General features: G+C 43.4%; 1 protein-coding gene across 2 annotated transcripts; it reads left to right on the top strand.

The window, feature by feature from the left end:
* The first annotated feature begins 42,863 nt into the window (after positions 1-42,863).
* On the top strand, positions 42,864-129,779 carry CD44 (CD44 molecule (IN blood group)). Of its 2 annotated transcripts, XM_089677355.1 has the most exons (8): positions 42,867-43,154; positions 90,113-90,272; positions 94,431-94,570; positions 102,117-102,191; positions 103,034-103,375; positions 107,930-108,064; positions 117,142-117,220; positions 124,380-129,779. In XM_089677355.1, exons 1-8 carry the CDS (start codon positions 43,085-43,087, stop codon positions 124,591-124,593), a joined length of 1,215 nt encoding a protein of 404 aa, XP_089533481.1. In that variant the 5' UTR covers positions 42,867-43,084; the 3' UTR covers positions 124,594-129,779. The 2 variants fall into 2 exon arrangements, with proteins under 2 accessions (XP_089533482.1, XP_089533481.1); XM_089677356.1 differs by lacking the exon at positions 103,034-103,375 and having other exon boundaries at positions 42,864-43,154.
* Positions 129,780-144,179: the final 14,400 nt, after the last annotated feature.

The raw sequence follows: 144,179 nt of genomic DNA, 5'->3' as shown, positions 1-144,179 counted from the left end.
GGCATCTCATGAGGCCCCCTACTGACCCCGGGCCCTCGGGCAATGCCCAAGTGCTTGAATGATCAGTCCGCCCCTGGTCCTGGCTGGTGATTCCCCCAATCACCGAGTATCACTGATGGGGGAGAGACCTGTATGTAAACAATACAGATCTCTCCCCTGTCAGCTCCAGCACACACCTTTGTATGGCTCTGCATAGCACAGCCATACAAAGCAATATGCTGACAGAGTAAAAAAAAAAAAAAAGCACACCGTTAACCCTTTGATCCCCCCAGATGTTAACCCCTTCCTGCCCAGTGCCATTAGTATAGTGTCAGTGCTTTTTATTAGCACTGATCACTGTATTGGTGTCACTGGGGATGTCAGTGACAGTTAGTGAGTTTCCCCCCAGTGTCAGAATGCCAGTCGCAGTCCCGCTATAAGTCGCTGATCGCCACCATTACTAGTAAACAAAAAAAAAATCCCAGTGTATATACCGCCATTTGTAAACGCTATGACTTTCACATAAACCAATTAATTTACACGTATTGGGATTTTTTTTCCTGCAAAGTCATGTAGAAGAATACATTTTCGCCTAAATTAATGACGAAATTTGTTTTTTACATTTTTTTAACTGGACATGTTTAATAGTAACAAGTCAAAAATATTGTTTTTTCCAAAAATTGTCGGTCTTTTTTTGTTTATAGCCCAAAAAATAAGAAACGCACAGGTGATCAAATACCACCGAAAGAAAACTCATTTCGTGGAGAAAAAAGGACATAAATTTCATTTGGGTGCAGCGTTGCATGACCGCGCAATTGTCATTTAAATTAACATGAAAAATGGCCTGGTCAGGAAGGGGGGTAAATCCTCTGAAGGGCAAATGCTTAAAATAATTCTAAGTTAAAATTTTGACTAGCACTTTTAAAGTGATATTAAAGGCAGATATTTTTCTTAAAAAAACAAAAACAAACATGTTATACTTACCTGCTCTGTGCAGTAGTTTTGCACAGAGCTGCCCTGATCCTCCTCTTCTTGTGTCCGGGCCCCTGCCTCCTGACAAGTGTCCCCAGAGCAAGCTGCTTGCTAGGGGGTCCCCAAATAGGCTCACTCCCGAGCCTCTGCTCTATGTGTCCATTCACACAGTAGCACAGCTCACTCCCCGCTCTCTCCTCATTGGCTCACTGGCTGTGAATGAAAATACCGGGAGCCAATGGCTCCTGTTGCTGTCTCGGCCAATGAGGAGGAAAAGTCCTCGGAGAGCCTCTGCTCTCATGCACATTGCTGGATCAAGAGGGGGCTCAGGTAAGTGTTGGGGGGCTGTTTATTACCTTCATGTATGAATGCATGCAAACCTTGAGCCTTTACAACCACTTTAAGGTTAAAATATGAATAAGGGTTAAAGCTGAACTCAACTGTATCTGAGCACCACAAATTCATTTTTAACCACTTACCGTATTTTTTGCTTCATAAGACGCACTTTTTTCCCCCCAAAAAAGGGGGGAAAATGTCAGTGTGTCTTATGGAGCGAATATGGAGCGGCCGTTCCGGTATTTTCACCGCCGCCGTGTCAGAATACCGGGCCGGCCGCTCAGCTATGCAGTGGGACCTTATCTGTTCCTCTATCCAGCGGCGCGCTGTCTTGCCGGCTTCTGTAGTGTGCGTGACAGCCGGGTCCCAAGTGCACATGCGCAAGAAGCGGTGCTCTTTGTGAATGGTAAGGCGGTACCTGGGACACATGAGAGATCCCAGAAGCCACCGGACTAATCACAAAGCGCAGCGCTTCTCGCTCATGCGCACTGGGCATCCGGCTCCGCCGAGCGCCATTACAGAAGCCGGGAAGACAGCGCGCGGCTGGATAGAGGAACAGGTAAGATCAAGAACAAGTAAGAGCGGGTACCTGTCAAATTCAGGTACCCGCTCCCCACCTCCCCAAAGGTCAGCAGTCATCTCCTGTACTGTGTCCGCAGTCTCTGGTCATCTCCTGTGCTGTCTGCAGTCTCTGGTCATCTCCTGTACTGTGTCCGCAGTCTCTGGTCATCTCCTGTACTGTCCGCAGGCTCTGGTCATCCCTGTACTGTCCGCAGTCTCTGGTCATCCCTGTACTGTGTCCGCAGTCTCTGGTCATCTCCTGTGCTGTCTGCAGTCTCTGGTCATCTCCTGTACTGTCCGCAGTCTCTGGTCATCCCTGTGCTGTCCGCAGTCTCTGGTCATCCCTGTACTGTCTGCAGTCTCTGGTCATCTCCTGTACTATGTCTGCAGTCCGTTAGTTCAGAATTTTTTTTTGCCTGTTTTCTGCCTCTAAAACCTAGGTGCGTCTTATGGTCAGGTGCGTCTTATACGGCGAAAAATACGGTATATTTTATTCACTGGCAATGTGCCTCTGCATTTTCTAGATAATAGTAATTCAGTAACATAGCACAGCCCCATCCTCCTTGTACATCTCTTCTGGGAGTCTCCAATTACTGTCTATAGTGGCCCAGCTCCTCTGTCCCTCCTCTTAATATATAATCTTTTATGTGGCAGCCTGGTAGGAGTGAAGGAGAATATAAATATAAAGCAGCTATTCTCAGTCAAGGTTCCTTGAAATCCTAGGGTTCCTCCATAGTTTGCTAGAGATTCCTTGAGCTGTGGCTAGATGATCTTCCATTTGAATGTTCTGAATAGTTCCAGGGCCAATGCCATTCAGTAGAACCAGCTGCATGACACCAATTTTTTTTATAATGTAATGCGAATTGAAATTGAAGTGCCACACCACTGCTAAGAGGTCCAAATATAACTTTATTCCATTAAAAGTCAGGGTTACTATCCAAAAAGTGTTTCAGGGGTCCAAGCACTCCCTTCACCATATTTTTTCCAGTGTGAATTACAAGCACAGGCTTGTTTGGCAGCTTGTGCTTGTAATTCACACTGGAAAACCATGATGAAGGGGGTGCTTGGACCCCAAAAACATATTAGCTACCTTTTGGATTTTAACCCTGACTTTTAGTGGAATTAGGATGTATCTGGATCTCTTAGCAGTGGAGTGGCACTTCAGTGTCAGTTCTTGTTACATTACACTACAAGCCAAGGAGACTGTGAAGATCCTCTGGGGCGTAGAAGCTGCCAGCCCAGGAACCAGATCATTTACACCAACATCAATACCTTGAGATAGCAATACCAGCAAGATATCCTTATGGATCCAACGTTATCTCTCCAATTTCCTCAACCAACTGTTTTAGCTGTCTGTAAAGGAGGCATTCTGACCACCACTGTAAGGTGCTCTATATCCATCGATGCCCAATGAATTCGTGTAAGTACAGGTTCTCTGAGATCTGGAAATAATTTAAAGGATTCATTTGGGGTAGAAATGTTGAGAAAGGCTACTACAGTGTGTCACTTGAATCTGCTGAGGCTGACGGCATCAGATCCAAGATGGCGGCTCCAGCAGCAGTCTCATGGATTTTGGATGTCTACACAAGGGAGGATTTTACAGGGAAGTAACATCCTTCTAAACCACCATTTGTGATTCTCAATGTTTAGACTTGTGAAATGTTTATTTAGTCTTCTAAAGTCTTCTGGAGCAAAAAATACGGTACCTACCGGGCCAATTCTGACATTTCTGTCATACATGTAAAAATCTGCATTTTCTGGTAGCAAAATACTTAGAACCCCCAAACATTATATATTTTTTTAAGTAGAGGCCCTAGAGAATAAAATGGAGGGTGTTGCAATGTCACACGATATGTACGCAGCAGTTTTTATGTCGCCTGTGGATAATATTCAAAGCAATCTCACTCATCCATCTATGTCTCCATGCTTTATTTTGTTGAGAGATCACTTTGACAAACACCCCCCCTAGTATTTCTAGCTACGGCCAGATGATTCATGTAGCATTCTTACGTCCAGAAATCCATCTGCCCTTAGCTCAGGCATGCAGGCAGGAGGGTGTGCTTAGTTAAGAAAGCCCTCCCTCCATTTGAAAGAAAAAAAGCCCATGTATGACATTATTTTGGCCAGAAATCAGGAAGAAATACAAAAAAAGCTTAAAAACATTCAAATCTAATATCCTTTTCTGTCTATTTACTAAGGCTAGCAGGGTACGGAATTAATATAGCTAATGCTGATTGAGAGAGTTTAGCTCCACGTTTAGGCCTTTCCTCCTGGCAGCAGAATTTTGGCAGGATAAACGCTTGATGCATGGAAACACGTCTAGACGAATTTAGACGCATCAAGAACTTGGGCTTTAATTCATTTTATTGGCCAAAATAATAATTTATTCTGGCAATGGAAATGGATGAATGCTCAAGTGCTTGATGTGCCTAGCGTTAGCATGCGTTTTATCTGCCAAAACGCTGCTGCTCCTGGATCCTAGACCCAGACAGTAATTAAAACTTTTTCCTATTGTTCTAATATTGGGTTTTTGTCTATTTGCCCATTGGAGAGATTATTCATTGCTTCCTGTCCTGCAAGGAAGTGTCGCAAAATCTCCCCAGCATAGACGCAGCAATAAAACCAGAGAGCGGCTCCACAACTTCCGTGCTCCATCAGATGAAATCTAAAGTAGTGGCTGGAGTTAGGCTTTTGTTTTTAAGAGTGGATCGACTAAGTCCTCGGGCACACCATAACACAGTACTTCTTTTTTTTTTAAATTTAAATATTTATTTATATTTCAAATATAGTACATATTTCATCATTATTCTCACACAAAAACCATTTCCAGATCATAAATTACATTTCATACTAACTTTATTCCCATTACCGCCCCCCCCTATCTTTTCCCTCCTCCCCAAATAAGACCTCCCTCCCCCCATATAAACCCACCCACTCTGCATTGTTCTTTTCCCAACTAGAATATAGAATATATAAATACTTCCATCTCTCTCACACTGCTACTTCATATAATTCCCCATAAATTCTTCCCATTTTCTCCACTTCTTAGAGAATAACCCCATCTTGTCTTCTTGCATATAATACAATTTCTCCATCCTACATATCTGATTCGTTCTCTCCACCCAATCCACTATCTTCGGCACCTCTGGTCTATGCCAGAACTTAGGTATTAGACCCTTCGCCGCATTCAAATAGCACCATATACCCGAGTCCTTGTATTTATTTACTGATAGCTCTGTACTATGTAGTAGACACACTTCTGGGTCCAGTCCTATCTTTATCCCAGAGATATTCTCAATTAGGTGAACCATTATCTCCCAAAAACCTTGGATCTTTGAGCACTCCCACCATATATGATATAGCGTGCCTAACTTTCCACATCCCCTCCAGCACTCTTGTGTATTTTCCCCACATATCTTATACTCAACCTTCGGTGTAATGTGCCATCTCGCTAAACACTTATAGTTTACCTCCACAACACAGTGACTTCCGATATGGCATTACTAGGCGCTGGGCATCAGCCGCTGAGGACCACATTTTCATTCCTGAACTCCTCCTCCTTCTTGCGGTGTTTGATTCAGACAAATGAGTTGTATTTATCCTCTATCCATAGGAGCACAGCTATCCGTACTAATCAGTGCTGCTCTGTCCAATTACCCAATGCTGCTAATTACTCCCATTTGTCAAAATGAATGCTGGGTCCTCCCGTTTGTGTCTAGAAAGAATTATTCTTATGTGACCCCGCCATGTGACAGAACGCCAACTTGTAATTACCGATGTAGGAGCTGCTGCTTCCCTCTCTCTGCAGACTTCAGCTAATTACATATTGGGAAAGCACGTCCTATCCTTGAACTGGAGTGTACTGGAACTGCCATATATACCCAGATCTCCAGCACAGATCTTTTAATTAATTTGTTTATGGTTGGTTGAGGGTTCAAAACATTTTTCTGAATATCGTCGGGTCATTATTCAGGACCAATAAGGGTCAATATCTGTACATCAATATACTGGACCCTTAAAGTGACCCTGTCACTACAGGACATACGAGCTAATGGGAGAAACCACAGCCAACAGTGGGGGAGCAATTGGTCCACACACCTTTTAACTCACAGACCCCCAGATAACATGTGGAGTTTTAAAGCAGAACTCCAGCCTCCCGCCCAGCTCCTCCTCCCTGGAAGAACTCCAGGTCTTTTTAATTAAAAATAAATAAACACTATCCATACCTTTTCCTGCTGTCTTTTAGCCACTCTGGTGAAGCTTCCTCTTCTTCCTCCAGTGGCGGTGCACGAACATCTTCCAGGAGTGTTGCTCGGCGTACTGTGATCCCAGACACACCATAATTGCCCAACTAGACTCATGCGAAAAGTCCAGATACCAATGTGGTTAGTCCTCTAAGTGTCCCTAAGTGTCACTATTTCAATATTCTGGGCTCTAAAAGTCATTGTAGCTGGGATCCTGGACCCGAGTGTCACTGTCATTGTTCTGGACTTCTGATATCTGTGTTGCCACTATCCTGGACCCCAAATGTCAGTATTCCAGTATCCTGGACTCCCGATATCTGTGTAGCCAGTATTCTGGATCCCAAGTGTCAGTATTCTAGTATCCTGGACTCCCGATATCTGTGTAGCCAGTATTCTGGATCCCAAGTGTCAGTTTTCCAGTATCCTGGACTCCCGATATCTGTGTAGCCAGTATCCTGGATCCGAAGTGTCAGTTTTCCAGTATCTTGGACTCCCGATATCTGTGTAGCCACTATTCTGGACCCCTAGTGTCAATATTCCAGTATCCTGGACTCCCGATATTTGTGTAGCCACTATCCTGGGCCCCAAGTGTCAGTATTCCAGTATCCTGGACTCCTGATATCTGTGTAGCCACTATCTTGGGCCCCAAGTGTCATTATTCCAGAATCCTGGACTCCCGATATCTGTGTAGCCAGTATCCTGGACCACAAGTGTCAGTATTCCAGTATCCTGGACTCTCGATATCTGTGTAGCCAGTATCCTGGACCCCTAGTGTCAATATTCCAGTATCCAAGACTCCTGATATCTGTGTAGCCACTATCCTGGACTCCAAATGTCAGTGTAGCCAGTATCTTAGACCCCAAATGTCAGTATTCCAGTATCATGAATTCTAAATTTCTGTGTAGCTCATATCCTGGACCCCAAGTGTCAATATGCCATTGGTATTGGACCCCAAGAGTCAGAGTTATTATTCTAGACTCCAAATGCCAGTCTTGTGCTGGTATATGACCCCTTATCTAGATTCATCCCTAATGCCTCTCTGCACTGTTTCTGGGATTGCACTGAGCAGGGAACCCTACTGCACACCCGGTGGACCTGCCCTATAGCTACTCGCTTCTAGATATGGGTCTATATTATGCTTTGTTCGGTCTTACATATCAACCTCACCCATAATCCTTGGGAGGCCCTGTTGCACAAGCCCATTCCATATCTAAATAAACATCAGAGGAAGTTGATGGGGTTTGTGTTCATGGTGGCCTGCTACACCTTGGCTAAAGCTTGGAGATGCCTGGAAATAAATTTTGCAGAGGTCAAACAAAGACTACTAGGGACTATGAAAAGCTAACCACTATACTTAATGATGGTCCCTTCACTCACTTTGACTGACTATTATGATCTAGTGGGACACTACCGTCTCACGGCCACCACCACCCACTTCCCCTCCCGCCTTTTCCCTTGCTAGCTCCTCCCTCTCTACTTCCACTCTTCTCTCTACTCTTTCCTTAACCATTGAACCCTTATAATGCCTTTAATGTCTCAACGAACTGCCAGTTCATGAGCTCCCTACCCCCTACATCAAGGGTGTCAAACTGGCGGCCCTCCAGCTGTTGCCAAACTACAAGTCCCACGAGGCATTGCAAGGCTGGCATTTACAAAGATGACTCCCAAAGGCAGAGGCATGATGAAACTTGTAGTTTCGCAACAGCTGGAGGGCCACCAGTTTGACACCCCTGCCCTACATGGTGACACTCAACTGTCATATGAATGAAGAATACCCATGGGCTTGTAAATCTCTTATTTCTGTTTTTTCAATGTGTTCTTATGGATCCTTTCACCAAGAAGCTTCATTTGCTCTTGTATTTTTATTTGTGAGGCCAAACAGAGCTCTGCTCGACATTTTTTTCGATGTAACTCTCTTTTTCTTTTACATTCATGACCTGTACATCAGTTCATTGTAATTTGCTTAGAAAACTTTAATAATTCCTTTGTGCCACAAATGACAGTATAACCAAAATCCTGAACCCAAGTGTCAGTACTGCAGTATCCTGGACTCCAGATATTTGTGTAGCCAGTACCCCAAAAGTCAAGTGTCAGTATTGCAGTATCCTGGACTCCAGATATTTGTGTAGCCAGTACCCCAAACCTCAAGTGTCAGTACTGCAGTATCCTGGACTCCAGATATTTGTGTAGCTAGTATCCCAGACCCCAAGTATCAGTATTGCAGTATCCTGGACTCCAGATATTTGTGTAGCCAGTACCCCAAACCTCAAGTGTCAGTACTGCAGTATCCTGGACTCCAGATATTTGTGTAGCTAGTATCCCAGACCCCAAGTATCAGTATTGCAGTATCCTGGACTCCAGATATTTGTGTAGCCAGTACCCCAAAAGTCAAGTGTCAGTATTGCAGTATCCTGGACTCCAGATATTTGTGTAGCTAGTATCCCAGACCCCAAGTATCAGTATTGCAGTATCCTGGACTCCAGATATTTGTGTAGCCAGTATCCCAGACCCCAAGTATCAGTATTGCAGTATCCTGAACTTCAGATATCTGTGTAGCCTGTATCCTGAAACTTAAGTGTCCATATGTCATGACACCCAAGTGTCAGTGGGTCATTATTTTGGACCCAACTCCCCATTATACAATGGTGACTAATAGTTTAACACGTTTCATGAGAAGCTGTCACCTTACCCATGTAGAACCAGGTAACAGTGGGGTTGATTTGCTAAAGCCAAATGGTCTGTTTACTTTGCACGCTCTAGGGAAAATCTCCTTGCAAAGTGCAACTTCCCTTGCTAAGTAAACTGTCAATTTGCCTTTAGTAAATCAACCCCATTGCCTCTGGAAAGGCCATCCCCCATCCCATATACTAATTTCTACGTGTCTTCTTGATCCTCCGGTGCTAAGATTGGCTGTGTTGGCGACCTGGGGTAGCGTTGACATGACTCCACCAGACATAGGACAGTGCTCCGGCGTAGATCCAGGAGTCAGCTCACCTTTACTTACAAACACACCAAATGTCCCTGGCTGCAGAGAAGGAAGGAGCTGCATGGGAGTGCAGGTAGGGTATGCATGTGGGGGTTCAGGGGGGCCCTTTATAGAAACACTAATGCTGCAAGGTGATAATATCCATATAAACCTGGTCAGTTGTGGCATAGTGTCAAGCAGTGTCCTTGCAGAGGAGCTTCCATTCAAAGACAAAGGTGGGGGCACCAGGGGTGAACTGACAACTCATGGGGCCCCCGGGCAATAGGGGATCATGGGGCCCCTGTGTCCTTACCCAAACTCAAAAAACCTATGAAAGAGGTACTAGGGGCAGCTCATGGGGCCCCCTACTGACCCCGGGCCCTCGGGCAGTGCCCGAGTTTCCAAATGATCAGTCCGCCCCTGGGGGGCACCATAAAAAATAGAAATATTTTGTAGAGAGATAATAAAGGTGTAATGGTACACGGCCTGTATAATCATGAGTGTTCATTAATAATAGCTGGGCACAGACTGCAGTCTACTATCCGATGATCTTTTATCATGTGGGGGGGAGGGGTTTTGCTGTTTTATCCTGTAAATGGATACAGAGAACAGGCCGGGAGCTGCTCTGTCATTTACTGGGTGTGCTGGAAAGTTTCTTCTAAAGAGTTTCAGATTGTGTTTCCAGTATGGAAAAGAACCTCAGTAACCGTTACAGAGATCTCATCTGATGCTGTGACTTATCATTTCTCTCGTTCTTTTCCTCCTACTTGCTGATGATTACTATAAATACTGGTTTGCAGCGAGCCGCTGTTCATAGATGGAGGCTGCGGGAATATGTGCAAAGAGTCCTATTACTAGCCTTACTAGATTTCTTTGAATAAAAAAAATTGATTTGCATTTTCAGTTTGTGGTGCTCAGATAAAATTGAGTTTCACTCAAAAGAAATCAAGAAAACTGTACAAAAATGTTCCTTTTAATTTGACTTCAGTCTACCTTACTATGCAAGGCACCCCAACTCACATCCCTCCTGAACAATTTCTTTGGCTCTTTTACTTGCTCAATTAATCTTTGGTTATTTAAAGCTCATAAAGCTAATTACACTTATTAAATGCCAGTCAGATCATACAAAGGATAACTAACCTCATACATTCTAGAAGGAATTTAGAAGACTAAATAAACATTTCACAAGTCTAAACATTGAGAATCACAAATGGTGGTTTAGAAGGGTGTTACTTCCCTGTAAAATCCTCCCTTGTGTAGACATCCAAAATCCATGAGACTGCTGCTGGAGCCGCCATCTTGGATCTGATGCCGTCAGCCTCAGCAGATTCAAGTGACACACTGAAGCAGCCTTTCTCAACATTTCTACCCCAAATGAATCCTTGAAATTATTTCCAGATCTCAGAGAACCTGTACTTACACAAATTCATTGGGCATCGATGGATATAGAGCACCTTACAGTGGTGGTCAGAATGCCTCCTTTACAGACAGCTAAAACAGTTGGTTGAGGAAATTGGAGAGATAACGTTGGATCCATAAGGTTATCTTGCTGGTATTGCTATCTCAAGGTATTGATGTTGGTGTAAATGATCTGGTTCCTGGGCTGGCAGCTTCTATGCCCCAGAGGATCTTCACAGTCTCCTTGGCTTGTAGTGTAATGTAACAAGAATTGACACTGAAGTGCCACTCCACTGCTAAGAGATCCAGATACATCATAATTCCACTAAAAGTCAGGGTTAAAATCCAAAAGGTAGCTAATATGTTTTTGGGATCCAAGCGCCCCCTTCATCATGGTTTTCCAGTGTGAATTACAAGCACAAGCTGCCAAACAAGCCTGTGCTTGTAATTCACACTGGAAAAAATATGGTGAAGGGAGTGCTTGGACCCCTGAAACACGTTGGCTACTTTTTGGATAGTAACCCTGACTTTTAATGGAATAAAGTTATATTTGGACCTCTTAGCAGTGGTGTGGCACTTCAATTTCAATTCGTATTACATTATAAAAAAAATTGGTGTCATGCAGCTGGTTCTACTGAGTGGCACTGGCCCTGGAACTATTCAGAACATTCAAATGGAAGATCATCCAGCTCAAGGAACCTCTAGCAAACTATGGAGGAACCCTAGGATTCCAAGGAACCTTGACTGAGAATAGCTGCTTTATATTTATATTCTCCTTCACTCCTACCAGGCTGCCACATAAAAGATTATATATTAAGAGGAGGGACAGAGGAGCTGGGCCACTATAGACAGTAATTGGAGGGTACAAGGAGGGTGGGGCTGTGCTATGTTACTGAATTACTATTATCTAGAAAATGCAGAGGCACATTGCCAGTGAATAAAATATAATATTAGAAAGCAAATACTCTGCAGTTGTTCAGTTGCAAATTCAATCAAAATTTGGAAATAATTGAAAATTTGTTCAATTGAATATGGAAAATTTGTTCAATTGAAAATATAAAGTGTGTGTGTCCTCAAGTCCCCCCCCCCCACCCTCTTTCTGTTGGGTTCTGTGTCTTATAAAATAAGATACGAATCGGACATTTACCATTGTCAGGTCAGGTTGCTATGGGTTATTGTACATTCATTTTTACATTACTGAATAAGCTCAAAACCATAAATAAACATTGCCCTTTAAGAAAGGTAATATGACTACTGTAGGGAAAAAAATGAAATTGTGTAATAGCAAATGCTGCAGATTCCCGGCATGAAGCAATCAACGTGACTTTATTGTTAAAAAAAAATAATGGGAAACAGAATGTCAGTGGAACATTGCGGGGGCCAAGAATACTTGACTAAAACCAAAAAATATTGAAGGAATTACGGAATAGTGAAAAAATGTAACACAAAAAATTTGGATCATTAAGTACAAAGATTTCAAATGAGGTTATACTGAAACTGAAACCAAAAGTTCGGAGACATAGATAGGATTTATACTTCTGAGGCTGTATAATAGTGGTCCCCAAACTGTGGCCCTGGGGCCGGATGCGGCTCTTTGCTTGCCTTTATCCGGTCCTTGAGGCATTACTCCTGCCATCGACATCAATAATGGGGCACTATTCCTTCGAATGACACCAACAATGGGGCATAATTCCTTCCACTGACAATAAAAATGGGGCAGTATTCTCCCACTGACACCAACTATTTCTACCCATAATACCAAAGATCGGGCATTGTTTGCTCCCACTGGGCACAGTTTGGCCCCCCTGAAGTCTGAAGGAAAGTAAACGGGTCCTTTCTTTAGAAATTTTGGACAACCCTGCTGTATAACTTTTGGGCCATATTTCTGTCCATTACCCTCATACTGTTAGACAAATCCCTTCATTGCGATTTTTACCAAAAATTCTCATGTACCCAGGGGCGGACTGACAACTCATGGGGCCCCTGTGTCCTCACCCACACCCAAAAAAGCCTATGAAAAATTCAATTAAAGGTACCAGGGGCATCTCATGGGTCCCCCTACTGACCCCAGGCCCTCGGGCAGTGCCCGAGTGCTCGAATGGTCAGTCCGCCACTGCAAGTACCCCATACTCATTCACATAGGGGAGGGGCCAGGATCTGTGGGCCCCCTTGTTAACAGGTGCTTCCATATTCCGAATCCCCATCATCACCCCGCCATGTTGAGGGCATGTGGCCTGGTATGGTTCTGGGGGAGGGGCACTTGTTGTTTCCCCCCCTTTCCTGACCTGCCGGGCTGCGTGCTCAGATAAGGACCTGGTATGGATTTTGGGGGGAAACCCCCACACCATTTTTTTTATTTTGGCGTGGGGGTCCCCCTTAAAATCCAGACCCAAAGAACTTGGTATGGCCTTTTTTATAAAGAAAAATTTTAATTGCCAGGCAATGCCAGCAGTTCTTGATTACATTCAGCTGTCATTGGGGAACCCAGCTGACAGCTGAAACAATAAAGAATGTTTTTAGTAGTTGTGCTCTAAATACTCAGATGCGGTAAGATACCGCTTAGTGAATTGTTCCCTTTGTTTGAAGTTTGCAGTCGAACTTTTCAGCCCATCACTACTTTGCAGTGTGCATAGAGCAGTGCACATGACTGTAACTAAGGTGCGCTGCTCATTCCAAGCAACAGGAAGTGAGGGGGAAAAGGAGAAGTTCTAGAGCTCACAACATTACATAGGAGGCATAAAAGCACAGCAAGAAACGATTGAATAAAAAATAGATTACAGGGCCAAAAAGTAGTGGCCGAGTATATTTGGAGACTAAGGATATCGTTTAGTGTCACTTTACATAGTGATCATTTCCACCATCAGTTATCTCTTCCCAAGGTCTTTCCGTGAATTCAGCTTAGGTCATCTATCCTCTTAATTAATAAGATCTAGCTAGGGTTTCAGACAGGAACATGGAACGTAGAGCGGTAGGTCCAGTATCCAAAGAGGTGGCAGTCCTGCAAGAAGGTGACAGTTGGGATCAGTGGTATGGTAGTATGTGCTCTCATACTGTCTATGTGATGTGTGAGCTCAGCTGGCTGTACAGTGTCATATTGGGCTTGTTCAGTTCCTGGGTGTGTGACTCTAACTATCTATCAGTCATCCTTTCCATAGACAGTGCTGTGATCCAACATATTACGCAGGCTCTGGCTTCTCAAGAAATCACACTGAGCCATTACACAGCAAATCTCAACATTCTTCCATCCAGTCACTGTGCTCTAAATAGTTACTGACCACTATGTACATTTAAGGCTGAAGTGTGATATGATTTTATTTTTTCTTTCTTGGTTCCTCCTTCCCCTCCCCATCAACCTGCTAATAAAAATGTTAAATAAAACCTTTGCATTTTCATTACAGTTTATTTTAAACCCAGTGATGTAATTGGTGAACCTCTGTGCTTCTCTGTGCAATGCTGGAAGATCATGGCTGGTGGGAGGGTTTGGCAGGGTACTGTACAGAGCTTTCTGAAAACATCACAGCACCCTGCTTCACTACCCCTCTCAAGAGCCCTTAGTCCTGATCGGGGCGGACTGACCATTCGAGCACTCGGGCACTGCCCGAGGGCCCGGGGTCAGTAGGGGGCCCCATGAAATGCCCCTGGTACCTTTTATAGGCTTTTTTGGGTGTGCTTTGAGTGTGGGCAAGGACACAGGGGCTTCATGATCCCCTATTGCCTGGGGGCCGCATGAGTTGTCAGTCCGCCGCTGGTCCTGATGCAAGCAGTGGGCTGGATCAATCATGGGAGGAGTTATGCAAATATTAGAATGACTTGAAGGATGGGTGTCAGTCTGGAGGAGTGGGCATTCCTAGGCAGGCTGAAATCGCATGTAGACCACCCTAGGTAATGCCCACATGTGGAGATGAACCTCCCAAACTGAAAGAACTGAAATCCAATGAATGAAAGGGGCAGGCCTGGGATAGTCAAGCTTGGGAGAAAAGTGCTAGATGATGCTGGATGTCCTCCAGGCAAGACATGAGGTGGGCTCTTTCTGCAGCTACAAATGCGCATTGTCAGAAGCTGACAGTATGAAGCACTAGGTGAAGCAGTTCAGTAGAAGCGAGTAGCTTATACAACTCTGCAAGACGGAAGGGAGGGCTGGAGATCAGCTTTCAAAGGTATCTGAAGGCAAATATATTTCATAGTTTTGACAGAGTAAGGAAAGGCTAAAACCCGACAGGTGTTTTTCTGTTGGGGAAATTTACCTTCATCCCGTCTTAGAGATGCAACAGTGTTCCCTTCTTCAACAGTTGTCACCAGAACAGTTGTCCCTATTAGATGATTTCCCCTCACCTCTCATTCTGCGGACAATTGTGACTTTTTGGGATTTTCCATCTCTTTGCAGCTCAGTGACAAAGGTCACCAGGACAATTGGAGAAGACGAATGTCCTCAATAGGGCAAAGAGAGCAAAAAATCCTCAAAACAAATTTTGGCTAGAGATGCACCCTAGGCCCATCTCAAAGATAAAGCCCATGAAGAATGCCCCCACATTGGCCCCTTTGTACCTAATTAGAGCAAGGAGCCGGGTTTTGATTTGTTAATAACTTGTGGACAGAGCTTGGCCGGGAACATTTTTGTTGTAGACTATACACCTTGTCATGACCATGTTCCCATTCTCCCTTCTCTAGTGTTGCAGGGATTCTCTATGACTGTTGCTGAGATTGTGTATTAGATCGGAATATTTCAAGCTTAAACTAGCTGGAGTCTGTGACATATGGATGAGCCATAGGGCCATCATAAAAAATTCTACCAAACAAAATTTACCAAACAAAATTCTGCAGTTGAGACTGAGCAAATATAACGTTTTTTCTCATCCTGGTCCCATGACCCAATCATGGGGAACCCAGAGTTCCCACTGGGGATGCAGTGTAAAAATGTTTTTCAATGGCAGGAATTGAGACCCCTTCATCCCCACCATCCAACAAGCCATAGGTCCAAACGGAGTCAAAGCCTTGTGAGCAGGGGCGGACTGACAACTCATGGGGCCCCCCGGGCAATAGGGGATCATGGGGCCCCTGTGTCCTTGCCCAAACTCAAAAAAGCCTATGAAAAAGGTACCGGGGCATCTCATGGGGCCCCCTACTGACCCCGGGCCCTGGGGCAGTGCCCGAGTTTCCAAATGGTCAGTCCGCCCCTTCTTGTGAGAGATTACTATGTCCGCCTCACCATGGTCAGTGGCTTCACTACTTTCAACTTCAAAACTTCTATGATAAGCTTTCAAAACTTTATAGCATTCTTCTCTCAGGTATTTCTCCCAACTGTCCTTTCTATGTCCGGGATGGGAACAGGAACTGGGACACTCCTTTCCCTCAGAGGATTGGGATAAAGCTTCAAAATTCTGACTAGGTGGTACAGAATCCTTTCTCCGTTGCACAGGATTATTCCTTCAATTCGATTGATGTTGAAGTGGGGAGAACCAGGTGGTTTTCATCTCCAACAATGGTGGCCCCAGAATTAGACCATTTTGAAAGTCAGTATTTCAGTTAAGCCACCTAATAACGGGTAGATCATGGCTGGAAACACTGGAAGTGGCTCTTTTTTCCATGATGCGAGGGTCCATTAAGAAAAAAAGAAGGGCCTGTTTTGCTTTTTAGTCGTGTCCTGATCCTCAGATATTGGAAGTGCATTACTGTCCCTACAATTAAGGAATGGGTTGCTGAATTGAACAGCATTATGAGGATGGAGGGGCTACTCGTTGATGCCATAGAAAGTTTCACCAAATTTCGGGGACTTGTGGTACGCATGGATCGATTTCTCTACCTGGCTTGAAATCCTACCCTTTCTTGGATAATACTGAGAGACTTTGGTTCAGTCTTTCATCTCATTGGTCAAACCTCCGGTTGGACACCTCCCCATGTTCCTGCCCCCCTTCCTTCCCTCTTTTCTCTTCCTACTCTTCTCTTTTTTTTGTCTCTCTTTCTGTACTTTATTGTTCTTTTTATCTATTTCTTTTCCAAAAGTGGCCCATCATCGTGGACTCAAATCAGTCATCCACAAGCATGATGCAGTACTGGTGACACACATTCTGTTTAAAATACGTAGCGACTGGGACGGTACCTGGTTCAGTACCCTTTTGACCAACCAGTTCTTCACTTTATATCATTACTCACTATGTGATGGCATGAGCCTGACACCTGCAGGATCCACATCTTTTCTTTGTATATCTTTCACAGAAACTATCACTGTATTGCATTACTGTACCGATGGATAATTATCATTCGCTCTTATTTTGACACGGACACTGTTTGTTTACTATTGTTCCTGTGCCATAAAACAATTAAAACTTTATTACTTAAAATAAAATCTCAGAATATTGACTTTGAAACTAAAAATTCTTACTTTTAATCTCAGAATTATGAATTTAAATGTCAGAATTTTGCTGTGTATATTTCTTTTAGGATGGCACCTGAGCTCTACCGTAGTGGCACAACAGAAAGGAATCTAAACTCTTTAGAACAGATCAGAAATGTATCATGAATTTTGAATTTGGAGAAAGGCAACAATAGAAAATACCCTCAACATCTCTCTGTTCCAGCATTCATGTTCTCCTGTGCACAAAGCCAACTCCAAAAAGACATGGCTTGATGAGTTTGGCATAGAGGAACCTGGAAGCCTTGACCTCAACCCTATTGAACACCACTAGGATGAAATGGAATGCCCACCGTGAGCCAGGTCTTCAGAATTTTGTGGAAAGCCTTCCTAGAAAAGTAGAAGACCAAGTGGTGCATTAAGTCTGTCCCTTTTTGTTTTTTTCTTTAACCTTTTTGTCTGATCTGTATTTGTCCCGAGTATGTTAAAATTCACTTACTGTTGACTGACTTGCTACCTCTGCTGGAAGTCTGTTCCAAGCATTGACATCTTTTTAGTAAAATAATTATTTCTAAGCAACTTCAGAAACAAATGCCAAGAACCAGACTTGAACACCCATGTGCTTAAGTCTTATTGATGCTGTTTTTACTGCCCTAGGCTGACCCTGCCTTACTACTACCCTTAAAGTTGAACTCTGGGCACAAAGACTTTCCATTTGAATATTTTCGTAAAGAGCACACTTCCACTAAGCCATAAATGAGCACCTGTGGACTGGACTCTTGGCGGCCATGCCACCCTACCTTTTCAGGGGTGTTTGGACCAGAGGTATGCAGGAAGCCCTCTTACCAATATGAGCTCAGTGCTCAATCCCACTTGTCAAGAGCATTTATTGTGAAATTGAAGCAGGACAAATTAAAACTTTAGCCTTTGTTAAAGGAATGCTCCAAAGTTTCCTAGATCCCCAAACCTGCTTCCCATAAGGACTGGTCCCACCCCCCTTCTCAATCTGGTCTTTCCCTTCCTCATGGGAAAGATGCCTCCTGCAACCCAGAGGACCAACACGTGCCCTCACATTACCTTTTACAACAGCTGGGAATTATTCCTAACTCAAGGCACCCCTCCCCCCACCCCGCCCGGAACTGAATGCGGAGAGAAGACTCTAAACATGGATTATTGTTATAGAGCAAATTCTCATTAAACAAACCTCGGACTGACACAGATGCTGTAAGTAGATTTCATTTCCCGCAGAGGAAGAGTGAGAGAAATATAATCAGCCTTCAGAACAAAAAGCAGGACTGTGTTACTGGGGCGAGATATTAAAAACAGCAACATCCGAGAGGTCTGGTGTTTGTTGCTTTCATTCCAGAAGTTTATGGTACAATCTGACGGCAGATGAGTTTGTAGAGAGCTGAATGTGAAAGTCATTATGAGAGTCCATTTGTTTTCCATTAAAATGAACTCCAGGTGGCTATATAATAAAAAGAAAGTTTAATGTACTTGTGTATTCCTTTAAAAGAAACTCTTTTACGTACAGCTAGCATAAGTAACCAAATCTGTATTCATATCATCTCCTGCATAGCAACATGGGAGGGAGAAGGGCAGCTCTGAAAGCCAATCAGGATCTGCTTCATACATGTGCTAACAGGGAACACGCAGACAGCAGGAGAGAGCAGAGTGAGCAAAGCTGAAGACTCAATGCAGAACTTCACCTGAAAAGGGAAGTTCTGCTTATCCTCCTCTTTCCCCCTCCTCTCTCCTTATTGTAAACTTTTTTTTTTTTTTCCGGAGTACCTAGTTTTGAAAGTTTTGAATCGCTGTTTCTTCACAAGATGCAAATGATATGGGATTTAAAGGGCCAGTTCTCCCAAATGTGATATTGTAGTTATAGGTGGAGCCTGGTGGGCTAAGTAGACCACTAGCTTCTTCTATGACAGTGGTTCTCAACCTTTCTAACGCCGCGACCCCTTAATACAGTTCCTCATGTTGTGGTGACCCCCAACCATAAAATTATTTTCGTTGCTACTTCAGAACTGTAATTTTGCAGTGGGAGGAATAGTGCCTCATCATTGGTGTCAGTGGGAGGAATAGTGCCTCATCATTGGTGTCAGTGGGAGGAATAGTGCCCCATCATTGGTATCAGTGGGAGGACTAGCGCCCCATCATTGGTATCAGTGGGAGGAATAGCGTCCCATCGTTGGTATCAGTGGGAGGAATAGTGCCCCATCATTGGTATCAGTGGGAGGAATAGTGTCCCGCCATTGGTGTCAGTAGGAGGAATAGTGCCCCATCATTGGTATCAGTGGGAGGAATAGTGCCCCATCATTGGTATCAGTGGGAGGAATAGTGTCCCGCCATTGGTGTCAGTGGGAGGAATAGTGCCCCATCATTGGTATAAGTGGGAGGAATAGTGCCCCATCATTGGTATCAGTGGGAGGAATAGTGCCCCATCGTTGGTGTCAGTGGGAGGAATAGTGCTCCATCATCGGTATCAGTGGGAGGAATAGTGCCCCATCATCGGTATCAGTGGGAGGAATAGTGCCCCATCATCGGTATCAGTGGGAGGAATAGTGCCCCATCATCGGTATCAGTGGGAGGAATAGTGCCCCATCATTGGTGTCAGTGGGAGGAATAGTGCCCCATCATTGGTATCAGTGGGAGGACTAGCGCCCCATCACTGATGTCAGTGGGAGGAATAGTGTCCCATCGTTGGTATCAGTGGGAGGAATAGTGTCCCATCATTGGTATCAGTGGGAGGAATAGTGTCCCGCCATTGGTGTCAGTAGGAGGAATAGTGCCCCATCATTGGTATCAGTGGGAGGAATAGTGCCCCATCATTGGTATCAGTGGGAGGAATAGTGTCCCGCCATTGGTGTCAGTGGGAGGAATAGTGCCCCATCATTGGTATAAGTGGGAGGAATAGTGCCCCATCATTGGTATCAGTGGGAGGAATAGTGCCCCATCGTTGGTGTCAGTGGGAGGAATAGTGCTCCATCATCGGTATCAGTGGGAGGAATAGTGCCCCATCATCGGTATCAGTGGGAGGAATAGTGCCCCATCATCGGTATCAGTGGGAGGAATAGTGCCCCATCATTGGTATCAGTGGGAGGAATAGTGCCCCATCATTGGTGTCAGTGGGAGGAATAGTGCCCCATCATTGGTGTCAGTGGGAGGAATAGTGTCCCATCATTGGTGCCAGTGGGAGGAATAGTGCCCCATCGTTGGTGTCAGTGGGAGGAATAGTGCCGCATCGTTGGTGTCAGTGGGAGGAATAGTGCCCCATCGTTGGTGTCAGTGGGGGGAGGAATAGTGCCTATCATTGGTGTCAGTGGGGGGAGGAATAGTGCCCCATCGTTGGTGTCAGTGGGGGGAGGAATAGTGCCCCATCGTTGGTGTCAGTGGGGGGAGGAATAGTGCCCCATCGTTGGTGTCAGTGGGGGGAGGAATAGTGCCCCATCGTTGGTGTCAGTGGGGGGAGGAATAGTGCCCCATCGTTGGTGTCAGTGGGGGGAGGAATAGTGCCCCATCGTTGGTGTCAGTGGGGGGAGGAATAGTGCCCCATCGTTGGTGTCAGTGGGGGGAGGAATAGTGCCCCATCGTTGGTGTCAGTGGGGGGAGGAATAGTGCCCCATCGTTGGTGTCAGTGGGGGGAGGAATAGTGCCCCATCGTTGGTGTCAGTGGGGGGAGGCATAGTGCCCCATCGTTGGTGTCAGTGGGGGGAGGAATAGTGCCCCATCGTTGGTGTCAGTGGGAGGAATAGTGCCCCATCGTTGGTGTCAGTGGGGGGAGGAATAGTGCCCCATCATTGGTGTCAGTGGGAGGAATAGTGCCCCATCGTTGGTGTCAGTGGGAGGAATAGTGCCCCATCGTTGGTGTCAGTGGGGGGAGGAATAGTGCCTATCATTGGTGTCAGTGGGGGGAGGAATAGTGCCCCATCGTTGGTGTCAGTGGGGGGAGGAATAGTGCCCCATCGTTGGTATTAGTGACACAAATGATGGGGCACTATTCCTCCCACTGACACCAATGATACTTACCTTGCTGACCCCTGCTCCAGCCTGGGCTCGCTCTCTCCCTCTCCCATCTACAGCCTGCAGAAGCAAAATTTGCACTTACCTGTCAGCTGTCTTCCTTCTCTGGCCTCTCTCCTCTTCACTCGGTCCTGCAGCTCCCTCGATCTTCTTCGATCTGCGCGCTCTGCCGCTCGGCTCCTCCTCTCCAAGCTCCACCTCCTCGCCGGTGATTGGCCGCCTGTGTGCCTCTCCTGAGCTACAGTTCCGGTGGCCAATCAGCGGCGAGGAGGCGGAGCTTTTGAGTGATCCCGGAGGTGTGGCCAGGTTACAGGGGCAGCATATCATCCCGCCCACAGATCGCGAGACAGAGCAGCGGTGTCTCGGTTCCTAAGACCATCGGAAATATGTGTTTTCCGATGGTCTTAGGCGACCCCTGGGAAATGGTCGTTCGACCCCCAAAGGGGTCGCGACCCCCAGGTTGAGAACCGCTGTTCTATGACTTGCCATACTTGCTGTCTCTCTAGGTGTTTTGCCCCTTGTGTTGCATTCTCCATAATATAAAATAAGAAAAACATCCATCAGGGAGAGTCCTTCATAATGACCACATCAGGTGTGCAGAGATATTACTGATAGAAACCCCGTGAGATATAAGACACTGTCCTGTGTTTTCACTTTTCAGCCTCTAACGCACGCTGAAATATCAGTTTTGGGTTGATTAGACCTACGAGGTGGTATCAAAAGGTTTCAAAACTAGTTTTGTAACACACCAACAGATGGCAGCACAAGGCTACATGCACAGTCACAGGGAGCATCGACCTTCATAAGTCAGTATGCCAAAAGACATCATCTTGTGTACATTGGGAGCTGTACAACTGGTGCTATTCTGACCATGTGCGTTACCACATCTGCTATTTCATCATGGACAGCAAGTTAGAACAAAGAGCAAACGTGAAATTCTGCGTGAAACTGGGCAAATCGCTGAATCTCCGCAATGTTTTCAAAACGGCAACATTTGACTTTGACTTTTGACCTTTGACTTGGATCTTCATCTTTGGGAAGAGGGCATTTTTGGGGGTTCAGCTTCTTCTTGACCTCTCGTCATCTTCCAGTGATGTTCTACTGCTCTCGAAGCGCAAGTGCCACTCAAAACACCTCAAACGACTCATTGCAGCATTGCTGTAAACTTGCTGAATTATGTCAAACGTCTCTGTGGCAGATTTGCCCAGTTTCATGCAGAATTTCACTCTCTGTTCTAACTTGCTGTCCATGATGAAATAGCACACATGGTAAATCACATAGTCAGCACCAATTGCACAACTTCCAATGAACACAGGATGATTTCTTTTGGCACACTGACTTATGGAGGTTGGTGCTCCCTGTGCGTGTAGCCTTGTGCTGCTATCTGTTGGTGTGTTACAAAACTAGTCTTGAATCTTTTTGATACCACCTGGTATGTGTATATGGACAGCTTCCTGAAAACATCACAGCTCCTTGCCTCAGTGCTCCTCTCAGGAGCCCTCAGACCTGATGCAAAAAGTTGGCTGGCTCTTGGGATTAGTTATGCAAATGTCAAACTGCCTTGATGAATGGATATAAGTCTGGAGGAGTGGGGGATCCAAGGCAGGCTATATTTCCATGCCCCTGCATGTGATGCTGAGCCTCCATGAATTAAAGAACTGATATCCAACGAATGAAAGGGGTTTACCAGGGACATTCAGGTTGGGAAGGAAAGTGCTAGATGATGATAGATGTCCTCCAACCAAGAAATAAAGGGGACACTATGGGTTTGATTTACTAAAAGCAAACAGACTGTACACTTGGAAAGTGCAGTTGCTCCAGAGCTTGATAAATGAGGCAAAGCTTCACTTTGCAAAGAATATCCAATCACGTGCAAGGAAAATACTGCATTTTTTCTTGCACATGATTGGATGATGAAAGTCAGCAGAGCTTCCCCTCATTTACTAACCTCGGGAGCAACTGCACTTTGCAAATTGCAGTCTATTTGCCTTTAGTACATCAGCCCCTATTGCTGCAGCTTCTAATGCACACTGTGAGAAGCTCGCAGTTTGCAGTAAAATTAGAGTAAGCTATTTCAGTCCAGGAGAGGAGCCGGTACAACTGTGCAAGACTGAAGGAGAGGAGCCGGTACAACTGTGCAAGACTGAAGGGGAGGAGCCGGTACAACTGTGCAAGACTGAAGGGGAGGAGCCGGTACAACTGTGCAAGACTGAAGAAGAAGAGCCGGTACAACTGTGCAAGACTGAAGGAGAGGAGCCGGTACAACTGTGCAAGACTGAAGGAGAGGAGCCGGTACAACTGTGCAAGACTGAAGGAGAGGAGCCGGTACATCTGTGCAAGACTGAAGGGGAGGAGCCGGTACAACTGTGCAAGACTGAAGGGGAGGAGTCGGTACAACTGTGCAAGACTGAAGGAGAAGAGCCGGTACAACTGTGCAAGACTGAAGGAGAGGAGCCGGTACACCTGTGCAAGACTGAAGGAGAGGGGCCGGTACACCTGTGCAACACTGAAGGGGAGGAGCCGGTACAACTGTGCAAGACTGAAGGGGAGGGGCCGGTACACCTGTGCAACACTGAAGGGGAGGAGCCGGTACAACTGTGCAAGACTGAAGGGGAGGAGCCGATACACCTGTGCAAGACTGAAGGGGAGGAGCCGGTACACCTGTGCAAGACTGAAGGGGAGGAGCCGATACACCTGTGCAAGACTGAAGGGGAGGAGCCGGTACACCTGTGCAAGACTGAAGGGGAGGAGCCGGTACAACTGTGCAAGACTGAAGGGGAGGGGCCGATACACCTGTGCAAGACTGAAGGAGAAGAGCCGGTACAACTGTGCAAGACTGAAGGAGAGGAGCCGGTACACCTGTGCAAGACTGAAGGAGAGGGGCCGGTACACCTGTGCAACACTGAAGGGGAGGAGCCGGTACAACTGTGCAAGACTGAAGGGGAGGGGCCGGTACACCTGTGCAACACTGAAGGGGAGGAGCCGGTACACCTGTGCAAGACTGAAGGGGAGGAGCCGATACACCTGTGCAAGACTGAAGGGGAGGAGCCGGTACACCTGTGCAAGACTGAAGGGGAGGAGCCGATACACCTGTGCAAGACTGAAGGGGAGGAGCCGGTACACCTGTGCAAGACTGAAGGGGAGGAGCCGGTACAACTGTGCAAGACTGAAGGGGAGGGGCCGATACACCTGTGCAAGACTGAAGGGGAGGAGCCGGTACACCTGTGCAAGACTGAAGGGGAGGAGCCGGTACACCTGTGCAAGACTGAAGGGGAGGAGCCGATACACCTGTGCAAGACTGAAGGGGAGAAACCGGTACACCTGTGCAAGACTGAAGGGGAGGAGCCGGTAAAACTGTGCAAGACTGAAGGGGAGGAGCCGGTACACCTGTGCAAGACTGAAGGGGAGGAGCCGGTACACCTGTGCAAGACTGAAGGGGAGAAGCCGATACACCTGTGCAAGACTGAAGGGGAGGAGCCGGTACACCTGTGCAAGACTGAAGGGGAGGAGCCGGTACACCTGTGCAAGACTGAAGGGGAGGAGCCGGTACAACTGTGCAAGACTGAAGGAGAAGAGCCGGTACACCTGTGCAAGACTGAAGGGGAGGAGGCGGTACACCTGTGCAAGACTGAAGGGGAGGAGGCGGTACACCTGTGCAAGACTGAATCGCAGCTTTACATTTTAACCCCTTCATGCCTGAGGGTAAAACAAATCTTAATGCCTAAGCACAATTTTGCAACGTTGACATGTGTTAGTAAAACCGTACATATCATCACAACTACTTTGTACATCCAGGTGGATTATACCGTGTTTTTTTCAGGACAAATTGGGCTTTCATTTGGTGGTAAATGGTAATGGATATCTCCTGATTTTCTTTTATTGTAAAAGAAAAACTGGCCCAAAATAGTAAAAAAAACATAATTTATTTACCGTTTAGCTGTGTGTTTCTTGTTACTACCATAACCTACCACCAAAGAACAACCCAAAATAAATTCTCCAGCTCTTGTTGATCGCAGTGATACCATATATGTGGATGTTATTTGTTGTTTGTACCCGTATTACAGCCCAGAAACAATAGTGCGCATTTTGTTTTTTTGTATTTTTTTTTACCTAAAGCACACTCACACTGATACCAATTTGGACGAAAAACTTTTCTTACATTTGACCCTGACCTTTTGACCTTTGACCCTGACCTTGACCCAAACACTTATCCTGGCACTGAACTAGATCAAATCTTGATCTAAATATATTTTCTTTATTTTTTATTTTATTTTTTAATATTTATTTATTTATTTTTATTAACAAACCCCCCCCCCCCCCCCAATCAATGCTAGGAGTTGGAGAGATACAATGTATTTCTCTCCTCCATTCATAGAGAGGAAAAAAACCCAAGCGGGCCGGGCTGTACAGTGACTGATCACTGTGATAGCCAATCAGACGCTATCACAGCAATCATGTGACCCGCAATCCCCCAATCGTTAGAACGGGACTCGGGGCTCTCAATGACACCCCGGTCTTTGTGCTGTGAGCGTGCTGTGCAGTGCGCTCCCAGCACAAAGACAGGTATGCAAATATGCGGCCCCACAAAAAAAAGCCCAGTTCTGTGAGGCCGCAAATTTATGTGACGTCGGCGTGAAGGGGATTTATTCAGATAAAGCAAATATAACAGACTTACCAGGATGGATACATAAAGCATAATAGAAGAGACTGAATTCTTACCCATCCTGGAGGAAATGCTGCTTTAGACTCCCTACCATTTTCTATCCCTTTTCTCCAGACTCTCTGCAGAGGTGCTCAGATTTCCAAAGGCCCAGGCATGTGGGCACATGATGTCTGTTGGAAAGGAAGGTTAGAGTTCAGACTGGCCAATCCTTGCCATTCAATTGAGACTTTTTGGCCAAATATGTAGGCAAGACTATTAGCACTGTGTCATTATCCATAGAGCAGGTAGGAGGCAGGGCAGTGACACGGAGTCTGCAGAGTTCTATTATTTATTTCAGGTACTTCTATAGCGCCGTCAATTTACGCAGCGCTTTACATATATATTGTACATTCACATCAGTCCCTAACCCTCAAGGGGTGTACAATCTAAGGTCCCTAACTCACATTCATACATACACATAATAGGGCCAATTTAGACAGGATCTAGTTAACCTATCAGCATGTCTTTGGAGTGTGGAAGGTACCTGGAGGAAACCCACGCAGGCACAGGGAGAAAATGCAAACTCCAGTTAGGAGGTGCTGTGGCTGGGATTTGAACCAACGACCCTGGTACTGCCAGGTGGAAGTCCTAACCATTTAGCCATTGTGCTGCCCCATTTCTGAAAAGTTTATACAGCCACATAGTTCCTGGTTTGTAGAGGCCAAGTCTGAGGACTTTTTTGTAAAATGAAATACCATTGCTGGAGGTAGGGAGGAGAACCACCTCATCATATCCTTTTATTTATCTTCCGAACAAAAATATCATAGCGCGCGTGTTTGGCAGAATTTAGAGGACCATTCCCTCATATCTGTCCCATCATCACCTTAGTTTATCTATCCTGCCCTGGAGGAGGGTGTGTCCGCCCAGTGCTAATCACAAATATATTTTCACACATCCTGATGGATTTGGTCCATCACTGTGTACTTAGCTGCCAAGTGTTGAAATAATAAATTGACTTCTCTGTAAAATAAAAGAATTTGACACATTAGACACGAAGATGTTCTTAGGCAGAAGCACACAAAGAAGTGTTTATCTGTTGATATCCTGTTAACACTGCAATTATTGTCCTGCATCCCGTGGCTCAGACACTGCCGCCTTTGAATCCTAGCTCAATATTAGCTTCATGGAGTCACGCAACACAAACTGGTTATGGTCCAAAACAGTTCATCCATAAATATAGGCAGATGATGGTCTGAAGACAACGTGTCCTCATAGAGGTTGGCAAGGAGTCTTATCATACTAGAAATATCTTACCATCGCTCCACCAGAATCCAAACGTGGACCAGGAATTGCAACAGCAGGACCTTGTTTTATCAAATGTAAGCAGTTTGGTATTACCCGTATCAATCAATTCCAACCTGAACTGGATAATAACCATTGAAATGTAAAAAACTGAGCTTTGTTTGTAGTTGAAGGACAATACTGACAAGTCCAAATTTCTATAAAGGTGGTATCAATCAATTACAGCCTGAACTGGAAAATGACCTCTGGAATTGTAAAGACTGAGTTTGGTTTGTAGTTGAAGGACAATACAGACATTGGATGGTGCACAACCAATTCACGTAATGGTTCACCCAACTATAATAAACTAAAATGCCCAAATATCTCTAAAGGTGGTATCATCAATTCTTGCCTGAACTAGAAAATGACCTCTGGAATTGTAAAGACTGAGTTTGGTTTGTAGTTGAAGGACAATTCTGACGGATGGTACACAACCAACTCATGTAATGGTTCACCCAACCAAGACAAAAATAGAATGCCCAAATTTCTCTAAAGGTGGTATCCATCAATTCCAATCTGAACTGGATAATGACCATTGAAATAGGAAAATCTGAATTTGGTTTGCAGCTGAAGGACAATACAGACACGGGATGGAACCCAACCAATTCACATAATGGTTCATCCAACCAATATGATCCAGAATTTCTCTATAGGCGGTATCAATCAATTCCAGACCTGAATTGGATAATATAACCATTGGAATTTGAAAAAAACAAGTTCGGTTTGTAGCTGAAGGACAATGCAGACCTGGGATGGTACCCAACCAATTCACGTAATGGTTCTCCCAACCAAGGTAATCTAGAGTACCCAAATTTTCTAAAGGTGGTATCAATTCCAACCTGAACTGGAAAATGACCATTGAAAATTTAAAGACTGAGTTTGGTTTGTAGCTGAAAGACTATACAGACATGGAATGGTACACAATCGGTTCACATAATAGTTCACCCAACCAATATAAACTAGAATGCCCAAAGGCAGTATCAATAATTTTCAACCTGAACTGAAAAGTGACCATTGGAATTTGAAGTATTGAGTATGATTTATAGCTGAAGGGCAATAGAGACATGGAACAACCAATTCACGTAATGGTTTGACCCAACGACTATAAAAAAGAATGTCTACATTTCTACAAAACTGGTATCAGGGTGATAGCGGGTCAGGGGAGCAGTCTAAAGAAGAATCTGGAGGCCTTTCTACTCGTGTCTACCACTGTAATTAATTTTGGCTACATGATGTCCTCAGTCTTGTGGTGTGTGTCATTTAACCCAGAAGACTGAGGAGATACTATGAGTGTAGGGTGCCATGGTACCACCCGTTTTGTTTTTGTTTACTAACAGTTTACTAACTTTTGTTTACTAACATTCCTCCTCCCTCTCAGCTCGGGCACACTGATCTGGATGGCTGTGCATCCAGAGCAGTGTGCTTACAGTGAAGCACCAACACTCCCTGCACACAGTTAACCCTTTGATCGCCCCTCACATTAACCCATTCCTGCCCAGTGCCATTAGGACAGTGTCAGTGCTTTTTTTTGCACTGATCACTGTATTGGTATCACTAGGGATGTCAGTGACACCAAATCAGTTCCCCCCCCCCCCCCCAGTGTCAGAATGTCCGCTGCAGTCCCTATAAGTCACTGATCTCCACCAATACTTGTAAAAAAGAAAAACAAATTCCAGTATATCTATAACACCATTTGTAAACTCTATAACTTTCATGTAAACCAATTAATTTACAGAATACATTTTGGCCTAAATTTATGAAGAAATGATTTTTAAAATTTTTTTTTACTGGACATGTTTAATAGCAAAAAGTCAAAAATATTGTTTTTTTCTCAAAATTGTCGGTCTTTTTGTTTATAGTGCAAAAAATAAAAAACACACAGGCGATCAAATACCACCCAAAGAAAGCTCTATTCACAGGAAAAAAAGGATGTAAATTTCATTTGGGTGCATGACTACACAATTGTCAGTTAAAGTAATGCAGCGCCGTAACCAGGGGCGGACTGACCATTGGGGACCTCAAGCACTGCCCGAGGGCCAAGGGTCAGTAGGGGGCCCCATGAGATGTCCCTGGTACATTTCATAGGCTTTTTTTGGGTGTGATTTGAGTGCGGGCGAGGACAAAGGGGCCCCATGATCCCCTATTGCCCGGGGGCCCCATGAGTTGTCAGTCCGCCCCTGGCCGTAACGCAAAAAATGGCCTGGTCAGGAAGGGGGGGAAATCCTCTGGAGGGCGAGGGGTTAAGTCAATTTAAGCCACACACGTCATCCCCAATGCAAAGATATGAAGCCAACCGGCATCTTCAATTTTGACTGGAATGTTCAATAAAAGTTGCTTTTGTTGTAAATTTTTGTGTTAAAGATTCTGCAAAATAAGCCACCCACCAGAGCAAAAAATGGAAACTGTCAGCCAGTGACATGGGAAGGTCATACACAATAGGCTGAAAAGGGATGTAGGTCTTCAAAAATAATGTGAGTGCGGCACACAGAGATTCCCAGTGAAAGTCTTCTTTAAATGTTTCTCCTTTTCCTCGCATACAAGAGAGGCCAAAATTCATTGAAACTCCAAGAGAGAAGAACGAGGGATATTTTTGGAGTGGCATAATCAGAGGAAAGCTAACCTGCTCCATAGCCTGCTAGGTATTCCAGTGCTTGACTTGTATTCCTATTAGGTCAGGTGTGTCAGTGTGTGACGGAGCGAGTCGACAGGAGCTGACATGTGATGCCGGGACTGAGAACGCTCTGGATCTGCATTTTATCGCTCTTCTATCTGTGCTGAAAGTACAAGACATAATTAAAGGATACATTAAAGCTGAATCTGTTTATATTTTGCCTTCCCTGGTCCCTTCCTCCTCCCTCATTAACATGCTAATACCATTTTGTAGAAAAACGTTTCCATTTTCCTTGCATAGTCTATTGTAAAGCCAATGTTGTCATCACTGGGTCTCTGTGCTTCTCTGTGTAGTCAGATCATGGCTGGTGGGAGGGTCTGACAGGGTGCTGTACATCCTGTAAATATCACATGACCCAGCCTCAGTACTCCTGTCAAGAGCATTCATCCCTGATGCAAGCAGTGGGCTGGCTTTTGAGAAGAGTTATATAAATATCAAAATTAATTGTGGACAGGGCCAGGACAAGGGGTGGGCAGGAGGGGCGGCTGCCCTGGGGGCGGTGGTATCGTGTGAGGTGGGGGGGGACAGCATGGAGAGTTCCTACTTACAAGCTACAGGCTAGCTTCCCTACTCCTGTAAGCTTAGCTCCGAGGAGACAAGCCAGATTTGGAGAGGAAGAGAGAGCTGGGAGGAGGTGTGGGCTGTGCTCTCTCTCTCCCCTCCAGCTACTCCTCCTGCCACTGCAGCTCTCCAGGATCAGGACTGTCAGATGCCACTGTGCAGTGTTTCTTTACCCTCCCCTATCTCCTCGCAGCAAAGAATGTGGGTAAGGAGTGGGTAAACAAACACTGCACAGCAGCAATCTGACATCTTGTGGCACCTCTAGTATGGGGCCACAACGCTGCGATCCTATAGCCCCCCTATAGTGCTTGAATTTTTTTTTGGGGGGGGGATTTTTGCTGATACATAATGCTCATAGTTACATAGTTAGTCTGGCTGAAAAAAGAAAAAAGTCCATCCAGTTCAACCATTACATTACAAAAAAAAAAAGTTATAATCCTATACCCACAGTTGATCCAGAGGAAGGCAAAAAAAACAGCAAAGCATGATCCAATTTGCTCCTGCAGGGAAAAAATTCCTTCCTAATCCCCCAAGAGGCAATCAGATATTCCCTGGATCAACTTTACCTATAAATGTTAGTATCCAGTTATGATATAAAATTGTGTCGAGCTCCACTAATATTGCCTATTGTAATATGTGAAACAAATAATCTAAAGTTAAATATTTATAATAAAAAATATAATGTATCAAACCAGTGCTTAAAATGACAAAAATGATAAATAATAAAATTATTAATCAAATGTGATTATCAACCAAACATTATAAAATAGCAAAAAATTGTGAAAAGGATTTTTTATATTTTTTTAAATATATATATATATTTATATATATAAAAAATCTTCTTCCCAAATTTTTGCTATTTTATAATGTTTGTTTGATAATCACATTTGATTAATAATTGTATTATTTATCATTTTTGTCATTTTAAGCACTGGTTTGATACATTATATTTTTTATTATAATTATTTAAATTTAGATTATTTGTTTCACATATTACAATAGGCAATATTAGTGGATCGCGACACAATTTTATATCATTTCTATTCTTAGGGCACACATTATAATGAGTATGTGTAGGGTGTAAGCGAACCACAATAATATATTTTTTTAATTGGAATATTAATTTATTTAAACACACCTTAGTAGCTCACAAGCACTCTAAATTATTTTTTAGTATCCAGTTATATTCTGTGTATCTAACACATTTTTTTTTGGGGGGGGGGAATTTAGCATTTTCACCCTGGGTGTTGAATGACCTAGTCCCGCACTGAATGTGGATGTCTGCAGAAGTGGGCACTCCTAGGAAGACTGAATATGCATGCAGGTCACCCACATGTAATGCTGAGCCCCCAGTGACTGAAATCCAATGAATAAAAGGGGGCAGGCCATGGACAATCAGATTGGGGAGGAAAGCGCTCAATGGTGCTGGATGTCCTCCAGCCAGGAAATGAAGCGAGCTCTATCTGACTTGCTCCAACTTCCAATGCACATCGTGAGAAGCTCACAGTGTGCAGTGCAATCAGTTTAAGCAGTTTCAGTCCAGGAGAGGAGAATGTACTGGAGTTCAGTTTTAAACCTTCTACATCTCCTTTCATGCACCGGCTCATTCAGTTATGTGCAATCCTAGCTTCAGCTGTTAAGCTCTGTAAAAAGATCTTTTTTTTCATGAAAGCAGTTAAGAAATTCTTGGTAAACAGATAAAAATGAGTCTAGAAGTCCACCTGCCTGAAAATATTACATGCATATAATATGCGCAATACTTCATATATGACATTGATAAATGATACAAAAAATTGTTACTTTATTTATTTATTTATTTATTATGTTACTTTAGTTATTTTAAGGGCCAGTTCACACCAGGATCATACGGGAACATGGGCATTCCAGTACACGTCCCGCACATTCCTCTGAGGTGTGTTCATTTGAAAGGGCTGCAAAACCCAATGAACCACTAAAAAAACAGTGCTTGCGCTACTTTTCAAAACGCACTGCCCCAAACCTGCAGTAGCATGCGATTTGGTGCCCACAAATGCACTGCGTTTGCAATCTGAAATTGGGGTGCCACTAATAACACAGGTCTACAAAAAAAAAATCAAAAGCTGTTTTAGTTATTCCACCTAATCTTTATGTTTTTTTGGTGCGCTGAATTCGAAAATGACCTCCATTTTGTCATAGGACATCACGTTTCCTGACAATTTAGGTAACTATGTTAAATAAGGCAATACCTCAAAATAAATGGAAATAGACTCATAAAATTAAAGTTTTATTACAATTTTTTCATGAAAATCCTTTTTTGAACTGAAATGATCTCACCTGCACACACTAAACTCGATTCTTTTTCCCTGTGAGGCTCCTCTTGGTGCATTTACGCTTGTGAGTAGCATCTGGAATGTCTCTCTGAAGCATCCAACAGTAGTCTGCCATCATTGGAATGCTCCATTTTCCCTGGTATCTCCTTTCCATCTCTTTAATGTCTTGGTGGAATCGTTCACCTTGTTCCTCACTCACAGCTCCCAAATTTTCAGGAAAGTAGTCAAGGTGGGACTGGAGGAAATGCACTTTCAAACTCATCAGTAGGGGCGGACTGACCACTGGGGAACTCGGGCACTGCCCGAGGGCCTAGGGTCAGTAGGGGGCCCCATGAGATGTCCCTGGGACCTTTCATAGGCTTTTTTGGGTGTGATTTGAGTGTGGGCGAGGACACAGGGGCCCCATGATCCTCTATTGCCCAGGGGGCCCCATGAGTTGTCAGTCCACCCCTGCTCATCAGCAACCTAAAGCTTGAAATGCTTTCAACATTCGTCCGACGATCTTTTTGTAGTGACGATCTTTGTTATTGCCTAAAAAGTTCTGTAGGACTTCTTTAAATGCAATCTACCCTTCTTTTTGAGGATCTGTCATGGTATTGACAAATTCTCAACTCTAAGCCTTCTAATGTCTGGTCCGACGAACACACCTTCCTTTAATTTTGCCTCCGACAGGCCTGGAAACTTGGTGACCAAGTATTTGAAGCTTTCTCCATCTCTTGGAAGTGATTTAAGAAATTGCTTCATCAATCCCAATTTTATGTGGAGAGGTGGTAGAAGAACTTTATGGGAAGGTACCAAAGTTTCTTGGAGGACATTTTTTTCACCGACTGTTAGCACCTTCGGCTGCCAACTCTTCTTAATCCAGTGATTTTGTTGGTCTCGACTGTCCCATAGACACAGAAAACAAGGGTATTTGGTATCCCACCCACTGGATTCTTCAGGAAAGATTGACCCCTTCTACCATTAGAAGCACAGACTCAGGGCTGCATGCTGCTGAGTATCCCAGTAGTCAGACATGTCACTCAGAGCAGCACTTGTATTAACCCCCTTTGCAGGGGGGAGGGGCAGAGATTGTTTACGTGCAAATAACAACAAAGGGCCAGAAGAGAACTAGGGAAATGAGGAAATAGAATTTTTTTCCCTAAAACTTTTTTGTACATAACTCAGACAACCCCTTTAAGGTTTTTTGCCATTTTATATCTTAAATGAACTTATGTGAATTAATTAATAGTAATTTGGACTTTAAATTTGGTTACACTTTTACCCCCTTCCTGTCCAGGGCAATTTTCAGCTTTCAGAGCTATCACACTTTGAATGACAATTGCGCGGTCATGCAACACTGTACCCATATGAATTTTTTACCATTTTTTTGAGACAGATAAAACTTTATTTTGGTATTATTTATTCACTGCTGGGATTTTTATTTTTTTTGCTATGTAAATGAAAATGTCCAAAAATTTTGAAAAAAAAGTGTTTTTTTAATAAAATGTTGCAAATAAATAATATTTCATCATAAATCTTGGCCAACATTTATTCCGTTATTTTTTTAGTAAAAAAAAATCCAAATTAGTTTATAACCAAAAATTATAATTTTTAAACATTTAATTTTTTTATATTATTATTTTTTATTTTTTTATTTTTTTTACATACTGTCACCCTAGCAGTACAGTACCATGGGGACACTGTACTACTTGTGAGGGGTGATGAAGATTATTATTTTTTTTTTTTTTTACACTGTTTGCTTTTACACCCATATAGGATGTAAAAGCAATCATTTCTCTTTCTCTCTGTCTGCATTCTTGCAGTCATTGAGAAATACTGTGTGAGCTGTGATTGGTCACAGCTTGTCACATGGTACAAGGCTATTGTGATTAGCCTTGTACCATGTGACCTCTGTGATCATTCACAGATTTCACACGTAGTAAGCAATGATGTCACAAGTGACATCTTGCTTACTACTTTGCATGTGATCACTGATTGGCCAATCAGTGATCACATGATCAGGACCTCGTACAGAGGTCCCGTCTGACGATCGGTGTTTCACTGTGTCTGGAGGACACAGCGGGCACCAGATCGCAGTGGTGCGCGCTCCCAGGGAGCGCGCACAGCTAGAAAAGGCGGGTGCTGTTTCTGAACGGCAACCCGCCCCTGGAGTGCCACCGCCCTGCCGTTTATAAACAGCAGGTGGACGGCAAGTGGTTAAAAACCTATAATATAAAAAAATGACAAAAATTAAAAAAATTTGATAAATTTGAAGACAATTTTGCATTTTGTGGCAAATCATGACATCTAGGAGTTTTTTCAATATTTTATTTGTTTTCAGCACACCAAAATACATGGAAATTAGATGAAAATAATCAAACAGCTTTTTAGTCACAGACCTGTGTAATACATTGGCACCCAAATGCAGATTGCAAGAGCAGTGTGTTCACCTGGAGTGCGGGAAACGCACATGGAAGGCGCCTTTCCCGCACTGCATTGTGGTGGGAATTGGGTCTTTGCTCTGGGCACGTGAATGAAAGAAAACTTATACAAAAACGCTGTACGTTCCCTTTAAGTAATGACAGCTTGTCTTCTTTTTTAAAGCTGCTTTCAGCGGAAGCCGGTGATATTTCTAACTGATAAAACAATAGAACAATCGGGGTTTTTTAGTGAACCTGCAGGAAGTGACAAGTGAAGATGTTTGACAAAAATCATGATTACAGAGCCGCCTGCCATTTTTAACACAGACATTTATCTATAGATTATATTAAGTAACTTCAGTTTGATTTCTGATTGTAGTCATGTAGTCCTCAGCTGGACTCTTGGTTGGTTGCCATCAGGGGCGGACTGACCATTTGGAAACTCGGGCACTGCCCGAGGGCCTGGGTTCAGTAGGGGCCCCCATGAGATGCATATTAAGATAGTTATTTAAGAGGTTATTGAATAAAGCCTCTCCCCCCTCTGTTGTCTCCAGATGTCTGTCTTTTTAACTATATTCAACAATGACCAGCAGCTGTGCTAAGTATTTAGCCCTTTCTTTCTTCCATTAGGAATAACTGCAGGTTGGGTTTTTTGCATAAATGGGTGGGTCTTTACCCACTATAAATAGAGAATTGAAATGTGGTTGTTTCATTGGTCCTGACGAAGCTGAGTGAGATACGCCCATCGGCGAAACGCGTTGACGTCATACGTCAGATACGTCACTTCCGGTCATGCGCACTAGGTGGAACGCACGCTGACCCATAAGGAGGAAGCCATCTTCACATGCCATGAGGCAAGCTTAAGCAGCACAAGCGCCGAGAAGGGGCTGGAACCCGCGGTATATCGGCGGATGTCAGCGGTGGTTCCTTGGCCGCCTTGGCCCTGTATGGCAGTACCTATGAAGGACTTCTCTTTCATTCCTGTTATCCATAGCACAGGTGGTGAGTGGATTGTTACAGGACATTAGATATATGGTCCTCTGTGATCTATATGACCTATATATCTTCTATAGAGTGTTAGCTCTGTCAGTGACTTCCCACACATTGTTTGTTTCACTACAGGATGGGGATATCATGGTGCGCTGTATAGGATACAAGATATACCATCATATATATTTCAACAGGCAGAAGAGTCTTTGGGATGTGTCTTGTTTTTTCCTACAAAAGTGGTGTATAGTCCACATATAGTGGTGAAGAAACCACTTCAAGCAGAGTGCTGCTTTGTGCATCTTTTCCTCCATCCTGGAAATAAATGGGGCATATTCCCATCCAAGAGCTCTAGGAAACAGCTATCTATATTACAGATGAATGGGCCCCAACCACTTGTGCCGGCACAGGAATGTATTGTATAATATATTTGACAATTATGTCTTCCTTCATACAGGCCTGAGGCCTGCTATTCTCCTTTTTTGACGCATATTGTGCTTGCTTTATTGTATACATGTGATATACATATATCTAGTATAATTTTTGGATTCCTTGATTGGGATTTGCCTATATGGTTACTGCTTAAATCCCTTATATCCTTCTTTATGGTATGCCCATGGCATAATTTTTGGATACACCTCCCTAGGGAAGTGTTCACTTGTGTGTTTGTGCTACAGGGACACTAGACTCTTGTAGCCATTTTCCCTGCTGCACATACATGTAGACCGGTTCTGGTGTCATTTTAAATGGTTTTAGGTCTGTGTGTATTGTCTTAACTGAGGTGATGGTAAACCAGGGCGAAAGCCCATATGTCATATTTTTATATGTGTAATAAAGCATAATTTTTGGAAATTTCTTCCTGTGTGTCACGTTCTGTTCACTATGTAGCCGCTTTTCTGTGAATCTCTTTTCACAAACCCCCCCTTTTTTTGTATGCCCCCATGAGATGCCCCTGGCAAATTTTTCATAGGCTTTTTTGAGTTTGTGCAAGGACACAGGGGCCCCATGATCCCCTATTGCCCGGGGGCCCCATGAGTTGTCAGTCCACCCCTGGTTGCCATATAGACTCACTTTGACCTCTGTTTTCTCCATTTAGCAAATTGTTCAAAATTTCATCTAGCTCCCAGGGTGAGGATGTCTGTGCTTCTCAGCAAAAATCTCCTACCACCCCCCCCCCCCAAAAAAAAAACCTCCCAAACCATCCAGCAGTAATCTGCACACTCACCCCCCCCCCTTACCATAAAGTCCTCTCCCCCCACAATCCCTCCTCCTAGCATCTCTTTCATGGGCTTACAGTCATGTATTTAGACCACCCGCTTCCCGGCCCACAACTTGGCGCCAAATGTGGGACTATGCCTACCTCGTGCACCTGAAGACATTCCCTAGAGGCCATGGGTATAGTTAGTTGGAACCTGTCCAGTCTTGCCCAGCAACATGACATGTGACTAATGAACTTCATCAGATTGACTGGAACATTGTGACGGGGCATATGTAGCAACCAAACCCAGAAGCACGGCCAAACTGCTCCACGTGTTTGGCTACCATCCACTATGGCAAAGCGAATCTTGTGATGAAAGAGGACTCCAGTGGTATCCTACCAACCTATTGCTCGACTGGTCCACTGCTGAGTGGATAACCACAATGTCCTCGAGTGGTGTGCCTGCAATGCTGGAGACTCTGATCCTTCTTTGTTTCATGGGCACGATACCTCGACTGTGGAGCCCTCCTCTTTCAGAGGCTGGAGGGGTCCAAAGAACTGGGATACCACGATCCAGATGGACTACCTAAACCATGGGTCACCATCGCAGCTGTTGGTACAGCAACTGTCTCTACCAAGCCATCACCACCCACACTGGGCACGCAGACCTCCTTTCCATCTTCTTCGTGGTCTGCAGCCAGCAGCAAGATTTTTAGGGTGGAACATGTAACATGTTCCCAGTGCGGCAGCTGCTCCCCGCTGCCTCCTTGTCACTGTGACAGAAGTATGGGGAGAAGTTCCCTGCACTAGCTCCACCCACATGACCGTGTCATTCATTCACCGTGTTCTGTGAATGAATGAACTGGAAGTCCCAACAGGCTTAGTGGCTGTTGGCTTCTAGTTTTCAATGAACCACAGTAGGTTTGAATGCTCCACAGTGCTGGTAGTTCATTGAATCTTTATTTTTTTATTATTTTTGGTCAAAAGGTGAACTTATCCTTTAAGCCACTGTTTTTACTGTTTTATTGCTAGTTGTTGCAGTTTTACCTTTCTTTATATGCCGTGGTGTATTTAGGTTTTGTGCTGCCCTAGGTAACACACAAATCATCCCTCCCCCCAGAGAGAGCCTGACACCAACCAACACCACCTCCCCCACCCAAGAAAGCCTTCCTCTTCCACCACCTTCCATACACCAGTCACCCCAGAGAAAGAAAGACACTCACCTTCACAGCTCTAGACATCTCCCGGAAGTCAGGCTCTGCATACACCGACAAGCAGTCTGAAGCCTCTCTCAGATCCCACCTGGTTCCCTTGCTGCGTGTGTCCCTTCTTCTGTCCCTTCTTCTGTCCCTTCTTCTGGGGAGCAGTGCTGCCCCCCTGAAAAATGCTGCCCTAGGCAAATGCGTTTTCGTAAATACACCCCCATATTATGTGCCTACTTTATTGTTGGGTGGGGTTGTTGCATTCAGGACAGCTTGCAAAAAAAGGGGGGGGGGGTATGTGTTGGCAGATTGCCTACAGGAGGGGGTTCTGAGTTAGCTGAGCTAGCTGGTCAGCCCAGGTTAGGAAAGGGTTAATGCTAGTTCTGCTGTTTCCCGGCTTTTTTGCAGGGCTCTGCAGGTAAGTCACTGTCCCAGAAGCAGCTGCCTCTCCTGCTCAATCCACCCTGTCCCCTACCCATCCTAGCCTTGGGTATATCTGTAAAATGGGTTGTTGACTATAGAATGATTTTTCCTATTGGGAGAGATTGATCAGAAAAGAAATCAGTAATTATCGAAGTGTGTATGGCCCCCGTTCAACCTGATTTAGATTGGATTCAATCAAAGGGATTAGACTGAACAGGCAGAAAATTATGAATCATTTTGCATTGGCAGCACTGAGATACTTCGCTCATGAATATGACTGTATTTCGATATTTCAGATTATGGGATTACAAGGTGGAAACAGGGAAGCGATCACTAACATATGTTCATTCAGTAAAGTCTATTAGTTCCAAAATCAGATGTTACAGGAAAATGAAATTTTGAAGTACATTTATTTATTACAGGTACTTATATAGCACCATCAATTTATGCAGTGCTTTACATATATATTGTACATTCACAGCAGTCCCTAACCCTCAAGGGCTGTACAATCTAGGGTCCCTAATTTACAATCATACATACACATACTAGGGACAATTTAGACAGGAGCCAATTAACCTACCAGCATGTCTTTGGAGTGTGGGAGGAAACCGGAGGAATCCCACACAGGCACAGGGAGAACATGCAAACTCCAGGCAGGTGGTGGCGTGACTGGGATTTGAATCAGTGACCTTAGAACTGCCAGGTGGAAGTGCTAACCATTTAGCCACTGTGCTGCCCATTTGTGAAATTTCCTATGAACTTTCACACAAACATTCATTTCACAGCTCTACTAATGTGTGGCTTTACTTTCAAAAGATCTCCACCTGCTTCCTATTGTGTTTCAAGACAGAAAGTGACGCAATATTTGCCTACAAAGATGCAGCAAAAAAAAACAAAAAAAACTTGTGGGGGGGTTTAACCATTCCATACTCTATACAAGGCTAAGAAAATAAGTTTTGGCTTCTGTCTTTAGGTATACTTTAATTAATTACCCAACTGTTATCCCAGCTATTCCGAAAGGTGGTGGGGGCTGAGGGGGGGGGGGGGGGGGTAGCTAAATGGTGATCCTGCAAAATGGGTAAAGCTGAACTCCAGGATAAGCAAATATTGTCTAAATCCATTCATCCTGTGTATTCTTCCATGAATCTTGATGTCCTGTGTGTATTTCTTCCAGATCTGTGCAGTAGTCCAGTGTGAGACTTTCCCTCTGTAATAAAGACCGCTCACTGCTACTCTCTGCTTGTGCAGGGTGACTGGTCTTATCTCCGCCCCCTCCTCTAATTTTATACAGGCAGACTGTAGTGGGTGGGGCTTACTGGGCCCCTCCCACAGCTCTGCTCTCTGCACAAGCTATGTGCAGCACAGTGATGATGTCACTGCTAATTTCACAAGCTAATAGCTGAGTTTGTAAAGTAATTTAGTGCACAGAAAGTGGAATTATAATATTTGTGGCTACTAAGGAATATTTGTAAGTTTTTTTGCTTGGAGTTTAGCTTTTGTATAAAAAATGCAAATAAAAATGGAAACGTTTTAGAAAAAAAGTTACAATATTTTTTTTTAATCTAGGGAACTGGAACTAAACAATGCAAAAATGTTTCTTTTTTTTCCAGTGGCAGGTTGATAAATTAAATTTCTTTTGACATATTAAAAAATCTTCACCTTTATAAAGCTAGTAAAAGACTACAAAAAAAGTTTTAAAAGGGTAGGACAATGACTTTCTTAAAGCGGTATTATATTCAGAAGCAAACATTTATTATTTTGCCGCTTACCAATTCTTAGATGTGATGCCTGCAATAGTTTTAGATGGCTGGATGAAGGAGCACAGGGGGCACATTTGAATAGCAGCATTGCCGATCTGGGGGTAAGGGAGTGTTAGATGCACTAGCAGATTTATATATACACTGCTCAAAAAGATGAAAGGAACACTTTGAAAACACATCCGATCTCAATGGGGAAACATATCATGCTGGATCTCTATACTGATATGGACTGGGTAATGTGATAGGAAGGACGCCCCATCGTTTGATGGAAATGAAAATTATCAACCTACAGAAGACTGAATTCAAAGACACCCGAAAATCAAAGTGAAAAAATGATGCAGCAGGCGAGTCCATTTTGCTGAAATGTCATTGCAGCAACTCAGAATGGTCCTCAGTAGTTTGTATGGCCCCCACGTGCTTGTTTGCATGGCTGACAATGTCGGGACATGCTCCTAATTAGAGGACGGATGGTGTCCTGGGGGATTTCCTCCCAGATCTGGACCAGGGCATCACTGAGCTCCTGGACAGTCTGAGGTGCAACCTGGCGGCATCGGATGGACCGAAACATGACACCCCAGAGGTGTTCTATTGGATTTAGGTCAGGCGAGCGTGGGGGCCATTCAATGCTATCAATTCCTTCATCATCCAGGAACTGCCTGCATACTCTGGCCACATGAGGCTGGGCATTGTCATGCACCAGGAGGAACCCAGGACCCACTGCACCAGCGTAGGGTCTGACAATGGGTCAGAGGATGTCATCCCGATACCTAATGGCAGCCAGGGTGCCATTGTATAGCCTGTAGAGGTCTGTGTGTCCCTCTATGGATATGCCTCCCCAGACCATCACTGACCCACCACCGAAGCGGTCATGCTGAACGATGTTACAGGCAACATAACATTCTCCACGGCTTCTCCAGACCCTTTCATGTCTGTCACATGTGCTCAGGGTGAACCTGCTCTCATCTGTGAAGAGCACAGGGCGCCAGTGGTGGACCTGCCAATTCTGGTGTTCAATGGCAAATATCAATCGAGTTCTATGTGCCAGGCAGTGAGCACAGGGCCTACTAGAGGACGTCGATCCCTCAGGCCACCCTCATGAAGACTGTTTCTGATTGTTTGGTCAGAGACATTCACACCAGTGGCCTGCTGGAGGTCATTTTGTAGGGCTCTGGCAGGGCTCATCCTGTTCCTCCTTGCACAAAGGAGCAGATAGCGGTCCTGCTGATGGGTTAAGGACCTTCTACGGCCCTGTCCAGCTCTCCTAGAGTAACTGCCTGTCTCCTGGAATCTCCTCCATGCTCTTGAGACTGTGCTGGGAGACACAGCAAACCTTCTGGCAATGGCACGTATTGATGTGCCATCCTGGAGGAGTTGGACTCCCTGTGCAACCCCTGTAGGGTCCAGGTATTGCCTCATGCTACCAGTAGTGACACTGACCCTAGCCAAGTGCAAAACTAGTGAAAAACAGTCAGAAAAAGATGAGTAGGGAAAAAAATGCCAGTGTCCTCCACCTGTAAAACCATTCCTGTTTTGGGGGTCGTCTCATTGTAGCCCAACTAGTGCACCTGTTGTTAATTTCATTAACATCAAAGCAGCTGAAACTGATTAACAACCCCCTCTGCTACTTACCTGACCAGATCAATATCCCAGGAGTTTCATTGACTTGATGCTAGACTCTGATTAAAAAGTGTTCTTTTAATTATTTGAGCAGTGTACTAATAAATTGAAGCCATTATAGCAAACGGTGTTTTCCTTTCGGGATACATTTTTTACATAAATAAATAAAAGCTGGCTATTGTAAGCACCCCTGTCAGTGGTAAATGCTTTGTCTCATTCCTCTAACTGATAAAGTTGAAGGAGTGCTTGTTCTTTTGAAAAACAACAGACTTTCTGGCCGGATCACCAGATAAAAATAGAAGAAAGAAAGCTTAAAAAGATAAGAAATGCAGCCATCATATCTGGGAATTGGTAAGCTGCGGTATAATCAGGGGTGGACTGACAACTCATGGGGCCCCCAGGCAATAGGGGTTCATGGGGCCCCTGTGTCCTTGCCTAAACTCAGAATAGCATATGAAAAAGGTACCTGGGGCATGTCATGGGGCCCCCTACTGACCCTGGGCCCTCGGGCAGTGCCTGAGTTTCCAAATGGTCAGTCCGCCCCTGGGTATAATAAATGTCTGCTTTTGAGTTTAATGCTTCTTTAACTTTCAGCTTTAAAACTGAAGCTGACTTTTGATTTAGAATATGATGCGAACGTGTTAACACGTTTACGATAGTTTAGCGATTAGGTTTACATTTCCTTTAAGTAACTTATAAGTTAGTGAATCATCTTTGTCTCATACCTGTCGCCTAGCTCTTTATTCCCCCCCCCTGCAGTGGATTAACCCTTGAAGGGAGACATGTTTCTTACTTGTTTGAAAAATGGAAGCAAATCCCTGGTGCTTCCTGTGTCGGATTACGTGCATGCGAACTCCTACAAGTTTCCACTAAGGGACACCCCTTCCCCAGCTTTTACCATAGCCTGCTCAGATGGGGCACTAAAACTTGGGTTCTCATTGCCTGCTAAGCCTGACTTCTCTTCTCTCTCTCTTTCTCTCCCTCTCTCTATGGGTGTGACTTTGACTCCCTCCCAGTTATGACACAACTCCAGTTCCTTTGAATCAGAAGAATAACTCTTCCAAAGTTACAAGGCTCTTTAATTGCACGGTGGCTGCTATTTGTGCCTCTTGTGGGAGCCCCAAAATTTCTGCGCTACAAAATGTCCAAGCTGCTGTGGATGGTCTGTTTTGGATTATGCTGCTGGATCAGTGTTTCCCAGGCACATTATGGTAAGAGACTCAATCCATTTCATTCATATACTTCAAGCTTTGATTGAACACTTTATTCTCATAAAAGAAAATGCAATCCTCGTAGAAAGTAGACGTAGCATTTTGTATACCTCAATTCTTCGAGAAGGTAGTTTGCTCAAGCAACAGTTGACAGTATCTGAAGAATGAGGGATCCCACAACAATACCTCTTTTGTCTTTTGCTGCTTTTTTGGTTTGGGATTTACTTTATAGGATATAGACGGCATCAGAGGAGACAAAAGTGCCTTTATTTTTTATCTTCAGCTGTTGGCGGTACTAATGGGAAATTGGATGTGGAGTTCATTCTCCCGGGAGATTGGCACAAAACTCGACTCAATACCATTCCATTTTTGGGATTCTCTCGGCATGAGGCATTTTGGTGTCTTGTACCTTGTCATGTGTATGTAAACTCTTTCAGGACCAAAACTGTGTAGCCTTAGCTCCGACTCGCAGTGATTTAATTTCTCCAGCTCCAGGTGGGACTACAAGTTCCAGTAATATGAGTCAGGCATTTCACTATTATTCTTACGCTTGCATTTTACACAATTGTGCTACATCAGCTAACTAGGGTAATATTTCTCTGACTTTTTCAATTTTCCATTGTGCACAACTGATGCTGAGTATGCTGCAGAGGTGGGAGTATCTGCAGCTGGCAGCATGTTGCATGTGAACGCACGTGTTCCCTATGTAAGCTCCATTGTAGGATTGCAGAGCTGTGATGGGTATGTGGAGCTGTGTCAGACTTGGGGAAGGTCCAGCCTGACAGTCCGGTCCCTGTTCTATCCGAAAGGATTCGGAGGCATTCTGTTTACTTTGGCAGTGTGAAGAGCAGTGACAACACATAGTCTCATTTCATTAACAGGCAGAACAATGCCAGAGGAATGGTGATTGGTAGCTGGAAGGTCTGGGGGTTTTTATTTATTGCTTATTGTCTTATAAGGTCAGTGATGATCCATACTTGTCTCTTTTCCTGTAGTTGTTGGATTTTACTGCTTGAAATGCATTTAAAACACAAAGGTTGTTCTTTCCTAATCAGTTGGTCCTTATTTAGTGTGTTTTTAAAAAGAAAATATACACTTACACACGTGCATTACTACACTGGTTGCAATAGCCCTGCATAGGTGTGTATGGGTCCTAAGGGTGGCCAAATAAAGGACTAGTATAGGCATTGCTTGCCACCTTCAGATCAGGCAGGTTAACAAGCACCTCTGATTGATGGTCCTTGTTCAACAGGGTGGAATAACAAAAGCCACTCCCTCCCTTTGCTATGGGGAAGAGAATACAAATGTTCTCTGCCCATGGGTAGCTGCCATCCATCAGCTGGTAGGAAGATTGCAGCTTGTCCCGGCATTACTCATTCAAAGATATTACCACCCGTAATTACAGCCTGCGTATGGTCAACCCAAGCCTGACCATGACTGATAATATCCACTGTTTTAGCACTGCTGGCTACCTCCAGACTAGGTGCAATAACAAGAAATTCCGATTGATGGACGGGATCATCATTGTATGAAGACCTTGTCCAACAAGGTAGAATAACAAGTTCTACTCATTCCCTTTACTGCTGAGAAAAGGGGTCAAATTTTCTGTCCATGGGTAACTGATATCTGTCAGCTGAGAGGAGGATCATGGCTTGTCTAGGCATGACTTATTCAAGGATAGCCAGCTTTGATACCACTTATAAAGACAGCCTGTGTTTGGTCAACCCAAACTGGACCATGTCTGATATCAATTAGCATTGCTTGCTATTTTAAGACCAGGCACTTCCGATCAATGGATGGGATGTTCATTGTATGAAGACCTTGTTCTACACAAAGTCTACTCTTTCCCTTTACTATGTAGAAAAGGTGTAAAATTTTCTCTGTCCATGGGTAGCTGATATCCATCAGCTGAGAGGAGGATCACAGCTTGTCCAGGCATGACTTCTTCAAGGATAGGCATCTATATTACCACTTGTAATGACAGCCTTTGTTTGGTCAACTCAAACCTGACCGTGTCTGATGATATCCATTGTTTGACCATTGCCTGCTTCCTCTAAAACAGGTGCCTTTAACAAGCACCTCTGTTTGATGGATGAGATCATCCTTGTACGAAGAGCTTGTACAACATGGTGGAATAACAAGTTCTACTCTTTCCCTTTACTATGGAGAAAAGGGGTCAAATATTCCCTGTCTGCCCATAGGTAGTTGCCATCCATCAGCTGGGAGGGAGATCACAGCTTGTCCTGGCATGATTCATTCAAGGATAGCCAGCTATATTATCACCCATAATTATAGTCTGTGTGGTCAGCCAATGCCCGACCATGTCTGCGGACATCCATTTTTTGAGAATTGCCTACTACCTCTAGACCAGGTGCATTACTGAACACCTCGGATCAATGGACAAGATCAGCATTGTAAAAAGACCTTGTGCAACAAAGGTAGAATTACAACATTCTACTCTTTTCTTTTACTATGGAAAAAAAAGGCTCAAGTTTTTTCTGCCCATGGGTAGCTGGGAGGAAGATTGAGGCTTGTTCCGGCATGATTCATTTGAGGATGGCCAGCTGTATTACCACCCTTAATTAAAGTCTGTGCTTGGTCAACCCAAGCCTGACCGTGTCTAATGATATCCAAATATGACACATATGTAGCCAGTAGTGTGGCTGATCTCACTTCTGTTTAGTATGGTTTATTGGTTCAGCGATTGTCAGTGACATTTGTTAAAATGCCTGAAAATCTCTGATTGATGGACGGGATCATAATTTCATGAAGACCAACAGGGTGGACTAGGGTACACTATGGAGAAAAAGGGTTGAGTAGTTCTCTACCCATGGCCAGGTGACATTGCCACCTCTAGACCAGGTGCCCTTAACAAACATCTCTGTTTGATGGATGGGAGATGGACAAAAGGGGTCACATTTTCTCTGCAAATGGGTAGCTGCCATCTGTCAGCTGGTAGGAAGATCGTGGCCTGTCCTGGCATGACTCTTTCAAGGATAAGCAGCTATATTATCACCCATAATTACAGTCTGTGTTGGGTCAATCCAAGACATCAAGAAAAAGCGAAACCAGCGCTCAGATCTTCATGCATCACAGAAACACGTTTTTTGTCACTTGCTGAGGTGCAACCCTCTAAAGATCAGGGAATCTTGATACTACTAGAAGAAAACACAAAAGAATTGTGCAGCACTTTACATAATTAAGGGAAACAGTACAATTATTTTTTGGTTCCTTGTCTGTTTACATGACCCTTGGTTTGTGAGTATATTTTTGTCATTTTTAATAAATCCTTTTTTATCACGGTAATGTACAAGGAGAGTGTGTCCTTTTGGGTCAATTCAAGCCTGACTGTGTCGGATGATATCCACATATTTATTTATTACATGTCCTTATATAGCGCCATCAATTTACGCAGCACTTTCCATATATATTGTACATTCACATCAGTCCCTAACCCTCAAGGGGTGTACAATCTAAGGTCCCTAACTCACATTCATATACTAGGGACAATTTAGACAGGAGCCAATTAACCTACCAGCATGTCTTTGGCGTGTGGGAGGAAACCGGAGTACCCAGAAGAAACCCATGCAGGCACAGGGAGAACATGCAAACTCCAGGCAGGTGGTGCCGTGGTTGGGATTTGAACCGATGAGCCTAGTACTGCCAGGCAGAAGTGCTAACCATTTAGCCACTGTGCTGCCCACATATGACACATATGTAACTATTAATGCAGCTGATCTGACCTCTGTTGGGTTTTTTGCCTCATCAATTCAGAGATCATCATTGACACCACAAGCATTTGTTAATATCCCAGAAAATCTCTATTATTCCATTATTATAGTATAGAATTGTGCAGCACTTTACATAATTAAGGGAAACAGTACAATTATAATCGATTTGAGGCAAGAGGGCTAGAAGGGCCCAGCTGGCGAGAGCTTACAATCTAAAAGGGAGGGACAAGTGATACAAAAGGTATACTTTTAGAGTAAGACTGTTTTAAAAAAAAAAAAACTGATTAAAATAAAACAGAGGAAGGAGGGAAGTAGAAATTAGGACTGCTGCAGATGTTCCGCTATTGTTTGGAGAATAGGCAGACATTGTTTCTTCTGCAACGTGAAAGACATTTCCCGTGGCCACTTTAAATAGTTTGCCAATATTGTGGCTTCCATGGGAAACATTGTAAAGAAAAGCCTTATATGGAAACTGGCAATGTGTGTGGCACTGAGGCCGTCCGACCCAAGCCATGCTTGGTAACATAATCCAACGAGGAAAAGAATTGGCTGTAGACATATATGTCCAAATCTACCGATTATCTTGTGCTCACACCATACTTGCCTGATCGGTATTAGGGAGATTTAATGACCACCTACACATGCCACTAATGGTTTGGCAAGTGATTGGAATTATTTTACATAACAAAACATTATGATTTTGATAAGCTGTCCTTATGATTCAATTGCCCTTACTGTATCAGATATAAATAAAAGCAACAAGGGCAGATACCCCTAGGAAAACATAGACCCTCCCAGGAAAACCTAGCAGATACCGTCCAAAGCTGTACTGTAGCCATCAGAGACAACCATGCCACTGTGGGTTGACCTCCCTTTCACAATATTATTGCATTTTTTCCCAGTAACCCGTCCCTATGATGTCAATAGGGAAATGGGTGGATATTATAAAGGAAAGGGCAATTAAAAAATAAATTTATGTATGCATGTATCATAAAAGAATCATGCTTCTCCATGAATTGAGTGGTGCTATAGGCAGGTGCCTACATGGCTATTTTTCAGATAAAGCACAAGATGGTGAACCTGTGCTTCTCCCTTATTCTCAGTATAGAAATATGATAATATACTGGTAATAATAATATGAAAAAGATCATATAAGCAGCTTGAGTTTATCCAGTCTGTCCATGACTTGCATTTCAGTTTTTTGTGGATGCATGAAGATCAACTTACCCTTTAGCTTCTTGCATCTCCTCTGGGGGCATCATTGCTGATTGTCTTGCCCAGTCCATTATCACAGCCATTATGAGGAGGTCTTCTTTTTTAATAATGCAGCAAGAGGAGGGAAATTTCATGGCTATGATGGGGGGGGGGGGGGTAATGGCAGGGCCGGGAACCCCAATAGGGGAATCTTTTTGATGGAAACACGTACAGAAGCTCCCTGGCTTCTTGCATCTCTTTTAGGGGCATCATTGCTGAGTTCCTTGCCATCATCATGGCCATTGCAAGAAGGTCTCATTCCACTGAAGTCTTCATTTTTAAAAAAATGTAGCAGGAGGAGGGAGCCTCCATGGCTATGATGTGCAATGGGGGGACTGCCAGGGCTGGGAACCCCAACAGGGAGATATTATTGCTGGAAACATGTAGATTATTTTTGGATAATCTACTTCAGTACCTCTCACCCATAACTACATTTAGACTTTAAAAATATTAAACTTACAATAAGACTATAAAGATAAATCTACTAAAAGATATGAGCAAGGTTTTACGTAGAGGAGAGTTATAGTTGACACGACATAAATCATAGACCAAGGACTTCCTTTTGGAGTGAGTGACCCAGGGCTGCGCCCTCTGTGCCCTGCCCTACAAATATCAAGGATGGGAATTTATAGTCGTGGAATCTGAAGAATGTTTTTGCCACAAAATGTCCAATGGAGAATGAAATGGAGCCTGGAATCAAGTAACACAAAGCAGGGAATGTGGAGCCCCACACTCATCATTTGGGTCTTATCTGCCTTATTAGCTGTGACATTAATAGCAGTGAGTGCAGTTAGTGATTGATTCACTGCTGGCAGATTAAAAAGGGGTGTCTGTCCCTATAGAGGGGGCCCCTCTGCTTTTCAAACTTGTCTATCTCCTTTGTTTATTGATACATTGTTGCATATTCTAGATGCAATAACTTCTATAGGTAAAATCTTGAGCTGGGCATACACAGATTTTTGAATGAACATTTGTACAACATTAATACAAACATTCTCAGTACATTCGATGGCTTGACAAATGTCGTTTGAAATTACTTTAAAATTTTGTTTGCTTTTAAGACTCTTTCACACTCATGGTGGAGTGTGGTGCCCTCTGAAATGCAACCGGCATTCAGAACATTTTTCAGAGGGCATTTGACATGTGGTGAGAAGGAGTTATATCACCTCCTCGCTGCCTGACTTAACCCTATAATGCTGCACTACTGTACCGCAATTCTGTGCATTGCATGCGGTTGCAGCATGGTCCCATTGAACTCAATGGGTGAGTTTGATAAGTGGTAATTTTACAGTTCAAGTGGACAAGTGGGGGCTCAGCCACTGATTTTTACCACCCCTTGATTGCTCGCCTGAAAGAGACCTTTTGGAGTGAATTCACTTCCTAAACAAAAATCACATTCACTGTTAGAAATTTGTTCTAAAAATTTTCCATCCTGCTCCTTCAAATTTTTTCATCACCGAGGTTAAAACCTAATGTCAATTTGATCCCACTAAGGATTAGAAAATCAAATGAATGTTCTTGAAACAAAAACTTCAAATGAGTTTCTACTAGAGTATGGACAGCTTTAGTTCAGAAGTATTCACATCTTCCTATGAACCACAGGAGCTTACAGTCTAATGCTGCTTCTAAGCGCTGCTAACAATCCGAGTTCTGAAGCACATCTTCCTATGAACCACAGGAGCTTACAGTCTAATGCTACTTCTGAGTTCTGAAGCACATCTTCCTATGAACCACAGGAGCTTACAGTCTAATGCTACTTCTGAGTTCTGAAGCACATCATCTTATGAACCACAGGAGCTTACAGTCTAATGCTACTTCTGAGTTCTGAAGCACATCTTCCTATGAACTGCAGGAGCTTACAGTCTAATGCTGCTTCTAATCACTGCTAATAATCCGAGTTCTGAAGCACATCTTCCTATGAACCACAGGAGCTTACAGTCTAATACTGCTTCTAATCACTGCTAATAATCCGAGTTCTGAAGCACATCTTCCTATGAACCACAGGAGCTTACAGTCTAATACTGCTTCTAATCACTGCTAATAATCCGAGTTCTGAAGCACATCTTCCTATGAACCACAGGAGCTTACAGTCTAATACTGCTTCTAATCACTGCTAATAATCCGAGTTCTGAAGCACATCTTCCTATGAACCACAGGAGCTTACAGTCTAATGCTACTTCTGAGTTCTGAAGTACATCTTCCTATGAACCACAGGAGCTTACAGTCTAATGCTGCTTCTAATCACTGCTAACAATCCAAGTTCTGAAGCACATCTTCCTGTGAAACAATGAGCTTACAGTCTAATATAGCCAATTGCTGACATATAATGTGGGAACATTTGCAAAGTGCTGTACATTAAAGTCAAACTCAAGCCAAAATGCGTTTTTCTTGTTTTGGGTAGGGAAGAGTTAGAACTTTAAGGGGCTCATTCACACTTACGTGTTCTATTGTGGTCCGTTAATATACACGCATTAACATGTGAGACAATAAGTCAACCCATCTATTATGAATGGGCTGCCAGTGCACCACAACAGATGAAACATGACCGTTTTTAAAAGCACACCACATCATATATGCATTGTGGTGTGCTGCAGTGTGTTGTGTTGTGCTATGCAATGCGTTGGGGTGCCATTCACAATAAAACATAGATCAGGTGCCTTGCCAGTCAGCCAAAGCTCAAAGAACCCCTAGCAACCTCAGGAGGAACCCCAGGGTTCCACAGAACCCTGGTTGAGAATAGTTGCACTGGATGCAAGTTGACCACCCTCTGTATCATTGTTTTGGCCAAATGGTGCAGCCATCTCAATTGTCCATGTATTCTCTTTTTAAATAAACAAAAACGTTATGGCTGGAGTTGCCCCTTAAATAAATAATAGGAGCAAGCCATAAACTAAAAAAACCCTGAAAACATACAAACATAATGCAGTTAGTACCCTGGTTTAATAGAACCCAGAGCCCCAGTGCTGCAACATAATAATGCAAAACTCTTCGCGTTTTTTCGGTAAAGTGCAATAAGTCACCAGCCAATCAGAAATGATCTGGCTTCGATGTGGCTCGACTAAACTGATGATAGATAAAATGCAGTGCTTGTTGACAATGATGCCCAATGTAGCCCAATGGGGCTGGTGTGAAAGAGCCCTTAGGTGACTAGAATTTTCGGAGAGTTCCAACATGACAGCCCTTCATTTTTTAAAGTACAATTTTCTAAAGAGTGCGTGATTTGTGCCATTAGTATAATACACAGTAATGGGTGGCAGTTTAACATCTCCAGTGCTTGTACTGTGTAATACTGAGCAACATGAGGGTTAAGGGTCGGTGATCTCTGTTTATAGATCCAGTCCTGGTTGCAGTATATAGTCTGCACACATGTGCTACAGCTACTGTTGCTGGGGCCGGGGACTGGGGAGGTTTGGCTGGAACAGAGCCCCTTTGTCATGCCGCATGCCTTGAGGTGTATTTCAGGAATCAGTTACACTGCCTTCAGCCCATGGCGTTCCCCTCTATCGGCTCCCTGGGAGATGGAGCACATGGCAAGGACAAGCCTGCGAAACGCGTGTGTGTCTTCTCATGACTGAGGAAGGGGGGGGTGAGCCAAAATAATTACAGTAATGGGAACGAATTACAACCAGGCGCTGGAGACTAGCATGACTTAGTATATAGAAGCTGAAGTCAAAGCATAGCTCCTCATTGGAAACCAAATTCCTCTGCCTATACTTTTAAGTTAGAGGTATGGACTTTCAAAAAAACGTTTATTTAAGTACCAAAGTTGCTAGAATACACTAAACCTTTTATCCAATTATTGGAATGATTGCATTTGTTATTTTGTAAAACCAGTATAAAGGGTGATATGTGTGTTTGGGGGTTCTTCTCAAGCTGTAGTGCTCATCAATGAGTTCACAGCAGCCAGGGAGTCTTGTTTTAGGGCTTGTTGGCCTACTTTTATTTAAAAAGGAAGTAAAAGTTCAAGAAAACAATGGCTGTCTTTGCTTGGGTTTCCACCATCATTTCTCACTCAAAGATAAATCACATTAGACCTCCTGGCTCTCTCTTGCAGTGCCGTTGCTCACACCTCCTTTGGCTGGTCCCACAGACCAACTCACAGCACCATTGTGCTCTTGCGTAACCTCTGTACCTTACTCCCAGCTCTTGTAGCTCTTTCAGCCCTCTCACAGCTCCCTACTGCATTGGCCCTTGTTCTAGCCTGGGCAGAGGACCTCCTATCTCCTGGGTTGAGCCCTGAACTACAGACATCCTTTTGCTTTACACACCTGCTGGATACAGGATTAGAGGTTTCATCCCTCCCAAGACTCTTTGAAGCCTCCGAACTCCAGAACCCAATCCAGGAACTCCAGAACCCAATCCAGGAACTCCAGAACCCAGAGTAAACTGAAAAGCCTAGTGCCGTTACATAAGAAAAAGTAGTCATAAGAAAAATCACTGATGGACTTGGCCATATTAATTAGACCTCCTGTCTCTATTGTACTATCAAGTTGTATGGTATATGGTCAGTTTAAAGCTAGCCATACACTATACAAGCTTTGTAAGATCTCTTTTAGATTTCCAAAACTATGTAATAGGCTGTTTGTGAGTGCTTACGCTAAGAATACCTATAGTGGTATGTTGTTTTAGGTTGGAAGTACTGGCGTTGAATTTGTTAGATTATGTTCTTAGCAAGTGTTTTTGTACATGAGTGAGTTTTCATTCCCACCATATTTCAAACGAATGCTAATGACATAAATGATGATCAGAAAATCGATGTATTACACCAAATAACTAATACTTATTAAATAAACCTCAACCCATTTCCAAACACTAAACCTCGATCTCATTTCAACCTAAACCTAACCCCAACACCTAACCCTTAACCGTAAACTAAAACCTAGTAAAGAACCTTAAATAAGAATTCTGGGAGAGGCAAAAAAAATCACCCATTAGTACATTCCCCTACACAAAACACTAAACAGCTAATACATTTGTGAAATTCATTACCATTTAGGGGAAAAGTCTAACTAAATTTTCATGACCTCATCTCTGTAATTCAAAAGAAAACAGCATCTGCTCTGCCAAAGAGGAGGCGTTAAAGCCAGGATTACATCATATCCTCTCCTCTCTCTCTCCGCAGTAAAAGGAAACTACAGTTCCCATCAACTGCAGGGAACATGGGTGGATACACTAGGCCTGTACATGCTGAATGTGTGTGAGAGTCTCGGTCTGCCCACCACTCACTGGGGCAGAATGACATCACTGTTTTCTGGAGAAAGAACTACAGAAGGGATGTGCCAAGACCAGTGACTGGAGGAATAGGATGCAGAGTAGCCACCGGTCTTACAAATAGGAAACCAAAGAGAATTAACAGTATGATTTGAAAATGAATAGGCTATTTCTGAGCAACTGCTGAGTGAACCAGAAGATGGATGACATATTCAGTGAAGGTAGGAAATCAGCAACAAGGAGGTGTAAATATATGTTTTTGCTTGGAGTTCTGCTTTAATACACTTAACCCTTAACCCTATCCCTAATACAGAACCTCATCCTAACTGTTAACCTTAACCTAACGCCTAATACAGGACCTCAGTCAATTTAAACCCTTAAAGTAGAACTATGGCCTCCCATTAAATAAAAAATATGTGAATCTGCACTTGCAGTTTTTTTCTTAGTGCCCCCACAGATATCTGCTGAATCTGCCACCTAATGCAATTGTCTTTTATGGGGTGGCAACGATGCTGCACTGCTCCTGAATTCAGAGCAGAGTTGCCACTCTCATGTAGGCTGTGCCTGCTTGCACTACAGTGGGATGTGAAGATGTTAGGGGGCTTGGTTATAAGCATTCCCACTGCTGAGTCACAAGCCTGTAGCTTGTCAATCAGCCTCTGACCATGCCTAGTCCAGCCCACTGTGTTCTGGATTGACAGCACTGCCTCTGTTGTTGAACCCCTCCCACCGTGAGCTGCAATGTCTGGGAGGGGAAACATGTGAGACACAAATGAAGGATGATATGGCTCAGTCAGGGCAGGTATAGTAAGTTTTTGTTAGTTTATAGGGCTTGTGCATCACATAGTAACTGGATTTGTCATACCGAAGCCTTTAGTTGAACTATAACTTCAAGCTCTAATACAGAACCTAAACCGAATTTCTACACCCAACCCTTTAACCCCAACCAAATCCCTAATACAGGATCTCAATGTAACCCCTACACCAAACCCTTAACCTCCACCTCTAATACGGAACCTCAACCAAACCCCTGCACCTAATCTTTAAAGTGGTTCTAAAGGCTGAAAGTTTTTTTTATCTTCATGCATTCTATGCATGGAAGTATAAAAAACTTCAGTGTGTAGCCCCCCCAATATTCACTTGAGCCTAATCTCTGTCCAGCGATGGTCACAGGAGCCCTGGGTCTTTCCCTCCTCATTGGCTGAGACACAGCTCCTGTAGTTGTCAATCATAGTCTGTGATGGGGGAATGGGAGGTGGGGCAAAGCCACGCTTTGCTGTGTTTTATGGACACAGAGTGGGGCTCTGGAGCGAGTATGCACCAGTGCCCCCATAGCGGGCGGCTTGCTATGGGGGCACTGCTCAGGGGGAAGGAGCCGGGGACATGAGAAGTGGAGGATTGACGCTGCTCTGTGCAAAACCATTGCACAGAGCAGGTGAGTATAACATGTTTGTTTTTTTCTTTTAAATAAAAAACCTATACAGAACCTCATCATAACCCCTAACCTCAGCCCTAATACAGAACCTCACCCTACCCTCTACACCTAACCATTAATCTTAATCTTTAATACAGAACCTCAACCTAATTTCTACAAGTAACCCTTTAAACTCAATCTAATCCCCAGTACAGGATCTCAACGTAACCCCTAATCTAACACTTAACTTCCACCCCTAATTCAGAACCTCAATCTAACCTCTGCACCTAACCTTTAACCTCAACACCTATACATAACCTCATCTTCACCCCTACACTTAACTCCTAACCTCATCCTAACCTAGTCCAGGATCTCAGCCTAACCCTTGCACCCAATCTTTAACCTCAACACCTATACAGAACCGCAACATTACCCCTACGTTAACCCAGTGGTGTATTTTGGTTTTGTGCTGCCCTAGGCAACAAAAAAATTGGAGGCCCCCCTCCCCCAGGGGAGAGAGCCTGACACCAACCCCCTCCTTCCCCTGGAGAGAGACTAACATTGACCAACAACACCCTGACCCCCCACCCGAGAGAGCCTTCCATTAACATACAACCCCCCCTTCCTGGAGAGAGCGAGAAAGACACTCACCATCACAGTTTCGGATATCCCTGGGAACAAGAGCTGGGCTCTCCATGCACCATCAAGCAGCTTGCAGCCTCTCTCAGATCCCACCAGGTCCCTGTACCGCAAGTGTCACTTCTTCCAGGGGGTGGTGCTGACCCTCTGAAAAATGCCACCCTAGGCAAATGCCTTGTTTGCCTTGTGATAAATAAGCCCCTGATTTAATCCCTTACATCAGCCCCTAATACAGCACCTCTTCCTTAAAAAAAACCTCATCCTAACTTCTACATCTAACCCTAACTCGAACCCCTAATACAGTACCTAATCCTAATTTCTACATCTAACCCTTAATCTCTGCCCTGAATACAGGACCTCAACCTCACCCTTGCACCCAATCTAACACCTATACAGAACCTCAACTTTACCCCTACATTTAACCCCTAACATCAGTCCCTAATACAGAACCGCATCCTAACTTCTACACCTAAGTCTAACTCGGACCCCTAATACAGTACCTAATCCTAATTTTCTACATCTAACCCTTAACTGCAGTCTAATAAACAATCACAATTTAAGACCTACACCTGACCATTAATGTCTGTCCAGAACATCAACCTAACGCTATACCTAAGCCAGCCCATGGATGATTCACTTTTTTTCCCTTCAACTAGCAGGTTGAGCAAAAAAAATGACTTGATTCCCCCAACCACCTCAAATGTGTGGATGGGGGAATCAAGTAATTTCTTCCCCACTGAGCCTTTTTATTCCGACAGCCCCGCTGCCAGAATACACTGATCCATTCTATAACCAGTAGCGATGATCAAGCGGAAATTTAAGAGCTGGGCGATTGTACATAAGTTGATCGGTGAATGCCCATACGTGGATCAAAATTAGTCTGTTCCCTGCTGAAGATGCCGAACTTTGATCAATGTATGGCTGGCTTAACTCTCAATCTTTGGCCTAACCTAATCTCATATCTTGTGCAACTGGAGTGCTCTTGTTTGGGGGTGTAACTAGCTCAGTAGACATGGTTGCGACTTCGGACCGTAACTGCAGTTTTACTAAGTCTTCCATGGAGGTTAGCTTTAAACCTTTAGGTTAGCAGTGTTATATGTAACTGGAAAAAACTTGCAGATGACGATGATGTTGTCAGAAGTAACATCAGCAAAATTGAGAGTAACACTGAAAAATCTGTAGATGCTAAAGACTACAGGCTACAGGTCCGAATTGTGGCCCCAATCCAATCCATACACACCTCTGTCTTCCCTGTGGCTGATGACTCCCTTACTGCGGCCTAGTTTGTGACCCATTTGACTGTACGTTGACCTGGATATTTTACGAGTGAACAGGCATTTGGTAAGTGTGGCCTGTTCCTGGGGTTTACCACATACGACTGCTGTCAGCCGAGGTTGAAGCCTCTCGCAGTGCTGGGGTGGTTGGGAGTATGACTATGCTGCTATGTATGTAATGATTTATACTTTTGTGTCTCCTGTCTGTTAACACCTCAATAATTAACGGGGTTAAATAAAACAGCTTAGGTAAAACATAATTAACAAACACAAGCTGGGATTGATTTTTCTCCCTTTAGGGCATGTAGAATGAAACCATAAAAGGGACTTCTTGTTTACCGATACGGACAATTAATTCTATTCATAATGGGGAATTTTCTGTAAATTCAGCTCCAGCAGGCCAAGAACAAGCAAATGAGATGATGTCACATTAAATTGTATTTTCAAAAAGATATGCTTTGAAGGAGAACTTGTCACCTAGGATCCAACTGGTAGAGTACACAAATACCAAAGGCGGTACATTCCAAAATCTGTGCAAACGTGGACAATACATAGAGTAAGAAAGCAAAGACGAACTGCACTGCTCTAAGTCCTGGAAGTGCTCCTCAGGGCCCCCTCCACACTGGGTACCAGTTTTTAAGAGTTTATCCTGCTCAGCAAGTAGAGCAAAAGCAAAAAAGAAACAAAGATACACTCCATGAAGTCGCTCAATGAAGTTTAATCGATGTAATTGTCTTCAGACAGAGTTCCTGCCCTATGCCGTGCCCCTCTGACACCATTCACCGTGACTGGGCATATTCATAGAGGCCAATAGAGGTAGAGGTGGACAATACTTACATGCTGGCTTTAAAAAAAATTGTTTCAATGGTGGTGACATCATCACCTTATATCTAGTATTCAGCTGCTTCTGTATGAAGTCGGCCATATTGGTTTAAAGTAAGGTTTAAATAAAAATCTGGGGACACCCTACTGACTACACCCACTTTTTTTTGAGGTGGGACAGGGGAGAACAGGCGTGGGGATAATAGCCGCATGTGAAGCACACCATGGCAAATATTTGGTGTGGCCAAATTATACTAATGGTGGGAGGGGCTTAAAGGGGAATGGTTTATTAACACCGGAGCTTACTTTGCACTAGGTCAAGAGTGCAGTCCCAGATATGCACTTCAGGTCACCATCAGCAAGGGAAAGGTGGCCAGTAATCCAAATCATTTCCTCCTCCAACAAAGTCTGCACAAGCCAAGAGTGGAGGAACTGAAGACCATGCATTATCAGCATCTGACACTGTCAATAACCCCGGACACAGCTTGAAACAGACACACCCTCCCTCCTCCTGCTCCAGGCCGATTACAGAAATTTTGCTAAGATGGATTACCCAGCAGCCACCTGTGTGTGGGATGCCATTATTGAACATTGATCATGCATGATCTGAGGAAGGGACAAGTCCCCGAAACATGTTATCATGACGACCGGCTTCTCTCCTTTGGTTTGACATGGTTTTAGTGCTCCCCTAGGCTTCCAGTTTGCCCTCAACAGCCCTTGTTCAGGCAGTCTCCCACCAGGTGTATGACATAACAACCGGATCTGGGACACGTGACTTCCGTGGACGCGCCATCTTAGTGCTCCCAGTGGCTGCCATCCACACACCCATTCCACTGTCCTGAGGCTCCTGGGCTGAGCAACCTACTGTTGGGTCCAGGATCATGCATCATCCTCCAGCTTCTGGGAATATGTGTTTCTCCTCTCCACTGATTTGGTGATGAATCAATCTGGGCACTCCTACATGTCATGCTTTTTAACCCAACATTAAAGTGAATTTCAATTTTAACTGTTCCTGGGCTTGTGACTCTCTTTCACAGGGTTGGGAGCGCTCCTTTATTTGTTGTTTTGTGGTCATGTCTCATTGCTGGTCAGATGAGTTATTGGAGCTGCCCATACTGTGGTTATCTACATATCCCCTGGAACCTTATTGCGCTTGGTATTTGCACCTTTTCTAAGTGTCCATTCTTGGCACAGTCCATTTAGGTAATTCCCCAGTGGCAGGTGTCTTCAGGATGGACTACAGGTCCCAGCAGTCCCCCTACTTTGTGATGGCTTCCGGACTCGGTGATCAACTGGATGCAGACGTAGGACCCTCTCTCTTCTATCCTGCTCTCCACATGACCCCCTGTTCTTATATATATCCACACAAGACCAGTAGGTCAGGCCCAGAAAACCTGCAATAGCCAGACAGGCAAGTAACAGCACAAAATTAACCCCATCCATCCTGGCTAGGGCAACACCTAGCTACTAATGGCGGGCAACCTGCCTACAGGTGTGTTGTGTTAAGCTACCCATTCATTTTGAATGGCCTGGGGGAGCAAGTTAAAAGCTATGTCCGTCTTTCATACAATGTTTCATGTTATACCCATGGGTAACATGGTGCCATTCCTGCCTCCTCTTACTTGAATAATGGGGTTTTCCTCCCCCCAAAATTCTTTATATTTTTGTGAATGGTTAATTTACAGGATCTATGAATGGAAAACTGCAAGTTTCATCCACCACCATAGCAGAGACACTCATAGTTGTAGTCCATTGAATACTTCCTCCAGCTCCATTATGGTAGGTGTGTACTTCCATATGGACCTGGGGCTGGAGGAATAGTCTGCAGGGGCCTGGGCATTCCACATGCAATGCATTGATCGGTGTTGCAATGCTCTTTTTTTGGCCTCTTTTTTTTTTTTTTGCAGCATTCCATAGCACTTAGCAGTGTGGGTGCGTTCACCATTACTGTAGTAGTGCATTGTGGATGGATCTTATGATTGCTATCTAATATCTGTGGCAGTTCTGCTCTTCTTCAGGACTGGCAGCACAGAAATTGAAAATATTTAGCAGGTAGACAGCGATCATTATAAGGGCTGGTTTTCCCAAGGTAAATCGTTATGTTTTACCATGCAGGAAGTGTCTGTTTGCTTTTTTAACTTTATTGAAATGTCATATTGGGGGAGATTTACTAAAACTGGAGCACTCAACATCTGGTGCAGCTGTGTATGGCAGCCAATCCGCTTCTAATTTCAGCTTGTTCAATTAAAAGAGAGGTATGCTGCATCGGTCCCCCGCCAAGTGTGAGAACTCAGTGATCCCATGACCGCTGACCACTGAGTTCTCACAGCCGCTCTGAGCAGAGAGCGGTGAACGCTGTCTCATATGGCCCCCCCACGCTTACTGGAGCGCTGGGCTGTGGAGGGGGAGGAAGCGGCTGGCTTAGGATCTCAGCAGCTCGCTGAGAGGCTGAGCCAGGTGCCGCTGCAGATTCTGGGGTGGATCCCAACTTTAAAGTCGGGATTTTCCCCCAGCCTGGACCGGCTGAGTGATGTCAGTCAACAGCGGGCTTCTGCCAGGAGACGTACAGCCAAAAGAGCTTTGGCTGTACTTCTCCTTTTAGTTTGGCGAATACACCTGGAAGCTGATTGGTTTCACCAGATTTTGCCCTCTCTGGTTTTGGTAAATAAACCCCTTTGTGACATTTCAAAAATTTCTATGCACTGCCACTAGAAACGGAGCTGCAGGTGAGCTGCAGTGCCTGGCAGAAAACAGCAGGTATATTTCAAGTTTCTCTATCACACTGCAGCTCACCTGAAGAATGTGTTTTCGTTCTGATCACTGTTTCCTTTTTTTTTTAACTTTATTGAAATGTTACATTATGACATTCCAATAATTTCTATGCACTGCAGCTAGAAATGGAGCTGCGGGTGAGCTGCGGTACTGGGTGGAAGACTGTAGACATGTTGCAAGTTTCTGAACCACACTGCAGTTCACCTGAAGACTGCATACTTGTTCTGACCACTGTTTACTTTTTTAAACTTTTTTGAAATTTCAAATTATGACATTTCGATAATTTCTATGCACTGCAGCTAGAAACGGAGCTACGGGTGAGCTGTGGTGCTGAATGGAAAACTAAAGTGTGTCTATTCTTGCCACTGTTTCCTTTTTTTTAATTAATTTTATTGAAATGTCACATTATAACATTTCAATCATTTCTATGCACTGCAGCTAGAAATGGAGCTGTGGGGGAGCTGCGGTGCTGGGTGGAAAACTGTAGACATGTTGCCAGTTTCTGAACCACACTGCAGCTCACCTGAAGACTGTGTGCTTGTTCTGACTACTGTTTATGTTTTTAAACTTTATTGAAATGTCACATTATGACATTCCAATAATTTCTATGCACTGCAGCTAGAAATGGAGCTGTGGGGGAGCTGCGATGCTGGGTGGAAAACTGTAGACATGTTGCAAGTTTCTGAACCACACTGCAGCTCACCTGAAGACTGTGTGCTTGTTCTGACCACTGTTTATGTTTTTAAACTTTATTGAAATGTCACATTATGACATTCCAATAATTTCTATGCACTGCAGCTAGAAATGGAGCTGTGGGGGAGCTGCGATGCTGGGTGGAAAACTGTAGACATGTTGCAAGTTTCTGAACCACACTGCAGTTCACCTGAAGACTACGTGCTTGTTCTGACTACTGTTTACTTTTTTAAACTTTTTTGAAATGTCACATTATGACATTTCAATAATTTCTATGCACTGCAGCTGGAAATGGAGCTGCGTTGCTGAATGGAAAACTAAAGTGTGTCTATTCTGGCCACTGTTTCCTTTTTTTTTTTAACTTTATTGAAATGTTACATTATGACATTCCAATAATTTCTATGCACTGCAGCTAGAAATGGAGCTGTGGGTGAGCTGCGGTGCTGGGTGGAAAACTGTCAACATGCTGCAAGTTTCTGAACCACACTGCAGCTCACCTGAAGACTGTGTGCTTGTTCTGATCACTGTTTACTTTTTAAATTTTTTTGAAATGTCACGTTATGAGATTTCAATAATTTCTATGCACTGAAGCTAGAAATGGAGCTGCTGTGCTAGATGGAAAACTGTAGACATGTTGCAAGTTTCTGTGCTGCACTACAGCTCACCTGACGACTGTGTTCAAGTGTGAACAGGGCACATAGGAAAGCCGTGCCCCTGCAGAGATCTGCGTTTTCTAATGAGAGAAATCCGCAGGACTCAAGTGTGAACATGCCCGTACTGTTTCACAGCCATATTTTTTATCTTTTATCTCTGGAAATTACAGAGACAATAGAAACATCTGCACAACAACGCAGCGAATGCTCCCCATGGCTGACCCATTCCAATTAATGGAAGAGATTAATAGGTTTTTTTTTTTAAAGGGAGGGAGTATTTCAGACATCCGTAATCCTTGATGATAAACTGTGTTGTATAACCAGTGGGAACATGTGAAAGAACTGGCTTAACCACATGCAAGTGTTGAACGCGTTGTTTCATCCTCTGTATTATATAATGAAATCCGTCTGTGTCCCTTAGATGTCGGTGTTTGATCTCGGTGTCTGGGATTCCAATAAGTGTTGCATTCCAGTCCCAGGAAGATGAGCTGTTACATAGGCACAGCCCAGCTATAAAGTGGCCCTTTATTCTTAGTGTCACATCCATTGGCGTCTAAACTAGGCCATTGTCACTGGGGTGTGAATACTGATGAGTGCCGGATTGAGCTGGTTAAGTAAGGGCTTATTCACACTAGTGTTGGTCTCTGAAGACTGATCCTAATGTAGATCACTCTTCAGAGAGTTTGACAGGCAGTAAGGAGGCATTGTATCGCCTCCTCACCATCTGCTTTAAAGTGGTTGTAAAGTCTTAAGGTTCTTTACCTTCATGCACGATGGTAAAAAACCTTCTAAGTGTAGCCCCAGCCATCCTAATACTTTCCTGAGCCTCCTCTCGATACAGCGATGTGCATAAGAGCACCGACTCCCCTGGGTCTCTCCCTTCTCATTGGCTGAGATAGCAGTTGGAGCCATTGACTCCCACTACTGTCCATCAGAGCCAGTGGTGAGCCAATAAGGAGAGATGGGGGCGTGGCTCGGGAGCGAATACTTTCCTGAGCCTCCTCTCGATCCAGCAATGTGCATAAGAGCACTGACTCCCCTGGGTCTCTCTCTTCTCATTGGCTGAGATAGCAGTTGGAGCCATTGGCTTCCACTACGGTCAATCAAAGCCAGTGTTGAGCCAATAAGGAGAGATGGGGGGCGTGGCTCGGGAGTGAGCCTGCTCAGGTTCCTCTATAGCAAGCTGCTTGCTCTGGGGGCACTCGGCAGTATGGAGGGGCCAGGAGCACTGGCGGGGAATCTGAGAAGAGGAGAATTGACCACTGCACAGAACATGTAAGTATGACGTGTTTGCCTCACATCACATTAACTCTTTCAAGCCCGCACTAGCGCACCTCAACTGCATTTATTGAACAAGGTTGCAGGGTGTTTCTAACTCCATCCAAACCACAAAAAATAGCTCCCATTCACGCTCATAACCTCAGCATGTGCAATTGAGGAGAACTAGCTTCAGCTCGGTTCTCTGGCCATGGAAGAATCCCATCTACGATGAAGCCCCATAAGGGTGAAACACTTTGGTGGGTTCTTCCATGAATGGGAGCTGAGTTGAAGCCCTTTCTCATCAATTGTACATCTCTGAGGTGCTTAGCTTTTGAGTGTGGATGGGTACCATTTTCTATTGGTCTGGTGTCCTGACTGACACCAGCAAACAGTAGGACCAGCCAGCAGGTTCATTATATGGGATATTTGAGCGGTACTGTTTTTCTTGTTTAGTCCACTGTTGCAGTGTGTTTGCAGGGCACTTGCAGGGGTCCCCATTCACCTGAATGGGGTGCATTTGACAAGCACCTCGCTTGCAAAAAGTGACGGGCAAAGCATCATGGTTGCAGCATGTTTACACCCTTGAGCACTGCTTCTGAAGCTAAAGGGGGGGGGGGAGAAGAAGAGACTGTGGGATATACAGTATGACGTAAAGGATTGGACAAATAAAACAGCTTTTTCCAGTATTTCTTTTTTGCTACTCCTCTACAAGGGAGCATTTTTATCACAAATTCCTTTAACCTCCTTGCCATTGCTGAAACCTGGGTTCATGAATCTGACACTGCTTTCCCTGCTTCTCTCTCCCACGGTGGCCTTCTCTGTACTTACTCCCCCAGGCCCAGTAGACACAATGGAGGTAGAGGAGGAATCCTCCTAGCCCAGCTGAACACCTATCAGGTACTTCATTCACCTCCCTCTCTGGTACTCTCCTCTTTTGAGGCACATTGTATCTGTCTATTTTCTTTAATTGCTCTAAGAACTGCTGTGATCTACCGACCCCTAGACTGGTGTCAACCATCCTTTATGACTTCTCTTCTGACCACCCTACTTTCTCTCTTCTGAAATCACCACAATCATTCTCGGTGACTTTAACATTCCTATTAATGCCAACACTCCTGCTACTTCTAAATTCTTAATCTAGCCTCCTCTTTTGACCTTAACGAATGGATTCAGGCTTCTACTCACTGCAATGGCAACACCCTTGACCTTGTATTCTCCTATCTATGCTCTCCATGCAACCTCTCCAACAATCCACTCCCACTCTCTGATCACCACTTTATTAGTTTCACTCTCTCCCTGTTTTCCACCTCCTCTCCCTCCAACCACCTAACAGCTACCTGTAGAAACCTTCACAACCTCAAACCTACTCTTCTCTATTCTGCTACTGACCAACTCCATGATAAAATCTCATCCCTGTCCTGCCCCAGTTTAGCCACTTCTGTCTACATCAGCTCACTGTCATCCTCCTTAGACAAGCTTCCCACCTCACTGCACACACAATCAGACCCTGACCCCTACAATCTTGGCAAGCTTAAGACACTGGGGGGTTTATTTACTAAAGCTGGAGAGTCCAAAATCAGACTCCCTTCTGCATAGAAACCAATCAGCTTCTAACCTCAGCTTGTTCAGTGAAGCTTTGGCAATGAAACCTGGAAGCTGATTGGTTTCTATGCAGAAGGGAGTCTGATTTTGGACTCTCCAGCTTTAGTAAATAAACCCCTAAAAGTCTAAAAAAAATGTACCTACACTCTTGAGCACCCATGACGTAAGACTAAGTCTCAGAAAGACTTCAGCTTATATAAATCTGCCCTCCAGAAATACTATTCCTGCCTCATCACTGCCAAGTAGACCCTTTTCATCACTCTCATTAACACCTTCTCATCCAGTACCTGTCAACTCTTCTCTACCTTCAGCTCTCTTCTTCACCCTCCACTGCCTCCATGCACTAACTCATTTACTACCCATGAGATTGCCAATCACTTGAAAAAGAAGATTGATACAGTTCATGAGGAGATCCATGAAGCACAGATACCTTTCCCACCTAACACTCCATGTCCACAGGTACAATCACTACTTCCCGCATTCAGCCCCATTACTATAGACAAGGTTGCTAAACCTTTTTATAAAGCCCACCCTAACCACCTGCCCCCTGAACCCTGTTCCATTACAAATGGTATGGTCACCCTCTGGCTCTGTCCTACACTCTCTAATTCACAATTTCAGTCTCTCCCTCTCTTCCAGCATCTTCCCTAAATCTCTAAAACATGCACCAGTCACCCCCATACCTAAAAAGCCCTCACTAGACCACACCAATCTTAACAACCTAGGACCCATTACCTTACTCCCCTTTTCCTCCAAACTCCTTGAATGCCTGGTCTACAACCAACTGAGAGCAACCCTTGATCCTCTTCAGTCTGGATTTTGCCCTCAACACTCCATGGAAACTGCTCTCCTTAAGCTCATAAATGATTTACTAATGGCTAAAACCAATGGACACTATTCTGTACTCTTACTCCTTGACCTTAGTGCTGGCTTTGAAACAGTGGACCACTCCCTCCTACTAAAAAAACTCCACTCCATTGGTCTTCGTGACTGTACTCTTAGCTGGTTCTCATCCTACCTATCCCACCGCACCTTCAGTGTCAATTGCAATCTCACTGCCTCCTCTTCTCTTCTTTTCTCCTTTGGTGTTCCCTAAGGCTCTGTTCTAGGACCTCTCCTATTCTCAATCTACACCTCTCCCCTGGGTCAGTTGATTGCCTCTCGTGGCTTTCAATACCATTTCTATGCTGATGACCCCCAAATCTATCTCTCTACCCCTCAGCTCAATCCATCAGTCTCATGTATCACTAATCTACTAACAGACATATCAGCCTGGATGTCACACCACTTCCTGAAAATCAATCTATCCAAAATCAACGGCTAATCCTTGACTCTGAACTATTTTTTTGGCCCCACATTCAATCACTGTCCAAAGCTTGCCACCTCAACCTCTGCAACATCTCCAAGATCCGCCCCTTCCTAACCAATGACACAACAAAGCTTCTAACTCACTCCCTGGTCTTCTCCCACCTCCATACTGCAACTCCCTCCTCACTGCCTTACCTTTACTTAGGCTATCCCCCCTTCAGTCCATCATGAATGCTGCTGCCAGGCTCATAGAACTTACCAACCATTCATTGTCTGCCACCTCTCTCCCTGCCAATTCCTCCACTGGCTTCTGCTCACCCAACAAATAAAATTCAAGATACTTACAACAACTTGGAAAGCCATATACAACTCCGCCTCCAGCTACATCACTAACCTTGTTTCAAAATACCAACCAAATCATTCTCTTCGTTCCTCCCAAGACCTCCTGTGCTTTAGCCCCCTTGTCACCTCCTCCCATGCTCATCTCAAGGACTTTCCCTGAGCTGCTCCAATCCTCTGGAACTCCCTTCCCCATTGTGTCTGGCTATCTCTTACTCTGTCCACTTTTAGACAATCCCTGAAAATGCATCTCTTCAGAAAGGGCTATCCTGCCCCCACCTAACAACTGTACATGTATTTTCTCCATCAGCCCATCCCCCACAGTTATTACCTTTTGTATCTCCTGACCCTCTCTTTTAAATTGTAAGCTCTAACGAGCAGGGTCCTCTGATCCCTCCTGTATTAAATTGTATTGTAATTGTACTGTCTGCCTTTACGTGGTCATTTCCCCAGAGTTCAGTTTTGTTCTGCCCTGGGCTAACCTGTAAACTTTGCAGGGAATGGCGCCATTTCATTACGTGGTGTAATTCTCTCCAGCATCCTGAACCAGCTCACTCACAAATAGGTGAGGTGTCTGGACAGAAGATCCCTGCAATACAAGGTATATACCGTATGCATTAATATAAAAAATAAATATATGTTGAGGAAGAGATCCAGAGGGTGGGGATACTGGGGAGCCAGGTGACGATTTTGGGGTGGTTGATTTGAGATTGTTGCCAGTCAAGCCATGATGAAGGGTGGCGATTGGACCCCAGAAAGCATTGGAACTTTTTGGATTGCACCCCTGACTTAGAATGGAATAAAGTTGTATCTGTACAAGAATAGCAGTGGTGTGGCGCTTCGATTTCAATTCTCGATACTCGTAATGGCTGGGATAAATGCACAGTTTGCTGGCCACTATTCTGTGATTGGTATATCAGTCTTGTGCTAGTACTTTCCCTTGTTCTTGTCACTTTCTTTGAAATAAATAAATAAATATACAGATATATATATATATATATATACAGATATATAAATATATATTAGTTTGCTTTGTGCGACACTTGCACTTTTGCCTCAGTTTCAATATGTGCATATGCTGTGCTGTCTCCATGCGGTCTGACATCAGTTTTGAGTCCTCTTTTTTCAGCTCCCCACACCCTGCGTTTAAAAGTGACATTTATTCGTGAAGGCTTCTCATAACAAGGGACACAGCCCACGCACTCCATAGGTGGATTTTCCTTTTTCCTTTGTACGGTATTTTGTTAATTGGGTTTTCCAGTGACTTGTACATTTCATGATAGAAAAACAGGATTACTGCCTTCAACACCGCGCCAATGCCACTTCGAGTTCATCGCCAGCGGACTCGCTGGAACAAAATGTATCAGGGAGAACTTCAGCACTATAGTTATAATGAGCATTCAAGACAAAAGCAGAAATGGTACAAAAACATTGCACAATAAGAGAAATATGAAGTACAAAATCTGTTGAGTATATATATATATATATATATATATATATATATATATACCTACCTACCCCACCCTCTGCTAACTGCCGATCTCCTCCACTCTTCCTACCATTCCATCCCCCACAGCTTTTCCTCCCGCACTATCCCCTCCCTCCTAGATTGGAGCAGGGCCCTCGAACCCCTCGTGTATCACACTGTATTGTTACTGTATTGTCTCATGTATTGTCTCCCATTATAATGTACAGCGCTGTTGGCGCTATATAAATACTGTATAATAATAATAATATATATATAAATAAATATTTTTTTTTAATTGCCAAATCTGTTTTTAAAACTGTGCAATTAAAGTAGACCTAAACCCAGTCATTAAAGTCTCATACAAGCTTTAACATGTTAACATGAAATTAAACTAAACATTTTTTTTATAGGGAATATTAATTAGTGGTGGTTGTAAACCTCAGACATGAAATATGAACAAAGCATATCCCTCTATAGTGTGTGCTTGTCTCTATTAGGAGCATTAAGTATCACTTCTGTCTGCCGCCTTGTCCCTCTGCTATGAGTATGAGTCACTTCTGACTGGTTGAAGAGCTAAAAGGTGAGTTGGGGGGGGGGCTCCAGCACCCAGCCTGTGATTGACAGCCTCAGCTCTGTTCCTTTGTTCTGTGTCAAGGGGGTGTCCCCTCCCTCCAATCAGCTTTCACTGAGCTCTGCAGAGTGTAAATTCAGCTCCACACCCTCTGCTTTCTGAAAGCTCAGACAAGCTGTATAAATTCATCACTTTGAACACCCATAGAGAAGAGAATACTGCAGATAAACAGGTACAACCTATGTAGGTGGATTTGTTTCATCTCTGTGTATCACCAGAGGCCAGTCACTTCATTGGGTATATGTAAGGGCTTACAACCACTTTACCTTTTTGTCCTGAATTCCTCCTGAAAAAACAGTTCTTCCTTGTATGTCAGAGTGCCTATGCTCTCTTTTGTCTACAACCTTATAGCAGTACATCTGCAATGTGTGATCTAAGGCACTGCTGACAGTCAGGAGATTTGGAGCGAGATTTATTGATGTCACTACTCACTGTTCTCCTTGCTGGAGGCTCTGACATGAAGAAGCCAAGCCCTGCCTCTACCAAGATGCCCAGAATAAGGAATGGTAAGTCTGTAATGTGAAAGGAACAGCTGCAGGGAGATCAAAGGCAATACTGGGGACTAGTCACTTACCCTCTGCCTGGTGTTTTTTGGGCACAGCTTCCAGAGTTCAGTTCCTCCTTTCAATCTTTTTGATTCTGCAGCTTTCATTCAAAGAATACCTGGCGATCCTGCCAAAGCTGTCCTTCTTCAGCACTTCCTGTTATAGGGTTAGCAGAGCACCCCAAGGAGACTATGCTAACTCCAATATTGTCCTTGGTTGGAGGTGAACACAGTCCTCCAACACCCCATATCAACTCATGAATGTAAGTGCAATGATTTGTCATTTTAAATGACAGCTCAATACCTCTAGTTTCCTTGTTACCTCTAGCAAGCACCGCAAACACTTGTGTTTTAGTGCCCCAAAAGGCACACGTTAACCATTCATGTGTCGTGGTCCTTTTTGCCTCCACATTTGCCCTTTACTTGCTCTGATGTATACACCTCTAACAAAATTGTAATTGTTTGGCATATTATTTCTTGGTATCCGTAGCCTATAAAACTTTGTACTAAAGGATGTCTCTCCATCTCATCTCTGAAAGATGGGTGGCATGCTCCCAGGCATTGATCATTAGAAGGACCAAAGAGGAACTTTACTGTACCTAGATACAGCTAAATTCCATCTCTAACAATTGTCGCTGTATGATAGAAAAAAAAAGCCTACTTACTAGTCCATGGAGCAGGGGCAGACTGACAACTCATGGGGCCCCCGGGCAATAGGGGATCATGGGGCCCCTGTGTCCTTGCCCAAACTCAAAAAATCCTATGAAAAAGGTACCAGGGGCATCTCAAGGGGCCCCCTACTGACCCTGGGCCCTCGGGCAGTGCCCGAGTTTCCAAATGGTCAGTCCACCCCTGCCATGGAGTCGAGAGTTGTCTTCCTTGGAACTGAAGTTCTCATTGAGACAAATATGTTTGGATGAGATGATGGTGAGGTGACAATGAGATGATGATGAGTTGATGGAGGATTATTTATTTATTATTTATTTCAGGTTTAGCACCGAGACAAAAGAGATGAGGATGATAAAGAAAAAAAGAAAGCAGGCAAAAAAAGAACAGGCAGGAGAGCCCTCATGGTGTAGTATTTGGCTACAAAGAAAAAATGAACAAAAAAAAATGAGAAGAAAGTAGAGAACCCATTACTGGTGAGGTCACAAATCACCACATGCGTGGTATGTGCAACCTAGGGTGATTCACTTGTGGGGAATACTTCTATCTCCACACAGGTGTTAGGACAGCCTTTCTCAACCCTTTTAACACAGAGGAACCCTTGAAAAAACTTTCCGGTTTCAGGGAACCCCTGCTAAAAAGTACTATATCTACAACTCATGATACATTAGTGTGATGGTTAGTGGGAAGAATGCTTTTTAAACTTGAGCCTATTGGGAAGAATTACCCCCTTACAGATAGCTAAAAAGATCAACGGTGTCAGTGGGAACTTATCTGAGAGGCAGAACTGCTCATTGCTCAAGGAACTCCTAGCAACCTCTGGAGGAACCCTGGTTGAGAAACCTTGTCTTAGGAGGTCATGTTGATGCTCTGGGGAGACCCAAATCTGGTAGTTCACATGGAACTTTGAAATTGTCAAAATGGTGAGATGTGAGGTCACACCCAGGATCGAAATTGTGCGTTACTTCATCCCACATTGAAACACTGTGATGTGGGCATCCCAGGAAACAATGGTTGACCGATCTCTACATCATCTTCACCTAGGAGAGGAATCAGGAAGTGGCGGGCCAAACCACTATATAGAACAATATGTAGATATTTATCTGTGATTGTGGCGATCAGTGGAAGTTCATGGATGAAGGTTCGTTTTAAGCTTCTAAAAACTTGCCGAGACACTCAATCCTCATAACCTGGAATCACAAGTTGCACGAATTGCTGAAATGAATGAGATTGGATATGCTTTTTAAACTTGAGCCTATTGGGAAGAAATACCCCCTTACAGATAGCTAAAAAGATCAATGGTGTCAGTGGGAACTTATCTGAGAGGCAGAAACTGCTCATTGCTCAAGAAACTCCTAGCAACCTCTGGAGGAACCCTGGTTGAGAAACCTTGTCTTAGGAGGTCATGTTGATGCTCTGGGAAGACCCAAATCTGGTAGTTCACATGGAACTTTGAAATTGTCAAAATGGTGAGATGTGATGTCAAAAACACCCATGGTGGAGCAGAGACGCCAAAATAGTAGATAACAATCACTCCAAGGAAGAACTCCTTAGATTGATCATTATGTATTATTTGGCACCTCTGCTCCACCACAGATTTTTTTTTTTCTTTTACATTCCTCTTCTTGATGTTCTTCTTGGGCCATTCTGCATACTTTCCGTCATCTTGAACATCCTGTTCAGGGAGATAACCGTTGCTTCCTGATTTTCACACGCATACGTGCCTTGAGATGCCTCACATGCGCAGGTCACACCCAGGATCGAAATTGTACGTTACTTCATCCCACATTGAAACACTGTGATGTGGACATCCCAGGAAACAATGGTTGACCGATCTCTACATCATCTTCACCTAGGAGAGGAATCAGGAAGTGGCGGGCCAAACCACTATATAGAACAATATGTTGATATTTATCTGTGATTGTGGTGATCAGTGGAAGTTCATGGATGAAGGTCCGTGTTAAGCTTCTAAAAACTTGCCGAGACACTCAGTCCTCATAACCTGGAATCACAAGTTGCACAAATTGCTGAATGAATGAGATTGGATGTGCTTGTCTCTAGTTTGACTTTTATTTTTTTTGGCAATGCAAGTGTGACTACCACCTGCAGTGCACTGTCTCTTTTTTTTCCAGTAGTAGTTCTCCTGTTGGTGACAGATGTCAAACCATCTCTGTTACTTTACAGGTGTGAAGACTTGCGGTGAATATGATTCTTCTCTCTTTTTATATAACGTACTTTTTGACTTTTTTTCCTGGTATATAGTAGAATAGTAGTCCTTTATAAAGAAAAAGTATGCTTCAATAATTTAGGTAAAAGATTTCCAGGGACAACCATTGGAATTTCACAGCCAGCTCCGTTTGGCAAGCCGAAGGCACTTTTGGCGCCGCGCGTATTTAGTCACACAGTATGAATCGCACAATGTTGCTTTATTCTGCTTAATATATTTATTTCTTTTCACAATGAAGCGTAGCAAAGGGAAACAGTAGCCATGGATGGGGAGTTAGCGTTCAATGTATAACCTGTACCAGAGAAATATTATATTATGAACAGTAGCTGGCAGAAACACCCTGAGTTACTTAATGGAAATGTCAGGGATTTTTCACACCAGCATGTGCATGTTATGTGCATACCTCTTGTGCGCTGTGTGCATTGTGCACATGCGCTGCGATGTGTTGTTACAAAGCATTACAGTGTTTGTTATTTTCATTAACTCCTAGTTTAACCCTATGAACAACAGTGCATTGCAATGTGCTGATGTGCGTTGTAGTGCATTCTGTGCGTTGCACTGCATAAAAGTGCTGCATGCCTACATTTTTCCTAAATGCAGGGCAATGCACTAGTTTGGTGTGAATGAAGCTCAGTTCCCCTGCTCCCCTCTCCCAGCCATAACTCAGCAGCTCAGCTATCCTGCTCCCCTTTTCCAGCCGTGACTCAGCAGCTCAGCTCCTCTGCTCCCCTCTCCCAGCCGTGACTCAGCAGCTCAGCTCCTCTGCTCCCCTCTCCCAGCCATGATTCAGCTGCTCAGTTCCCCTACTCCCCTCTCCCAGCCGTGATTCAGCCACTCAGCTCCCCTGCTCCCCTCTCCTAGCTGTGACTCAGCCGCTCAGCTCCCCTGCTCCCCTCTCCCAGCTGTGACTCAGCCGCTCAGCTACCCTGCTCCCCCTCCCAGCCCTGACTCAGAAGCTCAGCTCCTCTGCTCCCCTTTCCCAGCCGTGACTCAGCAGCTCAGCTCCTCTGCTCCCCTTTCCCAGCTGTGACTCAGCAGCTCAGCTCCTCTGCTCCCCTCTCCCAGCCATGACTCAGAAGCTCAGTTTCCCTGCTCCCCTCTCACAGCCGTAACTCAGAAGCTCAGCTCACCTGCTCCCCTCTCCCAGCCGTGACTCAGCAGCTCAGCTCCCCTGCTACCCTTTCCCAGCCGTAACTCAGAAGCTCAGTTTCCCTGCTCCCCTCTCCCAGCCGTGACTCAGCAGCTCAGCTCACCTGCTCCCCTCTCCCAGCCGTGACTCAGCAGCTCAGCTCCCCTTTCCCAGCTGTAACTCAGCAGCTCAGCAGCTCAGCTACTCTGCTCCCCTTTACCAGCCGTGGCTCAGCAGTTTAGCTCCATGCTCCCCTCTCCCAGCCGTGACTCAGCAGCTCAGCTCCCCTGCTCCCCTATCCCAGCCATGACTCAGCAGCTCAGCTCCCCTGCTACTCCTCCAGCAGTGACTCAGCAGCTCAGCTCCCCTCTCCCAGCCATGACTCAGCAGCTCAGCTTCCCTTCTCTCCTGTCCCAGCCATAACTCAGCAGCTCAGCTCCCCTCTCCCAGCCATGATTCAGCAGCTCAGCTCCCCTGCTCCCCTCTCCCAGCCGTGACTCAGCAGCTCAGCTCCTCTGCTCCCCTCTCCCAGCCATGATTCAGCTGCTCAGTTCCCCTACTCCCCTCTCCCAGCCGTGATTCAGCCACTCAGCTCCCCTGCTCCCCTCTCCTAGCTGTGACTCAGCCGCTCAGCTCCCCTGCTCCCCTCTCCCAGCTGTGACTCAGCCGCTCAGCTACCCTGCTCCCCCTCCCAGCCCTGACTCAGAAGCTCAGCTCCTCTGCTCCCCTCTCCCAGCCATGACTCAGAAGCTCAGTTTCCCTGCTCCCCTCTCACAGCCGTAACTCAGAAGCTCAGCTCACCTGCTCCCCTCTCCCAGCCGTGACTCAGCAGCTCAGCTCCCCTGCTACCCTTTCCCAGCCGTAACTCAGAAGCTCAGTTTCCCTGCTCCCCTCTCCCAGCCGTGACTCAGCAGCTCAGCTCACCTGCTCCCCTCTCCCAGCCGTGACTCAGCAGCTCAGCTCCCCTTTCCCAGCTGTAACTCAGCAGCTCAGCAGCTCAGCTACTCTGCTCCCCTTTACCAGCCGTGGCTCAGCAGTTTAGCTCCATGCTCCCCTCTCCCAGCCGTGACTCAGCAGCTCAGCTCCCCTGCTCCCCTATCCCAGCCATGACTCAGCAGCTCAGCTCCCCTGCTACTCCTCCAGCAGTGACTCAGCAGCTCAGCTCCCCTCTCCCAGCCATGACTCAGCAGCTCAGCTTCCCTTCTCTCCTGTCCCAGCCATAACTCAGCAGCTCAGCTCCCCTCTCCCAGCCATGATTCAGCAGCTCAGCTCCCCTGCTCCCCTCTCCCAGCCGTGACTCAGCAGCTCAGCTCCTCTGCTCCCCTCTTCCAGCCATGACTCAGCAAATAACAGTTCTGAAGCAACAGAGCACCATTCATAGGAGACGAGGGGATCCATGTAATATGACCAGCGTCTCCTCCACTCACAACGTTTTCTCTCCAGCTCCATATAGCAGCCTGCATTATCCACTCTCTACTGTATATAGGGACTGTAGTTGTTATTTATTTTTACAAAATACTGTTTTTACCTTTCCTCACTGTTTTTGCATCTCAGCGCTGCTGATCTCCTCCAGCCTCTTTCAGCCACTTCCAGTCTATATGCATTGTCATTGCTGTGGACCGGCTTCCTGATGGACCATGCCTGCTGTGTGTTGGTACATTGGACAGGGTGACAACGCAGAGAGACAGAGAGGGACACGGCATTTTCACTCTGTAACAGGAAATACCTAAACTAGGACCTCCTTGGCAGGATCCTCAGGTATTGCGTTATTGAACACGGCAGGTTTAAAAAATGAGATTTACATGAGAAAATACGTATGAACAATCAGGTGTAGATCTTTAATCAGAGATTATAATGGGGGGGCTGGCTGTCACTTCTCGAAATTGTTGAAAGCCTTCTAGATGTGTATCAGTGATGGAAGATACATCTCATACACAGAGTTCAGGAAGCAGTCAGGTTCCCTTTTGTGGTCTGTGGCGTTCACGTCTCATAAACCGACACCTCTGCCAGAGCAGAGACACATCCTGTTACAGTGTGCAGCTTGGGGCTCTGCTGAACGGATCACCGAGAAGACACATGATTGGAGAAAACCCGTCTTCAGCCAAACACGACATTGCTGAGCTCTTACTCTGGAAATGCTAGTTCCCTGGCTGGCTCTGCCTTTAACCCCTCGCCCCTCCAGAGGATTTACCCCCCTTCCTGACCAGGCCATTTTTTGTGTTACGGCACTGCGTTATTTTATGACAATTGCGCAGTCATGCAGCGCTGCACCCAAATGAAATCTATGTCCTTTTTTTCCAACAAATAGCGCTTTCTTTCGGTATTTGATCGCCTGTGTGGTTTTTATTTTTTGTGCTATAAACAAAAAAAGACTGACAATTTTGAAAAAAAAAACCATTTTTAACTATTTGCTATTAAACATGTCCAGTAAAAAAAAATGTAAAATCAAATTTTGTCATAAATTTAGGCCAAAATGTATTCTGCGACATGTCTTTGCTAAAAAAAAAATCCCAATACATGTAAATTAATTGTTTACGTGAAAGTTATAGCGTTTACAAATGGCGGTGTAGATGCTGGAATTATTTTTTTTTTTAATACTTTACTTTTTAGTAATGGGCGACTTATAGCAGGACTGTAGCGGGCATTCTGACACTGGGGGGGGGAATGGCTAACTGCCACTGACATCCCAGTGACACTAATACAATGATCAGTGCTATTAAAAAGCCATGACACTGTACTAATGGCACTGGGCAGGAAGGGGTTAACATCTGGGACCAAAAGGGTTAACTGTGTGCTGTTTTACTGTGTAAGCATGCTGCTTTGTATTGGTCTGCTATGCATCTACTGGTCAGTAGATGCCCCTGGTACCTTTTTCATAGGCTTTTTTGAGTTTGGGCAAGGACACAGGGGCCCCATGATCCCCTATTTCCTGGGGGCCCCATGAGTTGTCAGTCCACCCCTGGATGGGACTTGTAGTTTCACAACAGCTGGATAGCCTAGATGCAAATTTGGCGGGGCCATGTAAGCACTGACTACTTACAGGGGTTGATTTACTAAAACTGGAGCACTCAGAATCTGGTGCAGCTGTGCATGGCAGCCAATCAGCTTCTAACTTCAGCTTGTTCAGTTAAGCTTTGACAAAAAAAAAAACTGGAAGCTGATTGGTTTCTATGTAGAACTGCACCAGATTTTGAACTCACCAGCTTTAGTAAATCAACCCCAGAGTGTTACTGTGTTCAGATTATCCTTATCAGCCCTAACTAACATCTTCTTCCCCTTCTCCCCTTACCTATTTTCCTGCTGAATTCTTTTAAATTTCTGATTTTATAGCCATTAATGTTTAAACTTTTTCTGTTCATATTTGCGTTGTTCATTTTTTGCATTAAGAAAAGGCAAAATTTAAAAAAAAGTTTTCATTTGTAGTTTTGAAAAAAACAAAAAACAAAAACCAGAACATTGTACCAGAATTATAATTTTAGTGCTATTTTAAATTGATATCATTTTTCTCTAAAACACCATAGATTGTACGCCCCTTGAGGGTTAGGGACCTTAGATTGTACGCCCCTTGAGGGTTAGGGACCTTAGATTGTACGCCCCTTGAGGGTTAGGGACCTTAGATTGTACGCCCCTTGAGGGTTAGGGACCTTAGATTGTACGCCCCTTGAGGGTTAGGGACCTTAGATTGTACGCCCCTTGAGGGTTAGGGACCTTAGATTGTACGCCCCTTGAGGGTTAGGGACCTTAGATTGTACGCCCCTTGAGGGTTAGGGACCTTAGATTGTACGCCCCTTGAGGGTTAGGGACCTTAGATTGTACGCCCCTTGAGGGTTAGGGACCTTAGATTGTACGCCCCTTGAGGGTTAGGGACCTTAGATTGTACGCCCCTTGAGGGTTAGGGACTGATGTGAATGTACAATATATATGTAAAGTGCTGCGTAAATTGACGGCGCTATATAAGTACCTGAAATAAACAATAAATAATTATTTGTTTAGATAAACTAGCATGAATCAAATTAGTTTTTTTAATTGTTTAAATTTGTTACTTGATTGATATTGATTTGATTGATATAGATTGCATAAAAAATTAAATTCCCCATGTCCTGTCTGCAAATGTGTCAAGCAGGAGCTGGTAAAATGGTTTCCTATGGAACAGGCTCACATCTATGCTTTTTTTGAGCTGCTGCGTTTTTGGAAAGGGTTAGGAACTTTTTTAAAAGCAAAAAGCAGTGTTTTTGCTACAATTAGAGCTGCTGAAATGCATGGTAGTGCTTTTTTGCCGCGTTTTGCATTTTTATTCTGCTCAGCAACAAAAAAAATTCCACTTTAACAAAAAAAAGAGCTGAATAAAACACATAATGCAGTAAAACACATAGAAATCTTGTAGAAAAACGCAAAATAAACTGCAAAGTGCACTGGAGAAAGCATGAAACGCAAAATGCATATATGTAAACCAGGCCGAAAGGAGAGCCCTTGTGAAGTATAAGTGCATCCTCACACGTGAGCGTCACCGCACACTGTTATGAAAGGAGAGGAGGATGGTGAAACACTCTCTAATACTGCCAAGGAAACACTACACACCTGTTTTCTGTGCAAGGATGTCATTACCCCCCCCCCCCCCCCCCCCCCCGGGGCATCCACTGGAATCTGAATCACATTAACAAGGCTGTGGAATTTTACAGAGCCATCTGGGCTACTGGCATATGAATCTGAAGGGTAAAGGGTCAGGCCACATGAAGGTGATATTTTATTTATGGGTGGTTTTTAATGGGCTAAATCAAAAAAACATATTTTTTTGTCCCTTTAAACATTTTTTAAGTAATTCACAATGATTTTTGCTGTGGGACCACATTATATACTGTATAGTTATTGCCAATAGGAAAATCATTAACTAAGTCCAATTAAAGTCGCAGTACAAATAGAATAAAACAAAAAAATGGTGTAAGCAAGAATGTTATTTAAAAAAAAAAAAAAAATCTAAACTGTTTACAATACATACGCCTTTACAACCTTTATGGACCACAGCAGTTTTTACATATCTGCTATGGGCCTATTGACTTTGCTATTACATAATATAACCATATAGTAACGTATTTTTTGCCATATAAGACACTCCGGAATATAAGACGCACCCAATTTTAAAGGAGGAAAATCTAGAAAAAAAAGATTCTGAACCCAATACTGTCCACCATTGCCCCCACTCATCACTGTAAAGTCCACCATTGCCCCCCACTCGTCATCACCATCACTGTTCCAGTGCAACATTGCCCCCACATTAGTAATAATAGCCAGTAACATTGCCCCCACATTAGTAATAATAGCCAGTAACATTGCCCCCACATTAGTAATAATAGCCAGTAACATTGCCCCCACATTAGTAATAATAGCCAGTAACATTGCCCCCACATTAGTAATAATAGCCAGTAACATTGCCCCCACATTAGTAATAATAGCCAGTAACATTGCCCCCAACATAGTAATAATAGCCAGTAACATTGCCCCCACATTAGTAATAATAGCCAGTAACATTGCCCCCAACATAGTAATAATAGCCAGTAACATTGCATTGCCCCGCTCCTCACCTGTTGTTGTAGATCCGCGCTATGGTAGGATCCACGAGCAGAGGGGGTGATGACGTCAGCGCGCACCGCCGGGTGTACTAAGATGGCCGACCGCTCCAGAGATAGGCCAAAGCCGCGGCTTTTCCTACGGCCGCGGCCGCGCCTCACGGATTCTCTCTCTATTCGTCGTATAAGACGCACCAACTTTTCCCCCCCAGTTTTGGGGAAGAAAAAGTACGTCTTATACGGCGAAAAATACGGTACATTTTATTACATGTATGATTTAAATTTTTTTTTAATTTTACAAACAATGATTTATTTTGATATTGTCTTGCAAAAATATTTTTGTTTATTTTTCTTTGCAAACAAAATGAAAAAAAAACTATTTTTAACAGTGTTACCCTAGATTTAATTTATCTCATTTACAATAAAATTAGGATCCTGGTTCAAAACATTGCCAACTTGTTTACAAAATCAGGAGGAAAATATAAGTTAAGGTGAGAAGGGTAAGATGGAGTTGAATAGGGCTGACTTGGATAAACCCCTAATAAGGGTTTAGATATGAACACATTTTATTTAAAAAAAAAAAAAACTTTTATTTTTATGTTGTCAGGTTGTTTTAACTGGTATCCTATGCAGATTGAAGCTCTTCGATCTGCAGATGAATTAAAGCAGAGGAAATACAGTGTTACTTTGCATCTTTCCTTCTTCCATCTGCACTGTTTATAAATAATATTCCAGGTTCCTATTCTTTGACAGAAGAAGCTATTTCAGCCATTGTTTTTACTCAGAGCAACCGGATCAGTGGAGAAATTTCCCCATACATTGGTGGTCAGTGGAAAATTTCTCCATTACACTGGTGGAGTATGGAGTAGTCCCATACATTGGTGGCCATCAGGAGATGTATTCACTTATTTTATTGGTCATTGGGAGAGGAATCCCCTTATATCAGTGGGGATCACCTTTATAGACTGCTTAAAATCCAAATCACATAAGTTTTTATTGAGACACAGAAACAGATGTTTGTTTAAGGGACCCCTAGCAACCTCTGAAGGAGTCTCCATGGAACCCTGGTTGGGAACCTGTCTTTTGCTGAAGAACGCCTAGTAACCTCTGAAGGACCCTCTATGGGACCCTGGTTAGGAACCTGTCTATTGTTCAAGAAGCCCTGGCAATCTCTGAAAGACACTTAGGGTTTCATGGAACTCAGGTTGAGAACCTGTTTTTTTGCTCAATGAACTCTTAAAGTGGTTGTAAACCCTTACATTTACCCAGTGAGGTGGCTGGCCTTAGGTGATACACAGCGATGAAACAAATCCTTCTGCATAAGTTGTACCTGCCTATTTCCAGTCTTCTTTTCTCTACATCCGTTCAAAATGCTAGGGTTTCATGGAACTCTGGTTGAGAACCTGTCATTTGCTCAAGGAACCCCTAGTAGACTCTTCAGACCCTTAGGGTTTCCTGAAATCCTGAATGAGAACCTGTCTTTTGCTCAAGAACCCCTAGCAACCTCCGATGGACCCTCTATGAGACCCTGGTTGGGAACCTGTCTATTGGTCAAGAACACTTGGCATTCTCTGAAGGACACTTAGGGGGAACTCCATGGAATTCTGGTTGAGAACCTGTTTTTTTTGCTTACTGAACTCTCAAAGTGGTTGTAAACCCTTACATATACCCAGTGAAGTGGCTGGCCTCAGGTGATACACAAAGATGAAACAAATCCTTCTGCGTAAGTTGTACCTGTCTATTTCCAGTCTTCTCTTCTCTACATCCGTTCAAAATGCTGAAATTTAAAGCTTTTCTGAGAGTTCAGAAAAAAGAAGGTGGAGAGCTGAAGTTACACTCTGCAGAGCTCAGTAAGTAGAGCTCTGAGAGCTGATTGGAGGGAAAAGACACCCCTCCCTCCACACAGCACAGAGAAACTGAGTTGTCAATTTGCTGGAGGTCCTTCACTTTTTTTCTCACCATTTTTCTCATGGTGTCAGGAAAACCTGTCAGAAGTGAGTCATGCTGATAAAAGAGGAACAAAGCAGCAGACAGAAATGTCACTTTCATGTTCTGGAATGAGACACACCCTATAGACGGATATACTTTGCTCATATGTCATGTCACTTTAATAACCCCTAAAGGACCAATAGGAAACCTCTTAAAGACCATTAGAGTTCCATGGAACCCTGGTTGAGAACCTATTTTTTGCTCAAGGAACCCCTAGTAACCCCTGAAGGACCCCTCATAGAACCCTGGTTGAGAATGGCTGATCTATGTTGAGACTGGGCAGCAGGGATGTGGTTCTTCAAAGGCTAGAAGAGAAGACTTTGAAACTGGTCTAGTTCATACAGATCCCACCCAGCACAGAATCTATCAGCTTCCTTCCTTTCAAGTTTACACTGTAACATTTTTCTTTTAGTTTGCTGGTAACGGCTTCTTGCGATCGGCTCTAAGCACATCTGCTAAGAGACTGTTGCTATGCCGTGTGTCCTGAGACAGACTACAGTGTCAGGTCATTAATTGTGGCTTTCTTCTGTAAATGAAAAGATATTTTTAACTGCCTGAGTCTCAGAGGAATACTAAACAGCTTCAGAGACTTTCTGGTCTGAGTGCAGATGGTGGTGATGGTGAGATGGAGTTTGGTACATCCAGAGAAAGGACATGTCACATCATCTTAACCCTTTCCAGGACCCAGTCCTGACAGCCCTTAAACTGGGTCTTTACATGAGGGGGCAAGGAAGGACTTCAAGAAATGTGAACACTGTGATTGGCTGTCGCAGTAGTCACATGACTGAGAGTCCATCCCGCTGGCTTCCAGTCATAACCAGAGACTGGAATTTGTATGTGACAGCTTGGTCACTGTGCTGGGAGCACACCTTAAACATGCTCTCAGAACAGAAACCTAAGGCATCATAGATTAATGTGTTGTGTGTGGATGTTAAAGGCATTGCCGGATCTGGGGGTGCTGGGGTGGGCTATGCCCCCCCCCAGATTTTAGCTGTGCCCCCCCAAAGCCAGCCCTAACCTGCCACTATACTGGCCTAACCTGCTACCATACTACCCTAACCTGCCACTATGCTGCCCTAATCTAACACTATACTACCCTAACCTGCCACTACACTGCCCTAACCTGCCACTATACTACCCTAACCTGCCACTACACTGCCCTAACCTGCCACTATACTACCCTAACCTGCCACTACACTGCCCTAACCTGCCACTATACTACCCTAACCTGCCACTACACTGCCCTAACCTGCCACTACACTGCCCTAACCTGCCACTATACTGCCCTAACCTGCCACTATACTGCCCTAACCTGCCACTACACTGCCCTAACCTGCCACTATACTACCGTAACCTGCCACTACACTGCCCTAAACTGCCACTATACTACCCTAACCTGCCACTACACTGCCCAAACCTGCCACTATACTACCCTAACCTGCCACTATACTACCCTAACCTGCCACTACACTGCCCTAACCTGCCACTACACTGCCCTAACCTGCCACTATACTACCCTAACCTGCCACTACACTGCCCTAACCTGCCACTATACTACCCTAACCTGCTACTATACTACCCTAACCTGCCACTACACTGCCCTAACCTGCCACTATACTACCCTAACCTGCCACTACAGTGCCCTAACCTGCCACTACACTGCCCTAACCTGCCACTACACTGCCCTAAGCTGCCACTACACTGCCCTAACCTGCCACTATACTACCCTAACCTGCCACTATACTACCCTAACCTGCCACTACACTGCCCTAACCTGCCACTATACTACCCTAACCTGCCACTACACTGCCCTAACCTGCCACTACACTGCCCTAACCTGCCACTATACTACCCTAACCTGCCACTACACTGCCCTAACCTGCCACTACACAGCCCTAACCTGCCACTATACTACCCTAACCTGCCACTATACTACCCTAACCTGCCACTACACTTTTTAACCTGCCACTATACTACCCTAACCTGCCACTATACTACCCTAACCTGCTACTATACTGCCCTAACTCCCACTACACTGCCCTAACCTGCCACTATGCTACCCTAACCTGCCACTACAGTGCCCTAACCTGCCACTACACTGCCCTAACCTGCCACTACACTGCCCTAACCTGCCACTATACTACCCTAACCTGCCACTACACTGCCTAGGCTGTGTGCAATACGGAGATGGGAGAAGGAACTGTGCCCGTCCTCCGCACTGCCAGCAGTGACCCCTGTCCTCTACCCTTAATCCTAATATGTATTCAACCCTTGCAGTGTTGTGGGGGGGGGGGGGGGGGGGTTGATGGTTCTGAAATAATGTGTTTTCTTCTCTGCCCAGACTGGGGCTTTAAGCAAATCATTGTCCAGCCTGCCCTGTGTGCTCATTAGGTTGTTGGGTTGTCTATTAGATAGCTGGCCATAGAGCACTCAACTTATGGACAATTTCTGCACCACCTGACCCAACAAAACTGGAGTGAAAAGTCAACTGAGCTGGGTGGAAAATTATCAACAGAACAGCCGCCTGTTAAATGCTTCTGAAAAGTGATGTGCCGCACATTGCTATTCAGAGGGGCACTGAATGAGCCCTTCATTTTAATCAAAGACCGGTTCTTTACACCCGTATGAAGGAGGTCTAAGTTACCTTTTCTGTTTTCATTTTTCTGGTCCTTTAACTTCTTAACTTCTGTGACCTGTCACGTGTCCCAGACGACTATGGGGGGGGAGGGAGGACAACTTCTGCTTCTGATCGCCTTAGGTGATTGCAGCGGAAGTGGGAGCGGGTACCTGTCAAATTTGGTATTTGCTCCCCCCCCCACTCCCCAAAGGTGCCAAACCTTAATGGAGAGCGGGGGACAAAGCAACTTCCCCTTTTTGGTGGAACTCCGCTTTAACCATTCCCCATGATTAGGCCCTTTTTGGGTAAAACATGTGGAGGGCATGGCTTTGGGTGGAAGTGAGCATCGTGCTGTCACTGCAATAAACCTTGGCTGGAGTTGAACGTCTTCGGTGTGCAACCCACTTTTTGGATGGCTGGTGCCAAACGTACTGAAAATAGAATTCGGGTTACATACACTTTTTAATGTCTATGTGGAACATACCTGATCTGTCCAGGAGCGTCAAGCTACACCTCCTGATTCTCAGTACAGAGAGAACTATGTAAGCAGCCGAACTAATAAAACATAGACAAAAAACAGCGACGTGACCTGTGTGAGCACAGAGGAGTGATGAGGACCAGCACCTTCAGTACAGTACATCTCCATGTAATACTTTTGTGTGAAACATTGATAAATAATGCTAGAGCAGATAAAACAGATACTCGGTAACAATAACTAATCCACAAATGTATATTAAATGCCTGTTTAAGTCTTAGGAGTAACTATGAAATGTATCTATTGAAAAAAAAAAAAAAAAAACATTAAAGTACAATGATGCAGCATCTGGGAAGCCAGATATAGAGATAATTACTTTTATAATCAGGAACATACTACTTACTGCTGCTGCATGTACGGCAGATGCAGAGTTAGATACATAAAATGCAGAGCCAATTAGCAATGAGATTTGGGCGGTGTGCCAAAGTATATGTATATATCTTTGCTTTATTCATCGTCTGTTTTTTTTCCTAAAGCCCAACAGCAAAGTCTTACAATTTCTAATATTTTCTTTAGAAAGCGGCCGCAGCTGAGTAGGAGTAGAAAAACCTTCCCCATACCAGCATGCTGTAGAAGAGGACCATTGCTCTCCATGCAGAAGCAGTATTCAAAATGTTGCATAGAAAAGCCTTTAATATCACTTTAAAAAAAACAAAAAACATGCTATACAGGGCACTGCCCAAGGGCCCGGGGTCAGTAGGGGGCCCCATGAGATGCCCCTGGTACCTTTCCTTGGCTTTTTCATAGGATAATTTGGGTGTGGGCAAAGACACAGGGCCCCCTTGATCCTCTATTGCCCGGGGGCCCCATGAGTTGTCAGTCCGCCCCTGGTGCTATACCTACCTGCTCTGTGTAATGGTTTTGCACAGAGCAGCCCTGATCCTCCTCTTCTCAGGTCCCTCGCCAGCACTCCTGGCTGCTCCCTCCTGCCAAGTGCCCCCACAGCAAGCAGCTTGTTATGGGGGCTCCCGAGCTGCTGCTCTGTGTGTCCATTCACACATAGCGTGTGGCTCAGCCCCATCCCCGCTCTCTCCTCATTGGCTCACTGGCTATGATTCACAGGAGTGGGAGCCAATGGTTCCTGCTGCTGTTTCAGCCAATGAGGAGAGAGAATCCTGGGAGAGCAGCTTCTCTTGCACACATCGCTGGATTGCGATGGGGTGCAGGTAAGTAGAGGGGCTACTGTACACAGAATGTTTTTTACCTTAGCAGTTTGTTTTCTTTAGAAAGCAACCACAGCCTGAGTAAAAAAAGCCTGTCCCTGGCAGCATGCTGTAGAGGGCCACTGCTGTGTGGAAGCAGTGGTCTCTGTGCAGAGGTCCAACATGCAAGTTAAAAACAATTTGGCTAGGGTTGAGCTTTAATGAAAGCATTATGCTACAACATAGGGACTGGAGGTGAGGGAAAAGCTCCCCAACATGGTTAACAACCAGGGGCGGACTGACCATTTGAGCACTCGGGCACTGCCCGAGGGCCCGGGGTCAGTAGGGGGCCCCATGAGATGCCCCTGGTACCTTTCATTGGCTTTTTCATAGGCTTTTTTGGGTGTGGGCGAGGACACAGGGGCCCCATAATCCCCTATTGCCTGGGGGCCCCATGAGTTTTCAGTCCGCCCCTGTTAACAACTATTTATTTATTTCAGGTACTTATATAGCACCATCCATTTATGCAGCGCTTTACATATATTGTACATTCACATCAGTCCCTAACCCTCAAGGAGCGCACAATCTAAGGTACTGAATTAAAAACATAACATTTTAATGGGGCAGCACAGTGGCTAAGTGGTTAGCACTTCCACCTGGCAGCACTAGGGTCATTGGTTCAAATCCCAACCACAGCACAACCTGCCTGGAGTTTGCATGTTCTCCCTGTCCCTGCGTGGGTTTCCTCCTAAACTCCAAAAACATGCTGGTAGGCAGGGGCGGACTGACAACTCACCGGGCAATAGGGGATCATGGGGCCCCTGTGTCCTTGCCCAAACTCAAAAAAGCCTATGAAAAAAGTACCAGGGGCATCTCATGGGGCCCCCTACTGACCCCGGGCCCTCGGGCAGTGCCTGAGCTTCCAAATGGTCAGTCCACCCCTGCTGGTAGGTCAATAGGCTCCTGTCCAAATTGTCCCTAGTATGTGTATGTATGAATGTGAGTTAGGGACCTTAGATTGTACGCCCCTTGAGGGTTAGGGACTGATGTGAATGTACAATATATATGGAAAGTGCTACATAAATTGACAGTGCTATAAAAATACTTGAAATAAATCTGTGCTGATTGGGGATAAGTGTGCAGTATATATACACATAAGTACAAAGGCTACATATAACTGAAGGTTTATTAATATGAGATTATTTTAACCCCTTGAGGGTTAGGGACTGATGTGAATGTACAATATATATGTAAGCACTGCATAAACTGACAGCGCTATATAAGTACCTGTCATAAAAATAAAATAATTCTACACTCTAAAAAAAAAAAAAAAAAGGGGGCAAGCGAGTCAACAAAAAAAAAATGCTTTTTTGGTGGGTTTGTTGGTTTTCCTGATTTCCTTTAACTCGTGTAGGCAGTTCAGTAAGGGGGAAGGGGGCTGCTTTAGGGAAATGTGAAGTGACCCAGAAGAATGATATATACATAGAATGATCCTTCTTTCTGAGGATTTACATTACAGATTGCCTGTAGGTAAACTCGTATTCCATGTCTTCTCATATAAGCTGTTCAAGGCTGAAGGACGTAGTCCTAGTGTCCGAATGCGAGGGTACTATGCACAAATAATAAGCCTTCGGATTGTTTGCTGTAGGTTTCCCCTCCTTATTACTCCAAGCATGACTCACCCGGATCTCAGCAATGCACAGCTGCACACAGGGGCTTTACAGGAAGATCGCATTTTGCTGGAAAAATCACATAAACTATTATTTACTCCATTAAGAGGAATTAAAAAAAAAAGTTATATTTACAATTATTTACAGATAAAATTTGTTGTGTTGGAACCTGCAGGATAGAATGGAAAAATAATCCAGACTATTCATTAATCCAGTAAGAGAAATAAAAGAAATTACATTTACAATTACAAACCCAAACCTTTAGAACAGGGGTCTCCAAACTTTCTAAACAAAGGGCCAGTTTACTGTCCTTTAGACTTTAAGGGGGCTGGAATGTGGCTGTTGGGAGTAGAAAAGGTCCTGAGGTCAGTGGGAATAGACAATGCCCCATCTGTTGTGTCATTGGGAGCAATTGCGCCCCATTGTTGGAAGTCTTGGGAGGAAGTGTGCCACTTCATTGGCGTCAATGGCTGAATTATGCCCCATTGTTGGTATCAGTGGATGAAATAGTGCCCCAAGGGCTGGATAAAAGCAAGCAAAGGGCCACATCTGTCCGCAGTTTGGAGACCACTGCTTTAGATGATTTGGTCGTTGGTTCGAATCCCAACCATGGCACCACCTGCCTGGAGTTTACATGTTCTCCCTGTGCCTGTGCGGGTTTCCTCTGGGTACTCCGGTTTCCTCCAATGCTCCAAAGACCTGCTGGTAGGTGAATTGGCTCCTGTCTAAATTGGCCCTAATATGTGTATGTATGAATGTGAGTTAGGGACCTTAGATTGTACGCTCCTTGAGGGTTGGGGACTGATGTGAATGTACTATATATATATATAAAGATATATGTAAAGCTCTGCATAAATTGATGGCGCTATATAAGTACCTGTAATGAATAATAATAAAATATAACCAGGCTTAAAAGTCATTTTTTATACTTTATACTTTTTTTGCTAGATATATAGTTGGCATTCTTGAAATTTGTTCATTAAAGTTTTTACTAGAGATGATTTTAAGGTTCCCACATTAACACATAAAATGTATCTAAAAATGTAATTAAAAAAACCTCATATTAATAAACCTTCTGTTATATATAGCCTTTGTACTTATGTGTATATACAGCACACATATCCCCAATCAGCACATATTTATTTATTTAAAGTACTTATATAGCACTGACAATTTATGCAGCACTTTACATATATTGTACATTCACATCAGTCCCTAACCCTCAAGGGGTGTACAATCTAAGGTCCCTATCTCACATATACATATTAGGGACAATTTAGACAGGAGCCAATTAACCTACCAGCAGGTCTTTGGAGTGTTGGAGGAAACCCATGCAGGCACAGGGAGAACACACAAACTCCAGGCAGGAGGTGGTATGGCTGGGATTTGAACCAATGACCCTAGTACTGCCAGGCAGAAGTGCTAACCATTTAGCCACTGTGCTATCCAGCACCTATGAGTTGAATGCATAATTTAGTCCGTCGCATACAATTGTGCTAATGTCCTTGTCAAAGTATGGGGATGCTCTTGAATTGAGCGTAACTGAATTAAAAAAAAAATGCTTTTCATAATCCATTGTGTTTACTCAAGCTTGATAATTAGGCCATTGAAATGGAAGTGGAGAGAGTGCTGGTCACTGTGGAAATGTGAACTAGGCAGCCCAGAAGGCCAACAGCCTAAAGAGGCTCTAAACCAGATAGGGTTCATTAATAGCTGAACTCCAGGCAAATGGCTTAAAGCAGAAGTTTATGTTTAATCTGTTTTATTGAGTTTTCAAAGTTTCAACACTGAGCTGATTTATTAGAAAGGCAGTTGTTATCTATTGTTAAACTGTTTTATTGTTTTACTAATATAAGACCATCTTCCAATATCCTGAATGGCATGAGTATCAATTCCGCCATTTATGCAGTCATATCTATGTGGCGTATGAAATCTATGTAATCAGTATAGAGACATTCAGAGATCATCAATATGCAAGGAACCTATATATGAGAGAGAAAGGGTGTGCAGCATGAAATTAGGTAAGGAGGGGGCAAGAGGAAGAAAAGAAAAAAAAAAAAGAGGGAAGAGGGGGATGGGAGAGCTTTGGACCCAAGCATTATGGCGGAGCAAAGCCAGAGCGACTAGTCTAGATGAGACTGGCAGACAGTAGAGCCCTGTATCATACATAAGAGGTACATTTTGAAAAATGTCGGAAGTGATTCCAAACCGACCATGAGAAGGTATAATCCTCAGTTTTCCCTGTTTCCCAGGAGACAGAATTTTCCAATAGACAGATGGAATCCATTTCACAGGCCCAAGCAGCAAAAGAAGGAGCAATCGTTTGACGCCAAGCCCTGGCTATCACAGCATGTGCAGCTGTCAAAAAATGACCAGGAGACTTTTCTTATATTGTTTATAGGATCCAGGCATCATGAGTAGCAAAGTAATGGGAGGATGGTTGGTGATTCTATCTCCCACAAGTCAAAGTAGAGACGGAGTATTTTGTCCCCGAAAAGAGTTATATGAGGGCAGGCAGGGGCGGACTGACAACTCATGGGGCCCCTGGGCAATAGGGGATCATGGGGCCCCTGTGTCCTTGCCCAAACTCAAAAAAGCCTATGAAAAAGGTACCAGGGGCATCTCATTGGGCTCCCTACTGACCCCGGGCCCTCGGGCAGTGCCCGAGTTTCCAAATGGTCAGTCCGCCGCTGAGGGCAGGTACTCCATATGTACGTCATGGTACCCAGGGCCTGCAAACATTTCCAGCATGTGTTAGGGAAAGGGCCATCTAATAGCATCATGGGCCCCTGGGCACAGTATTGCACTGGGGTCCCTACCAGCTTGCTTGCACATACTCTCAAGAAATAAAGTATAAATAGTTGATAGAATTAGATATATATTTATTAGTACTTTCATTAAAATCAATTTTAAACAATAAGATAATGTGCCATAAATCAAAGACTAATCGACAGAAAAGGCAAAGTACAGGGGGGAGGCAGAAGGGCATAGTCCAAGGGGGATCAGGAGGACATAATAATAATAATGGGATCAGGAGGGTACAGGTTTTAGGATACTGCCCAGGATACAGCCATCCAGGGACAGTTTAGTAAAAAGTGCGACTGTCCTGGCAAATCCAGGACAGATGGCAAGTATGATGTAATGCAAGATTATCATGGGGCCCCCATGCACCGAGGGCCATTGGCGGCCTCACCAGGTCCTGGCTGGTGATTACCCGCCGGCAACCTGCATTTGCCGAATATCACTGACAGGGGAGAGACCTGTATGTAAACAATACAGATCTCTCCCCTGTCAGCTCCTGCACACTGCTTTGTATTGACCTGCATAGCAGAGCAATACAAAGAGCAATGTGCTGTCACAGTAAAGCACTGCACACAGTTAACCCTTTAATTGCCCCAGATGTTAACATACAATGTAACACCCAAGCCTTGATATCTTTAACCCTTTTTAGGACAGATATCTAGTTTACAACTGATAATGAGATCTGGCAGCACAGTGTTAATTATGATGAGCATTACCTTAACATTGCACAGAAACAGAATGTCAAGTAATATTTCTTAAGCAATTATAAAGGTAACCAGCAAATTTTATTTTTTAAGTTGCACAATGTGAATTGGAAAATGTAACAAATACAAAGTAGGTGTTGTCTGAATTTGGATGCAAATGTGAAAATGCACTTTAACTTCCTCTTTACTCCATAAAGGAAAAAAAAGATTTCTTCATCAAACTATTGTTCATTGTTCTTTGACTTGTATCTCCTGTTTGTTTTTCTGATGAAGTCACACAAAGTCTCTTTGCTTTCAGTTATCAGCTGTCGGTTCTGGGGTGTTTTCCATGTGGAGAAAGGAGAGAGATACAATCAGACCGCTGAGGAAGCCAGGAAAACCTGTGGTGAGCTGGATGCCCTCATCGCTACCAAGGAGCAGGTGAAGCATGCTCTGGATTCTGGATTTGAGATCTGCAGGTACAGCACTACTATTTCCTACTAACTGGCCAATGGCATGTGTAGAGCTATTCCAAATGATTTCTCTATAAACTCTCAGTTTCGCTCCCTACTAGCAACTTTGGATTTGTTCAAATTTAACCACTTCCTGTCCGGACACTTTTACCCCCTTCCTGTACAGGGCAATTTTCAGCTTTCAGCGCTATCATGCTTTGAATGACAATTGCGCGGTCATGCAATACTGTACTCATATGAATTTTTTACCATTTTTTTGAGACAGATAAAGCTTTATTTTGGTGGTATTTATTCACCGCTGGGATTTTTATTTTTTTTACTATGTAAATGAAAAAGTCCAAAAATTTTGAAAAAAAGTGCTTTTTTTTAAATAAAATTTTGTAAATAAATAATATTTCATCATAAATCTTGGCCAAAATGTATTCCGTTATTTTTTTATAAAAAAAAAAATCCAAATTAGTTTATAACCAAAAATTATAATTTTCAAACAGTTTTTTTACATTTTTATTTTTTTTTTATATTATTTTTTATTTTATTTTATTTTTTTACATACTGTCACCCTAGCAGTACAGTGTCACCATGGTGACACTGTACTACTTGTGGGAGGTGATAAAGATTTTTTTTTTTTTTTACACTGATTGCTTTTACACCCATATAGGATGTAAAAGCAATCATTTCTCTTTCTCTCTGTCTGCATTCTTGCAGTCATTGAGAAGTACTGAGTGAGCTGTGATTGGTCACAGCTTGTCACATGGTACAAGGCTGTTGTGAATAGCCTTGTACCATGTGACCTCTGTGATCATTCACAGATTTCACACGTAGTAAGCAGTGATGTCACAAGTGACATCTTGCTTACTACTTTGCATGTGATCACTGATTCACCAATCAGTGATCACATGATCGGGACCTCGTACAGAGGTCCCGTCCGACGATCGGTGTTTCACTGTGTCCGGAGGACACAGCGGGCACCGGATCGCGGTGGTGCGCGCTCCCAGGGAGCGCGCACAGCTAGAAAAGGTGGGTGCCGTTTAGGAACGGCAACCCGCCCCTGGACTGCCACCGCCCTGCCGTTTATAAACAGCAGGCGGACGGCAAGAGGTTAAAGCTGACCTCCAGCCTTCTCTTCAGTCTTGCACAGTTGTACTACTCTCTTCTACTGAAATTGCTTCCTCTGGTTTCACTGCACACTGTGAGCTTCTCCTAGGGTGCATTAGAAGCTGAAGCTGCCCTTTTTCATATATTGGTTTCCAGTTCTTTCAATCATGGAAGCTCAGCCTCACATGCAGGGCGGTCTTCATGCAAATACCATCCACCTATCAATGCCCACTCCTCCAGATTGGCATCCATCCATAAAGGCATTTTGATATTTGCATAACTCTGTTCAAGAGTCAGCTTTTATCAGGACTGAGGGCTCTTGAGGAAAGTACTGTGATGTTTTTAGGAAGTAATGTAAGCACTCTGTTGGCCCCTCCCACCTGTCTACATTGCATAGAGAAGCATGGAGATCCAGTGATGACATCACTGGGCCTAAAATGAGCTATGTACTGAAAGCTGAAAGGTTTTATTTAAAAAATTTCTGATGGGAGGGACAGGAATAACCTGGAGAGACAAAATATAAGCAGATTAAACCTCAGAGTTAGGCTGGCCATACACTATACAATTTTCTTGAGATTTTTGGTTTAGATTTACCAAAAACCATATAATATGAGGTCAAACCTAACAACACTTTCAATTGTATCCAATTAGGCAGGACCTTGCACTACATAGTTGAAGGTAAATCTATAGGAAATTGGGAAGAAATTGGACAGAAAATTGTATAGTGTATGGCCAGCCTTAATGTACAAAAACAATCATTGAGCAGTCACACCCCCGCAGAATGCAGTCTATGCATTAAACTCTGCAATGGGAGAGAATATTAGAATAGAGCAACTTTTTTTTCTTTGTTTTAGATAGACTGGTGAAGGTTTACAACTTCTGTCAGGATTTAATTACTGTCTATCTGCATTGACAAAATGACCTATCACTTCTTGTCCTGAAACCATGACAGAACGTAATGGTAGACATTATGGAAATTCCATCAGCTGTTACAAAGTAGGCCAATCATAATCAAACATTGAGCAGTCACACCCTCGCAGAGCAGAAACTGTACCAAACTACAGAATTGGAGTATGTTGAAGAAGAAGGTTGCCCAATGCATCAGAAGTCAGCTGTGGGTAGCTTTTACAAAATATCTCGGTCAGTTATAGGAGCCACAGGGGCACCAGTGCAATGGCTTTAATGACTTTAATGCTGGCCTTTACAGTTGCTTATACTTGCCTTACCTTATTCTCCCCCATGGCTCTCTTCATCTTGGGGAAGTGATAGAACATACCAACTACTCCCAGGTAAGGAGAAACCTGTGACTGAGTCCCTTCATCCAATGTGACACCAGGGGTGCATGGCAACTGACTACTCAGGCACTGTCCAAAGAGACATCTGAGAGCTGCAACTAGATCAACTTGGTGCTTACACAATGAGAATGTGAATGGAGCGGTGGGGAGTGAAGGAGAGGTGGGTATAAGTGCCTGGGGACAACATTAAGGCTGCACTCCAGGCATAGACCCACCACCTTCCTCCTCCCACCCAAAAAGCCCCATTGTATTTTTTTTTTTGAAAAACACCTTTTCCTTGAGGTCTTCTATCTGGTCTGTTGACATCACAGGAGGTTCCTCTTCTTCTTCCAGCGGTGGTGGGGGCATTATTCCAGGGCTGTGTGGTGCTCATGTTATGTCGTGTTAGTACCACACAGTCCCGGAGTAATGTGAGTCCAGCCTGTGTGATGAGACACCTTCCATGGGGGCATGTAGGCTTGGAAATGGAAACAATGATAGAGAGTCATTCTACCGTGAAAAGGTCCTCTGACTGAAGACCAAGGAGAAAGTCAGGGACATGTTATGTCGTGTTAGTACCACACAGTCTTGGAGTAATGTGAGTCCAACCTGTGTGATGCAGCGCCTTCCATGGGGACATGTAGGCTTGGCTTATCATTCTTCCAATTTCCAAACCTACATGCCTCCAGTGGGGGCATAAAGGCTTGGAAATGGGAAGAATGATAGAGAGTAATTCTACCCTGAAGAGGGCCTCTGACTGAAGACCAAGGAGAAAGTCAGGGACATGTTATGTCGTGTTAGTACCACACAGTCTTGGAGTAATGTGAGTCCAACCTGTGTGATGCAGCGCCTTCCATGGGGGCATGTAGGCTTGGCTTATCATTCTTCCAATTTCCAAACCTACATGCCTCCAATGGGGAAGAATGATAGAGAGTCATTCTACCCTGAAGAGGGCCTCTGACTGAAGACCAAGGAAAAAGTCAGGGACATGTTATGTCGTGTTAGTACCACACAGTCTTGGAGTAATATGAGTCCATCCTGTGTGATGAGGCGCCTCCCATGGGGGCATGTAGGCTTGGCATATCATTCTTCCAATTTCCAAACCTACATGCCTCCAATGGGGAAGAATGATAGAGAGTCATTCTACCCTGAAGAGGGCCTCTGACTGAAGACCAAGGAGAAAGTCAGGGACAGCACGAGAACATAGACAGGGTAGGTGAGATTGTCAATGTTTAGTTGTTTTATACTGGGGGGGAATCTAAAAATTATTGAGTTCTATTGTTAAGTAACCCTTTTGCATCACCAAAGTATGGATACACTTTAACCCTTCCATGGCAGGATTCCTGGATATCTTGGTTGTGTTAGGCCATTAATGGTCCCATAAGAAATAATCTGTCAAATTTGGAATATTTGATTTACCAATTATTAACCAAATTAGAAGCCAGCATGGGGCAGTCCTTGGCTTCATAGCAAAAATATTCACCAAACGTTGGAATGGAAGATACTTTGCTACCTAGAGCTTCAGGGTACAGTGGGGGACACATCTCCTCCGAATCTCTACTATATATGTGATAATGATGGGGGCAGTTCACACACGTTGACACTACTTAAAATATCACTAACATGGACATAATTGTGAAGTTCTAAAAGTTGTCTATTGAGGAGAATAGATAAAGAAACTCTTCCAGTTCCTTGCTCCCCCTTGTCTATCATCAACGGCTGTTTGCAAGGAGAACTTCTGCAGATCATTTCTACTCTATAACGATGGCTGATAAATCTGGCTTTCTTTTTACAGGTATGGTTGGATAGACAATAACACAGTAGTCATTCCTCGTATAACGCCAAATAAAATCTGCGCTAATAACTTCGTAGGACTCTATGTACTTCACCCCAATCTTACTGCTCCGTACGATGTCTTCTGCTACAATGCCTCAGGTCAGTATGGCTGACAAATATTTGAAATTGTTATTGGCCTGCAAATACCAACTGGAGGTTTTCTGTCTATGTGTGGCCCAGAGTGATAAAAATTCTTATTCCCCGTGCTTCACTTTTCAAAAGTTTCCAAAATTTTTTTTTTTGTTTTGGATGAAGTAGGAAAGGATTAGAGCACGTGTCAAGTTTTTGTTGTTCAATATTTTTCAAGCACTGAAGAGCACTGTCTTATTTAATGTATTTTAATACACTCACTGGCCACTTTATTAGGTACACTTGTTTAATTACTTGGTAACACAAATTGCTAATCAACCAATCACATGACAACAACACAATCCATTTAGGCATCTAGATGTGGTGAAGATGACTTGCTGAAGTTCAAACCAAGCATCAGAATGGGGAAGAAAGGGGATTTAAGTGACTTTGAATGTGGCATGTTTGTTGGTGCCAGACGGGCTGGTCTGAGTATTTCAAAAACTGCTGATCTACTGGCATTTTCACACACAACCATCTCTAGGGTTTACAGGGAATGGTCCAAAAAAGAGAAAATATCCAATGAGCCGAAGTTGTGTTGTGGAAAACGACTTGTTGATGTCAGAAGAGACTGGGCAGACTGGTTCAAGATGATAGCAAGGCAACAGCAACTTGTCAATATTGACAAAAATCTGAGGAATGTTTCCAACACCTTGTTGAATCTATACCACAAAAAAATGAAGGCAGTTCTGAAGGCAAAAGGGGGTCCAACCCAATACTTGCAAGGTGGACCTAATGAAGTGACCAGTGAGTGTATATAGTCATGAGATTTAGGTTGAAGTAACAGGAAGCTTTATTTTTCCTAGGACTTTTGTAGGGAAACATGAATCCAGGATATAACAGAGGTGCCACTTTTCTCTTTCTCCCTCCCCCCTCTCTCCCCCTCTTTCTCCCCCCCTCTCTCTCCCCTCTTCTCTCTGTCCCTCCCCCCTCCCTCCCTCTCCCTCCCCCTCTCCCTCTCCATCTTTCCATCTCTCTCTCCCTCCCCCTCCTTCTCTCTCCCCCTCTCCCTCTCCATCTTTCCATCTCTCTCTCCCTCCCCCTCCCTCTCTCTCCCCCTCTCCCCCTCTTTCTCTCCCCCCTCTCTCCCCCCCTCTCTCTGTCCCTCTCTCTCTCTCTCTCTCTCTCCAGCACCCCTTGTCATTAAATACATTCAGTGCTGGAGGTGCTGGAGGTGCCGGAACTGCGTTACCCCATGCTCCTGCTGAAGAAAAGCCCTGGCTAAAATATGATCATCAATTACCCACTGCATCTCATAATCCATTTGATTGAAATATGGTGGTATTTATGAAATGTAATCTGATAAAAAAAAGGATAAAAAACAGATATATACTGATGTAAACCGATGAAAAACTGATGTAAACTGATGAAAAACTGATGAAAAACAGATGTAAACGGATGTAAACTGATGAAAAACTGATGTGAACTGATCCGATTTTTATTGGAAAAATGTGACTGAACTGAAAAAAAACCGGAACGCCCGTGCGAAAGGGGCCTTACTGTTCTGGGGACAACCCAAAATTTGGGGTTTCTTTTCCTTTCACTTTCCTCTCCTCTGTAGGAACTGGAGATTGACATAGTATGAGCCTCTTGTCATCTCCTGTACAGCAGCATTCACATTGGGAGAGGGAGGGGCAGGAACAGGAGCCAATCAGGCATGCTGACAAGGAACTTGCTGACAGGAGGAGAGAGCAAGGTAAGTAGAGGAGTAACCTATGAAGGTGCCTCTACTCCTCTACTATCCAATCACAGGCAGGAGGCAAAGAGGTGGCCCATTCAGTCAGGTCATCAGGCTGACTGTGCTGTTTAACCTCCCTGGCGGTATTCCCGAGTGTAGCTCGGGGGTAACATTTCAGTACCAAGAGCGGTAACCCCGAGCTACACTCGGGAATACCATGCGGCACTGCTCCGGCATGTGTTCTTCACTTACCTTACCCTGCGCTCCCACGATGTGTCCCCTGCAGCGTCCCCGGCCATCTCCTCCGGCCGATGCCGGCATCCGGCTTCTGTGTCCTGTCCCTGTGACGTACGGGCGCCGCCGGCCGCGGGAAATTTAAAAATTTTAAATAATGTCATTTTTTTTTTTTACATTTTACATAGTAAAACATTGCTGTCTCAACCAATTTCACATACATTTTGTCCCGAGTGCTTTGTCCTGCGCCCTGCCTGCATTTTGTCTGTTCTTTCTGCCTGGAAACTGAGAAATGTCCATGGCGTCCAAAAAGCGTCCCTTTAGGTCAAAAGCGGTTTTAGACCGGCTAGAGAACAGAGATAGTAAATCAGAACCACTTGCAGAATTGAGTGATAATGATTCGTGGGGGAAATTCCTCATCAGACACTGAAAATGATTTTGCGACTTTGCTCAGCAATGTGCGAACTTGGCGCTATATTTCAAATTTCAGTGTTTTTGGTTTGATTATATTATTGAATTAAATTTATTATTATTATATTATTATTTTTTATGATTATTTATTAAATTATAATTTATGATTTTGTGTTTCAAATTTTATCATACCCGGAATGTTTACTAGACTCTTGTTCGGACAGATTTCAGTGAGTTATTCCTAAAAATTACAGCCTACAATAAAAAAACTACATATTTCCATGCAGAATAATGGTACCACTTTCAGCACCAAAAATCTGAAATAATCATACCGCCAGGGAGGTTAACAGAGCAGTGTAAATCTCAGGACTGAATAGACAGAAACTATAAATCTTTTGGAACATAAAACAGCTCCCACATATACATTTCAACATATTTAGCTGTTTGCCTGCAGCTCTGCTTTATTTAGATACAGAATAATAACCTGGGAGGTGCAGAGGTCCTGGGAGTCGATACACAAGTGTTATTTGGTAAGGCTGACCAGTTTCGAATTGGCAGCCCCGAAAATGATTTTGAAATGCCGAAACCTGTACATCAGATTAAATATATATCAGAAATTGTTTATAATTACACAACGGCACACCACACCCTTCCATTCCTAGTACCATCCTATGGGGTCAGGGTGGAGTGCGGGCATTCGTGGCACTGACTTACGGTGTTCCAGTTTTTTAGGGCGGCAGTTTGGGAGTTACGGTTGGATTCTAAAATGATTGTATGATTAGTCACGGATAACCACCGGTGACATAACAGGTCATTAATGAATGTTAATACATAAATCACATGCCTGTATATAGTAAATACTTAAATAGCAAGGCAATGATATATAAAGACTGCAATCATTTACCTAGACTGTAAAGGCAAAGCAGTCCTGTGAGCTTAAAGCTAAACTCCCAACAAACAACTAAATACACAGATGAAATACATAAGTGAGCTGGTTTACCTGCCAAAGGATTAGCATTTCTATCCATCCAGTCCTGAGATTTACACTGCTCTGGTGAAGAGCATAGCCCTGCCTGAAAAAAGCCCTGTTTTTTCTCTTTTGCACTTCACTAATGCCTACAGGTCTTGTACCTCCCCTCCACATGTGGCTGGACAGTGAATAGAGAGAGCAGACTGATAAGCTCATTTTTCTGCCACTCTGCTCTTTCCCCCTATCAGCATATTCCTTGTTAGCATGAGTACTTCAGTACAACTGACTGGCTCCTTCTCTCTGTCTCACTCTGAGCCAGGGGCGAACTGACCATTTGGAAACTCGGGCACTGCCCGAGGGCCCGGGATCAGTAGGGGCCCCATGAGATGCCCCTGGTACCTTTTTCATAGGCTTTTTTGAGTTTGGGCAAGGACACAGGGGCCCCATGATCCCCTATTGCCCAGGGGCCCCATGAGTTTTTAGTCCGCCCCTGGTCTGAGCTTTGCTATATGGAGGGGGGGGGGGGGGTGCAGGAGGTTGTTGCCAATCAGATTCAGATGCTTACATTGCTTACTTTGAGAAAAATGTTGTGCTTGACACCTGTGGTCTAAGCAGTGGTTCTCAATTTTATTGAGACCAGAGCTCAGAAAAACCTTCCAAAACCTTTCTTGTCCCAACAGTACAAGAACACAAATTTAACACAATAATGTTGTGGGAATGCTAAATATGTGTTGGCTAAGTGGTTAGCACTTCTGCCTAGCAGCACTGGCATTGTCAGTTCAAATCCCAGCCACAGCAATACCTGCCTGGAGTTTGCATGTTCTCCCTGTGCCTACGTGGGGTTCCTCCGACACTCCAAAGACATGCTGGTAGGTTAATTGGCTCCTGTCTAAAATTGTTCCTAGTATGTGTATGTATGAATGTGAGTTAAGGACCTTAGAATGTACGCTCCTTGGGGGTTAGGGATTAATATAAATATACAATATATGTAAAGTGCTGCATCAATTGACACCGCTATATAAGTACCTGTAATAAAAGATATTGAAATTCTAGATGGGGGTGGGTGTCACTATGGGAGTATGAGGATTTTGGAGGGCGTTAGAACTCTACAGGAGACTTGGGGCCCTGTAGAGGTTGAGGTTTCTCTTCAGGAAGCTGGTGGCATTGCAGATGTATTATGAGAGACTGGAGGGCACTGTAGGGAATTGGGTGCATCCACACTGGTGGATTGGCAAGAAGCTCTGCAGTAGGCTAGGGGTGAACTGCAGGGGGCTTGGTGGGACTTTGGTAGGCTGGATAGAATGGTGGAAGGTTGGGGAGCACTGTGGGGGTGGAGGGCTCTCAGTGAACCTGGGTGTACTGAGGGTGTTGAGAGACACTGTGGGCAATTATGGAAGGTTGGGAGCACTATGGATGCTGGGAGGCACTGTGGTAGGTCTAGGAGAAGTGAAAAACATTTTTACTTACCTGGTCCTCTATTCCCCTGGCAAACAGTGCTTCCCTCGGCTCCAGCAGGAAATTGTCTCACGGTATCCTCATGTCCAGTGCAGTACTACTATGGGCTCTGGATTAATCTTGATGACGTCAGAGGACCGTAGACCACCAGAGCGTAGGGGAGAAGAAGCTGCAGGGACCAGTCTAACAGTGCAGATAAGTCTGAAGGAGCTGAGGATCCAGTTGATAGAACCAACTGCACCAGAAGACATTTTTGTTTTTCGTAGTTCAGCGTTAAAATTTTGGCTTGAATTGTCTTTCAAGATCATCATAAAACCAACTAGAGATTCAAACCGCTGATAAGAGATTTGCAAGAGATAATTCTTTATTCATTGCAGAATGATTGAGACACACAGCAGGTAAATTCGTGTAATTCTTGGGCCATTTGATCTTCTGTAATGACTAGGTAACTTTGGCGTACAATCTAGGTAGGATATAGTTGGTGCCCTATTTCTTCCAAGGATGACCCTTACTGTAAGATGTCTCCTAACAGGAACCTTTGTAATAGACAGGCGAGCCAAACATACAAAGTTTGCTGGCTACTTAAAACCTTTCCAATGTGACAAACCATACTGCTCTCATGCCTGTAGACCCAAATCTGTAAGCCAGACCCTTCAGGAAATATATGTGTATTTGAACCTGAGGAATTGCCAAACACAGGTGACGTGAGTCCAAGTATGTCCTTTGATCCACAAATGGCGAAGGTATAATTACAAGAAGTGAATGTATTTCAGGAGCCAAACAACTCCCCTTCATCAGGGCTTTAACATTTATCACAATATCTAATGGACAGTAGATACTGTGATAAATAATAAAGCCCTGAGGAAGAAGGATTGTTTAACCCCCAAAACACATTGGCATCTTATGGATGAATAAAATACACACTAGGACTTTCATCACATGTTTCTTGGCAGTCAAATGCATAAAGATTACGGAATCTTAGTGACCCCCTTGTTTGCGAAGACCCCTGCTTTGTGGAGAGCTACTGAACCAAGACTGTTTTAGGCCCAACCAAAGACTTTCTATTATCTACAAAATATCTAGTGTCTAGTGTCTTGCATCTACCCTCCCTCAGGAAATGTTAGGCTAAATTTAGTCATGTGGCAAGTTTGCCACGCCTTTGAAACGTGATCTGTGATGCCTCAACCCTACGTTTTACCAACCCCCAACAGCAAACCTAAAGGGGATCTATCAGCCCCTCATCTTAGTGTAATCAGTTTGCTAACAGTTCAACAACACTGCACACAGGGAGCTTGAACACTGCCATTGTAGACCAACCAGGAAATTAGCAGTAGCATGTAGGCAAGTGCTGGAGGAAGTCAGGAGGAACTTGCTCCTCTATGGTTTCCTTGGTACCTTGGAAGGGATCCGGTTGGAAGTCGCTGTCCCATTTGATTCTGGCAGCCATCCTGGGTCAGGCAAAGCCTGCTTAAGACCCTAGCTCCCGGTCTTGGAACACGCTTTTCAAGCGGACAGAGCAGGAACAGGTTACCTCTCTATCAGGGAAGGGTTCCAGACGAGTAGGCATAAGACAGGGACATACTATCCTCTCTAGGAATCCTCCCAATTGGGCACAGACTTGCCAAGCCACATTCCACTCTTTGAGAAAGATGCTGTCAGTGCATCAGAGTTCGCTCCGCTTACATTCCAACACAGAACTGTGAGTGTTCCCAGTCGGGTGCTTTCCCACTGGGATGTTTGTGACTTGAGCTATTACTTCGTGCTTACCTACTTAACAAGTTTTGCACTAAATTTATGCAATGTTTCTACTTATTAGACTTGTACTACCCAGGAGCTCCTCTATCCCTTATAGCCACTGTCCAAACAGTCAGCAAAAATAGAGTACATGTCACTCCCTCTCTCTGTTGTGCACTCTTAAGACCAGAGGTGGACTGACCATTTGAAAACTCGGGCACTGCCCGAGGGCCCGGGGTCAGTAGGGGGCCCCATGAGATGCCCCTGGTACCTTTTTCATAGGCTTTTTTGAGTTTGGGCAAGGACACAGGGGCCCCATGATCCCCTTTTGCCTGGGGGCCCCATGAGTTGTCAGTCCGCTGCTGTTTAAGACTGGCTTCAACTATGCTAGAGATCCCTCTCTCTAAGCTATTTATCACCACACTGTAGAGGGAAAACCAACTACCCACTTGCACATCTAGGAAATCTGCACCTCTTGTAGTTATACCCTAGTTACCAACTGCCCTGCATAGTTATAATAATACATTTATAAACGGAAAAACAGCCTCAAATATTTCTTGGAATGCCTTTGTTGCCACCTAGGGTGTTTTTTTCACCACCCCTAAGTCTAGGTTCACACCTATGCAGGTTGCGTTTGAGGTGTTTCTGCATTAGGTTTTGCGTTGCGTTTTTACACATTTTTGATGTGTTTTTTTTCATTTGTTTTATCTTTCTTGTTGCTAGGCAGATTTAAAACGCAAAACACATCAAAAACGCGGCACAAACGCAATACATGCTTTTCTGCAGCATATCTACAGAACCAAAATCGCAACTTTTTGCATTAAACAATGTCCCTGATGGAGATGTTAACCTGTCCCATAGGAAATCACTGTAGTGCATTTCTGCAAAACGCGTCAGAGCGATTAGGTGTGAACCTAGGGTAAAAGTATGGCTATGAGGTTTTTTGCACACGGCTACCTGTACAACTTGTACACAAGACAACTTTTTTCATGTTTTATTCAGGGTATTAATGATATGTTTTTCTCTTTACACAGACCAAACTGAAAAGAACTGTGAACAATATGACTACAGGAACAAAAGTATCCCGTCACATGATCCCACCGAGGAAGGTACTTCTTTTAGTATTATAAAAAAATGCTTCATCTGGGAGGGTAGTTCTTACTGTGGTAGAAGACAATTTGAATGCATTGATTTTAAATGTTTTACCTAAGTATGTTAGTGGGAAAACCCTCATAATTAAAGAATTAATTTCTGAAGATGAAAATCATGCCCACGATTTGAACTTTGAAGTTCATCTTTCATAGTCTTGTGGTACAATTCCTCACCCATATGGTGGTGGTTTAGTCCATCTTCCCTATTATCATGGTCCATCCTCTGTATTGTTGTGGTATGATCCATCCTCCATATTGCTGTGGTCAATGTATCTTAACTAGCCCACCACAGTTTCTGTATGTTGGTGACTTTCTGACTGCCGGGTTGGAACCAGCATACCTAAAAGGAAAAACATTACCATAGAAAATGAAATTCGGAAACCATAGAAACATTCTGAATGACTTTGAATTGTTTCAAATGTGTTTGTTGTGGCTGTTTAACATGCACCTGTTGACTACACACATGAAAGCCACCATTTTGTATGAAACTTACTGAATCTCTAAGAATCAACAATATTGCCAAGGCTCAAGTGAGTTCCAAATAAATGTAAAGCCCTCAAAAATTAATATTTTTGAGCTCAGAATATGCCTGCATACAGTAAGCCTACTCAGGCCTTGGCTCATTTTAACTTAAACCCTACTGTACAGAGATGAGTCCACTGTTCAAAGTGGCTGACACACAAAATGGCCGCTTTCACAGTGTCTAGAAAACAGGTACTTAAGGAAAAGTAGACCCTACTGGTCTATGGGGAATACTTCTTCCTTAGTAAGCATTTCCTTGCTCTCTTCCTCCATGTTAGGAGTCTACACTGATTCCGAGTTCAGTAAAGTGAGTCCAACTCACCCTGGACTTGACGTAGGTCCCACCTACAATGATCAATGGACTGCTTCAGAGGATGTTACGACTGACCCTGAGATGTCTACTGAGCAGTCTGAGCACTCAGGAGATCACAGTGTACCAACAGAGGATGGAGACAGTAAAAATAATGACTTTTTTAATGAAAATGGGGAATACGGTGGCGTTACCGATGGAGAGGATCTGATCGCAGTTGACTCACCTGGTGAAAAACACGAGAATCGAGAAGAAGGCAGTGCCCCGGGAACAGACCCATCTAGTCACTGGAACCCAGGATCAAATAATGGTAGGACAAAGTCTTTCCTTGGGTGGTGGTTTAACCATAAAAAGTCAATCAAAGATGATGCAAAGACGAAATACTTTGCATTATTAGAGCTTTTTACCTAATTTCCAACTTTCTGTCAAATTCTCCATAGTCTTTAGTTCTGTCCATAATAGATTCTAGCTGATTATATTGTGCTTCTTTGTACTTGTTCTGTTGTTTCTCGGTGTGGGTACCTATTCTTGCTTTTCTTGCACATGATAAGATGATACATACAAGCCAATCAACTCAGAAATTGTACTTAGGAACTTGCTGGTAGCACATTGATCCTCCCTATTAGAGAATAAGACCACCATCACTGGATTATGAAAGAGATATAAGAAGCTGATCAGTGACTCAGGGCTTTAATGTCCACTGAAAGCTGAACTATCTAATTTGAGTTGACCGATCCTTTAATGTTTTATGCAATGTTATTTTGCATAATTGCAATGGAAATGGGTCAAACTGAAACTTTGGTTTTGTGTCAATAGATTTCTTCACCGTTTTCAAACCACAAGGTCAGCCTCGTGTTTTTGCCTAAATTAGTTCTCCAGGAAGTGATGAAACCTTTTCACAAAAGTGGGCTGTGAGCATACAGCTCCAAGATGATTAGGCCTGGATTAACCACTAAGCAAAAAACATGCTTAGGGCATCCAGAGGATGGAGCACCATCCTAGCTATTGTCCCCTCAAAGGGTAATTGCACTTTAAAACAAAGTACACCTATTTATCTATTGCCCTGAGCTGACTGATCCCACCATTCCCCTAACAACAGGTGTCTACTTATCAACATTTGACTGTTGTGGCCTCTGTGGTTTAGATCCCATGCTACAAGCCCTCTCTCTCCTGGCCCCATGCACTTCTGTGAGGCTCATCTACCCTTGCGGGGTCTTCTGTTGGGCTGGCCTGGAAGAAAGCTGAAGCAAATTCTAAAATTTTCCTACTTTTATTTCACTTTCAACACTCATTGAGTCATAATTTCTTGTCAGTTAAACAACAGTGGCACAGAAGTCAGCACAGAGGAGTGGGTTGTATAAATGTGGTGGGCAGGGGCGGACTGACAACTCATGGGGCCCCCGGGCAATAGGGGATCATGGGGCCCCTGTGTCCTCGCCCACACTCAAATCACACCCAAAAAAGCCTATGAAATGTACCAGGGGCATCTCATGGGGCCCCCTACTGACCCCGGGCCCTCGGGCACTGCCCGAGTTCCCAAATGGTCAGTCCGCCCCTGGTGGTGGGTCAGCGTTCAGGCCCACATATATGTGCATGGCCAGCAAGACCTGAGTAACTGCTATCTTTTAAATTAAGTGACTTGGAAAGCTTTGAAGCCAGGCACATCTCCAGGCAGAAAATATTGTTAGAAGTATGTCAGTGATGACAGCCCATCTATATCTTTTAGTCCAAAATTTTCACTAATTGTAATCAAACTGTGCACACCTCTGGCACACCAGTTGAAATTTCACATCAGTCTGATGGTGGGAAGGTCTGGCTAATTGAGCTCAATCTCAATCTTCATGAGACTGCAGTCGCTTTTGCAGCAGTTTTTTCTTATTCCAGGTCACAATGCTGCGCAATGCTACAGTTACATAGTTAGTCTGGCTGAAAGAAGACAAAAGTTCATCCAGTTCAACCATTAAAAAAAAAAAGTTATAATCCTACACCCACAGTTGATCCAGAGGAAGGCAAAAAAAGCCCAGCAAAGCATGATCCAATTTGCTCCTGCAGGGAAAGGAATTCCTTCCTGATCCCCCCGAGAGGCAATCGGATATTCCCTGGATCAAATGTACCTATAAATATTAGTATCCAGTTATATTCTGTGTATCTAAGAAAGAATCCAGGACTTTTTTAAAACAATCCACTGAGCTGGCCAGAACCAACTCTTGAGGGAGTCTATTCCACATTTTCACAGCTCTTACTGTGAAGAAACCTTTCCATATTTTGAGAATAAATTTCTTTTCCTCCAGATGTAAAGAGTGTCCCCTTGTCCTCTGTGATGACCTCAGGGTGAATAACCGAGTTCACTATATGAACCACTGATGTATTTATACATGGAGATCATATCCCCCTTATGTATTATACATGGAGATCATATCCCCCCTTATGTATTATACATGGAGATCACATCCCCCCTTATGTATTATACATGGTGATCATATCCCCCCTTATGTATTATACATGGAGATCACATCCCCCCTTATGTATTATACATGGAGATCATATCCCCCTTATGTATTATACATGGAGATCATATCCCCCTTATGTATTATACATGGAGATCATATCCCCCTTATGTATTATACATGGAGATCATATCCCCCCTTATGTATTATACATGGTGATCATATCCCCCCTTATGTATTATACATGGTGATCATATCCCCCCTTATGTATTATACATGGAGATCATATCCCCCTTATGTATTATACATGGAGATCATATCCCACCTTATGTATTATACATGGAGATCATATCCCACCTTATGTATTATACATGGAGATCATATCCCCCCTTATGTATTATACATGGTGATCATATCCCCCTTATGTATTATACATGGAGATCATATCCCCCCTTATGTATTATACATGGAGATCATATCCCCCCTTATGTATTATACATGGTGATCATATCCCCCCTTATGTATTATACATGGAGATCATATCCCCCTTATGTATTATACATGGAGATCATATCCCCCCTTAATCTCCTCTTGAGAGAATAAATTCAGTTCCTCTAATCTTTCCTCATATCTGAGCTCCTCCATGCCTCTTATCAGTTTGGTTGCCCTTCTCTGTACTTTCTCCAGTTCCCCAATGCTCTTTTTGTGAATTGGTACCCAAAACTGAACTGCATATTCCAGATGAGGTCTTACTAATGATTTGTATCGGGGTAATGATATCTCTCTCTCTGGAGTCTATACCTCTTTTAATACAAGAGAGGATTTTGCTTGTCCTTGTCTCTTTCGGTCAACTGACCAAGTCGACCGTGCTTATGCTTATCAGATGCTGTTTTCCCGGAAACTGTATATGCCGTCATGACCTTTGATACTGCACCTCACGACACGGCAAACAAATTGACACCTTCAGTCACAGAGGCCCCAGCTAAGCAGCACCAACAATTTGCCCTCTTAGAAGCTCAGTAAGCTCTGACGTGACTCCCTATTACTGGTGTATAAAAAGTCAGAGTATACCTCATTTCATGTAAAGGAATTGAGGGTAAGAGCTAAAACCGAAAATCCAATATGCCCATGTGAATGGCTGTTTATATTGTACTCATAGTCATAAATCATTCAGAGTACATCTTCTTTTATGTATAACATTGAGAATAGGAACTACAACCAAAACTCAAATGTGCTTACTTACAGTGTTACCAGGGGCGGACTGACCATTTGGAAACTTGGGCACTGCCCGAGGGCCTGGGGTCAGTAGGGGGCCCCATGAGATGCCCCTGGTACCTTTTTCATAGGCTTTTTTGAGTTTGGGCAAGGACACAGGGGCCCCATGATCCCCTATTGCCCAGGGGCCCCATGAGTTTTCAGTCCGCCCCTGAGTGTTACTAAACCCACAACAGTAAAATCAGTCTGTAGATGCAGTAAAGCATGCTTATTATACTCACTGTGGAACCTAAGGGGTAAATCCTTGTGTAAAAAGGCTGTTTGATCCTGTCTTCTCTGATCCTCCCCTTCTACTGTCCCCAATTCATCTGCTGATAGTACAGAGCTCTAGCAGTCACTCTGCACATGTTCAGTTCACTTTGTATGGCTATAGTTTTTTTTATCTTTGGGAGGGTGCATGTGATCAGCACAGGGCCAATCTGCACTGTCCAGACAGAGGGTCATGCAGCCTCATTAGCTGAATAAAAACTCCTTCTACAAGCTTTAACCAGTGCTCAGCTGAACACTGATAGAAGTCACAAGACTGCCATATACTGCAGATGAGAAAAGGCATTTAGCAGTTTATATTTACTAAAATAATTGCATTTCCATGTTGTGTGTAGTGTGGGAGACCAGATATAGTGAATGCAGAGTCCGGGGTTTAGTAACACTTTAAATTATTGTTACCATGTTATTATGACACTCATAGAGATTAATCAGAATTTACAACATGCATAAAAAATGGAATTTATAACATCCATAAAAAATGGCTCTGATGAAAGCCTTTGTACATAAAACACACCCATCAAATAGGTAAACATGAATAAATATAGTTTAATAAGCGCACTTACATTGAAAATTGTGCTGGTTCTTGGCCTGTCAGATGTTCAGACTGCACACAAGAGTCAGGAAGCATTCAGGCATATGGCAGGAGGCAGGATTGAGGTTTTTAGAGATAGGTTAGATATAGGTGAATTAGTGTCCGAGGTGACATTTTCTTAGCAGGGTGTCTCTTTGACTTTTAATAATATCTATATTTAATATAAACGTATTTCAAGTAAATAAAGGAAGTGTCCTTCCCAGTGCTGTGAGGAATATGCATATTGATGTATTTACCATCATGCACCCTGTTCACTCTTATGTTCCATGTGCTTATTCCTCAGAGTTCCCAGACACACATGATTACCACCAGTCAACTGGTGACAGTGACAGTGTGGATCCTTCCGCCGAGGATTTTTCTGCCAAGGACACTTCAGGATCCACTCAGAGCAAACAGAAGAGGAGGGCAGCTATTCCAGGTAAGATGGCGGTTTAGAAGGTCTGGTATTTACCAGGAAAGGTTACAAACTTACAGACCGCTTGCAGTCACAATGGTGTACATAGATCAACTCTGTTGCATGAATGTATGGAAACAGAAACAACATCTCCTGTGCTCAGGGACCCAGATCAAGGGTGGATTGACCACTTATGGAAGTTCGTCCACCAATGGATCAAAGGTTGTGCAGCTCTTAACAAGGCTGGGGAAGGCCAACCAGTACTGCAAAGTGAAACAAAAAGAAAGCGCACCAACCTTGCGCATTACCTCAATACAAAAACTGTGATTTTATTAAAATGAGATATATACTCATAAACAAAGCAGTAAAATAAGATCCTCAGAGGAACATTATAGTACAATACCAGTGTGAGTCACATCAAGGGGGGAGACTCTCAAAGTTGACGCGTTTCACATTTAATAAAGTTGACGCATTTAATAAAATCACAGTTTTGTATTGAGGTAATGCGCAAGGTTGGTGCGCTTTCCTTTTTTCCTTTTTTGCAGCATGAATGTATGGTTCAGAGGTCATGAAATCATGTATGTGAGCGATGCAGGTGCTTGATACAGATATTTGCTTTTCTTACGGGAAAGTATAATTGCTTGGGGTTAGTTTATCATAATTTTATAATCACCTTAATATTAGCTTGTATGTGCCCCTTCATTGCCAGGTTTTCAGGGCTGTAATAGTTTGACTGACAATTACTTGGTCATACAACACTGTACCCACTGTATTTAAAAAACAATGTTTTTATTTTACATTTTTTTTACTATATAAAAGAAACAATACCAAGTAAATAGGTACAATCACAATGATCATAAGGCACAGAGCCACTCTGATTGGCTTTGTGCATTTTGCCTGTGATTCGTGCTGTCTAATGTCCCTTTCACATGATTGGGTCCACTTGTCCATTGTTCAGGCTGACCCGATTGGACTCTCTATTCACTTCTATGGAGTGGTGCCCACCTACCTCCAGTCTAATCTGCTAAACACAAATGGAAGGGGATCAATTCCCCTCTGTCTGTGCGGATCGGATCAGAAGGCAGTTGGGTGTAAATGGACATCCGGTCCATTTACACTCAACCGTCCATAGAGCAAAGAAGGCTGTGTCCATGTCTGTGCATAAGCAAAACAGACACGGGGCTGTCATGCGCCTGCTCCATTCTGCTCAGCGAAGGATGAGCGGACAGATCCCCTACTGAGCAAGCGGCTTCTGCCCTGTGTAAAGGGGCCGAATGGCAACATAAAACACACCTGGTGTGTGCACATACAATAAACACCATTTTATAAATGGCATTACAGAGAAAAAAATCCACTTACCCACCATTTTTTCCAATATGGCAGTGATAAAGTGGTGAAAGAATGAACATTTTTAAATAGTTGTTTACATTGTTTTTGCTATGTGTACAGACATTTTGTGGTATTGGTGAACATCTATTAAAGGGTGGACCTGTGACACAGGATTAACAGAAAATTACGGGTTTTCCAAAGAGAGAATAGTGCTGAGGAATTCTTCCAACAGAAGAGTTTTCTGACTCCTGGTGACCACATGGATAGTGTTTCTCTAGAACAGTGGTCTTCAAACTGCGGCCCGGGGGCCAGATGCAGTCCTTTGCTTGCTTTTACGCAGCCCTTGGGACACTATTTAATCCACTGATACCAATGATGGGTATAATTTCCCCCCCTGACACCAATGAATGGGTAAAATTCCTCCCAATAACACCTATAATGAAGCCTAATGACACTAATGATGGGGCACAATTCCTCCCAATGACACCAACAATGGGGCAGAATTCGTCCCACTGACACCAATGATGAGGCATTGTTTTCTCCCACTGACATTGAAACCTTTTCTACTCCCAATGGCCACAGTCTGCCCCCCTAAAGTCTGAAGGACAATAAACTGGCTCTTTGTTTAGAAAGTTTGGAGACCCCTGCTCTAGAGTCATTGGGTCTTCAGTCTTCTCACAGCTTTTATATACTTTCTGTATCTGTATATAGCCACCTTATTTCTCGTTGTTCTCTCCTGTCCACCTCAATTTTCCCAATTATAATTGTAATTTCTAATGGATTCTTTCTTCTCATATTATAAGTTCAAAATAAAACAGCTTCAGTCTTGTATTCCGGGATTTCTCCAGAACAGTTGGGTCTTCAGTCTTCGTAATGGCTTTTTTCTGGGTCTGTATTCTGCCACCTTATTGCTCAGTGTGCTACTCAGTTCCCCTCAATTTTTCCAATTATGATTGTCTTTTGCAGTTGATTTTTTCTTTTTAGAGATGTCCAAATAAAACATCTTTAGTCTATTATGTGGGCTTTTAGTCAAAGGTTCAGCTTGATTTGTTGAAGGATTTGTTTGTACTCCTTGTTGTCCACAATATTCTTAGAATTCTTTATCTCCAAAGTCCAAAGGCATCTATGCCATTCTTATCTTGCTTTTTCCTTGTCCAGCTGATACAATATTAAAAAAAAGTTGACAGAGGTTCCAACCCTATAATATAACCTTTTTGTGATATAATAATAATACAATTAAACCCTAAAGTGTCATATGCAATCACAAAAATCCCAACAAAAATTGTCCAAAAAAGGAAAAGAAAAGTCCAAAGAAAAGTCCAGTGTTCAAAAGGTCTGAAGGGATCCCTTCAGACGAAGTCCGGAAGTGACGAAACGCGTTAGTGGAGTGACGTCAAGACGCGCGTACGCAAACCGGAAGTGTCGCCGCGGCCATTTTGTTGGTTATCCACACATGGTTTTTTTGCATTTGTTTGTTGGAACTTGTATAGGAGCCATGTTTGGAGCTGGAAATTCTAAATTTTAAATGTAAGTGGCTATTAAAATTTTCCCTATACTTTGAATATGAGTCCTGAGACCCTTCTTGTCTTTCTGAGGACCTTGGAAAAATTTATTTGAAGAGAGAATGGAAGATCTCTGATCTATAATGCTGATAAGCTGATTATATACATACAGAGGGTTCTTACGGGATGGAATAGGATTCAATCCTTCCTATTGGATGAAAAAGTTTGGAAATCTGGGACCTTTTGAACACTGGACTTTTCTTTGGACTTTTCTTTTCCTTTTTTGGACAATTTTTATTGGGATTTTTGTGATTGCATATGACACTTTAGGGTTTAATTGTATTATTATTATATCACAAAAAGGTTATATTATATGATTATTGCACTTTCTAGGGAGAAAGTATGACTTTTTGAGGGGTTTGAAGTAGAGGAGGTTATATATTTATTAGAGGTTCCAACCCTCCTGCACTCTATCTATAAAAAAGGTTTTGGCTGGAGTTAGGCTTTATATATTAATGACTGCCACCCACGCGTTCATACATACTGATATAATCCCTTCCTAGCATTCTCTATAATCCTCCTTAAAATGGGAAATTTGCCCATATATTTGGAACAGTGGAAAATGGCTGCAGGAAGAATTATTCATTGTGTTCTACTTCTCACGTCAAATAGAGATCCAAGATAAGAGTCAGCCACCCCGAGACAGAAAGAAATGGCTAATGTGATTACCAGTCACCCTTCACCACATCAGAGCTGAAAATGAAACCTGTTTTACTGGCACAGAAGTTTAATCCCTTCCCAGATAATTCTCCCTACTACTCTGGAGACAACCCCAGATTTGTCCTCAACTGTGAAATCAAGTTGTAAGAAATAACTCAGCAGGTTTTGGACTGTTACCAATGATCCTATTGCGTTCTTGGAATGCTGACATTCAATGCGATCTGCTAAGAAAGAGCTTTTCATCCCTTAGACTCTAAATAAAAAATAAACCACATGGTAGTGCATGTGACTCCATTTAAATGATGGATTTATCCTTAACCCTCCAACCTCCTTTGTATATAGACAGTTCCATTGAGAAGACCCATTGGCTTTTCATCCTACACTCTACTCTCTATTGGTGCTAATATTAGTTCATTTTCATCACTTAATAGGCGGATCCCCCTTGCAATCCTCACTGTAAAGCAACGTTTTTCAACATTTTTAACATGGAGGAACCCTTGTTCTCAGGGAACCTCTGATAATCATTACTATATCTATAGCTCGCAGTACATTAGTGTGATGGTCAATAGGGAGAATGCTTCTTACACCTGTGGTCATTGGGCTGAATTCATCCTTACAGATAATAAAAAAGGTCATTGCTGTCAGCAGTTACCTAACTAAAAGGCGAAAGCTGCTCATTGCTCATGAAACCCTAGCTACTTCTGGAAGAACCATAGCGTTCCATAGATTCCTGGTTGAGAAGGGTTTCTTTAAAGGATATCTACAGGCAAATTTTTAGTTTTAGTTTTTGATGATGTAGGGAATGGTTTAACCACTTTGAAACCGGGCACTTTTACCCCCTTCCTGCCGAGGCTGATTTTCAGATTTCAGCGCTGTCGCACTTTGAAAGACAATTGCACAGTTATGCAACTCTGTACCCAAACTACATTTTTATCATTTTTTTCACACAAATAGAGCTTTCTTTAGGTGGTATTTATTCACCACTAGGTTTTTTATTTTTTGCTAAATAAACAAAAAAAGAGTGAAAAGTTTTGAAATTAACGCGTTTTTCTTCACTTCTGTTATAAAATTTTGCAAATAAAAAATTGTTCTTCATACATTTAGGCCAAAATGTATTCTACTACATTTCTTTGCTGAAAGTAACCCAAATCTGTTTTTATTATTTAGTCTGTAGGAAAGTTATAGAGTCCACAAACTATGATGTATATCTGAAAAAATCTAATTTCTTGAGGCCTAAAAATGTCAGAACCAGGGGTGGACTGACCATTTGGAAACTCGGGCACTGCCCGAGGGCCCGGGGTCAGTAGGGGGCCCCATGAGATGCCCCTGGTACCTTTTTTCATAGGCTTTTTTGAGTTTGGGCAAGGACACAGGGGCCCCATGATCCCCTATTGCCCAGGGGGCCCCATGAGTTGTCAGTCCGCCCTGGTCAGAACAGTACAGATATCCCCCAAATTACTCCTTTTTGGAAATTAGACAGTCCAAGGTCTTTTGTAAGAGGCATGGCGAGTTGTTTGAAGTTGTAATTTATTTGTCATAATTTTTTTGAAAATTAGGAAATTAAAAAATAAAATTACAAATTACATACTGTCACCAGTGCTGTACAGTGCCATCACATAACTGGTGTGACAGTGATTAGGGACACTGAATGGTGACAGTATGTAAAAAAAAAAATTTTTTTTTTATTTATTTATTAAATTTTTTTTAACTCACTGCAACCAGAGCAATATAATGTTACCATAGTAACATTGTACTACTCTGGGGAAGTGATCAGGATTATTATTTTTTTACACAATATGATTGCTTATTGCAGCTATAATCACATCTAATCACATGGAACAGATGGGTTGTGATTGGCCCTGTCCATGCCATGTGACCAATCACAACTAACAACACAATTGTAACAATGAATGGCATGAATTGAAGCTATTCATTGTATACAATTGTCATGTGATGTGCTATGATTGGTTGGCACACTGATCAGTCATCGACACAGCCGGTGACAGATTGAGCCCACAGCATAGCCTCACGGCCATGCGCGAGGCATGTTCCGGGAGGACTTCGTATGACATCCTCCTGGAGTGTCGAAAGTCCTGCCCAGCTGTCAAATTGTCATAGGCGAGGGGCGGTAAGTGGTTAAACTCCTGACAGTTTTTATACAGTCCGTTTCCTGTAGACACAACAGGAAGTGAGATAAAGGTAAAGGAAATCCCCTATTAGTTGTCACCAAAACAGGTGTCTCTATTAGAAGATTTCCTCTCTATTCCTGTTAAAACATATCTAAACCTAAATTAAAAATATAATATATTGCAGCTTGCCAGTCTTTAGATGTGGTAATTGTATTAGTTTTCTTCCTTTGACCTATTTTTCCCTTATGTTCACCTGGTGATTCTGCCAGTAACAAACTTCCAGGCCTAGTGCGGCAACACTCACTCACCCTTCTGTATTCAGTCAACAGAAACAAGATAGAATCATTATCCATTGCATAGAGCAGTTGTTACCAAACTTCAGCCCGGGGGCTGGATGTGACTCTTTGCTTGCTCTAATCTAGCCCTTGGGGCACCTTTTCTCCCAATAACACCAAGGACAGGACAGGATTCCTCCCATTGACACCAATGATGGGACAGCATTTCTCTCACCAATACTAATGATGGGGCACCAAACCTACTGCTGACATCAATGATGGGGTAGCATTTTTTCCACTGACCCTAATAATGGGACACCATTCCTCCCACTGACAATGATGGGGCACCAAACCTACTACTGACACCAATGATGGGGTAGCATTTCTTCCACTGATCCTAACAATGGGGCACCATTCCTCTCACTGACAATGATGGAGCACCAAACCTACTACTGACACCAATGATGGGGTAGCATTTCTTCCACTGACCCTAACAATGGGGCACCATTCCTCACACTAACAATGATGGGGCACCAGACCTACTACTGACACCAATGATGGGGTAGCATTTCTTCCACTGACCCTAACAATGGGGCACCATTTCTCCCACTGACAATGATGGGGCACCAAACCTACTACTGACACCAATGATGGGGTAGCATTTCTTCCACTGACCCTAACAATGGGGCACCATTCCTCCCACTGACAATGATGGGGCACCAATCCTCCCCTGAATAACAAAAACTAATACCAACAAAGGGTCAATATTCCTTCCACTGATACCAGTGATGGGGCATTCTCAGTTCCCACTGGCCCAAGTTTGGTCCTCTTAGAACCTGAAGGACAGTAAACTGTCCCTTTGTTTAAAAATTTTGGAGACCCCTGGCATAGAGGGTGGTGGTTCTGTAGAGCCCAGAGAACAGTGTCATTGATAACAGTCAGCACAAGCAAAGAGCACAGGAAGTTATCTGCTCGCACAATTTTTGGCAAGATCAACAGGTATTTTCTTGGATTTATCAAACAAATATAACAAAATGCTTTCAATGGCATAGTAAACGGACCAAAAGGGACCAAATATGAGATGTTCATTGTTAGGGTTTACATACACTTTAACTCACAGTAAAGTTGTGGATTTCCCATTATTTTCTGTCTTGAGAATGTGGTCACTAGGACAAGATATTGAGGTTGACATACAAAACCATAAACACTCAACAGAGCTTATAAAAACCTCCACTCTCAGCAAAACAATAACCAAAAAGTTTATAATTTAGCTTCACTTTTTATGAAAGAGTCTAAGTAGCTATGTCAACCGTTTGCTATAGTGACATAGGAGCTGATGAAAGAAACTACAGCATGCAGTGATTAAAGGAGGGGGGGGGGGGGCAGGCAAGGCTTTTTTTTCAGCTGGAACACCTCTGGCTCAGGACCTCTGCTCCCTGCTCACCACTATCAGTTGTAAACACAGACGTTTGGCTTCTGTGTTTATAAGTGACAGCTTGTCTTCCAATGGCTCCCACAGATCTGATCTCCTGAGCGGCTCCCACTGAGGAGTGCAGGATGGGGACAAGGGAGATGCAGGTGACCGGGTGCAGTGCGGATGCCGACACCCACATGATCTCCCTGCAAGTGAGAGAGGCGGAGCCTCCTACAGTGTGCAGGGAGGTCCTAGAGCTGGCTGGGGGCTTCAGATTAATACAACAATAAATGTAAGATTTGTGGAAGATGGTGGAGCTTTTAAGGAGGGGGGTAAAGATGGGGACAGTGGAGAGGGTCGCATGCAGAGGTCAGAGCTTAAGAGGGGTAAAAGTGAGATGTGGACGGGAGATGCAGAGGTAGGTAGCTGTGGAAGAAGGTTGAATTTTGCACTCTGTATATAGCGCAACCCTGAACTCTTCAGTCTGTATGCAGCACACCCCGAACTCTGCACTCTGTGTGTAGCACAACCCTGAACTCTGCACTCTGTGTGTAGCACAACCCTGAACTCTGCACTCTGTGTGTAGCACAACCCTGAACTCTGCACTCTGTGTGTAGCACAACCCTGAACTTTGCACTCCGCGTGTAGCACGCCCCTGAACTTTGCACTCTGTGTGTAGCACGCCCCTGAACTTTGCACTCCGCGTGTAGCACACCCCTGAACTCTGCACTCTGTGTGTAGCACAACCCTGAACTTTGCACTCCGCGTGTAGCACACCCCTGAACTTTGCACTCTGTGTGTAGCACGCCCCTGAACTTTGCACTCTGTGTTTAGCACACCCCTGAACTCTGCGCTCTGTGTGTAGCACACCCCTGAACTGTGCGCTCTGTGTGTAGCACACCCCTGAACTGTGCGCTCTGTGTGTAGCACACCCCTGAACTGTGCGCTTTGTGTGTAGCACACCCCTGAACTCTGCGCTCTGTGTGTAGCACACCCCTGAACTCTGCGCTCTGTGTGTAGCACACCCCTGAACTCTGCGCTCTGTGTGTAGCACACCCCTGAACTCTGCGCTCTGTGTGTAGCGCACCCCTGAACTCTGCGCTCTGTGTGTAGCGCACCCCTGAACTCTGCGCTCTGTGTGTAGCACACCCCTGAACTGTGCGCTCTGTGTGTAGTACACCCCTGAACTGTGCGCTCTGTGTGTAGCACACCCCTGAACTCTGCGCTCTGTGTGTAGCACACCCCTGAACTCTGCGCTCTGTGTGTAGCACACCCTTTAACTCTGCAGTCTGTATGCGGCACACCCCTGAACTCTGCACTATGTATGTAGTGCACCCTGAACTCTGCACATATCACACCCCAAACTCTGCATGTAGCGTACCCCTGAACTCTGCACTCTGTGAGAAATGCACTTTTGATGTTTAATGTCCCTTTAAGACCCCCTCACTTTTAGTGAAGTTTGACTACACTCACAATTTGATGTGGTTTGGAGTGTGTGTGGGGGGAGGGGAGTTTGGGGGGCCGTGGCTGAGTTCCTGCACCTATTTTATACATATACCAGTCTGGCAATTATGTTAAATAACACAAGCGTGACAGTATGATCCTTCTTAGTAATACATGCTGCATTTATGGAAATGTTCTGATTTATTATTATTATGTCGAACTAGATGGACTTGTGACTAACTATGTCGTTGTTCAAACCCATATTAAAGTAATACTATTTCTTTGACAGATTGGCTGATTGTGTGCGTATCCCTGGTGTGTTTGGGTTTGATCTTCTCAGTCTGCATCGCACTCAATGCCCGCAGAATGTAAGTATTATATCCTAAAATCAAAATAGGATGAATTGATGAATGAATCTTACAGCAAGAATAATGGTGTCATCTATGGCATCCAATCATATTCCATATTGTCTCCACAGTGTAGGTTAAGGCGTGAGGGTTTTCCCTGATTGGCTGCTTTTGGCAACAACTTCATTGTAAATTAGATCTTTTGAGGAACATTTATTAAAAAAGTTTCATGTTTAATAATGTGCAGTTTGCGTGGAAAAATATTAGCATGAATCATGGAGGCTGATTTGCGACCAACACAACAGACTTAGTTCTGCATGATTGTGTGGCCAAAACACATCTTTCTGCCTATTTCCTCTGATTTACTGCACTTCTTTTGCAATTTAAATTAAACAGGTGCAGCTATTCTGATTTATTCTGCTACTTGCGTACAGATATTAAATCTATCCGTTAATTGCGATATAAAGTTTAGATTTCAACAGATTAGCAACCCCAATCATACAGACAGTATTGATTCATGTATGTTTTTTGCCCCTCTACATGTTGGTGATGAAAAGCTACAACTAGATGTATTGCTATGATTAATGGCCTCATTTTTGGTTTGTTTCAGCTTTTGTTCCACTTTAACTATGGGGTCATCCATGGACACTGGAGACTCTATAGGGCAGGGGTGTCAAACTGGTGGCCCTCCAGCTGTTGCAAAACTACAAGTCCCATCATGCCTCTGCCTTTGGGAGTCATGCTTGTAACTGTCAGTCTTGCAATGCCTCATGGGACTTGTAGTTTGGCAACAGCTGGAGGGCCGCCAGTTTAACACCTGTGCTATAGGGGGTTCAGATGTCTTTTATCTACCACCCACTGCCTACCGTGGTGCTTAGCAGTATCAGTGTACCAACAGCTTCTACAAACCTTTTATTATGTTGTATGAATTTTGATGTAACTTGATTAGAACAGTGATAGATAGCAACAGAGCTGGGATGTTGGCAGACAGAGATCTTTAGGCTCTGCAGTTATAGCTGAGTTCACCAACAGGCAAAGCATTGCAACTTCCCAATAGTGCCAAAGCTTGCCCATGCCTTCCTGACTGATGGGCATTCCAATTGGCCAGTGAGGCAGCCCATCATAGCGATGGATCAATAGGAATTTGTAAGGGTGGGTTATAGCATTGGCTGTCACAACAGCTAGGATTTAGCAGAGACAGGAAGCCTTTAGAGACTACAGCAGGTATGTGCACCTATAAGGGTCCATTTACTGCTTTTTAGTATGTGAACACGTTAGCTTGCATGTTAATGTGCATTGCCTTAAAGCAGCCCCTTAATAGCTGTCAAAATCACACATAACCCATTTTATGGACATGCAACACATGGAAGCTCACTACTGTTTGTTGTGTTGCACTAGTGCATTGGGTTGCCATTCCATTTATGCTAACATCCCAGGTTGGTGTGAATGGGCCCCTAAAAGAAACATGTTCTAGGAGCAACTTGAAGTCTGCCATTGCTCTCCTTCTACAAATGTCCCCTGGGTACCTCTGCCCAGGGGCGGACTGACAACTTATGGGGCCCCCGGGCAATAGGGGATCATGGGGCCCCTGTGCCCTTGCCCAAACTCAAAGAAGCCTATGAAAAAGGTACCAGGGGCATCTCATGGGGCCCCCTACTGATCCGGGGCCCTCGGGCAGTGCCCGAGTTTCCAAACGGTCAGTCCGCCCCTGCCTCTGCCTTCAGACCTTTTGAAGGTACTGACCTGAAACAGGCAGGCAACCAGTGATGCCAGAATTTGGTACGCCTATTTCAGGTTGGTGATTTAGAAAGTAGTGATTCAGTTGGATCAGCATGAAAACCAGGCAACTGGAATTTTAAGAAAATGTTTAGCAGGGCAGCCCCTGTTTTTCTTTCAGGACAGGCTCTCATTACCGGGAAAAAAAAATCTGTATATGAAGTCACCGGAGAAGTTATTGTCCTTCTGAATATACAGATTAGAAGATAGCCAATTCCAGATGGACTACGGGAAACCCAAATCATTTTTACATATGATGTCAATATTTACTAAAGCCATGGATACAAGTAAAATGATAAAATAGATGTAGACTTTAGAATTTGGTCTGTGTGCTTTGTATCTGGAATGTGTACAATGCATATTTCATGCTCTTGATTAGAAACATTCCCCTCGTTTGCCGAGAGTGAATGGCCAGATTCCTTGGAGGCTGTAATCTGATTTTTAGGATGCTGCCAGTACGGCTCCTGAATTGTCTGAGACTCAGAATATCCCTGTAACTGCAAAGACATTGTACTAGGAGCTGGTTTACACCCCTGCATGCCCTCTACACTAAACAAGCTTTGTAATTCTAACATTTTTCAAAAATCTGTAGGGCAGATTTGCTTACGGAGTAGAGCATGTTGTCATTCAAAGTGAATTTGAACTTGTCTTTGTGAATGAGGTAGAATAAATGAAAATCCATTCTGCATTGAATATCCAACGCAAGGATAATAGGAAATATTTTATTTTTTTTCTTGCATGTGATTGAATGATCAAAGTCAATACATTTTTACTTCATTTATTAAACTAAGCATAATTTGTCTTTTAAATTTTCACTTAGCGTAGTGAAAGCTTTGCTGACTTCAGTCCTTAAATTGTGTGCAATTACACCCGGTTTGCACATGATTGGGTGTTCTTTGCCAAAAACATTTTACTTTAACTACATTAACTACGGAAAGTAAAAATTCACACTGACAGTGAGCACAAGCTACTTTTTTTTAATTAAATCAGGCTCATTGTTTTCAATCTTGTTACAAGATACTATGGGACTGAGCTACAACATCACACAGACCAAAGTTCAATCCAACTGCCATACTTCAGTTCTCAAACCCGCATCATTCCCACTCAGGTAGCCACTTACCAAATCCTTAGACCAATTTTTTTATCTAAATCTGTAATTGCATATGTAAAATTGCATATGTTTTTTTCATAAATTTGTGCCACCCAAAACTCCAGGTACTCTCAGTCTTGTTTGACCTTAAGCTCTATCATCCACACTCCACTAATTTTCCAAAAAATTGCAGAAAGCAACTACGGCATAAAACAAAAAAGCTGCAAATAGTATAATCCAGCCTTTCTCAACCTTTGCAATACAGAGGAACCGTTGTAATAACTTTTGAGTGTCAGGAGACCCCTACTAAAAATGTCTATACCTACAACTCATGATTCGTATGATGGCCAATGGGAAGAATGCTCCGTACACTTGTGGTCATTGGGAGAAATGACCCCCTTAGAGATAGCTAAAAAGATCAATGGTGTCAGTGGGAATGCATCTGAGAGGTGGAAATCGCTCGTTGCTCAAGGAACCCCTGGCAACCTCTGGAGGAACCCTGGTTGAGAAACCCTGATATAATACAAGAGACTTTATTGAAAAACAACCTAAAAAAAATCTGCTCTGACACATTTTGCCTTAATTGAAACTCATCAGGGGATATCACCAGACCAGGAGAACATAAAGAAAGAGGGAGAGGAGGTATTACAAATAATTACGGTTGACATTGCCATAGAGAAAATTCATTCTGGGTATGATGGCTGTTTGGTGTTGATAGGTCGCTCTTTGGCCAAACGTACTAGAGTAGTGTGGGGCTCAAGCTGTTGCATTATGCACAGGGATGTATACATTGATTGAAGTCTTAATTCAACCACCCCCCTCCCTTCCCTCTGCTAAAAAAAGTATTTAGCTACCATATCAGTGGCTGGAATCCGTTGAGTTGAACTGATAACCTGATTTCAGTCCACATGTTCCAACTTACGTTTATCTACTACAGCACTGATGAAGGGGAAGATCTTTTGACCCCTGAACCGCATTGGTCTCAATACTGGAATTTCAGTAATGCAGATTACTGATACAAGTTTGTCTTTATATTATCTGGAACTGGTGCTCCATACATTTCCCTCCTAAATATGGCATAATTCTATAGGGAATATGACACAAACCAATGGAAAACAGTTAGTGGAAAAATGGGAAGGGGGCAAACTAACATATTACCCTGTTAAGCAAAACCACTGAACATACTTTTCTGGATAGACCAAAAAAACAGTTACTTGTAAAGGTTTACAAAAAAAAAGTGGTTTACATGGTTATTTGACCTTTTTTTAAATGGCCCACAGTGCCTTCGACAGTATTTGCATATGGGACCCTAATGTGAGGATGCTGTGACAACTTTTTAGGACAAGATCCTGGAAACGGGCTAGCAAACTCTTTTTATTAGAAGGAAAATAACACGCATTTTTGTTATGCTGTAACATGTAAAACCAGCGAGAATTCTGTTCAGCCGCACATGTGTGTTTTATTTTCCCAAGAGATGCCATGCTGTAAAAATGCTTTGTTAAAATGAAATGAAAAGCAGCAATTGTTCCAGCTGTCTTAAGTTATAGACTTCTGTATATTTTCTTTTCTCTGCTATCCAACGAAAGATGATCTGCGTGAAGACATAATAGGACGATGGCGGTGAAAACTGGTTTTTAGCTTTAGTTTGAAGATAATGCTAATCCTAAATTTAAAAAAATAAATAAATCAGACATGTTTAAATATTTATATTCAGTTCATGCAATTAGGAAGCTTTCAAACAAGACCGTTGAAGAACATGGGAAATCCAAAATAAGCATAGTATTACAATGAAAACGTCAAAATAATCTGTAGATTCTGAGATATAGACAACCGAAATTTGATGCAAAGTATGACTTTCCTTGTAAAAACTGAGCTTGGGTTCATCTAAACTGAGCTTGGGTTCATCTAAACTGAGCTTGGGTTCATCTCTCTTGCCCCTGAGAGGTTTTCAGGTAAGGTCACCTCTGCTTATGCATCTGCTCAGTGTATGAGCCATTGGAATGTTCTAGATTTAAAACCTGCTTACTTTTACCAGTGCCTTACATGGAATGAAGAATTGTTGACATCTGTCCCACCACAGAGGAGCTTAATTGGAGCTTAGTGGGCCTTCATGCTAATTTCACTACCATAGTCATACTGCACACAAACGCACACATTGTAAATTCAGTTTAATCAGCCAATAAACCTTGTCTTAAGTTTTTGTTTTTTTATTTTATGTTCTTATTCCCAGCTTCACATTGAAAATATTGCCCCACCGGAACCTTATTCACCCCCTTAATGTGTTTAAAGTGATTTTAAATGCACAGTTTTTATTTCTTTAACCTCTTTGCGCCGACGGTATGCAAATATGCGGCCTCTCGGTGGCTGGGCCTTAACGCTGAGTGGCCACATATTTGCATGCTATTTGTAAACAAATGTGCTGAGAGCGCGCTCCCTGCACGCTCCCAGCACATGCGTTGGTGTCCCATGCAAAGGTCCCCATCTCTCCTTGCCATCGGGACCTTTCTGATCATATGACTGCCATGAAAGCCAATCACAGTGGTCACATGACCCTAAATCCCGCCCCGCCTCCTGGCGTCAAAAACCGCTTAAAGTGCCCGGGAGGTGCCGGCGTGAAGGGGTTAACATAACAAACATGATATACTTACCTGTTCTGTGCAATGGTTTGCACAGAGCAGCCCTGATCCTCCTCTTCTCGGGTCAGAGTTCCTGGCCCTTCTCCTTTGCCAAGTGCCCTCAAAGCAAACTGATTGCTATGGGGGTACTCGTGTGTGCTTGTTCCCGAGCCAGCTCTGTGTGTCCATAAGACATAGGACTTGGCCCCGCTCCCTGCTCCCTCTTCACTGGCTGTGATTGAAAGAAGCAGGTGCCAATGGCTGTTGTATCTAAGCTGATGAGGAGAGAAAGAGCCAAGAGAGCCTCTATGTCAGGAGCATGTATCACTCCTGCTTATTGTTATATGCTGGTCTCATTCCAGCATCTCGGTTTTGGCTGTGATTCATTCTCCCTGTCTGCCTGTCCACCTGTAAGGTGATTGATGTAGCCAGTCTCTGGGTGGAGACTAAACCTGATTTAAAACAGCCAAGCCTGCAGTCTCATGCTTGTCACAGCATTTTCAACTCGTGCTCCAAACTGCCTGTTTGTCTGCCCTGGTTGCTAAATTGGACTCCCTTGTTGATGACTTTGGATTGGATATCGAATACGCTCAAAACTCAGCTTGCCCTGAACCCGGACTGTCACTGACCACTCTGCCTGTCTGCCAACCGCAATTACCCGTTTGCTGTACTCAGTTTGCGCCTGCCCCAGTGTGGTGGTCAGGAAATATAGCATTGTGTATAAGACCTGGGGGCAACTGGTAGGCCTGCTTGCCTTATGGAAAAGGATGCTAATATAGGTGAAGAACACAGAAACCAGCTATAGTGCCTGACCACCTACACTAGGGGTAAGTGTGACACTCTGCTCTCATGAACATCGATGGATTGAGATTGGGCTTAGGTAAGTATTTACGGGGGGCTGGGGGGAGCTGCTTGCAGAAGGTTTTTACCTTAATGCAGAGAATGCATTCAGGTAAAAAAACAACTTCTGCCTTTACAACCACTTTAAAGGTTTTAGTGATATTCCCCTACTTCCCTTGTTCCTTCAAGGTTATACAGATAGAGTTCTTCTAGTCTCTCCGGATCTGTTTCATCTCTTGCACAATTTTTGTTGGCTATCTGTAAAATTGCTCTATTTTATTGTTGCGGACAGTTGACCACAGATTTTGTAACCATATAAATACTGCTTGGGTATGGGCCACAAACATTTGTATGCAACCCGCAGTTGAAAGACCAATCTCTTTTAACTAGACTATAAAAAATGTCTGCTGGAGTTATGGCCAAGATGTTTTTCATTTGCTCACGCTAGAGACATCATTGTCTGCTAATGAGTTGGTAAGTGATGCCCTCATGACTGGTAGCTCAGGCCACAAAATATCCCTAATTTAGGAAAGAGTCTCATGTGCACAGGACGTATTCCAAAAGTTAGTTTCCAACAAGAGCTGATTATGTTGCTTATGCTGTCATTGGATTTCTAAGTTGCCTTTTAGTTAGGACAGCCAGGTCAAAATTAAAAACAATGTTTTCTCAATTTGCACCATATAAATCGTTTCCAGGGAGCTGCATTTGTATCAAGAAACTACCAAGTAAATAATAATAAAAAAAGGAAATATGCAACTACATAATAAAACTTTAAGAAACCTTGCTGTTCAATTTTGTTGACACAGATAATTTTTTTGTCTTATCCAAGCACCTGACTCTTGAATTGTCTTTTCCATAGATGTGGACAGAAAAAGAAATTGGTGATTAATGGCAACAAAGGATCTCCGGAAGATGGAGTTATCATGGAGCAGAATGGAGACACAGTTAAATCTCAGGAGATGGTGCAGCTAGTATCTAAAGAGCAGACCAATGAATTAGGAGACCAAGATGAGCCTCTGACCCAAGACAACATACGCAATACAAAGAACGTGGACATGAAAATCGGAGTCTAGATACTTGTATTATCTTTGAGATACATCGCAAGGGGACCTCTGTTGGGAATCAATGAACTGGGACTGAAGTTTAAAAGTATAACGAGCCACTGACTCTATCATAGGATCCTGTGTTGCTTATTTTGCTACTTTGCAACTCAAGCCAAAAATTGTTGGCTCCTCATTGTTTGTGTGCAACGATGCCTCTTGACACACGCATGAAGAGAGATTCAAGGTGGTGTGGTGAAAGTAGAGGGCAGGTAAACAGAAAAAAAAAAGCCAGAGATGTGCAAACTAATTTAAAAGTACTTATCAAAAAATGCAAGATCATCAATGAACCTATTATTCTGGACCAAACTCACTGGTGGGGCTAACTTTTTGAATGGATCACAATAAAACGCTACAGGCAGCAGAGAGAAATGTTAAATAAAGCTACATCTGAAGGTACTTTGTAAATAGAAGCATGTGACCCATATTTATAAATATGTTTGATATTCCTCAAAGAATGTGCTTGTCTAGGTTATATTCTATTGGTATTAGAGTAGGAAGACAAAGTAAAGTAACATCTATCAGTTTTTTTATTTAACCCTTGTTGCAACACCCATGTAAATTTGAGATATTCTTTACAGTGACCACAGTTTCCTTTCGGTTGCTTCAAAGAGCTATTTAAATGTAGTAAATTTAGCAATGAAATCAAATTGTTAAAGCTTTGAGACAACAAGAAACAAAGCTGGGAACTCATATATATGAAGTTTGGTAGCCTTGGCAACATTGGACAATCCTAACTGGTAGACTTTGAATACATGGGAGTCCTAGACTGAGCAGTCAGGTTACTAGACTTCACATATGAATGTTAAAACTATCTTAGGTAGATCATGTCTGGCACCATAGATCCAGCCTAGAGCACATGGGAAACTGGGAAAAGATGGATCCATGGAGGACATCTGGTCTAGCAGAACTACCATATACGGGATTTGATAGTGACATTTGACTTTGATCGTGTATAATAGAGGCAATATATTAGATAGACTTGGTTTATAGGAGTTTCAGCATAGACAGCCATGTTGATGAGAATTGATATACACTAATGTTTGGAAGTAAATAAAAATGTTCCATAGTATTGTTATATAGGAAAGTCCAGAGTGGGTAGAAAATGTAAGTACACTTGCTGAATATTGAAAACGTAAGCTTGTTTTGTTATATAGATTTGATGCATTGAAGTTCAGTGCTGGGCTCCAATGTTGGGTAAACATTGTGTATTTTGGGAGCTGAGGCTGGATGCTGGATGGAGGCTAAATGCTATCTCAACTTCACATACATGTATGGGAATCCAAGATTGCATAGTCAAAGTTTAGATAGGATTGGCTTACATGGGAATCCAAGGCTAGATAGTCATGTTAGGTACACATGACTTATGTGGCAAACCAAGGCCAGATAGTCATGTTAAGTAGACTTGACTTATGTGGCAGTCCATAGGTAGATTGTGATGTTAGACTTGGCTTTCATGAGAGTCCAAAGCTGTATAGGTAGACATGGTTTACATGGTGGCCCAGGGATGGACAGTGAAGTGGAGTTGGATTAAATGGAAGTCCAAAGCTAAGCATTTGTGCTATGTAAACAACATTCTTACTTTGGATTGCAAGGCTGGATAGAAATGTTAGGTAGACAGTCAAAGTTTAGATAGGATTGGCTTACATGGGAGTCCAAGACTAGATATTCATGTTACATGGACTTGGTTTATATGTCCGATGCTGGTCACCTAGAAAGTTCTTGGGTTGGACCTTTACCTAGATCCGATCTTTTTACTTAGTAGCATGAGATCAATGTTTTCATGAAAATCAGTTCATTTAAAGCGCATTGATTTTAGGGCAGGATGAAAAGAGTCCAGCACTCGTTGCCTATTTATTTTTCTTTTAAAACACACTGTGAAAGTACAGCAAAGTAAACTAGAGATCATCCCAGTTTTTTGCCATTTCACATGGTCAAGCATGCTTCATCAAGGTGGTGGAATCCCAGGCATGTGCATCCGCCTGGTCAATCCATTTTTGTTAATGAAATGGATTGGCCAGATGTATCAACTTTTCAGTGCTATAATACTGAAATGGATTGACCAGATGGATCTGCTTTTCAGTGATATAACTCTCAGATGATATGGTGAAAGAGTTAGTTTAATTGGCTTGGTGTTGACATACCACATTCATGCTATAAACGAGGCAACAGTCATTAGAAAGATCAACTCATGCAACGTAAAAACTCATGTAGCTGTAAGAACTTATACACAAATAGATGATTCTTATCCAGAGCTTAATAGGAGAATTTCTGGATTTTTGAACATAAAGTATACAGTAAATGAAAGACCAAGGTTGGATGGACATGCTAGATTACCCCTGTTGCCTCAGAAAGAAAAAATTTGTTCTGTAAATCTAAAGCCCAAACTTTCTCATTTTCGAATTGAATTGTCAGAACTTCTGTCATGATAACAAGTTCCAATAGTTTCAATCACAAAAACGTTTTTAGATGGAGTTTGTATTTAATATAATAGTTAAAGACAGGACTTCCTTAAACCCTAACCTTATTTTTATTTGAATTTTCTTTGGAATAGATTAGGGAAAATCTATATCATATTTTAACACCTGTCCTTCACTCCATTGGAGAGATTTTCCTTAATTTCCTGTAATTGTGACACCTAGATTGGAAATGGGAGGAAACATTGTCACCAGAACATGAATGCATTGACAGCTATTAAAAACATTATCTAAATGTTCAAATCTTTCTCTACTCTACTAAAAATGCATTGTTGTTCATGTCTATGTCTCCACTGGAGAGATTTTCCATGACTTCCTGGCCTGTGAGAGAATGAGACGGAGCACAGCAAAAAAAAAACCTGACAGAGGGTCCAACCTTTCCTTGCTCTATAAAAAATCTATTTGAAAAGGAATCTATAATGACTAATTGTTTATTATAAAAACCATTTCTTCTCCTTCTTATAATATATGAAAATATTCTTCAAGTTTGCACATCTCTGTAGAAGAGGGGACACTATGAAGCTATATCACTTTTGGGGGGGTGGGGGTGGAATGGGGATAGGGGTTATTTAAATCAGAGCAGGGTTAACCTCTTCCCTGCCAATATTTTTTGTTTTTTTGTCCTGCCACTGGTTAGCTTTGTTTCTGCAATTTCAGGTAAAAGCGTTAGACCTCTTTAAGGGTCCATTCACAGCCAAGTGTTCTGTTGTGGTGCATTAATGCACACATGTCAATGTGCCTTGCATTAAGATAGCCCATCTATTGTGAATAGACTGCCAATGTACCACAACAGATAAAAAAAGTACATAAACCTTTTTTTAGCAATGCAGCACAATATATGCGCTGTGGTGTGTTATGCATTGTGCAATGCATTTGGGTGCCATTCTCAGTTTAATGGCAGCACAATGCATTTCACATAGAGCAGGTTGGTCTCCATTGCTGCAATGTACAAGTGTGCATGGGCCTTTAGTGTTCCTGTCATCCATGTGCACAGGCAGTCAATGGAGATGATTTACTAATGGAGTAGAGCAATGTTAACTTCGCAGTGTGGATTTTCACTTTGCGAGGGAATCTTTAATTAGCTTAGTGATGTCAAACTGTGATGACTTGTACCATCCAATCATGTGCAAGCAAAAGTCCTGTTTTTTTTTCCTTGAACGTGATTGGGAATTTTTTGCAAAAGTGAACTGCATTCAATACGATCTAATGGGTCCCCTCTGCCAATTACAACCAATGGGGGCCTTCTCCCATCGATGACCAGTGTAATGGGGGCCTTCTCTCAATGACAACCAGTGTAATGGGGGCCTTCTCCCAATGACAACCAGTGTAATGGGGGCCTTCTCCCAATGACAACCAGTGTAATGGGGGCCTTCTCCCAATGACAACCAGTGTAATGGGGGCCTTCTCTCAATGATGACTAATGTAATACGGGCCTTCTCCCAATGACAACCGGTGTAACGGGGGCCTGCTCCCAATGAAGACCAGTGTAATGCGGGTCTTCTCCCAATGACGACCAGTGTAATAGGGCCCTTCTTCCAATGACGACCAGTGTACTAGGGCCCTTCTGCCAATGACGACCAGTGTAATAGGGCCCTTCTCCCAGTGGCGACCAGTGTAATGGGGGACTGCTCCCAATGAAGACCAATGTAAAAGGGCCTTTCTTTCTCCTATTGATAGCCAATGTAATGGGGTCCTTCACCAAATGATGACCAGTGTAATGGTGCCTTTCTCCCAACAATGACCAGTGTAATGGTGACCTTCTCCCAATAATGACCAGTGTAATGGCGCCCTTCTCCCAATGATGACCTGTGTAATGGTGCCCTTCTCCCAATGATAAGCACTGAAATGGGGTCCTTCTCCCAATGACGACTAATGTAATGGGACCCTTCTCCAAATGATGACCAGTGTAATGGTGCCCTTATCCCAATGATGACCAGTGCAAAGGTGCCCTTTTACCAGTGATAACCAGTTTAATGGTGCCCTTCTCCCAATGATGTAACAGGGCTTTACTGCCAATATAAGGTGGTATTTCATCATGTTCACTAAGCGTAAATTCCGTTTGCTAAGTGAATATGCTCTACTCTATTAGTAAATCAGTCCCACGCTGTTAGGATAGAGCAATGTATCAAAAATTGCATCCACCCAAATTCTAAAAATTGTTTGCCAGAATGACCTCAAACAGTTTCGGCACAAGATGGCTGCCAGGGTAGCACATGTATGACCGGTACACATCAATGCTAAAGTCATATTTTACATTAGGTTAGCGTCAGCCGTATTTAATGGCCACATTTACATATCGCTGGTGTAGCTGCAGTGAGTTGGAGCGCATTACCATAAAAAAGAGCACGTAGATTAAAACCGCATAGCCTTTCAAGAGGTGTCTTAGTGTTGCTCACTCAGCCGGAACTCCAAGAAATTATAAATTCGGATACGAACAGATAAATGATTCAGAGCCCGGGATTACTTTATGGATGACAATTGTATGCTATTGTCTGAGAACGCGAATGTAAATTTAACCCATTTTCTCCCTCAAAGGAGCCTTCCTTCGCAGTTTAGCGGTTTCCTTGTCAGTTTGTGGGTTAAAAAATAGATCTATTTGTCTAGTACATATGAATGTTTGTACATATCGTTCACCTGCTTGTTGTATATAAAAGCTTTAAAAATAAGAAAGCCTTTGTGTTATCTTGCTGAGTATTGCGTGTTTATTTTGTACATAACAGGGTTTGAATTGCTAAAGGCAAATAGGCTGTTATCTTTACAAGGGAATTTTCACTTTGCAAAGAATACCCAGCCATGTGCAAGAAAAATATACAGTATTTTTGTTTGCACACAATTTCAAGTCGGCAGCACTTTATGTAAAACTCATTCACTAAGCTAAGTGAAAATTCCCTTGTAAAATGAAGAACCTATTTGCCTTTAGTGAATCAACCCCAATATCTAATGTTTAGCCCTTAGTGACAAAGTTATTATCATAACATAAGGTAGTAAAAAAAGTACTTTTTTTAGACTAAAAATACAACCCCCATCGCAAGTGTAAAAGAGCCTTTACTCTATCCAAAAATAAAACATTTTTGCCTTCAATTCTGCTTTAATCCCCTTGAGTCCTAGACTGTTTTTTTCATTTCGGAGATGTCTCAGTTGTGCATTGTATACCTTTTGGTATCTCTAGCCTACCCCAACGTACTCTTGTCAGTTGCATTGGGAAAAATTACTGATAAATTTGATAAAAATGCATTTTCTGTTCATTTTCCTAATGCAACATTGACTTAATGATTTACTAAAGGAAAATACAGTGTGCACTTTGCAAGTGCAGTTGCTCCAGAACGTAGTATATGAAATGAAGCTTCACTTTGCAAAGATTACCCAATTACATGCAAGTAAAGTATAAAAAAAAACCTGGCATTTCCGCTTGCTCATGATTGAATGATAGAAGTCGGCAGAGCTTCCCCTCATTTACTAAGCTCCGAAGCAACTGCTGTTGCAGAGTGCACAGTCTATTTGCCTTTAGTAAATCAACCCCAATTTGTGCACCCCCCAAAAACACCGACAAAGTCATCTGATTGAAATGGTATCATATAAGTGTGATTTTTATGTAGTATAGTGGAATGGTAAAGCTCAAAGCAAACATTTGCATTTTACTTTAGGTAAGCTTTATTCCCCTTTGAATGCTACATTATGTTGTGTGCATGGTAAAAAAAAATATCAGTTTTGCTAATTATTTACATGACAAGATAGGATCAAGTCAGGTTGGCGAGGCTACAATATAACATGAAGGCGACTTTTTCACGGTTTATAAATTACTAAAAATCAGAATAACATTGCATTCACACATGTGAAAAGTTGATGCTCATTCAGTAAACACAGGCGTCGTGACCTGGTCTTTCATTTGGGGAGGTAATAATTTGTATTTTTAAGGAAAAAAATATGTCTAACAAATTGTATATATTCTTTAAAGGAGATCCTTGATCAAGCCTCCCTCCCATGCAGCTGTGCAGTAACGGATCACCTCTAATAGTGATCTATTGCTGGCTGCACTCAATCAGCAGTAGAATTCTATAGCAGTGATCCATTGCTGCAGTTAGATGCCGGACAGAGCAACAACAACTCTTCCAGAGCAACGTATCCAGAGGACCTTCTACAAGATCTTCTATGAGGGCTGAGTAGCAACATCAGAAGCCAAGGAGCTGCTCGTTTGTAAACGGCTTTAGGGGCTCAAATACTTAACCTCTTCAAGCCGGCCGAACGCAAATGTGCGGCCTCCCGGTGTCTGGGGCTAGACGCCGAGCTGCCGCACATTTGCGTTCTATTAAAAAAGAATGTATGTGCTGAGAGCGCCTACGCGCTCCCAGCACACATGTCCGGTATTCACGGAAAGGTCCCGATCTCCTCTTTCGATCGGGACCTTTCCCGATCATGTGACCGCCGTGATGGTGTGTCACGGCGGTCACATGACCCTAAAACCCGCCCCACCTTCCGGCTTCTGAAACCCTTAAAGGGCCGGGAGGAGCCGGCGTGAAGGGGTTAAAGTAGAACTGAAGGCAAAACCTTTTTTCCATTTTGGATAGAGTAAGAAGGGGTTATAACCCCTCACAGTTTTTTTGGCATTGGTAACCCATTGGGGAGATTTCCCAACACTTCATGTCTCAAACCAAAACAGGAAACGAGAGGAAATCTCTAAAGGTGGGGAAAATCCTTGATTGTCATCAGGGTCATCAGAACTACGGCCACCATCAGAAGATTTTACCTCTATTCCTGTTCTGGTTACCACTCAAAATGTGGGATTTTCTTTCACTTTCACTCCTGCTTAACAAGACAAATACTTTTTTTGAATGAAACCAGTAGTAGATGCGCTGTGTCATAGATGCTATAGATTCATCCCTAGTTCCCATTTAAGCTATATCAGTTCAATAAATGAATAGACAGACACAACTTAGTACAGGGACCAGTTCACATCAAAGTAACAATAAGCGACTATTCAATGATACGGCCTTCAGGGATACTTCCTTACATGTTCCCTCTTGTAAAGTGAACTTCAAATACATTTCATGTAATTGAAAAACTCAATTCGTATTTTGTCTTACAATGGAGAACAAAGAATACGATCAAAGCTTGAATGCCCGTGAACGCACCTCAAAGACAGAGAGGTCTTCTAGCTCCTTGGGGTGTACAGTAGTTTTGGGTCAGTAAAAAAACAACAAAATTCTATTGTATATAGCTTGGATCAGCTATTCTAGTCCACAAGTACCAGAAGCACTTATATTTGGAGAATTACAGTATCTGATAAATAAAAACCTGGCTTAGACTCTGCTCCACTGTATCCACTTATTATGTGTTATAAACAAAATATTTTAACATGTTCGGTACCAAATCCAGTGACATCTTACAGTAATTACAAAAATTTTATAAACATTTATTCAAAGTCATAGAAAGTCAGAAGAATCATATGCAATACATAAAAATAACACTCATATTAGCCAATAAATAAAAACAACTGGACTAAGCTTTTGCTCTCTAGATATTAGACAGTAAAGGAAGCGATTATAACTGTGATATATACTGGGTCCCAATGTCCATTGCATTGTATGAAAAGTATAAAGTCCTTCTATAACAGCATGTGTATCCCAGAATTCAGATTAACTGAGGGATTAATCCAAAAGATCCCTTTAACAGTTCATGTGTTATATAATTAAGACTATCTTCAGTAGGCAATCATAATATGCATGTAAAATGGGTTTTATAAACAACAAATTTTGTGATGTGCTTACTAAGCTTCAGACCAGAGGTCATGTAACCCCAATGCAGGGGATAATGCAAGTGTTAGTAAGGTGTTCATCAACACTTGATGGTTCCAGCCTCAGGCCAAAAGGATGGTAACATAAGAAATAGTGTTATGAGCATAGTCCATGTATAGCACCAACTCCACCCAACCATGGAAGGAGAGGTAAGTGGCAATGTCACCATTCAGATAAAATAGGTGATGAATACTAATGTGGGAGGTGAAGGGCAAACTATCTTGTACACTCAGCTCTTATTCCTCAATTTTAGGCATACCTTTGATCGACTACTTGAGCCAAGTGCCCTTTAACCTCCCTAGCGGTCTGATTATGTCCATATTTCTGTGCTCAAAGTGGTACATTTTTTTGCATGGAAATATGTATTTTTTTTATTGTAGGCTGTAATTTTTAGGAATAACTCACTGAAATCTGTCCAAACAAGAGTCTAATAAACATCCCCGGGAATGATAAAAACACGAAATCATAAATTATAATTTAATAAATAATTATAAACAATAATAATAAATTTAATTCAATAATATAATCAAACCAAAAACACTGAAATTTGAAATAGAGCGCCAAGTTCGCACATCACTGAGCAAAGTTGCAGAATCGTTTTCAGTGTCTGATGACGAATTTCCCCCACGAATCATTATCACTCAATTCTGCAAGTGGTTCTGATTAACTATCGCTGTTCTCTAGCCGGTCTAAAACCGCTTTTGACTTAAAGGGACACTTTTTGGACGCCATGGACATTTCTCAGTTTCCAGGCAGAAAGAACAGTAAAAATGCAGGCAGGGCGCTGGACAAAGCACTCGGGACAAAATGTATGTGAAATGGTTTGATACAGGAATGTTATACTATGTGATTTTAGTGAATTTAGTGAATGTCACTTTCCATCCCCGTATGTTCCGACGCTCACAGAGGACGGAACCCAGGTGCCAGATGCCAGCATCCGCCGGAGGATATTGCCGGAGACACTGCAGGAGGGACATCGCGGGAGCACAGGCCAAGGTAAGAGAAGAGATCCTGGAGCAACGCTCCATGGTAAGCCCGAGTGTAGCTCGGGGTTACTGCTTGTGGTACTGAAACTTTACCCCGAGCTACACTCGGGAATATGGCCGGGGAGGCTACAGGATGACAACATAATAAAAATGAACACCCATAGCAGCATCCATAAATGAAGACTGTAGTAATGTTGAATACCTATCTGTCCCCGTCATGGCCCGGCACCCACTGAAAGCAGAGAAAGGACAGGTCCAGAAAAAAGCTTGACTGGTTTCATTGGTCAAGCCAGCTGCCTCTAATGCAATACCATCCCTCCCCAGACTGATAATGCTGAAGTCCAAAGGTGCCCCTGTGCTCATTTATCCAGAGTGGGGGCGGTCTAATACAGGAGGTGTGTTACTGGCCAGATTACCAGGTGAAAACAGATGAAAAAATATACCTTAAAAATACATTTCTAATGATTGGTAAGCTGCAATATATTACATGTTTGGTCTTGGGTTTAATAATGCTTTAAACTCCCATTTGTATGCATGGGAGTTACATCATCCCACTTCAGCTAATCAAGATGGCCAGAGACCCACTACTTGAGGATTTTGGCAAGGGAGCTCCGAGTGGTCTTATTGTTGGAGCATAGATGTGTAATTGCAGACTTTTGTCCAATTTTTGCTAGGAAAGGAAGGGGTAGGAATGTAATCCAGTCAGGCCTTCGTGGCCATCTTGGTAGAGGCAGGGCTTTGCATCCTCATTTTAGAGCTGCCCACCTGAAGGATGGTAATTTGATAACTGGTGGAGGAATAATCAAGTAGAAGCAGAACGAGAGGTGCAGAAGTCCCTGATCCACAGAATGGACGAGGCATTATCAAGGAAATCCTTGCACTGCTGGTCCTCAGATACAGCTTCTTCACCAGCAAGAAGAACAGTGAGCAGCACTTAATCTCACTACAAATCTCCTGAGACTAGCATTTAGAGGCACACTGCCTTAGGCCTTATGGTGCAGATAAACAACTATGATACTCAAAGTACAGGTAAAGCATTACTATTTTCCAGGAGGAATTCAAGACATAAAGTAGATTTTTTCAGGGTACAGACACAATTAAAGCTGAAGCTTGGACCAATGTAAGTAAGCATATTTCATATTTGTCTGAACTCTGCAGAATTGGAGAATAACTTTAGTTGCCACCACTACTACAGTGATCCTTACTGTCTCATGTACCCAGCAGCTACTTATTAACTACAGGAGGTCGTTTGCTCAGCATGAGGGCCATTCAGAGAATGTTTTGCATTTTCTCAGTGAATGCAAAAGGCTCTCTGATTAGAAGAGGCAGAGAGGCGGGGAGGTGACATCATGATCTTCACCTTCTCCAATCAGAGAATGCCTTTTATCCAAGGTAAAAATAATACGTTCTTTCAATTGTGCCTGATCCAAGGGAGCAGCACCCTATGGTTATCCCTATGGTCAACCAGGTATGGAATACACTATATTGCCAAAAGTATTGGGACACCCCTCCAAATCATTGGATTCAGGTGTCCCAATCATCTCCATGGCCACAGGTGTATAAAATCAAGCACCTAGGCATGCAGACGGCTTCTACAAACATTTGTGAAAGAATGGGTCGCTCTCAGGAGCTCAGTGAATTCATAAGTGGTACTGTGATAGGTTGCCACCTGTGCAATAAGTCCATCCGTGACATTTCCTGGCTACTAAATATTCCACGGTAAACTGTTAGTGGGATTATAACAAAGTGGAAGCCACTGGGAACAACAGCAACTCAGCCACCAAGTGGTAGGCCATATGAAATGACAGATCGGGGTGAGTACATGCTGAAGTGCACAGTGCGCAGAAGTCACCAACTAAAGACCTAATAGCTAAAGACCTCCAAATTTCATGTGACCTTTAGATTAGCACAACAGTGTGAAGAGAGCTTCATGGAATGGGTTTCCATGGTTAAGCAGCTGCATCTAAGCCTTACATCCCAAGTGCAATGCAAATTGTCCGATGCAGTGGTGTAAAGCACGCCACCACTGGACTCTGGGTTTGGCGGTTGCCAGAAGAATGGTACTTGCCTGACTGCATCATACCAAGTGTAAAGTTGGGTGGAGAAGGGATTATGGTGTGCGGGGTCGGGCTTGGCTCCTTAGTTTCAGTGAAGGGAACTCTTAAGGTGTCAGCATACCAAGACATTTTGGACAATTTCATGCTCCCAACTTTGTGGGAAGAGTTTGGGGATGGCCCCTTCCTGTTCCAACATGACTGCGCACCAGTGCACAAAGCAAGGTCCATAAAGACATGATTGAGTGAGTTTGGGGTGCAGGAACTTGACTGGCCTGAGTCCTGACCTCAACCCAATAGAACACCTTTGGCTTCACAAATGTGCTTCAAAAGAATGGTCAAACCTTCCCATAGACATACTCCTAAACCTTGTGGACAGCCTTCCCAGAAGAGTTTAAGCTGTTATCAGTGGTGTATTTAGCTCATGTGCTGCCCTAGGCAACACTAAAATTGGGTGTCCCCCGGCCGCCACCACCCTCCACCACCACAGTCCATCACCGCAACCTCCCCCCATCCCCCTGCCGCTACCACCCAATTCATGCACTGACCATAACCTCTAGAATGAAAGAAGCAGCCAGCCATTCCTGCACCCTCCAGCAGCATGCAGCCTCCTCAGATCTCATGGTGGAGTTGATCAGGTCCCCATCCTTGCCACTTGTGTCCCTTCTTCCAGGTGGAGTGCCGCCCCCCTGAAAACTGCCACCCTAGGCAATTTGCCTTACGGTAAATACGCTGCTGGCTGTTTTAGCTGCAAAGGGCGGGCCAACTCAATATTGAACCCTATGGACTAAGACTGAGATGCCATTAAAGTTCATGTGTGTGTAAAGGCAGGCCGACCAATACTTTTGGCAATATAGTGTATGTTTATTTATGTGGGACCAATGTTACTATGCAAGAATATCCATACCTGGAGTTCAGCTTTAACATTCCTAGATGTTCCCTATCATTCAGCAAATCCTCACTTTAAGAGTTCTGGTCCACTTTACCAGTTGTTCTATGTTTCCATCTAACAGCTTTTACTATCTGGTATTCCTTTTGCACTACATTATTTGCATTACATTATTAAATAAGACTCAACTAGGACTGAGACATTTTTATCGGGACAACAAAAGGAGTAATGATGATGTGAAAAGTGCAGAACACATCTTAGTCAGAGCAGTACCAATGAAATGTTTTTTATAAGCTTTCTAACAATCATATTTTCCTGCATGAGCAATGGTTTTCCCATTTTAAATATACTTTTGTTAAATCCTATAATAATTCCAAACCACAGTCTTCTATTCTTAGTTCTGATTCACTCTGAACGTACATTTACTGACCAACTGCTTATTAAACGTCCCACTAGTAAAGGCATATCATAAAATAGGTATTATCTTTAATATCAGGCTTAGGTGTCATGATGGAGTCTAGCCTTAACAACATGGGTGTTGTCAGCAACATAATGGTCAGTTGCAAAGGCCAGAATTGTTCAGGAATGGTCCTTTGAACCATATTATCACTAGAAATTCTGAAGGACCCTCTGCACACTGGTATATACCCTTTCAAGCAGACTATGCAATAAATAGGGATACTTAGTTCACACATATTGCAATACATGCTTAAGCTGGCCAACTGCGTCAAAGTAATCCCTCTATGGCCAGTCCTACTCTGCTCTGCCTACGCAAATGCTACTGTGGACACAATGCTAACATAAGGGAAAAGACACAATGGGGAGAGCTACAAGGTTCAGGTCTGGCTACTGACCCAACAATACAACAAACAAGAGATCCCTGTGCTCAAATCCCAACAGCTAGTGCATGCATTTTTCCATCAGGTGCTAAAGGGTCAGTAGCCAGACCTGAACCTTGTAGCTCTCCCCATTGTGTCTTTTCCCCAGTATTGGCATTGTGTCCACAGTAGCATTGCGTAGGCAGGGCAGAGTAGGGACTGGCCATAGAGGGATTACTTTGACTCAGTTGGCCACTTAAGCATGTATTGCAATATGTGTGAACTAAATATCCCTATTTATTTCATAGTCTGCTTGAAAGGGTATATAGCAGTGTGCAGAGGGTCCTTCAGCATTTCTAGTGTTAATATGTGGTTACACCCCTTTAGCACCTGATGGATAAATGCATGCAGTAGCTATTGGGATTTGAGCACAGGGATCTCTTGTTTGTTGAACCATATTATAACCCCTAAAAGTTGGACTAACAGCTAAACTGGTGCGCTAGGTGTCCACGATCAGAACAGAAATTTGCCACCTGTACAATCCGAAAAAGGCTCAGACTCTCTGCATCCCTCCTGGTAGGCGTGTCAACGTCACCAGATTCCATCCTATGCTTTATATCCAGAGGACTTAGTTGGGGACATGGAACATGGCCCTTTACATGGAACTCAAAGGCTTTGGAAATTTATTTTAAAGGACCTTTAAAAAATGTTTTAAGCTGCTTACACTATATGCTGCTTTGCATTTCCTCCTTATAGTATATACGCTGCCCCAAAAAAATAAAGGAAACTAAAGGAACACTTTTTAATCAGAGTCTAGCATCAAGTCAATGAAACTCCTGGGATATTGATCTGGTCAGTTAAGTAGCAGAGGGGGTTGTTAATCAGTTTCAGCTGCTTTGGTGTTAATGAAATGAACAACATATGCACTAAATGGGCAACATTGAGACGACCCCCAAAACAGGAATGGTTTTACAGGTAGAGGCCACTGACATTTTTTTCCCTACTCATCTTTTCTGACTGTTTTTCACTAGTTTTGCGTTTGGCTAGAGTCCGTGTCACTACTGGTAGCATGGAGGCGATACCTGGACCCTACAGAGGTTGCACAGGCAGTCCAACTCCTCCAGGATGGCACATCAATATGTGCCATTGCCAGAAGGTTTGCTGTGTTTCCCAGCACAGTCTCAAGAGCATGGAGGAGATTTTAGGAGACAGGCAGTTACTCTAGGAGAGCTGGACAGGGCCGTAGAATATACTTAACCCATCAGCAGGACCGGTATATGTTCCTTTGTGCAAGGAGGAACAGGATGAGCACTGCCAGAGCCCTACAAAATGACCTTTAGCAGGCCACTGGTGTGAATGTCTCTGACCAAACAATCAGAAGCAAGCTTCATGAGGTGGCCTGAGGGTCCTGTGCTCACTGCCCGGCACCATAGAGTTTGATTGATATTTGCCATTGAACACCAGAATTGGCAGGTCCGCCACTGGCGCCCTGTGCTTTTCACAGATGAGAGCAAGTTCACCCTGAGCACATGTGACAGATGTGAAAGGGTCTGGAGAAGACGTGGAGAACGTTATGCTGCCTGTAACATGGTTCAGCATGACTGTTTTGGTGGTGGGTCAGTGATGGTCTGGGGAGGCATATCTATGAAGGGACGCACAGACCTGTACAGGCTAGACAATGGCACCCTGACTGCCATTATGTATCGGGATGAAATCCTTGGAACCATTGTCAGACCCTACCCTGGTGCAGTGGGTCCTGGGTTCCTCCAGGTGTACGACAATGCCCGGCCTCATGTGGCGAGAGTATGCAGGCAGTTCCTGGAGGATGAAGGAATTGATACCATTGAATGGCCCACACGCTCTCCTGACCTAAGTCCAATAGAAAACCACTGGGATATTATGTTTCGGTCCATTCGACACCGCCAGGTTGCACCCCAGATTGCCCAGGAGCTTAGTGATGCCCTGGTCCAAATTTGGGAGGAAGTACCCCAGGACACCATCCGTTGTCTCATTAGAAGCATGCCCCGACGTTGTCAGACATTCATACAAGCACGTGGGGGCCATACAAACTACTGAGCAACATTTTGAGTTGCTGCAATGAAATTTCAGCAAAATGGACTAGCCTACTGCATCATTTTTTCACTTTGATTTTCGGGGTGTCTTTGAATTTAGTCCTCTGTAGGTTGATAATTTGAATTTCCATCAAACAATGGGGCATCCTTACATTCCTAACACATTACCCAGCCCATGTCAGTTTAGATATCCAGCAGGAGATTTTTTCCCATTGAGATCTGATGTGTTTTAAAGTGTACCTTCAATTTTTTTTGAGCAGTGTAGTGCTTTGACAAAGCATATCACCAAAGATGTTTAAACCTGTATTGGGCAACAAGCTTGTTTGACCTTTCTTACGTAGGTTAATTAAGATCCATTCCAAAAAAGTCCTGGGTCCATTGGATATGGAGATTAACACGTGTGGCCGGGGCTAAATGTGTGGCCAGGTGAGCTAATGGCTTTTATGAATTTTCTGGTTTATGTAATGTATAATGAATAGTATAACAATACAGTGGTGATCCCAAGGTATCTGTGTGGCAATAAGACACTTTTCGCTCCATATGTAGTTCAAGTGAGTAGAATTACATGCAGCAGTACACACAAAAATTGCTTCTTTATACAGGTCCTCTCTGGCTTAAAGAATGCCTTCTCAGATGACACCACAGGGTACAAGAGTGCAAAAATGCATATGCAAGCTGGCAGAATGGTTCTCTCCAAACTGGGCAGGTTTGACCAACCCTAAGCAGACCCACCTCCACAATAACCTTTTCCATGCTTATCCTACCTCATCCTAACCATTGTGTACCTTTCCCATTCTAAGTACTCTCCACACAGCAGGGCCTCCAAGATTGACCCAACAGGAACTAAATATAGCCTCTCTACTTCCAATATGGCTGCCCAAAGCTCAAGAAGACACAGTGTCCAATCAGAGACAGGCTTCCCGAAGATGTCCGCCTGATGCCCAGTGCAGAGGACAATTCAGTCCTCTCCATGGTTTTCGGAGAGACAGGGATGAGCAACAATCATGTGATCAATGTGTTTACTTCTGGTCCCTATTGCAGAAGAGACCGAGCCATCTGTGGATCGTCGTCTCACTACCTGCTCTGCCACCTGCTCGAGCATTATTCCACTCGTCAGTACATCGCCAGCCGCACTGCAACACCCCCTTACACATGGTGGGTATGCATTAGTCCTCTTTGCACAGAGATGAGCAAGCATTGGGCTGCTCCATAAGAAATGTGCAAAAGAAGTTCATGACCCTTTTGCAAAATTGTGCCGCACTGTTCTGCATGGTGATACAGCAACATGCCTTTTTATTCAAATGTGCATCTGTAGCCTAATTCCTACAGACTAATTGACCTGTCACAATTCACAAACAGTATCACTCAACAGTAGCAGAAATTTGTACTCCCAAAAACATCTGAAACCATTATTAAGTATAGTAATAGTATGTCCATTCCGACCTTTTGATTGGATTTTAAATACTGGTGACATCTAATATGTAAACAGATCATCTTTCACTCAGGTCTCCCTCTTGGGTGGACTTCCCCTTTAAAAACACTATGTTTTAATAGCTAGTAACCCAAACTCCTTGACTTGTTAGGAATTTAATACGAGCCACATGCCACTGTCATCTGTCATTTATCACTGCTCTCCCCTGGCTAAATGAATTTATAATCTGAAAACCAATGAAAATGGCCATATAATATTTGATGTTGCAGAGAGAGAATATGGATATAATTTCTACTGACAGCAAGTTATAATTTAAAATGAGCACAGCCTATATTTTTTATATATTTCTTTCATCGTTAGCTCCATCACCATACACATCTTCAGACGATTCAGCAGATTAGCAGAAGAGACGGCCTCTGGTCTGTGGTATGCAGAGGACACGTGTTTTTCATTATCCATATGGCATCCAGATGTGTGTGGACTGTGAGGAGCTCAGAGATTCTCCAGTCCTTTCTTCACAATGAACAAAGGTAGACCCAGCCTCTGAAGGCTCATACCTGTGGAGGCCAGGAAGCATCCTTCACCCCAGGCCATGACATTTTTCATCCATGAGAATCCTGGAGACCTGCTACATACCAGTTATGTGTGATATCTATCTATCTATCTATCTATTCATCATACGTCTCTTTATCTATATATATATTGGCCCCTCTGTTGGAAGCCCCGATTTACCACTAGTCCTCAACAAGCTGGCCAGGGGCATTTCCCTTCTTCTCCAAATGCAGGACTTGGGCAGGGTATGCACATACCTGAACTGGGAAACCATTTTGCCATCTTGGCTGCCCATAGTCTCCAGGACTGAAGTCTGCATACCTTATATTAGAGGATTCCTTGTAATTAATGATTTTCCACATCCCTAGCTTTTCAGATAATTTACTTGAACCATGATGAGCTGTTCAACTGCATAGCACATTGCCAAGGTCCCTTCCTTCTCTTTACTACACCAAACCTTACAAGAACTGAGGGAGTTCTGCACAGTCTTCCCATATAATCAAATTTCTCCAATAGCAGTCCTCTTGACTCCACCTCAAAATGGTATTATATATACAACAGGGTGACGCAACCCCATGACACACCCCTGGGAGTGATTTATTCATGCAAGGATCTAACTCCTGCCTATACCTCTCTTTCCTTCATGGGCTACTGTTTTTGCAAAATTACACAATTCACAATAGTAACAACAACATACAAAGTCATCCACGACTCTGTCCCCAGCTACATCACCAACCTCATCTCAAAATATCATTCAAACTATCCTCTCTGTTCCTCCCAAAACCTCCTGCCCTCTAGCACCCTCATCACATCTTCCCATGCTCACCTTCAGGACTTCTGCAGAGCCTCTCTCATACTCTGGAACTCCCTATCTCAATCTCTCTGGCTATCTCCTACTGACCTTTATCTGATCCTTGAAAACTCATTGGAGTTTCATGGAAGGCTATCCTTCAACCACCTAAAAACAGAACTTCTACTTTCTCCATCAGCTCATGTCTCACACTTATTACCTTTTGTATCACTTGTAAGATTCCAGGAGCAGAGCCCTCTTAAATCTCCTGAACTGAATTGTATTGCAACTGTGCTTATCCCAATAATAATAATTATTAGTAGTAGTAGTATTATCTATCTATCTATCTATCTATCTATCTATCTATCTATCTATCTATCTGTATCTATCTATCTATCTATCTATCTATCTATCTATCTGTATCTATCTATCTATCTATCTATCTATCTATCTATCTATCTATCTATCTATCTATCTATCTATCTATCTATCCTATGAAATGTCTGGCTTGGAGCATGGAATGTAAAGGGACTAATGCTTGATCTCTCTGTCTGTCTGTCTGTCTGTTTGTCTATCCATCTATCTATCTATCTATCTATCTATCTATCTATCTATCTATCTATTCAAGAAATAAAATTCAAAATAAAAAACGGTCCTTTTAAATTGTTCCAATATGAAGTTTATGAAATCTTCCCAGGTCTGAATTTCTGTAACTCATACAAGTTACTGTGTCAGAGTTTTGGTAACCCCCCACCATCCCATCATCATTTCGCTAATCAGGAGTCCTCAGGGGGAAGGATTGAGAATTAGTGGCCTGCATATTCACCTGATGTCCCCCAAACACTTGATCATCCTCCAGAAGGTTATTTATACAGCGGAGCACCTTGGACTATCACAGCCTTGCCTGGATAGAAAACAGAAGCTGTGTGCAGATAGTTTGTCTGTTCGTCAGTATATAACTTACATTTTTACAGTGGACCATGAAGTCATCAATCTTACTGTAACTTGCATATACAGTACATTTTATAAACTGTTTTACTCTGTAATGTCTGAATAAACGACTGAAGTCTTCTATAAATGTTCACATTTGTTTCTTGCAGTGGAGACTGTAGTCACCATTATTACAGCTGTGTATCGTTATATACATCTGTGTATAATATCCTTATACAGATACATTCCATGTGCCTACGGCTTCTCCATGGCCACAAACAAAGCCTGAACTGAAAATAAAAGATGCTTCAAGAATCTGTATTCATGATCTATATACAGGGCTATTTTTCTTAGAGAATAGGTGCAGGCACTCCCCCCTTCTAAGTCACCCCTCCAGCCCCTACCCAGCTCCGAGCACTGTATCTTGGTTCCACCCCCCACCCACCTCCGAACACTGTACCTTGGTTCCACCCCCTACCCACCTCCGAGCACTGTACCTTGGTTCCACCCCCTACCCACCTCCGAGCAGTGTACCTTGGTTCCACCCCCTACCCACCTCCGAGCACTGTACCTTGGTTCCACCCCCTACCCAGCTCCGAGCACTGTCCCTTGATTCTGCCCCCTACCCACCTCCGAGTACTGTACCTTGGTTCCACCCCCTACCCAGCTCCGAGCACTGTCCCTTGATTGTGCCCCCTACCCACCTCCGAGCACTGTACCTTGGTTCCGCCCCCTACCCAGTTCCGAGCACTGTCCCTTGATTCTGC

This window comes from Staurois parvus, unplaced genomic scaffold, assembly GCF_062004578.1.
Source record: "Staurois parvus isolate SC_StPar_1 unplaced genomic scaffold, SC_StPar_1.0 ptg000184l, whole genome shotgun sequence".
Lineage (NCBI taxonomy): Eukaryota > Metazoa > Chordata > Amphibia > Anura > Ranidae > Staurois > Staurois parvus.
Note: the sequence above shows the minus strand (reverse complement) of the source record. Positions and strands in the feature narration are given on the sequence as shown.

Coding starts and splice junctions, on each gene's coding strand:
- CD44 (XM_089677355.1), top strand. CDS start 43,085: ATGTCCAAGCTGCTGTGGATGGTCTGTTTTGGATTATGCTGCTGGATC. Junction 43,155..90,112: donor TGTTTCCCAGGCACATTATG/GTAAGAGACTCA, acceptor CTTTGCTTTCAG/TTATCAGCTGTCGGTTCTGG. Junction 108,065..117,141: donor GAGGAGGGCAGCTATTCCAG/GTAAGATGGCGG, acceptor TTTCTTTGACAG/ATTGGCTGATTGTGTGCGTA.